At 43.0% G+C, this 144,179-nt stretch overlaps 4 protein-coding genes and 1 long non-coding RNA gene across 11 annotated transcripts; 1 reads left to right on the top strand and 4 right to left on the bottom strand.

Moving 5' to 3' along the window:
- Positions 1–60,642: 60,642 nt before the first annotated feature.
- RRAGC (Ras related GTP binding C) lies at positions 60,643–75,649 on the bottom strand. Its single transcript, XM_074376785.1, has 7 exons — positions 75,306–75,649; positions 73,347–73,550; positions 72,177–72,376; positions 69,542–69,656; positions 68,171–68,313; positions 66,290–66,438; positions 60,643–62,175 (listed from the first exon to the last, which is right to left on the bottom strand). Exons 1-7 carry the CDS (start codon positions 75,540–75,542, stop codon positions 62,024–62,026), a joined length of 1,200 nt encoding a protein of 399 aa, XP_074232886.1. The 5' UTR covers positions 75,543–75,649; the 3' UTR covers positions 60,643–62,023.
- A 3,046-nt stretch (positions 75,650–78,695) lies between these two features.
- MYCBP (MYC binding protein) lies at positions 78,696–85,380 on the bottom strand. The gene is made up of 5 exons (XM_074376791.1): positions 85,238–85,380; positions 84,972–85,044; positions 81,478–81,526; positions 81,175–81,304; positions 78,696–79,963 (listed from the first exon to the last, which is right to left on the bottom strand). The coding sequence occupies exons 1-5, from the start codon at positions 85,250–85,252 to the stop codon at positions 79,919–79,921; spliced, it is 312 nt and encodes a 103-aa protein (XP_074232892.1). The 5' UTR covers positions 85,253–85,380; the 3' UTR covers positions 78,696–79,918.
- A 101-nt stretch (positions 85,381–85,481) lies between these two features.
- LOC141579608 (uncharacterized) lies at positions 85,482–131,889 on the top strand. 2 transcript variants are annotated; one of them, XR_012511337.1, is made up of 3 exons: positions 85,540–85,851; positions 122,037–131,338; positions 131,675–131,889. It is a non-coding gene; the product is annotated as an uncharacterized LOC141579608 (long non-coding RNA). The 2 variants fall into 2 exon arrangements; XR_012511336.1 differs by lacking the exon at positions 131,675–131,889 and having other exon boundaries at positions 85,482–85,851; positions 122,037–124,154.
- On the bottom strand, positions 86,071–92,711 carry GJA9 (gap junction protein alpha 9). Its single transcript, XM_010959851.3, has 2 exons — positions 90,323–92,711; positions 86,071–88,204 (listed from the first exon to the last, which is right to left on the bottom strand). The coding sequence occupies exon 2, from the start codon at positions 88,111–88,113 to the stop codon at positions 86,566–86,568; it is 1,548 nt and encodes a 515-aa protein (XP_010958153.1). The 5' UTR covers positions 88,114–88,204; positions 90,323–92,711; the 3' UTR covers positions 86,071–86,565.
- On the bottom strand, positions 92,865–134,875 carry RHBDL2 (rhomboid like 2). 6 transcript variants are annotated; one of them, XM_045520311.2, is made up of 9 exons: positions 134,603–134,875; positions 122,532–122,606; positions 119,047–119,316; positions 116,147–116,295; positions 112,815–112,927; positions 101,316–101,416; positions 99,344–99,404; positions 94,617–94,678; positions 92,865–93,431 (listed from the first exon to the last, which is right to left on the bottom strand). In XM_045520311.2, exons 3-9 carry the CDS (start codon positions 119,293–119,295, stop codon positions 93,252–93,254), a joined length of 915 nt encoding a protein of 304 aa, XP_045376267.1. In that variant the 5' UTR covers positions 119,296–119,316; positions 122,532–122,606; positions 134,603–134,875; the 3' UTR covers positions 92,865–93,251. The 6 variants fall into 6 exon arrangements, with proteins under 6 accessions (XP_045376267.1, XP_010958155.1, XP_074232889.1 ...); XM_010959853.3 differs by lacking the exon at positions 122,532–122,606 and having other exon boundaries at positions 134,603–134,732; XM_074376788.1 differs by lacking the exon at positions 122,532–122,606 and having other exon boundaries at positions 119,047–119,312; positions 134,603–134,731.
- Positions 134,876–144,179: the final 9,304 nt, after the last annotated feature.

Genomic DNA, 144,179 nt, shown 5'->3' with positions numbered 1-144,179 from the left:
CACCATGCAGAGTTCTCTCTCTGGGGAGACGCCGGGGTGGGAGGATGGTACATAACCCAGATCACCTGGAAAACTTAGGGTGTCACTTCTCGGCTTCCCCCACCCACCCACACTTCCCCTCCTTGAATCTGGCACCTGAGAGATCTCACAAGCCAGCCTCCTTAGAGCCTCACTTTCTTCTCCATCCTTCCATCCCAAAACCTGCTCCTCTTCCTGGGGTCACCACTTGGTGAATAATGCCACCATCCACCCTCCCGTAGATCACAAACCTCAATCTTCCCAAAACATCCCCTTTCTAATCCTGCCCCTTCCTCCATTTCCTGAGAGATAAGCCCAGTCAGTCCTTCCTCGGAATAACTCTCTAAGTGCCCCTTGCCTTCCACCCCAGTACCCCAGCCTGGAACAGCCTTATCTTTCCACTCTGAACTCCCGGCAAAGTATTTCACAGGCCCCGCCTTTTTCAGCCTCTTCCAAACTCAGTTCATTCCCCCAGAGTCAACTGTCTAATACACACTCATTCCTTTGTGCAAAAGCATCTTTCGTGCCCTATGGTGTACTTAGTTTGATGCTAAGAATATAAATGTAAATAACACCCAGAGCTGATCATATGATCCTCCTGTTCAGAACCCCTTGCTGGCTCTCCACTGCCCACGCAAGAGAGTCCGTTCTCCTCAGCACACCAGACAGCACCTTTCACGATAAATTAACCTGTTCAAATCAACTGCTTTGGCCACAGCGCCACCCGAACACCCAAAGGTTCAAAGGGCGCAAGACAGCTCACCATCTGACACCAAGCACTCTCCCGCCTCCACCCATGCCTTTCTTTCTCCCATTCCTTTCTTTCTTTTCCCCTTATCAAATCCTCCTCATTCTTCAGTGAGAAATGGCCCAAACGACATTTCTTCAGTGGAGTTGCCATAATCCTCCAGGTTGGAATTAATCACCCCATTCACTTTGCCTCCAAAGCATAGCTCTCATACCAGCATTCTAACATTTATTTCTTCTAGGTTCGTGGTTTAGGTAATGAGGTGGGGAAATTATTATCTAACTGCTGACACCAGAATTTCTCTTAGGAAGGAAAATGTTGTCCTTTGGGAAAATTCCTTGAACCCAAGCCCCCAAGTCCCTCCCTTGGGGTCACAGATTCTGGAGAGAGAGGAGGAGGGGTCTCATCTGTGTTCCTGAGCAGGCAGGTGGGGGAGGCAGGGTCTCCCTTTGTTCTGCCTCCCCCAGGGTCCTCTCTGGGGAGATGGCCCAGAGTAGGGACATGAATGGAATGAGGGGCTTTGGGGGGAAAGGCGTCCCAGGCTGATGGACCACAGGAGGGAGGGTAAGCTGCTAGTGCAGCAGGATGAGCAGGGGGAGCCAGAAATGTCACTACGTGCAGCCTTCTTAGGGACATAGGAGCTGCTTCAGGCACCTGTGGATCGTGTCTCCAGGAACACACACAAGCACAGGTGTGCATGACAAGTTTTGACCTGAATTTCAGCAGTTCACAGACTTTCTGAAGCCTAGCCACAAAGATCTAGTGGGAAGGAAATAAACCAGTACACAGACCCCAGAACGGCCGCACTGAAGCCCGGAGAGGGACCCAGGAGGAGGCAGGAGGTGAAGCTGGAGTCTTAGGCAGGAGACTGGTCATACGGATGGACCTGACTATCACGTCGTGGGGCTTGGCCTTAGTTCTAAGTATGATGGGCTGCCGTCAGTACATGTCATAAAAGGTCATTAGAGGACACAGCGAGATTTAGGAAGAGATGCAGATAAGAGGGTAGCAAAGATGGGGAGGAGAGAGGACAAACTGGAAAAACATCTTTTTAAAAAGTGGGGTTTGTATTAGTTTACTATGGCTGCTATAACAAATTACCACGAATTTTTCTGGCTTAAAACAGCACAGATTTGTTCCCTCGGGGTTCTGGAGACCAGAGGTCTGAAGTCAGTCTCACTGGGCTCAAGGCAAGGTGTTACAGGGCCAGTTCCTTGTGGAAGCTCTAGCGGAGAATCCATTTCCTTGCCTTTTCAGCACCTGGAGACTGATGCTGTCCCTGGCTGGTGACCCCTTCCTCAAATCACGCCAACCTCTTGTTTTGATCGTCCCATCTCCTTCCTCTTCTGTAATCAAATCTCCCTCTGCCTCCTTTTGTAAGGATGCTCGTGATTACATGAAGGGCCTGCTGGAATAATCTGGGATAATCTCCCCGTCTCAAGATTCTCAAGTCAATCACATCTGCAAAATTTCTTCTTGCCATACAAGGTAATATTCACAGTTTCCATGGATTAGGGCGCATATAGTGTTGAGGGCCATCATGCAGCCCACCACTGGGCTACACTGACAGAACTTGGCAATTTATGGGATTGTGTGAGTTGACGGGTAGGGAAGCATCCAGGAGGACTCCAAGGTTTCTGGCTTGGGCCACCACCTAATGCTGCCTCCGTGAACCAACGTTGAGGGCAGAGAGGAGGGGTCTAATTTTGGATGGGTCCTGCCAGCCACCCAACGTGGGTATTCAAGTCTAGAGCCCGGGGGTGCCTCCAGGAATGGCCCCAGAGATTGGAGAACATCACATAGAAATGGTGGTTAAAAATGTGGGCTGGAAGAGTGAGCTGTGGAGTGAGAAGAACAGTGGGGGAAGGAAAGAGCCTGGAGACAGAGGGGAGGTGAGGATCCCCTGAAGGTAAACCTGCAGCAGCCACCAGAGAGGCTGGAAGAAAATACAATGACTGTGGGACCACAGACACCACTGAGACTTTCAAGATGAGAAGAGTCGTTCTGGGCAGCCGAGGCGGCAGAGGTGAGAAGTAAGGATGAAAACAGAAGAGGTGCTGTTGGATTTGGCCATGAGCAGGTCAGAGGTGTCCCCAGGGGAAAATGGTTTTAGGGCAATGAAGGAGCCAAAAGCCAGGCTGCAAAGGATCATGAAGGGGTGGGCTGGGGAGCAAGACAGGGGTAGGCGATTCAGAAGTACAAGTTACTATGTGTAAAATAAATAAGCTAAAACATTATGCTGTACACCAGAAATTGACACAACATTGTAAACTGACTGTACTTCAATAAAAAAGAATACAATTAATAAATAAACAAATACGCAGTAAGGATACATTGCACAGCACAGGGAATACAGCCAATATTTTATAGTAACTATAAATGGAGTATAACCTTTAAAAATTGTGAATCAACTATATCTCAACAAAAATGTTTTTAAAAGGCTCATGAAGGAAATGCAAACCATGAAATTGGTTGAAAAAGAGACAATGACCTAACATTAAATAAATAACATTAAATACTAGCTAACATGCATTGAGTCACCTATCTGCATGCCTCACACGCAATATTTTAATTCTTCATCTGCACGATCACGTGATGGGAAGTTACTATGGTTTTTTCGTCATCTCTGTTTCACAGATAAGGACACCAGGGCTCAGCAGATGGAGGAGCTCCCCGCTGCATGATCCTTACCCCGGTCCACGGCAGCACCGGGCTCAGTCCCAGCCTGTCCTGCTGCAGGGCTCTTATACCGAGCCACCGGGTACTTCCACATACTCTGCGCTGGTCCCACCAGCTGGGTCACCCCAGGCTCAGACACCAGACTTTGAGCAGCCCCTGGGTCTGACTCACTCCTCTGCTTTCCCCTAGGGACCTGGAAGGTCACTTAGTCTTTGTAGAGGTGAATCTAGCTTATTTGTACAAACTTTTCCATGTAAAAACTCCTTCCTGCCCTGGACTGCCTGTAGAAGCCTCAGGGGGCTGGGTCAGAGCCTACAGCTTTTGTCCCAGCTTCTGCTGAGCTGAGGTCAAGAAGCCTTCCCTGGTCTCCCCGGAGACCCCCTCGGGAGCCTCACCAGGCAGACTCACTCGCGCCCTGGGACTGCCGAGCTCAGAGCATGGGCGGAACACAACAAGGACCGCTCAGCATCTCAGCACCTGGGACCAGGCCTCCTGCCACTGAGGTCACACAGAGTTTCTGCAAAACAGCTGCCTAACCTGGCTGGTCCCCCTACACTCCAGTCACACAGATGAGGCCCCTCCCACTGTGGGCAGCCAGCAGTGATTGGTCCTTCCACCACAAACCAGGTCCACTCTGACCCCAGCCTCCAGTCTTAGCCCCAGCCCCATCTCTGCCAGGCTGAGGTGGCAGATGGCTGTCCTGCCTGGTGAGGCTCCCACCAGAAGTCTAAGACAGGGAGTGCGAGAAGGAAGGAGGAAAAGGAGACAATCTTCTCAGTCGTTTGGAAGTTAGACCTTTGCCATAAATCTGTATAAATGTTAAGAGCTAGCACAGTGGTTTGAGATTTGCAAATGTTAACCACTATATATAAAAATAGATTTAAAAAAACAAATTTCTCCTGTATAGCACAAGGAACTATATTTAATATCTTGAAATAACCTTTAATGAAAAAGAACATGAAAACAAATATATGTATATATATGCATGACTGGGACATTATGCTGTACACCAGAAACTGACACATTGCAACTGACTATACTTCAATAAAATATAAGTTAAAAAAAGAGCTGGCATAGTGATTAAGAGCACAGGTGCTGAAGTAAAACACCTGGGTTCCTCTACTTACAAACCGGGCGCCTCTGGGTGAATTATTTTACTTCTCTATAGCTCAGTTTCCTCACCTGTAAAAAGAGGGTAATGCTAATAAAAGTATACCAACTGCTTCACACAGTGCCTAAATATTACACCAATGAAATAGTTCAAAGACACAATAAATCCGGTTTTGAATCCCAGCTCTATTACCTATTAGCTGTGCAGCCTTGGGCAAGTTGCTTAACTTCTCTGTGCTTCAATTTCCCCCACTATCAGTGGGGCTGATGACCAGAATTGCATCTACCTCATGGAGTTACTACAAGGATTAAATGAGTTAATGTACCTCAGTCACTTAGAAGAGTGCCTGGTACAGAAGGAGCACTATGTAAATGTCAGCTATTATCATCACTGAATAAATAAATATCAGCTATTATTAGAAATATCCATTGTGTGGTGATTTTTACATGCATAAGATACGCTGCAACTTCTGGTTTTTACTTACTGCCTCTTGCATTTCTGGGAGGTATTTGCACATCGGTATTTAAAGATGTGTCTTGCTCTTTCTGAACCACTGCACCGCCAGCTCACTGCTCTGAACCAGAAGAACGGAAGTACCCAGCTTGCTGAACTAGTCCCCTGTTGGTGAGCACTTAGGTTGTGCCTTGTTTTTTTTTTTTTTTTTTTTGCTTTTATAAACCATGTTGCAATGATCATTCTTGCTCTCTGATTACCTCTGTGAGGATTTCTCTGGGAGAGATAAACTACAGGTGGCGTGGGGTGGGGATGAGGGTTGTGGGGTCTGTGCGTTTTGATTTTTGAAGGATGCTGCTGACTGGTTGTCCAAAGGAGCTCAACCAACACACAGCACACGCTACCACCCACAGTGCCTGAGAACACTCACTTCCTCCCTCCTTCCCAACACTAGCTGGTTTACTCATTTTTATACATTTGTATCAGTCTCAAGGGGGTACAAGAAAGCTCATTATTCTGAGCTCCTTCTAGTGAGGTTGTGCACCTTCTCATACGTTTATAGCCATTTGTATCTCTCTTCTGTGATCTGCTTGTTTACAGCCGTGGGTCTGATTTTCTGTTGGGTTGTTTGTCTTTTTTTGTATTGATTTTTAGGGCTCGGTGATTGATTGGATGTGGGGCATGTGGAAGTGGGGAGAGTTAAAAGTCACACCAGGTCTTTGGACTTGGGCAACAGTGAAGACCATGGGGCCATTCACTGGCATGGGAGCACCGAGGGGGCGGTGCCCAGAGCGGGCTGCTGAGCACACAGTTGGATAGAGGCTGGGGCTCCAGCCTCCCAGCCACTGCCATATGCCCCTCACGTACATGGGGGCCTGGCCCTAAGTGGGACCCTGGACTTGGAGGGCCCCAGACCAGTAGCATCCATGAGCATCATTCACAAACAGCCACTAGCCATTGGGTGCCACCATATGCCAGACATTGTCCTCGGCAGTGGGAACACAGCAGTGAACAGACACACAAGAACCCTGTTCTTGGTGAGTTTCTATTTTCATAAGAAGGGGCAGACAATCAAGGTGAACCATAAATGAACAAGACAAATTCAGATAATAAGTGCTGTGAAGATATTAAATCAGTAACATGACAGAGAGTACCGATGGGGAGAGCCTTGGGTTGGGTGGCCAGGGGAAGACTTGCAGAGAAGGTAACATTTGGTTCCGGATCCGTGCAGTGAAAAGGAGCCCTGCCAAGATCTGGGGGAAGGGCATTCCTACAGAGACAAAGCGGGAGTCAAGGTCAGAGCCAGGCAGAGGCCGGATATTACAGGAATGGAAAGAAGACCAGCACGGAGGAAGGGCCACAAATATGGGGGACGCAAGGTGGTATGAGAGGAAGTTGGAGAACTGGAAAGGAGCCAGATCAGGCAGAGGCCCTTGAAGCCATAGCAAAGAGTTTGGAAATGGGAAACTCTTAGATGCCTCTAAGGTTCTAATTAGGGACAGTCAAGCGAAGGTTCACACTTTAGAAGGCCACCGTGGAGAGAACGGACTCTAGGGAAGCAAGCGACGAGGCAAGAAGACCAGTTCAAGGGCCACTGAGGTTGTCCAGTGAGAGATGCTGTGGTTTGGATGCAGATATTAACAATGGAGATGACAAAAAGTGGAAAATACAGAGCTGTATTTTGGGTGGAGCCCAAAGAACCTGCCAGTGGACGGATGTAGGAAGCAAGGGAAGGAAAGGAGTTGACATCTCGTTTTCTGGTCTGAGAAACTGACTGAAGGGTGGCTCTATTTACTTAAATGTGGAAGGTGGGAGGGTGGGTACCACTGATTTTAGCAAGAGCAGGAAGAAAATCAAGTGTTTTATTTTGGGTACGTTAAGTTCAAGGTGCTTATGAGACATCCCAATGGCACTGTCAAGGAGGCAACTGGACAAGACTGGAGGACTCAGAGTTAAAAGTATAAATCTGGAGTCTTCTGCAAACAAATGGTGTAGCGCATATTTACTGTTTTGTGGTTTGAAATCCAACCATCCCCCTTCTTCCTAAAGAGCACCCAGATCTCCCTTTTGATAGAACTCTCCTGTGGCATCGGCAGGAGGCTAATTCCCCATCCACTGCCGCTCTGCCCAGAACAGCCGAGCTAGGGGAGGGGTGGGGGTCACTGAAGGCTTCTGCATCTTCTCCACCCACTTCCCGAGGCAGGCATGTGATTCACGCTGGGCCTATCAGCCCCTCATTCCTGATGCTTTGAAGCTCCAGTCGGGGCCTCAAAAGTGCAGGTTATGTTCAAAGGTCAGAGTCACGGAGGTGGCCAGGTGCGTGAGGATGAGACCCTCCCTGAGGCCTGACCTTCTCGGCGGTTCCTGTTGCTAGGTCCCCACCTCTTTTCCAGGCCTGGTCTCCTAGCCACCAAAGAGTCTGGGCGCCCCTCAGTAGCCCTTCAGTAGACTTATGTTTTGCTTACCGCAGCCAGAGTTCCTTTCTGTTGCTCACAATCAGGAACGCTGACTAATATATATAATATTTAAGGTCATGTGGCCAGATGAGACCATTCAGGGTAACAGTAGAGAAACAGGATGGAGGGGAGGGTGAGTTCTCTTACAGATGAGCTCCATCTGGAACACAGCCTTGGAGACTGCTGCGGACTGAATTGTGTCCCCACGGGATTCATATTGACACCCTACTCCCCAGTGTGATGGCAGGTGAAGATGGGGCCTTTGGGAGGTAATTCGGCTTAGATGAGGTCCTGAGGGTGGAGCCCTCGCGATGAGATTCGTGCCCTTATAAGAAGAGACAGCAGAGAGGTTGCTTCCTCTCCTTTTCTCCACGTGCAGGCACTGAGGGGAAGCCACACGGAGACACAGCCCACGGTGGCCGTCTACAGCCCAAAGAGAGAGTTAAGGACCTTGGACCTTCCAAACCCCAGAACTGTGAGAAATAACTTCCTGCTGTTTAAGCCACCCGGTCTACGGTGTTTTGTTGTGAAAGCCTGAGCTGCCTCAGTCAGAGGCCAAAACCTGCAGGGCAGCAATGGCTCCCAGCCGGGAAGCCCTCACTAATCTCTTCAAAAACTAGTCCAGCCCACAGCATCTCCTCCCAAGAGCTAGGACAGTCCTCCAGGACAAGGAGCAAGAGAGGGCCTCCAAGTGGGGTCCTGGTGTGGCAGGAGGGGGGATGCTTTCTTTAAGAGCAGAATTGGGGTTGGGGGAGGAGAAGGTGGTAAGGATTGGTTACCACCAGTATCACCACCAATAACCAGCACCGGGAGGTGACCCATCACAGCATGGAGGACAAAGGCAATGTTCCAGAGATGGAGAGGTTTAAAAAAAAAGTGGGGGAGATGAGCACAGCCTTAAGAAAGGAGGAGCCCCTGGGACCCCAAACAGAGCAAATTTCCCAATGGCCAGCCTACATCCTATGAGTCATGTGGAAGTCAGATACTCATAAAGCGGGACCACACATAGCACCATGGGGCTGGACCAGCAGCAGTGGCACTGCTCCCTGAGAATGCTCACCACCACCTCCATCACCCAAGCCCTCAATGCAGCACCTGGGCCCCACTCCTCACCGCCCCGGCAGCAAGAACAGCAGCCACAGCAGCAAGAACAGCGGCCACAGCAGGGGGGTGAGAGCAGGAAAAGGAACTGAAGATCCAGGTGGTGCGGCCAGAGTCCGGGCGAATCCTGGGGAGGGTGGGGGCACCCTGGGGTTGGGGACTGGGCAGGGATGAGCAGCACTGAGGGGAGACAGATAAGGAGGAGGGTTCCCACCTAGAGGGTGTCTATAAGTTGGATGTGGAAAATCTGAAGGTTCCCAGGCCTGTTGTTTTCAAACTGGGCATCAGTGTCACCCAAGAAGCAGATTTCCTGGCATCTGTATTTTTCATATGCCCCCTTTCCCTCCCCCTTCCAGGTGATTGAGAAATTCCAGCCTTTGCCAAAACTGTCTACAGGGGTCTGCTTATCACATATCCCACCTTCACAGGATTTGCCAAGTTGGAAAGCATCATTTTAAATTGGCCCCTCTGTTAAAAAAGAGAGAGAGAATGAAAGAGAGGGAAAGAAGAGAAAAAGAATGAAAAGAAAAAACTTCAAAAAATATTTCAAGTCAAACTGCAGCTCCAGTGACTATAACCTCTAACCCTCAAAAAGCCCCATTGTAGCTTTCAAGTGTCAATCCAAGCGCTGAGCCTGAATTAGCTAACCTTCAGCTTTAAAGAGCCCCAGCCAAAAGGTCAGAAGGAAAACTACAGTGTGTTGCAGGAAGTCTCTCTGCTTCGGATACTTGAAAGGTCGGAGACTTTCAGAGAGGGACACGTCCAAGAGAAGTCGCCCACTTAAAACGAAAGAGCCTCCGCTGAGTGAGACAATCCTTCCCAACAGCGTGCTTGTGACTTAACGTGATCCCTCATTGTTTAAATAATTAGAAGGAATCTCTGGAAAGGGCAGAACTGATCCCTCAGTCCTGTGCTTCAAACCTTTTGACAGTTCCCCCAGGTCTAGAAGTGTCTCCCCTCTAAGTACGATCTGTAGGAACAGACGTTAGGTGAATAAAGGGCTTCTTGTGGTGAGTAAGTTTGTAAAATGCTGGGTTTAAACAAGTTAAACAGGTTTTGCTCCTGCAGGACTTGTCAGAGCCTTTATGATGCTCATGTGCATTGGTCGTTTCCAGGACTGCTGTGGGCACAGCATTTTCCATGCCTGATTTAACCACCACAGAATTCCAGTTTCAAGTAGGATCCCTCAGGACTGTGGTTCCACAGAACACCTTCGAGACTTACAACAAACCCCTCAGTCTGGGTTCCATACCTGACCCCAACCCATATTTCCAGCCTCACCAACTTCCTTCCAGACACATGCACCCACATCTGACGTTCTGACCACACCAACCACTTGACATTCACGTAGCACTTGAAGCACCTTCGTGCCTTGCTCAGGCTGTGCTCACTGCCAGGAAAGCTTTCCCTCCTCCTCCTCATCCCTCCACTGCCACTCATGCTTTTAGTCGTTGCTCAAACACGGCCTCTGTGGACCTCACCTGCTCCCCCTGCAAAAGTCAACTGCTTCCCGCTCTGGGCTCTATCACAGCGTGGATCGACCTGCACTGTGATTAGCCTGAGTCTCTCAGTTATTAATTGAAAGCTTGGGAAAGGCTGGGGGTGTAAGCCAACTATGGAAATATGTGTTGGCAATTTTAATAGCTTCCATCTGTGGGCACTTCCTAAAGCCAGGTATCACTGTATGCACATGACATGCAGTAAACATGGAATCTTCACAACCTCACTCGCTGAGGAAGTACAATTATTATCAACTCTTATTGTCCCTATCTTAGAGATGAGGAAGCCAAGACTCAGAAAAGTTACCTTGTCCAAAGTCACATGACCAGTGAGAGGCGGAGCCAGGATTCAACCCTATGCTCTCAAATGCTATATTATTTAAGAGCAGCAGGGGCAAACTGGATGCCATGACTGGCTGACTCAGAAGCTACATGACGTCACCAAGGATGCAGATCTCTCCACTCAGTGAATCAGTGCTGCCTTTGGACTGGCTACCCTCATGGTGCTGAAATGGCAGCAATGATTCCAGGCATCGCATCCAGACCCAACAATGTCCAGAGGAAGAAAGGGAACAGGGAGTGGACGCTGAGAACATTGACTCTGGAGTCAAAGAGCTTTACTTCCTAGGTGTTCTGACCATAGGCCAGTTAGGAGTATGCAGAGATACAGCCAGATACAGTCAAGATGGTCTTGAAAGGACCTCCCCACCTTCTCTCTTTCATCTCGGGTCTTTGCCTGGGTCCTTCCACCTCTTCTTTGTCTAACACACCCCAATTCTTTCTTGAGGAATGAGCTTCAACCTCAGCTCCTCCAGGAAGCCTTCCCTGATGGCACCACCCAGGCTGGGTTCGATGGCCCTGCTGGGGGCCTTCGAGTACTCTGTACTTGCCCCATTGTTGTACCTCAACCCACGACATGGTAATTATTTGTCTCATTGTCTCCCACACCAGACTCAGCCGAGGGAAGGCAGGAGGTGTCACTGTCCCCAGTAACTGCACCAGTACCTGACATATACAAGGGGCTTAAAAAACAGTTACTTAACTGAGGCGTTGGAGCAAAGGCTTGGCAGCCCAGTTAGATCATCTTCAGGCCTTGAGGTGGACAATTCTCGGGCTCACCAGCTTGTCCTTGTTCAGGAGGATGGGGGAGCCTTGGGTCCAGGCCCAAAGAGCAAGGTGAGCCACATGCAAGAAAAATGTCACCTTAAGTTTTCTGCCATGAGCTGGGATGAGCTTCCCTGAAATGTAGTCAAGAGTTGTGGGGCCACGCACAGAATCTTGGGTCACACACACTCTAGAGGCTCAAGTCCGGCCTCCACCACTTCCTGGCCATGTGCTTGGGCAGGTCTCATCACCTCTCTGGGCCTGATTTTCTCCATCTGTAAAATGGGGTTAAAATCATACCTCCTCCAAAGCACAGTTGTAAAGATGAAACAAGACAAGTTCTATAGACAGTGGGGCACATGGTAAATCCCCGTCAACACTGGCTCCTCTCAGCAGTGTGGCCATTCACAGCGACAAAGCCATGCAAAACTGGTGGCCGATTTTATAACCACATCTCTAGGCTTAGTCTCTGGAGCCCCAAAGAGACTTGCTGTTGGGACAGGATGATGGGCTGAGGGTGGAAGGTTCGCGGACCGAGCTCGCTACTGTCCCTCAACAAAGATGAACTCACGCATCTGGGGATGAGGTCATTGACAGCAGCTGAAAATTGCTGGCAGGTGGGCAGGCTGAAGCCAAGCTCTGTGAGTAATAATGGCTAATTGCATCTTGAGTTGGGGAAGTGTTTCAGGAAGAGAATGCTCATCCATTTTTCCTCCGGGACAGTTTTAGGAATCCCTGCAGAATAAGTTGCTCAAAAGCTCACCAGGACGTTGAAAGGGAGCTAGTGGAGGAGTAAGGACGCTTCTGTTCTGGTCCGCGTTCTGCCAGCAGCTTGCTCCTGGACCTCGAGGGGGCCCCTGCCTTCCTCTGGCCTCAGGTAACCTCAGCAACCTCGAAAGTGCCTCTTGAGTCCTGGGGCAGGTCTTACAGTGCGGTGGCTATGACAGCAGTCTTCACTGGGTTCAAATTCCAGCTCCACTGCTTAGAAACGGTGACCCTCCTCCAGATACCCGGCCCCTCGAAGCAAGTCTCCAACTCATTCCGTGTGAATCAGGGATTAAAACTGTACCGACTTCACAGGACCTCCCACCTCCATCTCCTCCCAGCTCTTCAGAGGACTAAAGGAGGCAATTACATAAAGCTCTCAGCCAGTCCCGCACAGGAGCACTCGGTACATTGTATCTGCTACAATTATTTCAAGGCAGTAATTCCCTTGGCATTTTTGATGACAGTGAAACCTGGGAAAACTTCTCACAGACCAGGCATCTGACAGAGATGCATAAATCCCCCCCCCGAAGAGGGACGCCACAGCCCAGAGGACAGTGAGAGCCTCTGTCCCAGGGCTTGGTAGCTTTCTGCTTCATTCAGCCTCAAAGTCCCTTTGGACCAGTCAAGCCCCTTCTCAAGGTCTTTGGCTCAGAGCCTCCATCAAGTTTAGCAGCAGGTGCATTTTGCTGCTTAACTGATGACTTCTATTTCCAGCAGGGACTGACTCCACCACAAAAAGGGGGAAGAAAACTGCTTGTAGGGTTTAGGAAAGTGACAAGCTGTCTATTGTATCCATTACTCATGTTTAGTGTTCTTTTCTGAAACAGAAAAAGAAAAATTTTTGCTCTGCCAGTGGTTAAAAGTTCTCTGGGCTAGAGAATTGGATTTAAATCCGGGCTCTCTACCACTCCCGATCCATGACCAAAGGCAAGTTATTGCGTCCTTCTTAGGCTCGTCTGTCTCACTGGTAAAAGGGGAGGAGAATAGCATCTATCTCTTGGGGTTGCCGGTGGGATTTAAACGTGGTGATGCAGGTAAAGCTCTCAGTACACCACCTCGAATGCAGTAAGTACTTAAAAGGAGTGCAATATGATTATTATCACCAAGAAAAACTAGTGCAGAGTTAAACCAGCAAATGATGAGGTTGTGAAGAGGCTGTGAGTATTCATCAGATAACCCACCAGTGGTCGGTAGACACTAGCCAAGGATCGACAACCAAGTGGCTACTGAATGGCCCAGACACCCTCCAGGCCTTATACTGTTCCAGGTTAACAGAGTTCTTGCCTCCCTCCCAGCCCACCCTTTCTCTACTTGCTGGGTGACCAGAGGGAGAACTGAGGGAGGGTCTTTCAATGTCTCAATCCCTCTGATTTCAGGGTTGGACTGAATTCCTAAGCAATTGTTTGCTTATTCATCTGGATGCATCATCAGGTCCCTAATGAAGTCTTTCATAGTTATTAAAGTCATCACCTTTAAGCCTTAGAGCAGATCTGGGGAGACACGATGTCTTTACATTTATTTATACTCGGCCTTGGGACCCGGCTTTAGAGTCAGAGGGACTGGGCCCAGCTCCCAGGTCCACCACTTTCGAAGGGTGGGGCCCTAGGAAGATCACTCGCCTCTGCTGGCCTGCCTTTCTTAGCTGGGAAATGAGGATGGGAACAATGTCTGAATGGACCTTGTAAAGATGGCAGTCGGAGAGGGATGGCTTGGAGGACAGAGGAGCCAAGCTAATCTGTGCCAAGCGTCTCTCGGGCTTTGGCCAGCAACGTGGGAGAAGACAGCCCCTCTCTTTGGCTGGATTTGCACCCGGGAGTTTGTGGCACCATCTCTGACCACCCATGGCGGGAAGTGGGGGTGGAGAAGGGGAATCCTTCTAACAATGGAGTCAGCACAGAGGAAGCAGAGGAAGGAAGCAGAGCTGAGGACGATGCAGAGCCTCAGTGCCCATCCACCATGTCTCATTTCACGTGATGCATTAAGCAAGATTTTCTTTTTCTCCAAAACAATTATCATCCTCTACTCTATCATGTCCTGTATCCACCGATTATGCTGATTGGTTACCGTCTGTCTCTCCTCACTAGAATAAGCTCCCCAAAGTAGGGGTTTCATCTCTTTTGTTTACGGACCCCTCCCGAGCCCCCAGCACAGTGCCTGGCACACAGTAGGTTCTCAATAAATAGCTGGTGAATGAATGAATGAACAGGCTTTGAAATCTGGACAATGTTGCCATGCCTACAATCATAACTAATCGTAGATTTTGTTTTTCATTTGCTGACTGGATTTGCCATTCAGCTGATAACCTAAGACAGAGCCAGACCCTCCTCAGACCTAAGACAACGGCTAACCTTCAGTGCCTCATCTCAGGGGCAAAACATGGAGACAAGCAACAGGGTCTTTGTATTTAAAGTTCTTCCCCCTGAGAGCCTGTCCGTAAATGCTGGGTGTCTCAGGTCCTCCCAGGGGTTTAAATACCTCTCTCTATGCTGAAGCATCCCTGACCAATTCTCCAGCCCTAACTTCCAGAGCTAAATAGCAAGCTGCTGATCTGACTTCTCCACTTGGATGAACTGTCCACAGGACCTGCGCCAAATGAAAATAGGGGGCCCCTCATGGAACCTTTATTCTGACTTTCAAGACAGTGACAGCAGGGCATTAAACTAAGCGAGGAAGCCTTCTGAGCACCGGGCAACCGCCCAGGGGATACACACCCACAAAGCCAGCTTCAACTGCAGGCGTTTCTTTTTCTTTTTCTTTTTCTTTTTTTTAATTTCTTTATTTAAAGTTTTATTGTAAATCTTATGTAGAACAGTTATTTTAAAAATACAAAGATATTTTCTAACTCAACATGCCCAAGATTTAACCCATCAACTTTCTCCCACCCCAATAGGTTCCTCCTCCAAAGTCCCTCAAAGCAAAGACCAGCCCCTCCGCCCACCCAGTCACTCAAGGTAGAGTGGGGCACTTCACCCCATCCCATCACCCGAGCCTGCTGAGCCTACTTCCCAGAGGCCTCTGCTGTCTGCCTCTCCTTTCTCTCTGTAGCTCCCCTCACCGGGGCCAAGGTCACCCCTACAACAGCCTCCTAACCACAACCTGCCTCCCGTCTCTCCCTTCTCCAAGCCATTCTGCAGAATCTCCAAGATCACTGCAGAGGGATCTTCTTAAAGTGCAAAACCTTAACATCAAGTCCAGATGCTTCAAAAGGAAGATAGAGCCCGAGCGACGTGACTGTGGCTTCCTTCTCCGGTTTAGACCACAACCCTCCCCGTGCACCATTCTTGTTGCTTGAAACCCCCTTGCTCTTACCCACCGGCCTCTCCCCTTCATTAGGGTTCTTCCAGGAATGCTTCCTTGACCACTGGAGACCAGGGGCCCCTCTCCTCCAGGCTCCCTCAGCCTTGCCCTTCACCATCACAGCATTATTCGTGAAGGGTACAATTCCTGTTTGCTGGTCCAGTCCCCCAGTAGATGGTAAGCTACCGAGGGTGTCTCTCTGCTCCTCACAGCATTCCTGGGACTGGCAGAGTGCGTGGCTCTTTAAGGCCGTTGTCGCTCTAACTGGAGCAGGTTCTAAGGAGGAGAATGGAGGGCTATGACCTTCCAAGTGATGGACCCAAAATAAACAGATAAACGAGCTCCATCAGTGCGCTGGCTTCAACGTCTCTTTAGAAGAGACACAAGAGACACCAATCGCACAAACTGATCTATTGCAGGACACACAGGTACACATTTAACTCGGGGTCGGGGAGGCAGGGGTGGGAAGGACAATCATGCTGACATATTTCCTCCCCAGTTTCCAGCCCCACCCATCCTACTCCCACTCTGAGCCTTTGGGGCAGGACAATGGGGCCCCTCTGGGGCGACACTCATTTGCCCTAGGGGTAGGCTAAGATGCTGCGACCATGATGTGTCCTGGTAAATTTCCTTCTTGTAGAAACAGGAAGGAAAACACATCCCTGGATGAGAGGCAAACATTTGTACTCCCTATGACTTCATTTTCTGGGATCCTGATCATTTAAAAACTTGAAAAAGGAACAGGATGTCTTTTCTTTACCCGCATACCTAATTATCAAGAATACTGAAACTGTTTATATCATTTTAGGGGAATAAGATAAGAAAACATCTTAAGAGGAAACATGACCCATCCTTTAAAAGATGGACATCATATGCGGGAAAACATTCTGAATGAGATCAATATAAACAGGGTTCATTGTATTTTAAATAGCAGGATTTAAGTAGGCTTTTATTCATAATGGGATGGACAGTCCTTTAAATTATGCGGAAGCATCAGGGGTAAAAAAAGGAGAGAGAACAGTAAGTGGTGGCCTGGAAAGCCCATCTGTGGGATCCTAAATGAAGCAAAATTAAAATGCATTTTTCCAGAAAGCCAAACAAATTATAAGTAGGAACAATTAGGTGATGACAATTCCTCGAGTAAAAAGTATATATATATATTTCTGTTTTCCTATTTATAATAGAGCTAGAAATTGTCAGAGTCCTCTAGTTATATGTGGGCTGGTTTGAAGTCGAGCTTTAATTCAGGATAAAAATACTCAGAGAAGAAATGGGGAAAGGGACTTTGGTCTAGATGGAACTGTAAAGCGCACTGAAGCTTACCCAGCTAGCTAGTTCCAGATCTTGACCATGAAACCACAGGGGAATAAACAGTTCATCCTGAGAGCTGGGGTTCTGAATCGTCAAGGAATTCTTCTCATCTCTAAAAATGCAAGTATCATTTAAGGAGCAATTGTTACAAGTTATGCATCTAAAGGCACGCTCAGAGACATGTTTATTTCTTGGGGGTGGGGGGGGTAAAAAACAAACCTGTGAGTTCTCCTGCTTTAGTTTGGACTCTGGAGCCCAGGTTTACCAAGTAATGCTCAGCATCATGTTACAGGGCTTCCAGCTAAAGATGCCATTGTGATTTTAATAGGAAGATCAGTTACATCTACAACCCAGGCAAGCTCCTACCTCCTCTCCCCCCGTCTATCCAGAGAACAAACCGGAGGAAGACCAGCATCCCGGGAAGTAGTCAACAGCGGGGATGTTTCTAATTTACCGATAGAAACTCTCCAGTTAAAAAACAGGCTAGCCAGTAATCTATTTAAAACCGCGGCTGACACGATAAATGAAACAGAATAAATGTATACAGCAAGTGAGCCTCCTCTGGAACACGAGGGGACCGGGGTGCTTCTGCTGACAGCGACTTTCCCGTCAGTGGCCTGTCTCTCTTGGAGGCAGCTGTCAATCACGGGCCAGCCCGCGCTCCCAGGGGAGTTCATTGTGCCCGCAGACAGTTGTGGAATAACTGCTCCTAGGCGTCAGAGCAGCAGATGGAGTGTATCTGTCAATCATTGTCACTAATTATTAACTTCTGTCACTCAGAGCAAGGCAACATCTCGGCGCCTGATCCGCTGTGATTTGATCTGCCACGCCACCTCGGAGACAGACAGAGCAACCCTTCATTCCAGTCACACTCCCAGCACTTTGCTGGGTCAGCCGTGGTGACTCAGTGTTCGTGCCCCTAGACCGGCTGGTGCACGTGGGTGTGTGCACACGCGAGCTGGGCACAGCCAGGGAGAGGGGCCTTCTCCGGGGGCCCAGAGCACTCCTGCTCATTAATTATTGAGGCAGGACGGTTTTATGTCGGCCGCTGGCAGAACCAGGGCCAAAGTGTACAGAAAGACCAATTTGGAGGGTTTTCTTCTCTGCACACCACCCTGGGACCAGCGATTATCAGCTGAGTTCACATTGATTATATTCCTATGATCTTTTCTCAACCCTCTGATTTTGGAGCTGGAGATGTCAGCCTGAATAATTAATTAAGGCATCTGTAGCAGGCTTTGCGAACAGGAGCTGCAACCTAAGGGAAGATTTGCTACCTTGGGTTCAGGGAGCATCTTCGTGACAAGACTGGGAAGGAGGCTTTGAGGTCTTCAAAGCCAGCCTTCCCCAAAGTGGGACGTGACTTGCCCAAGGTCACACTGTCCACCACACTGGCACCCCCAGGAGACCTGTCACCTGGGCACATACATGGATTACAGGTGTTCCTGGCCACTGTACCAGCTGCTCTCCATCAGAAGGTTTGGGAAGACAGACAAGGATTCCTTGGAGAGGCTGAATCAGCGTGATGGTCACTCACTCATGCTCCAGAGTCAGACTGCTGGGCCACCTTGGATCAGTCACTTTACCTCTCTGAGCCATGTTTTCCTTATCTGCAAAACAAGGATAATTCTAGAACCTTCCTCAAAGGTGAGCTACAAGAGTTAAATGAGAATATTCCAGGTTAAAGTACCCAGCACAGTGCCTGCCTAGCATATTTCAAGCTCTCAATAAATAGCAGTGACGATGGTGTACACCAGACCAGGGCAAGGGCTGGTCTAGTCTCAAAAAGTAAAAATTAGATTTTAAGAACCGCTGGGAAATGCTCATCAATTATTTTTTTTTAAGTGCAAGTGACTCGACTGACATTAGCCAGGCTCTCAGTCTAACAAGCCTAGTCCTAGTTCCCACAGCTGGGTCCTCAGGGGCCCTCTTTGGTGGCGTGACAAGGGCTTGTGGTAGGCATATCAATCGTTTATGTGTAAATAGTGCACACACTTGGCTCATTCTCTTCAGAATCAGCTGTCCTCTTAGGTAACGAAAGCACGCCCCCTCACTCGGCTGCCACTCTTACGTACTTCTGCAAACCCTTTCTCAAAGGAAGCTGCTCTGGGGAGTTCCAGCCCAACCCTGATTAGAAACCAAACCAAATTCCAACTTCTCAAATCACAAGGTCTGACTGGCATTTGCAAAAGCACCCTACTGCTTCCAGCACCTGCCAAGGATGCTCTAGGCCACCCAAGAGGAACAGCGGGTACTTCTCCCAATCTCCACAGATCCTACCAGACCCACTGTTGCAGTTACATAACAAATTATCCCAAAACAAAGTGGCACAAAACATTCCTTTACTACACTTGTGGGTCCTGCGGTCAGGAACTCGGACAGGGCATGGTAGGGACGGCTCGTCTCTGCTCCATGACCGCTGGGGCCCCACTAGATGCTACCAGTTAGGGCTCCTCAAGCATCTTTCTTTTTCTCCATGTAGCCTCTTCACATGATCTCTCCAGTACATCAGCTTCAAGGTAGTCAGACGGCTTACCTGGCAGCCCAGGGCTCCCAAGTGGCATGGAGGGCACAGGGAGGGGAGGAGGGGGGAAGGGAGGATAGAGTTGGGGAGCAGGAAGAGAGGCCATCTGTCACTTTCCATGACCTAACCTCCAAAATCATGCAGCCTCACTTCCGCTACGCTCCCTTGGTCAAGGCAGTTACAAAGGTCCACCTGGGAAGAGGGTATAGCTCAGTGGTAGAGCACATGTTTAGCATGCATGAGGTCCTGGGTTCAATCCCCAGTACCCCCATTAAAAATAAATAAATAAGTAAACCTAATTACTTCCTCCCACCCCCAAGAAAAGAGTAAAAAAAAAAATTTTAAGATAAAGATAATACAGAAAAAATAAAAATAAAATTAGTTCAAAAAAATTTTTTAAAGTTTCAAAAGCTCCACCTGGGTTCAAGGAGAGAGCAATCTCACATTATAAGAAGAGTGCAGGTGGGATGTATTTTAGTGGGGCCATCTTTGGAAATGCCAGTCCACCATACTCTCTGTGAGCACCCTCTGGAGGCTGGAAGCCAGACTGACATCACCTTCAGGAAAGGCTCATGGCTCCAGCCCTGGGAGAGGGCGTGAAACTTGGGGCCTCCAGTGAAAGTCACCCAGAGACCCTCTGAAACCCTGAGTGGGAAGAGGTCTTGAGGACGCTACCCTGACATCAAGCTCAGTCTCTGCACACAGTAGGTTCAATCACAGCCAATGCCTTGGCCTGGCATTTATGCTGCCAATTCCTTAGAATGAGTGATGCCTCCCTTGCCTGGAATGTGCCCTTCTCTTCCTCCTCGGGGCCTTGACCTGTTCCATTTCCTCTGCTGAGTATCCTCAGGTCAGCTGGCAGCGTCACGTGGCGGGACCCCACTTCACCCTAGCCTGCGGTTGCCTACAGCCTCGCTCAAAAAGAGCCCAAGTTCATTTGTCCTTTCTCCTTTAGTCTCTGTATGGGCTCCTTCCTGCTCTCTGCCAATAAACAGTAAGCCTTCTGTGTACGCGTGGTGACGGGCGTTAACTAGACTTCTATGGCGATTATTCACAACATATACAAATACCAGATCATTATGTTGTACCTCTGAAACTACAATGTTTTATGTCAATTATACCTCATTGAAAGTTCTTTAAAAAAAAAAAAACAGTAACACTTGCTGTCTAAACAGCATTAAATACTATGGGCTTTCCAGTTTTTTGCCTCGAGTATAATCAAGCCCTCCAGCCTGGGCCCCCAGACTCAGGCCTCAATGCGGACGCTGTCCAACAGAACTTTCTGTGATGATGTAAATAGTCTGCTCTACCCAGTTCAGTAGCCATTAGCTACCCATGGCTACTGAACACTTAAAATGTGGCTAGTGCAACTGAGGGACCAAATCTTAATTTTCATCTTGTTTAATTAACTTGAACTTTAATTTAACTTAAATTTAAATAGCCACGTGTGGCTAGTTGCTAACATATTGGACAGTGCAGATTCCATTCCCAGGCCTCAGGGCAGGTCTAAACTTTAAGAGAGAGAAGAGAGTCAAGGCTCAAGGACAACCCTACGGAAGACAGGCTCACACCTGTGCCTCCACACCCCATGGGTCCTGACCAGTTTGGAGCATCATTTAAAGAAGAGAAAAGAAGAAATTACAAAAGGTGAGTTCAGAACCCTTCTCTACTGATTGCTCCATTCAATCCAGTCTTTTCTGAAAATTATATTCAGACTGCTTCTCTCGCTAAATATTAGGAGGCCGAGGAGCTGGAATCCAGCATCAGAAAACCCACAGGCTTCTGCCTTGAGCATCCCCTCCATCATCCCTGCACCTGCCCAGAAAGCAGAAAACACCTCAGGCCGATTTTCTTTTTCCTTTAAATTCTGAAAGACCAGAATGCCAAGCCACCCGGCAGGTGGTGAGAGGATATGCAGAGTGTGTTACCGAAGGAATCTGCAAACACCAGGACCGGCCATCAGCTTAATCTGGGGCTGACAGGGGCTTCACGCAGAACTAATGGCTCAGTTATAGACCTCATTAGCGGGTGGGATTGTAGCCTTTTCCTCACTGTGATTGCGGTTTTTTTTCCCCGTCTGCTATTGAGCGGAAGGAATTTTGTAACAATGTTAAATTATTTGCCATTTCTGGGGGGGGGGGGGTGGAATCAATTAAAAAAGAGTCAGGGAGAGAGTAAAATAGAATTTCTTCATCACTGAAGATCACTGAAGATAAGATTTTTCCCTGCGGGGATACTGCAAAGAATAACAGTCTAGGGCTTTTGATAAAGCAAAAGTTCTCTCTCGGTGGTGATTAACATTGTCATCTCCCACCTCTTTCCTGCAAAAGGGGCTTGGAATTCTTCAGTTCAATCTCCAGCTTGGTGTAGCCTCCTCGACACCCCAGTTTGGGGCTCTGGGTGAAGGAAGGCTCCGTGAAATGCTCACCGTGGACAAATGCATCCCCTGACACAGTACAAATGCACTTTGTCCACCCCCCTGCAGAACTTTCTGGGGAAAAACCTGGCTGCCCTTCCTTCCGATGAGTCTCTTTCTAGAAAATGGGGAAATGAACTGCCCAACACCGAGCTTCCTTGTCCGCCCCGCTCCACCCCAGTACTTAGCCAGAAGCTTCTAGCACGGCAAGTAATGTGCTCTCATAACCTCTGACAACTCGAATTGCTAACGCTATTTCCGTTTGGAGAAACTTTTATAAAATATTACAATCAATTCAATTGCATTAACACACTGGAACCTCTAAGTTCACCACAGTGGAAAACACAATACTTCTCTATTACATCAAGTGTCTGGTCAGATATAGATCACGGAAACTGAAACCAGAGGCACTGGGGGGCCCTGTTTATCCCAACTTAGCAAAGAGAATTATCTGACAGTTGGAAATGAAAAACTACTAATAAACATTATGGTTTATTGAAAAGTTTAAACAATAAGATTAAGGAAACTTCTGCAATATTAAGAAATGTATATTATCCTACTCTACCTTGCTTGGAGAATTCCTCAAGGATTTATTATTCTGTTACACCACCAAAAAGCCTGTGTTATGTTAAGGGATTCTGCCTTCCTGCCTACATTCCGCATGAATCTAAAATTAAGAGGCAATCTTTCTTCTGCACATTGTACTTCCCTAAATTAGGTTTGGTTTCCAGTACAGAATTTGGAAGTCGGTGTTTTTTTTTTTCCCCTCCAGGTACCACTGGCCGCTAATAATAAATGCTCCAGAGAAGAGTCCCCTTTTCTCTAGGGCTTGTGTTGTTCACGCTGAAATGTATGCATGGCAGACTGGTGAGGATGCTGGGGTGGGAACCTGACCTCCCGGGGCCCAGGGCTCAGGGGACAGAGCGATGGAGAGAAGCCAGGGGCAGCTATAGGAAGTGGTCTGGGGAACAAAGAAGTCCTTGGGTGTTTCAGGCTTCCAGAAAGCAGCTTCCAAAATCCTCAGAGATCATAGGCTGAGTGATCTGGCCCATAGCAAGGTCCCTCTTCCCGGACTACCTTGCCCCATGCTTTCACAGCTCATCTCTCAATGTTTCTCCACCTGGTCCCCAGCAGCAGACCAATTCTCTCTCCAGGCATGGGAGATTTCAGGAGACTCAGGCTACAGGGATGCTGTCAGGATCTAAAGCTCCCGATGGAAAAAGAACCGAGCCCTCAACCAGCCATCTGATAACCTCTCAAGGTTCAGATTCCTCCACGATAAACAGGGGGTATTGATAAGGTCAGCCAGCCTGGGGGACCTCCACAAGGGCTTTTCAAACCCTCCCAGGGTGTGGGTTGTGTCCCCAGACTCACACCTGTGGTCTAGATTCTGCTCCCCGTGATGTCTGTTCTGCTCCACATCACCCCGGGTGCAAAGCTCAGCCCCTTGACCAGTGTCCACTGGAAATTCATTCACTCTTGAGCATTCAGTGAGTTCCTATAGACTCTATGAAGATTTGGGAGTGGCATGGGGAGTAGGGAGAGGGGAGAGAGGAGTGGCCTCAGGCAGTACAAAGCATGCCACCACCGCATCCCTCAGTGCCAGTTCACTGATAATCCCAGTTTAGAAGTAGCAGTGAGCATCCCACCACCCAGTATACTTCCTTCAGCAGGTGCCTATGTTTTTGAACTGTTTCTGCATCCCTAAGTCTTCCACAATCTCAGCATCCTGGGAGGACCAACTGCAGAGATTGGGGCAGATGATACAGCCAGATCGCCCGCACATGCAGCTCATGGGATACAGCCTTTGTCTAGGATGTGAAAGTTTCTCTCTTCTGCATGGCTAATTATCACCTGCAGAAGCTGAATCTGTAATCCTGGTGGGGTTCATTCCAGCCCAGCCTAAACAACAGGATATTTAGATCCAGATGGAGAGGATCCAGGTGGAAGTCTGGGATAAGGAAACGTTCATTACTGTCTCAAGTATGCTTCACTCCTTGGGTTGCCTCTAGAAATCTGTGTGCTTCTGAGCCTTGGTTTACCACAACCACAGAATGGGCATGATTCTGAGTCCATGCTGGTACTGGATGGATCTTTTCCAGTGCTGGCATCTTTTATAATCTGAAACTCCAAATTAAAACTACTTTCCTGTTCCAGAATCACTTTATCTCACCAAGCTGCTGCTGCAGCTGTTTAGTTCTTAGCCCTCCCCTTACAATCTAATTACTTAAAGACCTTTTGGTCTCCGGAATGTCCCCTCCCGTTCGAGGTGTGAGGGCGGAGCTTGGCTCCCACAGGTTAGCTCATTTAGGACTTGCTTTTATCCACTATGTTCATGTATGTTGGAAATGTCCCCAAATGCATTTTAATCTCCATCTGCCATTATAGGGAAATTTTCCCAAAATTTTTTTTATTATTACATCTTGTAGTTCTAGAACGTAATGTTTAACCATCAAATCTCAAGACAGGCTTGTACTTCAAAACTTCAAATCTTTCCTCTCTTGGAAATTTCTGCACCATGGATTGTTAGCTGAATATCCCAAAAGGTAATGGTTTGCACTAGTATTCAACCGTATTTTTTTTCAGCACAGTGGAATTAACAGTCAAATCTGACTTTCCTTGGGACCACAGGAGGTCATCAGGCAGCTACATTTCTTGTCCAAAGAGGGTCATTTTGTCAAACTGGACATCCCAATGATGCCCCCATATATATTTCACAAAATTTGGGAAAAGTAGCCAATGAGGACAAATATAACAGAAAGCACCCACAACAGCACCCACTCATAGAGACGTTTGGGCCTAGTCTAGACACAGCCTCCACATAATCTAAACCCTCTCATGTGGAAACCTCTAAACCCAAGCACAGCCTGTGCTGTGGAAAAGACGGTGGTGAGCTGCAAAGACAGGCAGACACTAAAAATAACAACGTTCATCTTCCTGAACATTAGGGAGAAGTCTCCCTGCTTCACAGAATCTCTCAGTGAAAAGAAACAGCATTTTTCTCCCCATTATCCCATTTGCTCCTTGCAACCTCCTGTGAGGGAGGTATCGTTGTGCCCACTTCATAGATGGGAAAACTGAGGCTCTGAAAAGTCCTTACTTGCCAGAAATCACACTATTAGCGAGTTGCAGAGGTGTGGACTTGTACTCAGGTGTGTCCAGCTTTAAAGCTCTTCTCAGCGGTTGTTTGTAGTCCAATCCACCCCACTCCCCATACCCACCCCTATCATCCAATGCCTGAATCCTTACTGTAGCACCCGGCCTCTGCTGGAACCCCTGCAGTGATAGAAGGCTCACTCCCTTCTGAAGAAGCCTCTGTCCCCTACCAGCACCCCTACTCTTTCCTGCCTCTCCACTGAGGAGAGCCAGGAAGACTTTCACTCTCACTAAGGTAGAATGACAAGAGGGAAGCCTTAGAGCTAGCTTCTAAACAATTTACATTAACAATCATCTAAAACAAAGAAAAACAGAAAATACAGCAACAGCCAGGAACCCAGCCTGCTCCAAAGTACTTGTCGATTTCCCTTCTTGAGGAACACAGGAACAAGTGAAGGAAGTGAGTGATGGAGAAGACATCCCTCCTGGTACCCAGTCTTCATGGGTCTGAGTGAGTCCAACTGGACCCATCTGGGAGGTGGCTCCTATCATCAACCCCGCTGAACGTCCAGGGGAATTTGGATTGACTATTCTTACATTCTTACAACTGTGTCTAGGGAAAAAAGAAAACAAAACACTGCCACAAATTTTGTGGATCAGCAGAGAAATGCAAGTTTGACTGATTCAATTCAACTAAGGGGTTGGAACCAGCTTTGCCGTAATGTCTCCTACATGCTTATGGTGTACCAGGATCTCTGCTAGCATCTTTACCTGTCACAGCATCTCCTAACTACCTTGGGAGGTAGACACTATTATTGTCCTTGTTTTATAAATAAGGATTTGAAAGCTTTATTTCTATGCTCTGACCCAGTCCTTTGCAACTGAGCCTCAGTTGCCCCATGCCACTAGCAAGTGGCAGAGCTGGAATTTGACTTCACTGGGTTTCAGAGCCTATGCTCTTAGTCACTTGCCACACTGCTTCAGTACATTGTGGCTATAGGCATAGTGCTTACATGACAGGTGGCAAGGGTCTGCCAGTAACTTTTACGAGGCCAAAATCAACCAATCAACTAGCTGAAAAAATCATACAGAAGCCACAAGTCCAAAATCACTGGTTGAGAACAGAAGATGCTAAAAAGCTTCTGAATCTGTTTTCATGGCCAATATGACATCAAAACCAAAACCTCACCAAGAAAGAACCCAAAATGAAAATGTCTTATCTTATTTATGAATAGTGAATAAAGATCTGAATAGATCATTAGCAACTAGAATCCTACCACGTATTGGAAGACTAATATACCATGACTAAACTGAGCTCATCCCAGGGATGCAAGGCTGGTTCAATTTTAGAAAATCTATTACTATAATTCACTATAACAACAAATCAAAGAATAAGGCCCATATGATCACTTTACAGGTGCTGGAAAAGATTTTATAAATTTCAACATTCACTCCAGATTTTAAAAACAGAAAAGTTCAACAAAAATTAAATAGGAATAGGTGGAAACTTTGTTTACAAGATTTATACATCTTAAGCATCAAAACAAAATTTAGGCAATGCTGAGTATTGGCAAGAATACAGAATAACCAGAACTCTCATATATTGTTGGTGGACAAGCAAAACTCTTTCAGAAAGGTCTGGTACTTTCTTATAAAATTAAATATATCTACCCTGCAACCCAGCAATTCTCCTAAGTATTTTCCCTAGAGTAATGAAAGCAAATGTCCCCAAAAAGACTTTTACATAAATGTTCATAACACTTTTATTCATATTAGCCTAAAACTGGAAAGGATCTGGGTATTCATCAATGGGAAAATTGTTATGCAAACTGTAGCATATTTGTATAAAAAAAGTCTTAGTCTGCTCGGGCTGCTATAACCAAATACCATCGACTGGATGGCTTAAACAACCAAAATCTATTTTCTCATAGTTCTGGAGGCTGGAAAGTCCAAGATGAAGGTACCATCACCATGAAGGTGCTCTCATTGGGTTCCAGGCGGCACTGAGTCTGCACACAGAGGAGAGAGAGAGCTCTCCAGTGTCTCTTTTTATAAGGGCACTAATCCCACCAGGAGGGCTCCACTCTGACGGCCTCATCTAAACCTAATTGCCTCCCAAAGGCCCCATGTCCAAATACCATCACACTGGGGGTTCAGGCTTCAACATGGAATTTTGGGAGGACATAAAATTCAGTTCATGTCAATGAAACAAGACTCAGCAATGAAAAGGAACGGCTGATACCAGTAAGCAGTATGGATGAATCTCAAAAACATGCTTTGTGAAAGAAGACCTATATTAAGAGTATGATTCCTTTTATATGAAATCGTAGACTAGGTTAAATAAACCTATGGTAGGAAAAAAGTCATGAATGTGGTTGCCTGAGGTGGAAGGATAGGGACTGAACTATGAATGAGCACAATGAACTTTCTGGAATTATAGTAATATCCTGTATCTTGATAGGATTTAAGGTTATGCAAATGTATGAATTGTCTAAACTCATAGAATAGTGTAATTAGGATCTGTGCATTGACTTATACGTAAATTTTACCCCCACCAAAAGGGACCACAAGTTCAAATATTGAACTCTGGTTAATGCCATGCATGCTGGAAATTTTTAAAGTGCATCGATGTCTTCAACTCACTTGGAAATGCATCCCAAAAAATCAGATAGCTTGATGGATAGATGAAGGGAAAGGAAGATAAACAGATATTTAATAAAAACAAGTATAATAAAATGTTAATTGTAGCAACTCGGTGCTGGATATTTGACTGTTTGCTCTATATAATTCTTTCCGCTTTTCTGTATGTTTGAAACTTTTCATAATAAAATGTTAGAGGAAAAAGCCAGCTTCATTCGTAATAGTAAAACATTAGAAGCATCTCCATTAAAGTCAGAGATAAGTCAAGGATACCCACTCTCACAATATTAACTTAATTTCTTTCTGAAAGTGCCAGCAAAGTTGCAAACTCAAATGCCTTCAGGGGCATGCAGGTAATGTGAAAAAGTAAAGAGAATTAGGTTTAAAAAAAATAGGGACTGGTTAAACTCTGGAGTCAGGACCCATTTTAAGACAGCAGCTCATGTCGTTTCAGCGCATTTTCTTCTGCAGGAATACCAGCCCATTGTGGTCTGATCACCTAAAATTTCACATGAAACTAGAATTCCAGTTTTGGTATATGTGCAAAAACTCCATTTTTTAAAAGATGGTTTAATTGTTTTGCAAATATAGAAGATACACTTGGCTCTAGAGCACTTAGTTAGCAACCTCCAGACTGGCAAATAAGAAAAAGGTAAAAAGGAAAGGTCACTTATACGTGGGACAATACAGACGAATGTACATGCAGATTCACAGATATAGAAAACAAACTAGTGGTTACCAAAAGGGAGAGAGAAGAGGGGAGGGGCAAAATAGGGGTATGGGATTCAGAGATACAAACTTCTGTGTATAAAATAGATAAGTAATAAGGCTATAATGCATAGCACAAGGAATTATAGCCATTATCCAGTAATAACTTTTAATGGAATATAATCTGTAAAAATACTGAATCACTATGCTGTACACCTGAAACTAGCATAACATTATATATCAACTATACTTCAATTAAAAAATTAAAAATTGAAAATTAATTTTTAAAGGAAAGGTAAACCCAAGATAATAGACTGAAAATCTATTAGGAAATTTAAGAGTTTCAGTAAGATGATTGACTACAGATTTAATATATAAACATTGATAGCTTTCCCATATATAAATCAGAAACCATTAGAAAATATATAGGAAGGGAAAAAATCCCATTTATAATAGCAACAAAAAAGAAACAGACCTAACAAGAAATATGCAGGATCTATGACAGTAAAACTTTAATTAAAACTCCACTGAAAGTGCATCAGGCAGTATGCGCTTAATGATGCTGCAGAAACAACCAGAACCAAAATCTCAGTAACTTAATGCAATACAAACCTATGTTTCTCACCTGAAGTCAGTCATGTGTCCAGGGAAGTGTTCAAAGCAGCTGCCCTCCTGTGTGGATCAGCAACAGTCTCACTTTGATCCTGCAATACTTCATTGCCTCCATGATCACCTAAGCCAGGGAAGAAAACATAGAGAATCACACAGCCCCTTGTCTCAGCCCCAAAGTGTCACATGTCACCTTTACTCATATTTCACTGGCCAGAACAAGTTATTTAGCCCTGCCATCTTGGAGAAGCTGCAAAACGTAGAGGAACAAATTAAATACCTGTTGAGTATTTACTGTTTCTGCCCCAGAGTAAATGAAAGTCATATTGTGATCCTGATATAAAAGACAATAAAGATATCAATTCTCCCTAAATGATGCCATAAATGTAATATAGTCTCAATTAAAGTACCGAGGGAACATATCTTGGAACAAGACAAGTAAATTTTTTTTAATATTTTTTTTAAATTTTATTTTAATGGAGGTAGTGGGATTGAACCTGGGATCTCATGCATGCTGACCACGTGCTCCACCACTGAGCTATACCCTCTGCACAGGCAAGGAAATCTTAAGTTTACATGTAAAAATAAACATAAAGTATAGCCCGAAAAATTGGGGGGGGGGGAGAGTAATGGCCTGGGGACTGGCCCTACTATACATTAAAACATATGACAAAGCATCAGTAATTAAAATAATTTGGTACTGAAATATGAATAGACCAACCAATGAATGGAACAAATAGAGGGTCTAGAAATAGACACAAATATACATCAGGATTTGTTATGTAATAAAGATGGCATTTCAAAACAATCAGGAAAATTTTGATTATTTAATAAATAGTGTTGGAATAGCTGGCTAGCCATTTTGGGGAGAAAAGCTAAATCCATACTTCACTTCTTATACTAAAATATATTCTCAGTAGATGAAAGATTTAAACACTAAAAAAAATTATAAAAATACAAAAGAAAACATGAAAAAATTTTTGAAAATTTGAAAACTATTTTTAAGATCTTTCTGAGGAAGATACATACCCCATGAATTATTTTAAAATTAACAAATTTAACAATAGAAAAATGTGGAAAATTTCTGCCAGACAAAACAAAAACCAAATCAAAAGACAATGGCAAACTGGAAAAAAGCTAATTTCCATGAGATTATGTAAGAACTTTCACAAACCAAAATGAAAAAGTCCAACAACTCAATAGAAAAATGGTGACAGACCAAAAAAAGAACACAAATGACTTTTAAACATTTGCAAAGATGTTCCATCTCAGTCATTAAAACAATGAATTATTTTTTTATCTAGCAGATTGGTAAAGATTTTTTTAACGTAATAATACCTAGTGTAGGCGAAGATCTGGAGAGACCAGCATGCTCATGTACTGTCAACGGAGTATACATCGGTACAACGTCTTTGAAGGAGAAACTAGCAGTTAAGTTTCAAATTTTCATCCTCCATGTTCTCTGAGCCGGCAATTTTACGTCTAAGAATTTTTCTTCCAGATAAACACACACACAAAGAGTATGTTTGCTGCAGCTCTTTTTTGTGATCATCAAAAAAAAAAAAAAAAAAAAAAAAAAAAACCTTAACATTCATCAATAGGATAGTTAAACACATAAGTATAGTGAATATTGTATAAAAAGGCCTTGAAAAAGATACTCTAATAAAAGCAGATGCCCAAGGTGGGAGAGGAATACCCACAGGGGAGACAGGGATAGGAGATAGGTTTCTCACTGTGTTCCTGTTTCTACTATACTGATTTTTGAATCTTTTGAATGTATTACCTATTCCAAAAACAAAATTGAGTTGAAAAAAACAAGAAAAAGAATGAGATCGATCTGTATATGCCAATACAAAATGATCTCCAAATACAATGCTAATGGGAAAAAATACAAGATTCAGAAGCCTGTCAAGTAGACTACCACTTATGCGGGAAGGTATATGCATTGAAACTGTTTAGAAAGATACATAAGAAACTGCTAGCAGGGATTTCTTCTGACAAGGAAACTAGAAATCTGGAGTGGAAAAATTACTTTTCATTTCATAACCACTAAGACTTGTTTCTTAACAAGTAAGTACAGTACAGTTGCAATTATTTAATCCCCAGATCAAAATCATTGCGCTAGAATCACCACCGTGAAAATCAACAGAATCCCACAGAAACAGATGTAGAGACTGTCTGTGGGATAAGGAACCAGCAGAGTAGAGAAAGAGCTTCCCTGCCAATATTCAGTGACCTGAATGATACATCTGGCTGGGCACTGAGTTTGGGAGAAGAGCAAGACTTCAGAGTCAAGTCCTCCTGCACCTGCTGTGTGATCTCAGGCAAGTTCCTTCACCTCTCTGTGCCTGTTTCTTCATTCATCAAAAGGAGAATTATTACACTTGCCTTCTGTTATGATTAAATGACAAGATACAGGTAAGGTGCTTAAAGTCCTGGCATGAAGCAAGCATTTAATTAGTAGTAGCAGGAGGAAGGTTAAATTAATTATTGTACCCTGCTACTCTGGAATGTTACTGTATGGCTTTTGAAAAGAATTACATAGGACTACGCCTGATAACATGCAAAGATCTCCAGGCACATTCTTACACGAAAAAAAACAAGTGAGAGACCAGAATGTATAACAGGACTGCAGCTAGGGATGGAGAAAAAAAGAGAAAAGGGGCGGGGGGGGGGCTATATTATGTTTCGATTTTGAATTTTTTAAAAATCATATTGCTGTGAGTATTAAAACGTCTGGAAGTCTACACATCAATCTGTAAACGGTGATTCTCTCTGGAGAGATTTGGGGAAAGAAGGGTTGGAGGGACTTTCGCTTTTTACTTTATGCATCGCCGTATTGTTTGAGCGTTTCGCGACTAGCATTGATCACTTTTTTTATTTGAAAAGTAGTAAAGACTTTTTCATTAGAAAAGTAACGGGAATTAGGAGTCAGGGACAAACCGCCGCCGCGGCCAGGCTGGGGAGAGGCGGAGCAAGGCGCCACTCCCAGATCTCCGCACCGACGCCGCCCCCGGAACCCCGGCCAGCCCGCTCCGGCCGCGGGGCGCGCAGGGGTCGCGGGTCCCCGGAGCGTGCAGCCCGGGCAGGCCGGGCGCCCGCTGAGCCCGCCGGCCCCGCCGCCGCGCCATCAGCGCCGCCATCAGCCGCGCTGCGTGCGGCCCCGTGTCCCCCGCTGCTCGCGGCCGCGGGCCCCCGGCGGCAATAATGAGGCAGAGCGCCGTGACCACGGCCCCGGGCTGCGCCGCCGCCAGCCGCGCGGGCGCCGTATTAGCATTTTAGAGGCCTTCCTGTTTGTTCTTTTGTGCTCATTTTCCAGCCCGAAGGCTCAGCACATCCCGGGCCGCGTCCTTAGCAGCGGGGCCACCGAGGCAGAACGCGGCTGCTCGGATTTGCCTCCCGCTCTGCCCGGCCAGACCCCCTGGGGGACGGCCTGCCAGGGAAGGAGGGAAGGGGTCTGGGAAGGAGGGAAGGGGTCTGGGCAGGGGCAGACTTCGCCCCCAGAATTTGCCCTGAGCCTGGTCTTCTCCCAGGAAAGCTCCCTGCCATGGTCCCTGCAACTCTGGCCGGGGCGCAGAGCCTCTGGAGCCAGACTGGCGTGGGCTGGAGTCCTGGCTTTGCCACCGAGCGGTATATGAGTCCTGGTCTACAACCTCTTCCATGTGTGCCTCAATCTCCCCGCCTATATAAGTGAAGCTGCGTACGGATATCATAGGAGTCAACCCTTGTAAAGCACTTACCTTGTTCCTTGACACGTTATCTAATTTATTCTTCAACAATCTTGAGAGGTGGGTATTAATACTGTCAAAGTAAATGGGGCTCTGAAGTGGCAGAGGTCTTGACAGCTAGAAGTCCCTGCACTGCTGGAAGAAGCGGCCAAGAGCATTAATATTTGTCTCTAAGGTAGACTGAGGTGCACACTTCGTATGCAGCTAAAGTTTTCTGGCCCAGGAAGGAGCTCAGGAACAAATGAATTCAAACGAGGAGGCAGAAGAAGGCTATGATTGGGGTGGCACGTTTAAAGAAGGCGCAAAGAAGCCCTGCTGGTTCAGGTACGTGGGCACAGGCACTTGCTCCCCTCATCAATCAGGGAGTGGGGCCTCTTCCCACCATTCATGCACCGAGTATATGCTAAGCACCTGCAATTGCCTGGGGAAAGGAAAGGAGGGGGCAGGGGGCGTAAAACCTACCACAAATCAAGTAATCAAGGCAGCGTGGCACTGGCATCAGCATAGACATAGAGATCAAGGGAATAGAATGAGAATCTAGAAAGAAACCTTTACATTTATGGTCAACTGGTTTTTGACAAAGGCGTCAAGATAATTCAATGGGGAAAGACTAGTCCTTTCAACAAATGGTGCTGGTACAACTGGATAGCCACATCATCAGACACAAAAATTAACTGAAAATAGATCATAAGCCTAAATGTAAGAGCTAAAAGTGTAGAATTCTTAGAAGAAAACATAGGAATAAATCTTTGTAGCCTTGGGTTAGGCAATAGTTTAGATATGACACCAAAAGTGTGCGCATGCGCTCACACACAGACCAAAAAAAAAAAAAGGAAAATTGAACTACATCAAAATTTAAACCATTTGAGCTAAAAAAAAATTAAAAAGTGAAAAACAATCCCCAAAATAGGAGAAAATATTTGCAAATCATGTATCTAGTAAAGGACTTGTATCTAGAATATATAAAGAACTCTTACAACTCAATAATGAATAGATAAATACTTGATTTTTTTTCAATGGGGAAAGAATTTGAATAGACATTTCATTTCTCCAGAAAAGATATACAAATGGCCAGTAAGCACATGAAAAGATGCTCAACATCATTTGTTATTAGGGAAATGCAAATCAAAAACACAATGGACTACCACCTCACATCCACAAGGAAGGCTCTAGCCAAACTGACAGACAGGATGTGGAGAAATTGGAGCCCTCAGACACTGCTGGTGGGAATGCAAAATGGTGCAGCCACTAGAAGACAGTTAAACACAGAATCACCATATGACTCAGCAATTCTACTCCTAGGTATATACCCAAAAGAATTGAAAAAGTATGTCCACACAAAAACTTGTGACTGTTCGTAGCAGCATTACCCATAATAGCTAAAATGTAGAAAAATTCAAATGTCCATCAACTGATGAATGCAAAACTAAAATATGGGATATCAGTGCAATGAAATATTCAGCCAGCCCTGTCTCCAGGTACGGGAAGTGCTCTGTCTCACTACTGAACAAGTGACCAATGGAAGGTCAAAGAGTGACTTCAGCTGAAAGCTGTCCATCCACATTCTCCTGGGTCCCCAGGAAAACATCTCCAGGCACAAAGCCCGACACTGAAGCAGCATAGTTAAGGCAGAGGGAACCGTGGTTCCCCGACTCCTGGCTGCGCAGCTGGCTCTGCTCTTTTGGAGCATGCCCACTCACCTGTCACGTGGTCGGCGGTGCCTGCCCACCTCCCTCCCAGGGCTGTGTGACTCCAGTGGAGCGTGGCAGGTGTTAAGTGCAATTTTCAGACTCAAGCAGTCAGGGAATATTCTTATTTTCTTTAAATAAGTTTAAGTCCAGCTCCGGAGACTTAGCCCTCTAAACCATGGGAAATGTAATCAGGCATTACTGGCACTCTTCCTTGCCCCAGGGTTGCTCCAGGATCCTGGGGTCTGGGGCAGCATCAGAGAGGCCCTCTGGTCACCATCTGACCTATTTGTTCCAAAGGACAAGTCCTGGAAGCCTTGTCTCACAGCCCCTTTGGCCAGACGGGTCTACTACTCCAGGCCACACAGCTGGCCTTCTGAGGTCAGGTTCTCTCTCCTAGAAACGGGTCCCTGGGATCCACTTAGAGGAACCCACTGCCCTCTCCCATTCCAGGTTCGCAAAGGCTCTGTCTTCTCTCTCTCTCTCTCTCCCTTTCTATCTTTCTCTCCCTCTCTCTCTTTCTCTCCCTACTCTCTAAGATACCCAGCACCATTTATTCAAGGAGCTTTGGCTTTTACAGAATAAGAGCCCTCTCTTCAATCAACTCCTGTTTTGCCCCGTGCAAGAATCCCTGAGGCAGAGGAATTCGAAGAGTCAGGACTATGGCTTGAAACGCAGGGATTGGGGAATAAGAAAAAAAAAAATACAGAAAAGAAAGTAAAATGCCTTCATATGTCAAAAATAGATCCTGCCACAAGCATGCACCCAAAAGCTCTAGCAGCTTGTGAAGGGCCGCGCCTAGAGTCGGAGTCACAGGGCCTGAGCAGTGCCTTGGTTACCTCCATAGGGGGACAGCATTTGGGAAATGCCTGCCACAGGAGGCCATTAACAAATAATAATTTGTGGACAGATGAAAGAACAGAAAAGGCTGACTCCTTCAGTCCCAAGCAGTAAGCTTTTCAGACTTAAGCCAGGCCATGAAAATCCAAAAGTCAGACGCTTGACACCTGACATGGGCCTTTGGGCCCTTGGTTTCTCTGTCGTTCTGGATGCAGGGAAGGAGCTGCAGCCCGAGTGCCAGTGCTGACTGCCCCAGCTGGGCTGCAACTCAGGGGGAAACGTCTTGCTGAGTCATCTTGGGAATACCCACAGGAGTGCTTCCGAGAGCCCGGCACTGTTCTTTCTTCGATACAGTATTTCATTTAATCTGCGGGAGAGTCCCACCGCGTTTTTTTTACACTGAGAAAACTAGAGCGCAAAGAGGAGGGTTCAGCCTGCACCTGTCTGACTCCAGAGGCTGTGTTCCTAACCAGCTTGCATATACTGCCTTCTGTTGTTTTTTTCTTAAAAAAAAAAAAAAAAAAAAAAAAGGTCTGGAAATTTACCCATGATGGGAGTCACAAACTCAGTAGCTTTACAGGGAGACAGTTACTGGCTTCTAGCAGGTGTTTGGAGAGAGGGGCTGCCCTCTACCCTGTCCACTCTGCCAGAGCCAGTAGGGCACTGAATCACAGGTCAGACCCCCAGCTAGTCCGAATCACATCTGCTCAAACACCTTCAAGGCTTTCCCATCACCTCCACAACCAGACCACAAGGCCTTTTCCAGTCTGCTGTGGAGCAAGCACTAGTCTGGACTCTGGAGACCTGAGTTCTGTTTTCCTCCTGGGACCTGGGCTTTCTCCTCAGTGAAATGAGCATCCGCATCTCTCAGCCCTTCTAGCTCAAATGGCTTGACTCTGAGTATCTCTGCAGCCTCATCCCCCAGGAAGTCCTTCATTCTCCACCCAAGGTACTTGCCTTGCCCTGGAATCTTCATGCCTTCTCTCCCCTGGGTCTTTGATCATGATGCCCCTTCCTGTAAAATCTTCTTCCCTCCCATCCCTGCCCCCTCAAATCTTCCTTGGACTCCCAGCTCCAGCCCAAACATGACTTTGTAAATGAGAAATATTGCCAGCAATATCAGTAAACAAAGGATGCTGTGGCCATCAAGTCATCAGCCACTATCACTGCCCCTGACAGTGAGCGGAGGGAACTCAGGATGGAGACAAATAGGCAGCCCAGCCACTGCGGCCGCCCCCAGTGGAGCACCTTGAGGGAACTCGATGTGGAAGAACAGGATACTGGCCCTAGATAGGTAGGTGCGCATCAAAGGAATGATTTCAATGAGCCCAGACCTTTGGACCTTTCCATACATAGCAAAGCACTAAATTCCTTAACTTGGGATATCTGGCTTTCTTTAATTGACAGTGATCTTTTGATGTTCCAATTACCTGGTCTTTGCTGCAAAAACTCCTATATATATCCTAGCCCCTCACTTGTCTCTTCAAAGCAATCTCTCAGAGCAATCTGAGACACCGCCTCCTTGGCTTGAGTCTTTAGAAAGTTCGCCTAATAAAACATAACTCTCAGCTTTTAGGTTGTGCATATTTTTTCAGCCAACTTCCTCCAAGAATCCCACTTTCATCCCAAGGGGAAGCCATCTCATCCCCTCTGAACTCTCCTAGCACAATGTCTGTGGCTCTCCCTTCTTTTTATGGGATTTTATGCCATTGCAAGAGGCACAGTATTGTTTGGGTTAAGGGCACAAACAGACCTAGGTTCGAATCCCAGTTCCCTGGACTGTGATGATCTTGGGCAAGTGACTTAACAGTCCTGAGTTTCACCTTCCTCGTGTGTAAAATAGGAATAATATAACATCTCTCTTAGAGGGCGAGAGTGAAGATTAAATAAAACGATGCATGTAAGAACTCAATTAATAGTTGGTATTACTGTTGTCTTTCTTTTCACATAAGCTCCTTGTAGGCAGGCATAGTATCTTTCTCATCTCCTTACAGTTCAGCACAGGGTCCTTCCTGAACATAGGTAATCATTTTTAGAATAAATGAAATAACCAAAAGTAGTTTCAGGCTATACACCTATGTTCATAGCAGCATTATTCACAACAGCCAAAAGGTGGAAGCAATCTGTGTCCATCAACAGAGAAATGGGTAAATAAAATGTGGTATTTACATAAAATAGAATATTATTCAGCCTTAAAAAGGTAAGAAATTCTGACGTATGGATGGATGAACCCTGAGGCCATTATGCTAAGTGAAATAAGCAGGTCCTCAAAAAAACAACTCTGTGATATTGTTTGAGCAGGCAGATAGCTGGATATGAACACAGAAAGAGGGTCACAGGCCAAATAGCAGGAATTGAACAAAAAGGAGGGGCACAGGCCAAAAGCAGGAAACCCTACATCACATAAACAACAGGGGTCCCTGGGCAGAGAAAGAAAAGCAGGAACCTCTGGGCTGATAACACATTTGATTCACATTTTGGGGTGACAAGCGGCCTGGAGGCCAACAAAGAAAGATGAGAAAAGGCAGGAATCTCCAGCGTCCGAATGTAACATTTTGCTCATTATGCCCTCATTTCAATAAAGTTAGCCTTGCAGATCAGAAGTACCCATCATACACCAGCACCATGACACTTCAGATCCAGACTAAATAAGGACGAAAATCCCTCCTCCCCTCGGGAAGGTGCAGCTGGGATGAAAATCTGGGAATACAACCCCAAACTCTTCCCTCCTCAATGAATATTCCACCCGTTCATTTTTACACTCTGTAACCACCTTACCAAAGAAACTCAGGGCAGCTGCTCACTTGAGCCTGCCCGCTCTCCCCTGGAGAGTGTACTATCTATCCCTTAATAAACCCTCACTTAACTTTCTTAACCCCCGCATCTTGTCCCTGAAGTCTTCCTGCTATGGGAAAAGAACTTAGTTACCACCGGCAACAATAGGAGGCACACAGAGTAGTCAAATTACAGAAGAGGTTGGAATGGTGGTATCTAGGGGCAGCGGAGGGAGGAGTGGGGAGTTGTCGCTGAATGGACACAGAACTTCTATTTTGGAAGATTGAAAGCACCCCAGAAATTAGTGGCACAACATTGAGAATGTACGAATGTACGTAACACTACTGAACTGTACACTTCAAAATGGTCAAGATGGTACATTTTATGTTGTGTATAAATAAATAAATAAATAAATAAATAAATAAATAAATAAATAAATAAATAAATAAATAAATAAATAAAATAACTTGTTCAGACCCTTAAACAATAGCAGATTTAGGCTGAATCCCTCAAAGATCTCAGCAGGAACAAAGCAGCAGGAAGGGCACTTAAAGTTTAAAATGTTTGGGTAAACAGATTTTTTTAATGTCTGTGAGCCATCCATATATCCATATATGCTTATGCTCCAAACGAGCTCATTTTTCTTCTCCTTTCTGCTCTGAAGGGTGACATAGAGATCATCAGCCCAGGAAGGATCTGAACGACCTGCTGATTACAGGGTAATATTCATACAATGAGGTTAAAAGCACTGGCTGAAAAGTTCTTTCATAAAACCTGCTACATGAGAAGAGAAAATAATTTATGAGAACATGAACAATTAGCGCTTTGTAAAAAAGAAATAATGCACTTAACTTGATCCCTATATTTAACATCAATTAAAGATTATCCTCATGAATGAAACTCGACCTGGAAATTAACAAGGGATTGAAATTGCATTATGCAAGTGAAACACAGAAGCCGAGAAGCCAGTGCACCGGCTCGGAGATTCCAGTATTCGGCCAGGATGGCATCTGTAACAATGAAGCCTGACCATTTCTTCACATTTCTCTGAGCTGCAAGATATTGCTGCAACATATAGGAAGGAGCATTGGTTTCAGCCCCAAAATTCCCGTGATAAAAATCCCTAGGTAGCTGCAAGCACAAGGTTGGCACCCTTCATTTTTAAAAATAATTTAGGGTCATATTTTTTACCAATAAAACTCACCAAGAGATTCCCTTAAAAAGGATGTCTGCGCTACTTCTAGATTTGACTCTGGAGCATTTATTTCCATCGAACTATTCAAAGGAATCTAGATGGCAAAGCTAGATTAGAAATTAGATCCTGGGTCACTGGGTCCCTTCCAAAGTACAGAACATTTCATTCTCTAAAATGAGCAGTTCAAAGAGTGTGAAATGTGTCTTAGAAAACAAATGTGGACTATAGCTATTTATATCCGTGTTTTTTTAAATAGTTACCATGTATTGAGCCATATTCTCTGCTAAGCAACCTACAACCCACCAGGCCAGTGTTATTATTCCCATTTTACAAATGAGAAGACTGAGGCTCAGGGTTCACTTATTCAGGTTCACACAGACAGATCTGGGATTGGGACCCAGGTTCCTCTGTTTCCAGAGTTCACTGATTATCACGACCCTTTACCATGGAGGGCAGAGACAACAGCAGAAGCACAGAAATCCTCAAAGAAGAAAAGCACAAGACCCCCCCCAAATGTTCCAGCGCCCATATCTAGAACCAGAGACTGAGCTCTCTCAGCTTATCTCCTGATACAAAGCATCCTGCCGCTTCCCAGGGGACATGTCAGGACCATGGCTCTGATGCTGATTGCTAAGAATTGCCCCACTGGGAGGAAGCAGAGAGCTTCTTGCCATTGTTCAGACCCCCTGGAAGAAAGGGTCGTGTTCACAGCCCCATGAGAGATTTGGCTTTGTTGGGGTTTTTTTTAATCACTGTCACTCTTGCTACATCCAACTTTTCTGGTTATTGTTCTAGTGCCAGATCTGGGGACAATTTACCTCTTTGCTGCAAAAAAGAGAGAAAAACTCGGCTCTCACAATCCTGGCTTGGTGTGTGCGCGTGCAGAGCTTCCCCATCGTTATCTTGGGAAAAGAGAAAGCAGATGTTAACCGTTGCCCCTTGAGAATTCACCTTGCTGTGCTGGAAAAGTCTGCATTATTAACATTCCAAAATCCTTCCACTCTTGTACGCATCGTAGATGGGAGTGAATTTTTGAGAATTCAAAAATGTGGAGAGGATGGAGGTGGCAGAAGTTTATTAAATTGGCCCAGGGCAGTTTTGAAATTTGAAAGTTTCTGACTCTCCGTGGCTCTGGGCCAACTCACAGCCAACTTGGTTGAACAGCTTATGCAGATGTTTCTCTTTGGGTCACTCTCTGCATCCCCACAAAGGGTGAAGGACAAGTACAGGGGGTATCACGGGAGGACAGATTCGTTCAGCTCCGGCTGGGCAGGCTGGGAAGAGGGCACAGTGGCAAAAGAAAGACATCCCATATGACTTTACAGTGAGTGCATTAAATATTAGTTAAATTAATGGATCATTTAAGGACAGATAATTCTAAGGCAACTTCTCTTTTATATAAGCCAGCAATGAAACTCAGCAATTTCTTCCTCTGATCCAGCTGACCCATTGGAAAGTGAGGCTGGGGGTGGGGGGGTTGTTTTTGTTTTTCATTCTATTTTGAAAAAAAGAGAGAGAGAGAAACAACAAAACCAAACAGCCACTCATTGCAAAACTGTAAAATAATGTTAAAGGGTATTTCCCAACATACAAATGTGCTTTGCAGCAAAATAACTGCAAGTTTCTGTAACAATAAAGCAGAGCGATTAAGTCCAGGGCTTTGCAATCAGGAGGACTAAGGCTGAGTTCTGCCTCTGTTCCTTTCCAGCTGTGTCACCATAAGAAAGTTAATTAACCTCTCTGAGCCTCATTTTCTTCCCCTGCCAATGGGGATGGTAGCACCTACTTTATAGGTCTGCTCTGAAGATTAAATAAGATGATGGAGATAGAGTGCACAGTACCTGGCACGTACTAGGTGCCCGAGAAATGTTCTCTGCCTCATATTATTATTTTCATCATTATTGTTGATGAGGTTGTTTTTGAAGTACCTTGGCCCCAGATACAGTAGCATCCACACATGCTGCCCTGAAACCAACACCTGGGACTTGATTTTGCATCATGAACTAGACCCAAGGATCCCCTAATATGAGACAAACTGCAAAATAAAACTCTTCCTTCTAATAGGAGGAGTTTCTCCTCCCCAACCTTCACCCCCACTCCCACCTCCAGGTTTTGATCTCAGAATTTCCAGCTACCCAAGATTTACTAAGGACATTTGGGGATAGGAAGAAAAGAAAGACAATATCGAATCTAATTCCTGACATTAATTAACTAGAGCTTTCAATTACTGGAATCTTTTAGAGAAGAGAGGAACGGATACCCACCCTCTCTGATCTGTCCTTCCAGAGTTAAAAGTTGTTCCCTAACCGAAGCGCAAAGTGCTAACCCCCAAGGAAACTCAAGTGAGTCCTGGCACCTCCTGAGCCTCGGGCATCGGAGGAAGGAAGACCCACGTGGGTTTGTTGTAGGAGGTTGGGTTAGTGGAGCCCAGAGGAGGAGATGGACGTTTGTGCAAGATTGCCGTAGATCGGGATAAAACCGAAAAGGATGGTCTCATCAAGGCAAAATAACCGGCCAGGTTATTAACTGACCCAGAGTCCATATTCTCTGAGCGTTTGGGGAAATGGAGTTTTGGGGAAAGGGAGCCGCAGCGCCTGGTGTGGGAGGCTGAGCGCCGCCCCCTGCAGAGGGAGCTGTGCAGGCGCTCCCCCGCCTGAGTAGACAGCCATCCATCACTCCAGGAGATGCAGCAGTGGGGACGTGAACTCGGTCACCTCCTCCCCCTCGCCCCTCCCCAGCAGGCTCCGAGGAGCCGAGGCGGTGGCGGCAGCGCGAGGAACAGAACGCGCTGCAAACTGCTTGGCTACCCCTTTGCAAGACTGACGCCGCCGACACAAGTTTTTCCATTTCCCCAAACAGCCTCTCCTGCTGCCAATAAAGACGGCGGCTCTAGGCCCATGCGCGCGGTCAAAGGGGACCTTAACCAGCGGGTTCAGAGAGGCGCTCTCTGCCCAGAGCGCGCGCTGAGGCCTCCGTGGACACTCGCCTTCCCCCTCCGTCTGATGGCGGCTCGCCCGTGACCCGGCCGATTGCTTGGCTGTGCGGAATAATGACCGAGTAATTTGACCGCGGGCCTTATAGGTGCCAGATTCAAGTTCCCTTCAAAAGCAAATTCCGCTGCCTTCTGTGTCCTCCGTGGGCAAGTCACGGTTAACGCCTGGGATCCCACATTCTCAGGGCTCTGGGGCGGGTGTGCTCTGAGCCATTGCAGCCTAAGCCAAGTTGACAGGCTCCATTAGAGAGGGGCTCTGTCATGGAAATTGTGATCTTAACAAAGGGGTATGTGGTGGATACCAATTACTCGCACCAACCTACACTGCCTGGCAGGCCCCTTTCCCTGCGTGACTGATAGGATCAGGGGATGTTCGCACCACCATTCCCTAACTCCACAGGCCTGTCCTCATCCAACCTGACCTGCAGGGCCCAGACTGGGAAAGGCATGGCCTGCAGACACCGGGCCAGGGGAAACACCTGGGAAAAACCGCCCCTTCAATGCCTGACCCAATGCCTAGGGCATAATGGATCATGCACTCTAGGAGGAAACCTCGGATGCTTCTCAAAATCAGTGCAAACTGCAGAATTTTGCACGGATTCTCCGATCTAACGTGGAAGAGTCTTGTGAGCAGGACTTGCAGCAGCTAGAGTCCTGCAGTGGGACACCTGGATGCCTGGGAGTGACCTTAACAAAGGCTTTTCCCCCTGGGAGTCTCAGTGTCCCCACCACCAAGCATCGTGACAAGGCCCAATTTCTCAGACCTGAAGCAGATCAGAACAGTCCCTGACCCATCCTGATAAAGATGGCCACTAGGCCAAGAAGAATTCAGGTAGGGGTTCTCTCCTTCTCAAAAGCAGAGAAGGCACCTGGAGAGAAGGAACTTGACTGTAGACCTCACCTGCCCAGGAGGCAGCTCCCAGCAGAGTAAAGCAAGATCCTTGAAGGCAGAGACCCGAAGACTTGGAGCCCAAAAGAAAGCAGCCCTTAAAACAAATCCACGAGTTCCCATTATCCACTCCAGAGACAACAGGACTGACCCCAGTCCCCTGGGTTCCCCCTTCTCCTCTACTCTGGGAAGGACAGTGCTTGCGCCACCACCAGTACCATGGCCACCTTCTCTCCACAAACAAACCTCTCTCCAGGGGCTGGGCCCAGATCCCCAGGTGTGCCAGCCTCGGAGATGCCATCGCTTCTTCCCCAAGGTGAGGCGGTGGGGAGGGGCAGGGGTGACTTGGCCCGCCTTTGTGGGTCTTGGGTTGATGGGCGCCACCGTGTCTAACAGGCCCTCAGTGACTGACCCAGGGTCGCCATGCCCCTAGTGCGAGGCTCAGAACGCCCAAGTCTGGGGCAGAGAGAAGGGAGAAGGCTTAACTGTGGTCCACGTCTAAAGGGACCCGATCAAGATAGGCCAGGTGGCCTCCCGCTGCGGATTTCACCCCGCGCCGCCCCTCTCGGCCCTGCGCGCGCGTCCCAAGTTGCCCAGGGCTGAAAGCGCCCGCCACCCCACGGAGGTCCCGGAGCCCAGCGGCCGCGCCCTCGGACCCCGCAACAAGCCCCGCTCATTCCAGGCAGGAGAGCATGGACTGCTTCCAGCAACCCTCTTCTTTGGCTCACTTGGACCCTTTCACCCCGGGCTTGGGGGCCTGCGGCAGCGCCTCCCACCCGGCAGCCCGCCGGGCCTCCGGCCGGACCCTCTGGAGCGTGGCGGAGGCGCCCGCTGAGCCCCCGCCGGCCGCGCGGCCCGGCGGAGACCAAGGCTGCCATCTAGCGGGCTCGGCGGGCGGGCGCGGGGGGGACCGGAACCCCGCCAGGGAGCAGACGGCTCCCGGGGTCTGCAGCACCCGGCCGGGTTTGGAGGCCAAGGACTCGGTGCCGACTTCAACCCGAGCTGTGTGACCTTGGACAAGTCCCCGCCCTCTTTGAATCAAACCTGTTTTCCCGGTGAAACGGAGAGAGTACGACTTCTTCGCTCAGGGTCGTCGGGAAATTCGAGACCGGAGGCGAGGCGCACACCCCTTCCTCCAGGCCGGCCCCTCCACGCGGCCGCTTCACACCCCACTCTTGCCCAAATGAGTCTTGAGCAAACCCCGTCTCCAAAAGACGCGAGAAGGCGGTGCTGCGGAAAGCCGGCAAAGCAAGAATCCGCGCTGAACAGCAGGATTCTTTTCTAGGAATTGTAAACCCAGAATTGTAAATAAAATGCTAATGATTTATTCGTGCTCAAACTCCGGGGGCAGCGTCGCAGCTTTTGAAGACAATTCCAAGCGAAGCTTTCCAGGAAGGCGGGCCTGCCTGAGGCGCCTTCCAGGGCTCTCCGGGGGCTCACAGGCGGTGGTTCTTGGGCGGAGAGCTCTGAACTGGCCTTGACCGAGATCTGAATGGGGTTAGAGGAGGACTGGTCTTTTTCCTTCCGTCCACAACTGAGTCGGACCCCTCAGCTTTCACCCATCATTCATTCAACAAATATGTACCAGTCACCATGTATGTACCAAGCCTTTAGCTGAAAACTGGTGATCAAAACAGATGTGGGATTCACAGCTGGTTAGGGAAGGTTGACTTGATGAACAATCCTAGAAATAAATCCATGCACATTACAGTGAGTGCCTCAAAAAAAGAAATACATAAAAGAAAGAAGAGAGAAAAGAAAAGAAAAGAAAAGAAAAGAAAAGAAAAGAAAAGAAAAGAAAAGAAAAGAAAAGAATTTTAACTTCCAGGTGGATAAATCACATAAAAGTTCCGGAAGCTTCCAGGGGCTTTTGCAGGTGGGGCTGGGATTTGATCCTATAATAAGCCTTGAGTGTCCTAAATATTTCTTCAATGGATGAGGGTTTTTTAAGCTTAAAAATAATGCAAGCAAAATGTATGTGCATCTGGTGTTGCCATGGTAGCCATCCTGATGCCTGACCTGGCTGGGTAAGGTGAGGGTCATCACATATCCGCAGGTGGAGGAAGAGAACGCGGACAGCCCATCAGACCGCTGTCCCGCCAGCCCCACCCACCAAAAGCAGGGATGGTCTCACTTTCAGCCGCTTCTCCCGACTAAGCAGGAGGCTCAGAGCCAGCTAGAGTAGCTTCAGTGGCCACAAACCCTACACCTCAGAGCAGGAGGCCCGGAGCAGCCCTACCCAGCTCTCCAGAGCTCCCTGCAAAAGCCCATCACAGGCTGTGTTTGTTTTTAATAAGACTTCTCTTCCCCACACTCCCTTTTATGTAATTTCTTGAGAAATGGTGAGTCTCTGGTTAACACTGACCTTTCTAAGGGCTTTTTGAATCTAAGACACAGATGTACTAAGGATGATCCCGACTCCTGCTTCCAACACTAAGCTGGTTTTTTGCATTTGGAGGGGGGCCTCCATCAGCCCACCAAGGAAATAGTTCCTCCGGCACTGGTCCCTGAAGACCCTATTGTTGAGAAAATTCGTTAGTCCTGCAGAGGGGCCGTTCTGAATGACCTTTACTCTTTCCTTCAGTGGACAAATGTTATTGATCTCCTGCTGTGGACTGACTTCTGGGTGGTGGGGATGTAAGACAGATAAAACAGCTCCTGCCCCCAGGGGGCTCACAGTCTAGGTCAGGCTCCTCATTTGCTAAGCAAGGAGTTCTGAGACTCCCTCCCCTGGCCTGGTTGTGCAGCGACCTAAACTCCAGCACAGCCCTGTGTCCCTTAAATTAGTGTATGAGGGAATTCATAAAACCATCAGGCCCCAATGCTCTAAAAGCAGGACAGCGTTGGTCAGGATGGCCAGAACTGAAGTCCAAAATATAACCTCTCTGGGGCACCTTCGTTGTAACAGGGACCCTCGAGGCTGAACTCTGTCAGGGATTGCACTTTATTTCACAGGGCAGGGTTCTAATAGGTTTCTTTAAGATAATTTTCATGTAAAAAAATATATATATACCAGCAATGAAAATGAATGACATTCAGCCTGGGAACAATGTGGCTGAATCTCACCATGCTGGTTCAAAGAAACAAGACACAAAAGAACACATACATACAAGGGGATTCCATTTATACAAAATTCAAAAGCAGACAACAGTAAGCTATTTGGGTGGGGAAATTATGAAGGCAGGGAAATGATCAGGTTGGGGTGGCTTTTCAGAGAGGGGAGTTGAGATAAGCCGGGGCATACAGTGGGCTTTGGGGGAGCTGGTAATACTCTGTTTCTTAATCTGGGTAGTGGATGCCAGGTGTTTGCTTTATAAACTGTTTGTTAAATTGTGTCTGTGTTTTGTGTACTTTTCTGTATATGTGTCATAGCTCACAAGAAACAACAGGTTCAGGAAAAAGGAAGAAAAGGAATATCCAGCCTATTTTTGAAACGTACTATAATTTTTTCAAACTGAATTCTTCAGTTTGAGTGTCTACACCCTGCCTGAATTCTCTGTAACTCCTGTATCAACCCTTTGTTTAATTCTCTCACGTGACTGCAACAGGTTCTAACCCTGACTCAGCCTTATAGATACAAGGATGGGGAAGAGCTTGACCCAGAGGACTTGAATTCTCACACTGCAGCATTACTCATTCACTGTGTGACCTTGGGCAAGTCCCTGCCCTCTCTGGGCCTGTTTCCTCTAGTGCACAGTGAGGGGGTGAGGGGAGGTGATTCCCCAGGCCTGTAGTTATGTGAGAGGCATCGTGTGTGTTGGGTGAGGTTTTCTCTGTTCTAGAAACCCCCTTCCATCTCCCGCAGGACCCATGCCCCTGGAGCACAGCAAATCCTGCAGTGGTGTCTCCCTGCGGAGGAAGTGAGACCACACCCCAAAAGCAAAGCCATCAAACACCCAAAGTAGCTGTCTTGAAACTGCCACAAATGCTGTCCTTTGGAGGGCAGGCATCCTGGTCTCTCACCACCTCCCAGAATCCACACCCAGTGAATCTCAGCACCATCAGTTCTCAGATGCCTCCCCTTGGCAGAGCCAAGAGCTGTCTTTGGGCCTGATGTCCCCTGGGGACGTGAATGCCACTAAAATCCCATTGATTAATCGGGTCCCACCCTTGGATCAATGGCTGGCATTAGGCGAGCTTAGCACAGTTTTATTAGTCTGGCTGCCCTCTTGCAGATGTTATAGATGAAGAAATAAAACGAGGAGGAGAGGGAAAAAGGACAAAATCATTAGTCTGAAAGGAGCAAAAGAGCATCTTCTCTATTTTGTATTCAGATTTAGAGCTGCACTGGGAGCACACACAACAATCCATTTTTATGCTGTTTCCAGAAGTTCAGTTCAGCCTCCTGATTTCCCATTTTGCCTGATAGCTAAGCTCCCAGGAGCATCTGGTTCGCAGCGATGGTTAGCCTGGCCTCTGAAGCTATTTCCCAGGACCCCCCAAAACACATAAATTCTCATTCATTCATTCATTTCTCACAAGGGCAGAAGCCTTTTGCCTGATATAGGGAAACAGGTTAACTCCATCTTGAAAGGGTCATATTTGTTCTGAAGGTACTGGTCCTTCCATGGGACTTGCAGAGAAGCCGGCTACACACAGTCTGCACTTCGCCACAGCTTTGGTTCCAACAGAGGAAACCCCCTCGGCCTCTGCTCACTGACGCTCTCCAGAGAGACGCTTTGAATTAAGACCAGAAATGCTTTTAAAAGACTTCGGTCCCTGGCCTTCTAATGATGACCTCTTCCTTAATTTTGTGATGGCTTCATCTGCCTCCTTCCATCATCTAGGTAGCTATAAAAAGCTAAACACCTCCTACTAACCCCATTAGGATGAAAGCGGAGGATTTTATTATTCATTTTTAATAGGAAGAGGCGCAAACTCCCCCAGGAAGTGTAAAAGGTAGAGTTTTGATGTATCTGATATGGAGAGGTTGCAACAAAGCAGGACCCCCGGGAATGGGAGAGCCTTGTCAGAGAACGAATGAGAAAGACTGGGGGTGACCGGCTTCTGCATGATCTCAGGCAGCCCCGACTGACTCTTCCAAGGTTCTGAGCTCCACAGCGCAGACTGCTCTCAGAACCTGCCTGGGAATCCAAGAATAACCCGAATCCCCCAGAACATCTTCCCCTGATAATTGTCTGTTAAACATTTGCAACTCACACACAAAGGTAACTAATCCGAATGGTTCCCTCCAGGACCACGCCGTTCATAACAGTAATAAAGCCCCTGCCACAGACAGCGTCATTATCCAAACGCCATTAACGTCAATATTCGTATCAAATGCCATCTGGCAAAGGAGCCTGCAAACCTAAACCCCTCCCATTCTGGGACTTCGCAGCCTGGTGGGGAGAGGACGGTCCACAGCCCACAGCCTGATGCTCAGGACAGACCTGTCTGGGACTCCAGGGACCCCAGGGACCAGCCAGCAGGCTGATCCCAGGAGGGGACTTAGCATACAAGGAAGAGCAGGACCGGGAGGGGGGAAATATTGAAGTCTAATTTTTTCTCTGCCATTAACTCTTCTTCAAGTCTTAATTATGAAGATGCAACCAACTGCTCCTTCACATTGTCATAATAGGAAACTGATTGAGTATTTATATAAACCTCCAAGGAATCATTGTTTTGAAGAGAAACAGAACTTAGCCGCCCGCCAGTCCTCAGGGTTGCTTTGCCGACAGCGTCACATCCAGAACCCTATACTTAAGTTGAAAGAGCTTTCTGCTGAGAGTAATTTGGTGACCTCAAGAACACAAATTCTTCCTGGAGAGAGAGGCGGGGTCCTCTGGGCTGGATCCTGTCTCCCCAGCCACTGCATCAGTGTCACTGGGTGGCCTCCTGAGAACCAGGGGTCACGCAGCCATGAGACCATCATCCTTGAGCAGGAGCTGCTGAAAGAAAGGAAGAAGGCAGCAGCCTTGGAGCTGTGGGCTTGTCAAAGCGGTGCTGAGCACAGGCAGAAAGAAAGATCCTAACAAGGAGATCCTAACAAACCACGCCGAGCCTCACCTTCCCCTCTGTCAGCTGTAGCTGTTATGATCGGAAATGTCTATAAATGAATCAATGAATACCTGCTGCTCGGGGTTATGGTGAGATTTCGAGTAAGCAGTGACGGTGGTGATGATGATGATGGCTACCATGTATTGAGGTTAATATGTGCCAGGTCCAAGGCGGAGTGCTTCACATTTGATCTCATTTAATCCTCACCACAACCATGGGAGGTTAAGAGGTATTGAGCTCCATTTTATACAAGATGAAACAGAGGTTCAGAGAAGTTACAAAGCTACGCAAGCTTACCCAAGCCAAGTAAACTAGAAATTGGGAGAGCTGGAGTTTGAGACCAAATCGACCCAACCCTCATGACCAAGCGTTTGACCGCTCACTAGTCTGCCCCACTCCCAAAAGCATTTGGTAAGCATTGAGATACTGAACACAGGACCTTGAGTTAGAAGGCAAGAGTTCCAGTCCTGGTTCCGCCGATCCCTAGCTGTGTGACCTTGGGCAGGTCACTTTGCTCTCTGGGTCCCAGTTTATCTGCCCACCTCACTGAGTGGCGGTGATGATCTTAGGAGATGAGGGCTGAGACTAACTGCTCTTCCTGATGGGTAAAGCACTGCACAGAGGAAAAGAGCAGCCACAACAAGCCTCGCTCCCAGGGGCAGCGTTGACCAGCAGTAAACAGCTGGGAAGCAGTGGCAGCAGCTGCAAAGAGGAGTGGCTTTTGAGAAGCACCAGGGAAGGAGGCTCTGTTTGAGCTCAGAATTTGAGGCAGCCCAAAAGCAGAATGACTGTTTCCAGCCACCGTGGGCTCTCTAGGGAGCACCCCAGGGCCAGAGAGATTCAAACGGGGCTACAGGCTAAGGCTAGCCCCACACAAGCCTATCTGGGGACAACACACTCCCAGAACCAGGGACTGGACACTGGTAACGGGAACACAATTACATTAGCAGCAGCTGCAGCATCTTTCCTACTGAGAAGCGCCTGGCTGGTGGCAGCACTTAGAACTGCTCTGACTTGTACTGTCTCAGCGTGAAAAAGATGTTATAAGGCAGGAAGCTCTTCTCTGACCCCACTTTAAATCCCTTTAGGAGAGATGCAGGGCTTCATAAACTCAAAATACAAAACGAAAAGAAGTGAGCTTCCCGACACCAGAAGCGTACACACACAGCCCACGGGGTATGTCCCAGGGAGGAATTCCTTCACTGAGAGGGAGGTCTTCAGTCCTAGAACTTTAGTTCTATAACCAGCCTTTGTAATCACCCAGCACAAAGCCTTCATATGGGAGACAGGGACAGACTTGGAGATGGGACACAGCTATTTCCTGGAAGAATCGATGTATTTGACACCAATACAGTACTGTTCACACTCTCTGCAGCTCCTGTGATAAAGGCGAATGATCCCATATCCCCTATCGCTCCCTGCGTGCCTCTTGGGGATGGCGTGGTGGACACTTGCCAAGGGCTAGGATGGGTCAGCTTGGAGGCCAGGACAGAGTTGGGGTTCCCTGGGCAGGGTAAGCCGAAGACAGCCCTGCCAGAGGGGAGCAAAGTCAGAATGCAGCTCAGAGTCCAGAGCAAGGAGACAAGGTCCAGCGAGGCAGGTCAGGATCGAATGGGAAATCTGTGTAATTGCATCAAATACCAGCCAGCATTTAGAGCTCACTTCTACAGCCAATGAGGATGTGACTCATGGCTTGGTCAGCCTTGTTCCAAAAAGACCAGGGAGGATGGGTGCTTGGAGTAAAGAAGAACAACTCAAGCCACCAAGTACCCAGATGCCAGCACGCTGCCCTCAACCGCCCACGGGACCCTCTGAAAACCTCGGGCACTTCTTCCCTGATCCAACCTACTATCACAACCCTGGCAGAGGGAACTTCTTTCTTTTTCTACTTTCCCCTAATGCATTCAGGCAGAAGAGCCGTTAATAACTTCACAAGGAATGAAAAATCAAAGGAGGAAGACAATTTTTTACTGTATTTTTTAAACATTTGGGTAAGAAAAGTCAGATGTCAAAAAAAAAATCCCCATTTACATCTCTTAAAATACGAGCAATTAATAGAAGTTCATGCTCCCTCTCTTCATTCTGTTTGCAGGGTATTGTTAAGCGTGCTTTGTAATTTGTTGCATGTTTAAATATTCAGTCTGTATTTCATTTGGGCTCCACATTTAATTCAGCCAACATGTTCATTTTAAGATCAATACTGTCATAACTATGTTGAAAAATTAAATTATTGTAACTTTATTTACATTTCTTAAAAGTACTGTGAAAATTATTCTTAACCAGGACCTAATCAATGTTAGAGTCTAAAAATATGCCACTCTGCATGAAGCTATAAAAAGATTAATGTACATTTTTTTACAAGAAATTAGTAGCTTAATGAAGTGGATAAAAACGCTGTCACAATTTTTATTGGATCTAAATTGCATAGTAGTGGAGGTACAGTAAGTACCTTCTACATAATGACATAATGAGTCATGACTGGTGCTGGAAGGCTAATTTGCCCTTAACTGACACAAAACCAGGGAATTAACATCCCAGTTGCTCTACGCCAATAGCAGATGCATTATTTCATTGCACAGCAGGGTTTTTAACTAAACTCTTAACTGTAGAAATATTGATCTATTCTTCTGTGAAATGATGAAATTGGAATTTTTTAAAAGGACGTCTTGAATTATGGCTGCTGCAGTGACATTTGCTTTCACGGTATCACGTCAGCCAGCAGAGCAGATGCAACAAGAGAAGTTTGGGGAGGCTCCTATCCTTGTTTTAGAGGCTTTAGTCAGAGGTGAGAGGAAGGGGGAATTTTTGTCTGAGAGCAAATGCTGGCATTTGAGAAAGTGACAGGCCTTCTACAGGAGCCCCAGTTCTGGAGGGGATATTTTTCCCCATGTTTAGTGGAGGTACTGGGGACCGAACCCAGGACCTCTCCCGTGCTAAGTGTGTGCTCTACCACTGTGCTCTCCCCTCCACCAGGAGGGGATGTTCTTGGGCCTTGTCCTAGCTCGTGAACTGGTTTACTCTGAAGAGTATTTAGTGCTTGAATGTTGTCTGGGGTAAAGCACTGCCAACAATAATAAAACAATAATACTCAACTTAAATCTGAAATAATAGTTTAGCGGTAAAAGGCAGTCTGGGTAGTAGTTAAAAGAGTTATAGACCCTTATAAAAGACAAGTATAAAGGTTGAGACATTGTACTGCCCTGGTTTCAATTTTGTCATTCATTCGTTCACTCATTCATTCATCCTATATTTATTGGGCACCTACCAAGTACCAGAGATGGATAAATACAGTTACTCCCCTGTGGGGGCTAGCTTTCCTTCTGTCAAATAACACAACGCAACCTATTTCTTTGTTTAACCAAATGAATCAGAATTCATCTTGCTTTGAAATTTTTGCAATAAACCTTGTACTAACTGCGGGTTGTTTGAGCTATCACAACCCAGCAATTCAAAAGAACAGTGTACCAACTAACAGATACGTATCTGACATCTCTCATGTGTCTCTGTTGATACTTTGGGTTAGCATCAAAAAAAAAAAAAAAAAAAAAGGAGGGACAAAATCAGGATCCTTTGTGCCTGAGGAACTGGGAGTCCAAATCTATTTAACTCAATTCAACAAGCTTCTATTATGTTCATGACCTAGGCCTGAGCACGCAAAGTAACAACCATGCAAAGTGGTTGGATCCAGTGGGTCTGAACAATACTAACAGAGAGTCACATGGGGCCAGCCTTATTTAATCAGTTTGGGAGGGACCTGGTATCACTATTTTAAAAAAGTCAGCCCCAAGCGATTCTAGGGTGCAGCTGGGGTTCAGAACTGCTGCTAAAGAGGGGTTCGACATTACAACAATAGAAACTACTCAGACCATGCTTGGAGAGTTGAGGACTTGACGATCAGGCTGTTACTAGGAGATGGAAGGAAGAGGGTCACGGACAGGCCAGGTGAGGATGCACAGAAGGGCAATGGGATGCACTGGCAACTGCGGCCAAGAAATGTGGTCCCCTACTCTGAGTCTAGGACCATGCTCTACTGCATGTGCAAAACCAATAAACTTCTCCTCCTCCTCTTCTCTTCATTTTTTATGGGATATTTTAAAATGCATATATGTAGAGTGTTAATTATAAAAAAGGATACATATTCATTGTAGAAAAATTGGAAAACTGTTAAAAAGGTAAAAAAAAAAAAAAAAAGAGGAAGAGACTCTTCAAATCTCTGTTATTTTAAGTACAAGAATCGATCCATTAATTTTAAAGCATCCTAAAATTGACTGCTTGAGCATGTCAGAAGATCCTGTTCTTGGACTCTCACCCACCAAATCTCCCTTGAAAAATGTCCATTTGATAAAGAGACAGGGAGCCAGCTGTCATTTGGATTTGCATGTCTTCTGTTACTTGGGAGGTTGTGTGGTCTGTCCTGTTTGGGGCCTCTTCTGCTTTGTGCACGCACATCACGGACTCACATTTTTTCCTCATTTTATTTCGGGATGTGTTTCTTACTGGTGTGTAAAATTGTGTTAAGAATATTAACTTTGTCTATTACACGCTAGCAAATATTTTTCCTGGTTTCTTCTGTTTTGTTCAGAGTTCATTTTGACATAAAGAAGCTTTCCATTCTTACGGGGCAAAAGCAAACAGTACACAGAACTCTTTGCTATCAGGGTGATGGTGGCTTCACAGAATTAGTTTGGGAGTACTCTCTCCTTTTCAATTTTTTGGAAGAGTCTGAGAAGGACCGGTATGAGATCTTCTTTCAGAACTCTTCATTAAATTGCCTCTATTATCTTTCAGATCTCTCCTCCCCACCCTCTTTGTGTGTTGACAAGCCCCTGGGAGTCAGAAGATGGACCCTCACTTATGAGTTGTGTAATTTAAGGCACCTTACTCCATTTCGCTGAGCCTCTGCTTTCTCTCATTGGCATCCTAACTTTTGTCAGGATGAAATTCAGTAACCACTATAATGGCAAGAACTTTGCTGCCTTTGTCACTAATACCTCCTCAGAACCTAGAACAGGGCTTTGTACCCAGTAGGCACTCAAGAAATATCTGTTGTAGAAATGGATTCATAGACATAGAATACAAACTTGTGGTTGCCAAGGGAGGGGTGGGAAGGAATAGACTGGGAGTTCAAAATTTGTAGATACTGACAGGCATATGTTGAATAGATAAACAAGATTATACTGTGTAGCACAGGGAAATATACACAAGATCTTGTGGTAGCTCACAGCGAAAAAAATGTGACAATGAATATATGTATGTTCATGTATAACTGAAAAATTTTGCTCTACACTGGAATTTGACACAACATTGTAAAATGACTATAACTCAATAAAAAATGTAAAAAAAATGAATATCTGTTATAAAGGAATGAACAAGCATCTGGCTGAGACCTCAGAACAAGCAATCAGTGAACACTGGGCACCCACAGCAAGCCCAGACATCACTGTCTTTAATGGGTCAGAATTTGTATCTCCTAGTCCCGCTGTTTACATTTTTCCCATTATTCCCCAGCTCAGTAAGTATGTAGTGAGTGTATAAAATGAGGCCCGGCCTGTTCTGAGCATCCCAGGATACTAAAGAGGAGTAACACACAGGCCCCGCCTTCAGCCTAGCGATGGCCCTGGCGAGACTTCGTTAGACACACAGAACAGTTAAATGATAAGATGGGCCAGAATGTGGGCCGGGGGTCTTACTAAGAAGTGAGATCAAGAAGGAAAAGCAGGACCAGGGAAGGCCTGTTAAAGGAGGTCCCTGCCAAGGGATTTAAAGGATGAAGACGCTTCCGACACACAGGAGGAGGCTGTAGGCCAGATGGTAAACCAGGATTGAGACTTGCTTTTATTCCCGAGGCGACTGGCCTAATGTGCTACTTGACCACAAGACAATTACATTTTATATTCATGATTTCTTTCATCCAGACTATTTTACTTGCTCATTGACACTCGTACCATATGTTAATGGACTGGTTTCAAGAAAAGCTCTCCTTTTATAGTTTTTGCATACACAAACAAGAGGGAGAATTGGAAAAAAAAATGTGAAATCCAGAACATTCAGCCAAGTCAGATTTTTCGTTTCTGTTCTAAATAAGCCCCCTAAGTGATTTGTGTTCAGATTCACAACTAGTTCTTCACCTTTTGGGGTGCAGAATGCAGAGGAAGGTCAGGTTCCCTCTGTCCAGTTGGTGTATGTAATTTTGCACACAAATACATGTAATTTGTAGTCCATGCAATGACTCCTAGGGTCTCAGAGAAAATTCCTCGCATCAGAAGTTTGCCCTGAAGAGTATCCAGCAAACTCCAGACTTCAAATTCTGTAACCGTTATAATTTCCTTGGCCTGAAAACATTATTTTTGGCATTTTGCCACTGGTCACCAAATCTGGATCTTTCTGGTTCACTTCATTCCAGAGATAATTTCCATCCTCACTCACTACCTGCCTGAGCTCCTAGCTAAGAATCATGACCCCCCTAGTGTGTAGGTGTGTAAGTTAGGATAATACCAGCTGCTAGAACAAATCAAGTCCATAATCTCAAAGGCTTCACATCAAAGGCATTTATTCACAGCTTATGTCACATTCCAATGCAACTGTTTCTGATCAGCCAATGAGCCTTCCACCATTTGTCAGAGAACCCAGGTTCCTTCCACATCAACGTTCTGCATTTTCAGCAGTGCTGCTGTGCTCATTGGCGGCCATCGGGTGGAAGGAAAGAAGCGTGCATGGAGGGTGGTGCACGGGAGGATTCTATGGGCTAGTCCTGGAGCACTGTACACCGCTCCCATTCACATTCTCGTGGCAGTGGTCAGAATTCAATCATATAACCATCCCTAACTCCAAGGGAGGCTAGAAATGTTATCCCTGTACTGGAGAAGAGAAAGCTCACTTGATGAACAGGTATCCTGCCTCTGCCACAGTGGATGTCTACGGCTACTGTCAAATAGCTCTCAGGCAAGGTGTCCAGAGTCCCCATTAGCCATTTTCCTTCCTCCTTTTGTAGACTCAGCCCTCTACGGAGCTCTACTGCTACCAAGAAGGCAGGCCTTTGCTCTAGCATCAGACAGATGGGACTTCAAGTCCAAGCTCTGCAAATACCTGGCAATATGTTCTTAGAAGTTTCCCTCTGTGCCTCAGTTTTCTCATCTGTAAAATGGACAATAGTTCCAACCTCACAACACTGGCAGATTATACGAGAAGGTGCGAGTAAAGCTTTTAGCACAATGGCAGGCGAGTTGTAAGCACTCAAATACTCTAATACCAATGCTAGTGCTAATAATAATTATGACAAAAATAGTCCTGCTATTATTATAGGCTAGTCCAGATTTTGAAAATGAAGAAAAGAAGCTAAGACACAAGCCAAGGTTATAAAATGTGACAAGGATCTGGCTTAGGATAAAATAAAAAGAACACCAGTGTCAAACAAGCACTATTAACCATTCTCTTGAATCTGAAAGCAATCAGGAACACATAAATTCAAGATTTAATAATACCCTGGGAGAGGAAAGTGAAGGACCCATAGAAGTGGGAGATGGCCCAGCTCTCCAGGTCAGCGGTCCCCCACACACCGAGGCAAAATTAAGGTCTATTTGTTCTCATCTTTCAGGTTTCTTGCTGCATTTCACACTTCATAACCTTCCTGGTTTTCTTCTCACCGCAAAGATCGTTCTGACTTCTTCCCCAGCGAGCCTCCTTCCACCGATTGACCATGGTCCATCCCTCGGTCCTGCCCCCACCACCTCATGGTGGCCACTCAACTTTAACTCAGCCTCTTTCCATCCTCATCACTTGAGTTGTCCAGAGAACTCCACTAAGATCCTGTGACCCCGACACCTCAATGAGTTCCTTTTTGCCAAATAGCCTGCCTTTCTCAATTATCCCATTTCCATCAATACACTGCCACAGGGTCATGTAGCGAGGAAACAGAGCCCAAAGAACCTTCCATCTTAGATGTCTAACCAGGAAGAGCTACAGTGTAGCAAAAAAAAAGCATCCTCCATGCATGGAAATGGCTAACAGCTCCAACTTCCAAAGACAGACCTTAGGGAAATGATGAGTAGGGCTCTAAGCGTACTCCTTAGTTCTTGCAAAACTGTAAAAAGCCAGTGCCTTTTCTAGGACAGAGTCCCAGTACAGAGAGTTTTGGCATTGCTTTTCGGAATAAGATAGGCTCAAAGAAATTAACATTCCCTTCTCAGCTGACTCATTAACTGGAACACGAAGTTTGCATGCCTGTTTGAGAAGAGACAGGAGACAGGACATGAAAAGGAAGGAATATTTACAATTTACCAAAATGAGGGTACCAGCATCTCTCTTTACAAAAACAAAAACAAAAAACAGCAATAAGAAGATTGTATATTAATATTCCACTTTTTTACAGCCCAAGCTTCTGTCTGTTCTGCAGGCTTTATTGTGTTAAACCAAATTAATTGTCTGCCATGTGCCTTCTGATATGTTATCACTTTAGCTCAAAAGAGGCTTTCGAAAGTGTAAGGCTGTTAAAGTGGAAGTTGCATGCAGCACTTTTTGGGCAACACATTGGTGGTAATGGGCACTTGGGGGTCGGGGGATAACTAGTTTCCTTCCACTCAGTTCCTCATTATAACTGTCCTTTTGCAATTTTCTCAATTATATTTTAAACCATTCTGAAAGTGCATTGATGTATCTAGTTCTCCTTACATTACAATTTGTCTTTGGAGAACAAAGTCCCAGCTGGGGATTGTAGAGAGACGATATGCCCAGGGAAGGATAATGTGCTGTGGCCTTTTCTTTTGTGGTGTCTTAGCTCTCAAGTGTGACATAATTACAACAAACCTCATCTGAAGCAAAAGAAAGTGATGAAAGCAGATATTATCATTCAAATATGCGGCATTTCCTTCCACGGGAGTCTTTAAGAGCACACCCGTCTACAGCAGATGGCTTAGGGAGCAAGCAATTCTGCCTGCTGGAGGCATGAGGTTAGCGTGGTCTTTTTTAGGTGTCTTTGTAACCCATAATCCATGAAGGATGTTGTGACCTTCATCCTATCCAAGCCCTGGTTTAAAAGCTGGTAATGGACAGAAAAAGTGAAAATCACAAAGTGCTTCACTTCCAATACAATGTCTCAAATCAGCACTGAATATGATTTCAGGAGAAATAACTTCAGGAATCCTTTGGATCTCTAGATTGGGTGTACACTCTGGTGATATAGGCAATTTAAACTTTCAGAACAGAGCCAACGGGGAACCTGAAAGCTTGAGTTTAAATAATACAACACTGCCACCTAGAGGTCAAGCACAAAGGTTTTGGACACTGCCGCCGAACAGGGTGAAAAGCTAGACCAAGCTACTGCCCAGACCAGAAAGGCACCCTTGCCTTCACATCAAAGCCGCAATAAGAGGTGATTTAAATGAGCATGGGTTTTCCTCAACATACAGGATATTGGGGAAATGTTACAGAGTAGCAAAATGTGCTTCCCCCATCACTGCTTACAAGGACAGGTACTGAGCAAGTCACCAAGAAAGGGGGCAGAGAACAGACCCACCCTTGTCAAGGCGCTGGGGAGGGGGGATGGTTAGAGGGCTTTTGGAGAGGAGGTGGCATTTAAGCTGAACTTAGTAGGATAACTAGAATTTCCACGGGCCAAGAGAAGCCGATTCCAGGCCAAAAGAACAGCATGAGCTACTAATCTCAATTGTGAAAATGTACAAGCTTTTACCCTCATTTTACCACCAGTTCACCAAAGGTTATATTAAAACACTTGGAAAACAGAATAAAAATCATACTTCCAATCCCACTGAAAACTTTTCAGTAAAGCATCCGTCAGCCTGTTTATGGTATACATGCAGCTGGAATAGGCATTTCTTAGAAGAGTCAAATAAACTTAGGAACATGGGATATAAACCAAGGGAAACAGCCTTCTCTATGGCAGGTCTCAAAGAATTTAAGATTTGACCGTACGTAGTAAATCTCCAAGAAGAGACCACAGAATGCCGTTTCCAAAATTAGACTATACAATTCATTTTCTGCAAACCCTCCACTCCCTAATAGGGAAGCAAGGCCAAGCAGTGGATTAAGGATGCAGGTTCTAGACTCAAACTGCACAGATTCCAATTCTAACTCCATCACTCACAGCTGCGTCTCTCCAAGCCTTTTTCCCCATCTGCAAATATACCTACCTTACCGGGTATTGTGAAGATTACATTGGGTAACACATATAGAAACCACCGGAAATAATCGGTGGTAGTTTCTGTCCCTTTGTGTCCCTCCTGCATGCTTTTTATTTCCACAATCCCCCCACTCTGTAGGAGCAGGTCAAGGAAGAGGCTATTAACAGAAATACACTCCAGCTATGCCCAACTGCCGCCTACGTTCCCTTGGAAGGCTCTGTTCCTTCAGGTTCTCTGGGGAAGGGAAGGGGAGTGTTTAAAGTCACTTTGCTAGCTTAGATGAAAAACAATAACGATATTCACTAACAATCTCCTTTGGATATAACTGGAAGAGCTTCCAGCATCTGCAAAACAGGATAAACAGACAACCTTAACAAAGCCCCCGAATCACACACATTACGCTTGTGACAATCAAAATTTTATCTTTAAAATACCTTATTTCTCTTTGTACGCACAGAACCCTAAATGCAGAAGGTAAATTAATACAACTCACAAATCCCTTGAGCATTCTGTATTGGGACGTCATTCCATATGTGTGTCTGTGTGCATACATACACGTGCGTATTTATGAATGTGTGTATGTTTGCATGTGTGTGCACAGGAGAGGTAGTGGTATATGAAACAGCTCCAACAGCTTGCTGGGAAAGATTTAAAGGTATCACGTCACCATCTCTCTCTCCCAGCTCTCTGAGGTAGCCTAGTACAGATAAACATCCATCAAGACACAAAACATTTCAGGCAAACACTTCTTAATCATCTTCTGATTTTTCCATGTCCTTTTCCCTGAGTTGTCCCCTTTCCTCATTCACTTTGTTTCACCATTTTCCACCTGTTCTCCTTCATCAGTCCCCGAATTTACAACTTTCCATAGTAATAGGAAAAAAGTCTTTCTTGGGCTCTTGTGTACCATGGTGCACTCATCCTGAGGCACTGTCTCTGTTGATCCAAGGGGAGCCTGAGGCTGGGGATGAAGCAGGCAGCGCTGGGCTGCCAGGTGTGGAGCACAGTCCCCCGCTAACTCGATGTGTTACTGGGCTGGCCACCCGGTTTACCCAGGATGGTGCAGAACACACCTGTTTCTCTGGCATAATCATCAATGGCATCCCTTCCACACTCAACAGTGTCCTCATTTGGAGTTTAAGTTAAACAGTCATCCCATATATAACCCCAGACAAGGCTCTTTACTCCTCTGGACTTCAGTTCCCATAATTTGAAAAATGATACAGGGTTAGACAGTATTTTTTAAAATACCCTCCCCCTTAGATAGTATCTTTTTTATTTCTGTGATTTCCATTTCAGTTTTAAAACTGAACTTCTAAAGTAGTCCAATCATGAAATGAAAGCTCTTTCAACCTCTGTCACCTGCCTCCTTTCTATAGAATAATGCACACTTCACTCCCATCATTTTAGACCCAACCTAACTATATTAAGCAGAACCAACATTTAAGAGTCAGTAACGAGTGTCTCAGAAACTAGAAGAAATGAAAAACAAGCTGGAATTGGTACAAATTCTGTACACTCTGTACTACTTAACTCACCCCCTTACCCACTACCTGGCTTGGATATATGACGTCAGCGATGCCAGGCCACAGACACTCTCACCAGGAGATCTGCTAGTCTAAAACACCACAACCAGAGAACCCATTTTTACCCGGGCTGAAACCTCTCACCCTAACCAGAAAGACAGGAGACAGGCACAAGGCACGAAATTCTCACCACTGGACAGAACCTGAACTCCTGAAACATATGGCACTCTAACCATACGAGGCATCAAAAGAAAAGGAAATGGATAATGAAATGGCAGAGTGGGACATTCCAATGCCCCATCAGCCCAAACTTCTGTATCAGACAAATAAAAAACTGATTCTGGAGTAAATACATTTATTGATACCCATCTTATATAGTTCAATGAAATAATCTATAAATATAAAAGCATTTTTCTTTTGGATATCACCATGGTCCATGTAAATACTCAACAGTCAGAATCTTCTGCGGGAAGCACGCCAAGTCACGCGGTTAGGTTTACAGACCTGAATATACATATTTCATTTAACAGTGGCACTTATGTACTCAAGTGGTCCAGGGGCTTTGGAATATATGACTACTGAGTATATGGAGTAAAAATAATGTTAACTTTCAATCAATGGAAAGAGTTATCAACCTTCAACAAAAAGAAACAATTATGAATTAATATCCTAGGTGAAGAAAGTACCGCAGGTGACAACCGGTGTCAGCTCTCGGAGAGGAAGGATGTTTACCGACATGCGTCGTGGCGCCAACATGCTCTCTTCAACACCCAGGGGACAGGCCATCGGTGCCTCAGGGTCATTCATGGTCAACAAAACAGCCATTCGTAAAGAATCTCGATAGCTCAGAATAAAAGGTATGTGGGGGCTGGTATCAAGTTTAAAGAAAAGTGAGCTAATTATTTCAGTGACATAATGAGTTTCTCTCCTAGAAGACTGTGGGAAAAACTTTTTAAAATTTCCTTTGTTACAGTGATCAGAATCATTTATCTAATGTAGGAGAAAGAACTCAGATATCTGGTACCCAAAATACAGGTGCAAAATTTTTCTTCTGTTTTGAAGTTTGTTCCTCAACACTTCCAAGGAACTAATGCAGCCACTGTGGAGCCTTGCTCTTGACTTGATGCAGCATAAAATGTTCTCATTTCTTCAGAAACAAATAGAGGAATGTCCTCTGCTGCAGTCAAGCCACGTGTCTTCTGAGTTAGCAAGCAGATGCATTTAGAAGGTCTTAGGTGTACAAGGTCCAAAACTGAAATCTGAGAGGCAGTGTTAGAACTTAAGCAAGGCAGGATTTTTAGAGACTACTCAAATGAAAATCTAAGCAAAGCATATAAAAATTCAGTCCTTTCTATTATTTTCAACTGGTAGTCGATGGCAACATTCCCTGGAAAGGATGAGTAAGTGGTATTATCTCCAGATCCAAAACAGCCCAACCACTTAAAGTAGGACCCCAAAGAGGAGAAAGACACACTTGAGTTCTGTGGTCTCTATAATTTTTTGCAATCTTTTTTTTTTTTTTTTTAGAAAAGAAATAGTAGCTTCAGTTGCACACCATGGCTGAAGGGGTTTTCATCCAAACAGGAAACTCCACCCCTTGTCACTAGTGGGACAGGAACCAGGTTCCCACAAGCACAACTCCCACGTCCTGTAGCACGTGGCACCTGACCCTGGAGTGAAGGCTAAGCTGGCGCAGAGCCCCGGCCACTGGAATGCAGGCTAGATGGCGTTTCGCGGCGTGCCGTTGTGTGTCAACGCTTTCAGGCTGGGGGCACTGGTCTGGTGACCACAGCCCCTGTGAGAAGTCACCCCCACCTCAAAAACCTCATGAATAGCTTTTCGGAAACAGTGGAAGTTGTAGTCTATTAAACCTGCAAGAGAGGAAAAGAAGATCAGGCCTTCTGAAGGTCAACTGTGAAACTACCTACGAGGAAACATTTGGTGACAGAGAAAACTGACATGTTAAAAAACACATCCAACGGAGGGATTCCCGCTGCTGGCAACATGATAAAGCACATGCCCAGACTGTTCACACTGGTTACCTCTGGGGCCTGGCAGTGAACAGGGTAAATAAAAAGGCAATCAGGAAGACAGATCTGCTAATAAAATTTACAATGAAACCTAAAGTGAAAGTAAAATACTTTTTGATTTATCAAGCTTTTCCTTTTACAAGTCTCTGGGGCAGCCAATGAAATGCTGAAGGAAACAGCTAGAACAGTAATTTGGCAAACTGCTCAGCAGAGCCCTGGGGTTGGGAGGTGTCAGAGAGGCCCATCAGGCAGAGATGGGCCTCAGGAGGCCTGATCCCCCTCAGGCAGGGTAGCCCCTTCCTCATCTGCTTCATGAACCAGCTTCCAAATAAGATTTGGGTCAAAGGGTTCCTTGCAGGTACATGTGGACACCTGACCAATTCTGGCCACCGAGATAAGTGCAAGCGTGTGGGACTCCTGTGACGTCTTCTTAAAAGGAAGGGGATGTATTCTTTCCTCCATCCCGATTCCTCCTTAATATCCAGAACATGGATAAGATGACTGGAGCTCCAGGAGCCATTCCAGACTCCGAGGTGAACTTGAGAATAGAAGCCAGTGCTGAGACTGGCAGAGCAGAAAGAGAAGCATCCACATCCTCGAGGATATTGGCTCATAAAGACAACACACAAGAAACAAATTACAAGCTGCTGTTCAACTGATTACAGTCGTGGAAGTATTCCAAAGGAGGGAGAGCCAAGTGCAGGGCAAAAAGTAGCAATGAAAGCTTCAGGGATGAGGCCAAACTTTGAGGATACAGGTGAGATTTAATTAAGCAGGAAAGAGGAGCAAAATCATAAGAAAACAGCAGGGAGCTGGCAATGGGAACACAGCTCATAGGTGGAAGACAGGAAAGAAACTGGCCTGACTGGAGATCGGAGCAGACAATTCTAGAGAGAAGGACTGAGAATCTGAGTCTGAGTAAGTAAGACGTCTGAGTAAGCAGGTTGGAGCCAAGTAAGACAGTCCTTCAGATTCAGGAAAAAATTAAGTTTCAATAAGCTCAACTAAATTAAAATTGATTTCTATGCAAATGGTAAAATAAAAACTCACAACCTGGGAAATGTGAACACTGGCTGGATATTTTATGATATGAAATCACTGTTAACTTTCTCATGTTCATTAATAGTAATTCTGTTATGCTTTTAAAAGAGTACTACTTTTTAGATACCTGCTGAAATCTGTACAGACATAATGATCTGATGTCAGAGATTCGCTTCAAAATAATCCAGTAGGGAAAGTATAGAGATAAAGTTAGAATGGCTATGATTTTGATAGTTGTTGAATCTGGGTGATAGATAAAAAGGGGTTCTTTATATTATGTTCTCTACTTTTCCACAACAAAAGAGTAAAAGATAGTAATTTAGTTATGGGGAGGATATACAGGAAACAAGCCTGACCATGTTAATGACTGTGGAAGCAGGGACATGGTCTATTTTTGTGTTTATTTAAAGTTTTCCATAACCAAAAGTTTTTAAAAAATTTTAAGATCAGAAGGGAGAAAAATAAAGACCAGCTAAGAAGTATGAAAAAGATGCAGTATAGAAAAGATAAAAGGATATGAATAGGTAAATTACCAGAGGAGACATCTGAACAGGCATAAAAAGGTACTTGTAATGAAAAAGACACTTGCTCTAATCAGTAATTAAAGAAGGAAAAATCAGAACCGGGTGAGGTAACATTTCACACCTACCAGACTGACTAAACAGTCTAACAAGATCAGACGTTATCAAGGACAGGAAGTGACAAGAACTCCCACACAGCGTTGCCAGGGGTGAAAATGATAAAGCCACTTTGGGAAGCAATTCAATAATGCCTAATAAAGTTGAAGATGGATGTCCTCTGCAAATTCTACTCCTAAATACTCACTCTAGAGAAATTCTCCACATGTGCAAAGCCAAACTTGTTCATGAGTATTTCTTGCAAAACTATTCATAATTTTAAAAATCATCTACATGTCCAGCAAGAAGATAAATTGTGGTACATGCAATCCACAGACTACTGTGTGTCAGTGAATATGAATAAAGCATGAATACAATCTCTCGATACAAATAAATCTTAAAAACAATCTCAAATGAAGAGGACCAAGCAAGCTGCAGAAGACGACTTACATTTTGACATCAATTCCACCAAGACACACAGTACCCTATATCATTTAAGGATAGATATAAAGTAAAACAATAAATCACACATGGGAAAAATAAAACACTACATTCAACAGAGTGCAAGAGGAGGTTTCAACTGAGAAATACACAGACGACAAATATGTTATTTGTCATGTTTCAGTTCTTAAGCTCAAAGGTGAATAGACACATTTTTGTTTTAGCCAAAAAATTTTGTATATCTGAAATATTTCATTAATATCAATATTAGTGAAATAATATTAACTCATTCAATGTTAATCATTAGAAACTTAGGCAGAAGAGCAGGGACTTGTTGCAGTGAATAACAGAGAGCTACTGCACATCTCTGAGTAGTTAAATAACAGGATGGAAGTAATTTTCTGGTGGGGTAAGTATAGCTCAGTGGTAGAGCGTGTGCTTAGCATGCACGAGGTCCTGGGTTCAATCAATCCCCAGTACCTCCATTAAAATAAACAAATAAGCCTAATTACCACTCCCTCCCCCATTTTTTTTTTTTAATTTTTAAAGTAATTTTCTGAAAACTAGTCTGCCTTCAGAATAAAAGAGAACACATACCAAGCCCTCAATAAATATGCTGAATGAATGCAGCACCAGAGGCCTGGAGGGATGAGAGCCTGGACTAGAGTCACTGACAGTGCAAATGAAAAGAAAAGCCGACAAACAGTTCCAAGAAACAAATGGTAAGAGTGGGTGAAAATCCCATGTAAACACAGGGAAAGAATGGGAAGAGGAGAACACAGAACGGCCTGTGCAAAATGACCTGCAAGGACCTCCTGAGCAATTACAGCACATGGTCACCTGTGATCACCAGGTGAGCACGCATCTAAGCTCAAGACACCAGAGAACTGGCGTGACTAGTAACAGAAATGGGGTCACCAGGAGAGTCGTGAAACAAAGGGGGAAATACTCATCGCTTCCTGACACCATAGACAAGATAACAATCAAATATTTAAGTGAAGAAGTCTTGCTAACAGCTCCAAACGCAGGACGGGAACACAGGCCCAAGTTGGAGCTGGAGATGTGATTTTTTTTTTAATGTATTTTTATTATAGTACAGTCAGCTTACAATGTTGTGTCAGTTTCTGGTGTACAGCACAATACTTCAGTCATATAAGAACATACATATATTCGTTTTCATATTCTTTTTCACCATAAGTTATTACAAAATATTGAATGTAGTTCCCTGCGCTATACAGTATAAACTTGTTGTTTTGGAGATGTGAATTTTTGAATCGACTACATAGAGAAGATTAACTGAAGTCATGGATGTGATTAGCTGACCAGGAGACTACGCAAAGAAGTAAGCGAGCAGAAGACCTCCGAAAAACACTCAGAACAGAGAAAAAGAAAAACTGTCAGAAGAAACAGGACAGGTGGTCAGAGAAATGAATACCTAAAAGAACCTGGTGAGTTCCACTGCAGGGAAGCAAAGAAAGAAAAAAGCTTCAGGAAGGAGGTACACACAGGGTCACATGCTTCAGAAGGCTGAAAAGGCTACAGGATGAGAAAAGGCCACCAAATGCAGCAAGAAGGTGACCCAGTAACCTCTCAAAGAATAGCCTCAGCAGAATAGTTCAAGCGCAATCCAATCGCAGGCAGTCAGACAGGTAATGGGAGGCTGGAATAAAAAACTCGGCTTAAAACAAAAGACCAAAAGAAGGAAGGAGAAAGTCTGGACCGTATGTGGATGGGAAGGTACAAAAGTAGTTGGAGCTGATAAATCATCCAACACTGCAGTATTTTCTCTTGTTTTCAAGAACCTAAGAAATTATGACAGTGAACTTAATATAAATACAGCTTTTTAAAACTATTACCTTTTCGTTCAAAACTTTCTTCCCTAAGAATGCAGACCAGTGCCAAAAACTTAGTCACCTCCTTTAAATAGAGGACAGTTGTGTTATTCAGCTTGATGATGGCCATGGATTCTTTGTCATAAGCACTTCCACTTCCATCTTCCTTTAACCTGTTTTAAAACAAAATACTGTTCATTACTGGTTTCTCAACTAGGCATTTTGTCATATTTGCACAACGACAAGTCTTTCCACCCAGTTTCCTGAAAGTCTTTTGAGAAAGAAGAATGCTGGCCCCACCACACTGGAACAGAAGCTGTGTTTAGGCACAGGTGCCCAGACTCTGCTGAGGCACCCCATGCGCTCACACCATGTTGTTCACCTAGGACACGCGGAACACAGCAGGCGTCCGATCTTCCCTCCCACTAACCTGTGCTGACACCGTCTACACATAAAGAGGGACCTAAATGTGAAAACTGCCATTAGTGAAAAAGGAAAACTAAAATAAATACGGTCTCTCAGAGATACTGTAGGATCCTGATGCTGGCCAAGTGAGCCTTATGGGGTCTGAAAGCTATTTCATTTATTAAACTAAAATTATCAGAATTACAATTAGCCATTAGCCCCCTTCAAAAAATGTAAATCAAGAGTCAAGTAATAAACAAACAATAAAGCACACTGAACTGCAGAAACAGATTGTGTTAAGAATAATGAAATACTGGGTATTTTTCTTCCTTTTTATAATGTACTTTATAATGTATAATGTAGTTAACAATGTACTTTATACTGAAAATAAACTTTACAACTAAATTTTGATTTTTTATTATAAAAAATTGGTTTATGAAATTTTGATTTGTTTCAAAAAAAGAACAAATGTCCTATTCATCCATTTTTAAAATTAGGAATGTGAACATGAAACTTTATTGTATAACCTATTGTATAACATCATCTCATTTTCACTATGGAAAGAATTAAAACAAAGAAGAGCATATTATCACAAAAATGGAAAACAGACAGCAATGAAAGAGAGGAGGAGACAGGTAAAGAACAGGTAAGACAAATGCTTTCTCCTACTCAAGGGCAGCAGGAGAAAGACACTGACAAATTAGGCAGAGAGACCAAGGTGAAGGGCAGGGACACAGCGATGAAAGAGGAATTTAGACGAAGGGGAGCAGAGAGGAACACAGCTATCAGAAAGCAAAGGTAGTGTCAGAGCATCAAGAAGAGCCCTGGGAGTGCTGACGTTAATACACAAGATGAATCAGGGCTATTAGAGGCTGCTTTTGAAATACCAGGAAATTCTCCAAAATTTTCACTTGTCCTCTGGATTATTCTACAAAAACACTTCTTTGCTGGCTTTTACACATTTCAGTTTCGAGCTTGATGAACTTGCACAAAAGAAGAGTTTACATTTTAGAGACTTATTTTGGAAACTTAGATGCATAGGTCAAATTTTTGTAAGTTTTTCTGACATCCACAATTCTGATTTCCTTGTTTCTTTGCTCTCTGAAAGATTAAGAATCCCTCAGTTCCACAAAGCCTGAGGTTAAATGAGGAACCAGTACACACTTTGTTATTCAGAATGTCTTAAATAAATTAATCTGTGACCTAGCTAGGTCACAGTAGAGAGAAGACACAATGCAAGCCCCCAAATAATAGTGAGTGAAACTTCCAGTGATAAGTCTGTCACTAGTCACACTTGTTCAATGGCTCTTATCCATCCTCTCCAAAGGAGTAAGACCCAGCAGCCCACCTACAGAGATACCAAGCTCCAAGTTGAAGCACTATGGTTGGAACAGTTCTACTTCATACAGTACTTGTTAGAGGCTTCAGAAATTAACCCCCTGACAAATCAAACTGGTAGTTTTCCACCTGAGATCTTGCAGAAATATACACACAACTTACCCATATATACAAGAGACATCGATCACAACATCAATCATGTCACAGCAAAGTTCATACGATTGCATGTCCACAGGAGAACTGTCTGTTGCAATGTAGATTTTGCTGACAACATCAAAGAGAAAAGCTTTTTCAATACCTGAATTCTTGGAAAAACAAAATTGAGGAAGTGTTCAGTTTGTTTTTTTTAAGAATCAGAATTTACAAACTTATCAAAGATCTTCAATCACTGATGGACATCCAAGGGCATTTTTAATTATACAACACAATACCGAAAGAGCGGTAGTGCTTGGTTTGGAGGCACTTCTTCTATGCAAAGAATAAAAGTGGAATTACTTCTCTGCTCTGATTTTCCAACATAATTGTACTAGTCAAATTTGCTTTCGCTTCCTCCTCTTTACTCAAATGAATTATTTTCTAAGACACCACCACAAAAAACAAACAAAAAAATCCTCCAAAAACCAAGCCATGCTACATTTTCAATAGTCCTTTTTTGTGACAATAATCAATCTGATTCAAATGACCTTGCTACTAGAAAGGCTTTATGTGGCAATGAGCAAACCATAAACGAATGTCTGACATCCACATCTAAGATAACACAAAACCCAAAGAACTGGGGATCACGACACATTAAGTCTTTCAAAGCAATGTCTGGGAAATGTAGTGGCTGAGTGCTAAATTTATTGGAGGAATATCTTTTTATTAACTGAATCCTCAAAATAAAAAATGTGAAATATGACACTGAGATTACATTTAGCAAGGAAAAAATCAATTTTTCAATGTGACCTCCAATAAGAGAGAGATTAAACTGAGTCAAATTCCCAAAACCCAGTCTATTCCAGGTTCTACTCTTCCTTCAGGAAACAAGATATCATGAAGGTATTCTTACTTAATTAAGCATGAGAAAATGTTGCATCAGGTCATTTTAAGACAAACAGGGTAAGTACTAAGGAAAAAATTCAGAAAATAAGTCAATTTTAAAATGTTATTATTTATTTTACACTTAAGTGCATAATTAGTCTTTAAGCTTGAGACTAATTCAAGACACTTTTAGGGGGGTGGGAAGGGACAGACTGGGATTTCAAAATGTAGAATAGATAAACAAGATTATACTGTATAGCACAGGGAAACATATACAAGATCTTGTGGTAGCTCACAGCAAAAAAAAAAAAATGTGACAATGAATAAGTATTTTCAGGTATAACTGAAAAAATTGTGCTCTACACTGGAATTTGACACAACATTGTAAAATGACTATAACTCAATAAAAAATGTTAAAAAAAAATTCAAGACACTTTTGGGAGAATCTGATAACACAAACATATTCAACTAAAATGGAATCAGAAACTATAGTGAATTAAACATCTAACTTACTGATATAAAGATATTTAATAGGTTTTCCAAGGTCGGCAGCTGTGGAATAAGTTTCTGCACCACCTTACTAAAGGCTTCAAATATTGAATGGTCATAAATACTAGTCAAATAAAAGCTGCAAAGCAAAACACAATTTGATTAATTCGAAAAATATCTTAAGTTCAGTAACAATTAATACATAAAACTTTACACTTCAGAACATTTGATTTCAGTAAGTTCAAATAAAGCCTCTTTATCTTGTGCACCATCCCCATCATTCAGGATGACAAATTCAGTTTCCCCACCTGACTTGTAGCTCTCCATCCCAGTACTGCATTTACACAGAGGGCAACTGTGGTAGTATCCAGGAAAGCATTTTCAGATGCAGAAACTTGAATATTCATCTAAGTCTTTGCTATCTGATCCAAAAAGCTTGGTTTCTTAAACCCATAAATGTCAAAAAACCAAGATAAAAACCAAGAGAAAGCTCAGAGAAAATAGGTGACATTTATTAAACCAGAATATAAATCAGGTCTCTACTAAAATGTTACCTCCTCAAAAAGTTCTTTCCTGACCCCGCTACCTAAAATAGTACCCCTGGCCCCATTGCTTTCAACTCCTTTCCTCTAACTTGTTTTTCCTCACGGCACTGGTAAGTACATACAATTACACTATACATTCGTTTAGAAGTGCTTGTGAGCTGTCTGATTCATCAGAATGTAAGCTCCATGAGGACAAGACTTTGTCAGCCTTGCTCGCAGCTGCAGGCCCACCGCCCTGAACAGTGCTCATAAACGTTTGTTGAATAAACAAATGAGTAAAATTAGTGCTTAGAATTTATGTTAAGTAACACATTAAGGAGGATGGGATCTGGGGCCCTATGGAGAATGGAAAAGCTGGCTGAAGGCCTAAAAGGATGTACAGTAAAGTAAAATGGGCAGATTTAATGAAACACATATTTGAAAGGGAAGGCCTTTAACAATTTAAACAGTGTGGTCAATGATGCCTGCTTTTTACTGAGAGGAAACTATTCCTTACATAGTTGTGTCCGTGATATATTTCTAAGTACATATTACAAAGTTGGAGACACAGAGCTGTTTATATCACACTTCGTAGGTAACTGAAACATACTTTCCAAGAGCTCATCTAAAAACCTAACCCTATGCAAGATGGGGCTCTAATCTAGATGTAAGAGCAGGGGGACAGGTGAGACCAAGATGATCCCTCCATAGGCACTAGGGACAAAAGAATATTCTAGGTTAGCAATGTGAGGTCCTGTTGGAACTATGAGTCTTGGAGGTGGAGGGGGACAGGAAAGACCCTCCAAGGCACAGGCATTTTTAGTAAGCTGAGTTTCCGGAAACTGGAAATCAAATAGAGCTTCATCCATAGGCCTGCTAGTAATTAATATAAGCTTGAAACAAAATTAACAAGGTCTAAGCCCCCACAGAGAACTGGGAAAAAGGATAGTGTGTACTACTGAGGTAGGATGCCCTGGAAAGGGACACAGACATGGTGCAAAGAGGATCAGAAGGATTCCCACAGGCACTGGGGAACACAGGACAATCATGGCTTAAAATCCATTTTTCATGGTGGAAAAATAAGATTGAACAATTTTATGGGAAGATACTTTTACTTTCTCTTACAAATACTGTTGAATTTTTTTTAAAGCATGAATTACTTGTACATATTTTAATCCAGGCAAACTAGAGGTCAATGAGACTTTTCTCTCCTACTTTTGTAGGAGAAAAACAGAAAGATTTTGGAGCTGGAAGCCCTAGCGAATATTAGGGGTAGGGCTGGGGGCTGGCTCAAGCCTATAGGGAAGTCATTGTAACAGACCAGGGATAAGGAAATAGCTATGCTTTGTCTCTCCCGCTTCCCCTTTAAGCTGTTTGTATCATCAAAAGAACATTTTCTTCGGTAATTTTTATTACTCATTTCTACCTACACCACACACAAATATATATATATATATAAGATGTAGGAAATATTCCTCACACTTAGAACACAAGTACACAAATCATCCATCCTATCTAGTGCATGTTCTTTCATAGTAATGATGCTTAATTATGAATCAGCAGTTCTTGAAACTTAAACAGTAGCCCCAAGCAGATTACAGACCACACTGACCTAACCCAATTTTTTGAGATTCATAAAAGCATAGAGTTTTAAAAACAGACCAGATACATTAGAGTCCAGACTTGAAAGTGTACCCTCTTTAAAAGGTTCTTCCTACTGAGAGAGACACTGGGAAGACTCACGCTACAGAGCTCTACAACAAAAGTGACAGAGATTCCCTGAACTGGGGCAAGGAGGGAGAAAAAAAAGAAAACGAATGATGAAACTAAGAGAGGGGAGATTTACACCATGAGGAAACAGCCTGACTCCAGTCTCGTGAGATGAATTTGTAAACGCACCAACAGAAACACTTTACATGACTTCAACCTCTGGGAGAATGCAAAAAAGGAGGAAAGTAACTTCTCAGTCACATCAGGCTCCCAAAACTGCTTAAATTCAACAAAGAAGAGATCAGAGACATTACAGATTTGGGAAGGGCGTACCAGTAACAGAGAGCTACGTGTCGGTAATGACAGAGATGGGAATACATTTACACACTGTTCAGGGCTCTCATATCAAACACACAGGTTGTTACCTAAGGTGGAGTTTTTCTAGCCCAGCATCTGCAAGGTCATCATTGGCCCTTTGATGAATGTCCCTCTGTGTTTCTATTTTGTGATCATCAGACAGACCATCAACTTTGTGAATAAAAACCTCAAAATTCATGTCTGGGTTAACTTTGTAGGCTTTAGAAACAGTAATGTGAAGTCTTGTTAAAGCCTCCATGTAGTCATCCTGTAAGTCAGAACAAAATATTTTTTAAAAAGAAATCTTACATTAAGAAAGCCTCAAACCACCACTTTCCCCAACCATAGAAAATATATTATCCTAATTATTCATAAATATTCAAACATCCAAATGCATTAACTTATACTACTAAATAGATCTTCAGTCTCTCAAAATAAAAAATGCAACTACCAAGTAAATGCTGGTTATTTATAGTACTAATAATATAAAAAAATGGGAAATGGACACTTCTTCCCAACAAAATTTTTAAAGTAATCCCAGCTCTGCCATTTATTAGATGTGTGACTTTAAGCAGGTTGCTGAAAGTCTGTGATCTCAGTTTACTCATCTGTGAAGGTGGAATTACAGTACCTACCTCACAGTATCATGAAGAAGAAATTAAACTAGATCACATAGGTGAAAGTACCCATCACAGAGCCTGTCACTCAGAACGCATTCCTAACTAATGCTGAAGCCTAGAAAAAGTAAGATTCTTGAGAATAGAGACATGTCCCATTGGTGTGAGTGCCTGCCACATGACAGGCCCTCGGTAAGTGCTCGTTGGGCTAAACTCAATTTGGACAACTAAAGAAACTACTTACTTTATTATTCACTAATGCAGTTCTCACAGTCTTCCTTATACTATGGACCCCGACGAGAACTTTTCAGTGAGTAACACCACGATTCTAATAGTTAACACAGTGCAGCAATACCTACTATCAACAAAAGTGGACTGCTGCTCATTAACTAGAATTCAGGGGTATAAACCATATCTCCTGAGCATCTGATACTCTGTCCTTATACAATGGCATGCCTGCTCCCAATGCATCTGTGCAGGTCCATCGCTCACACTGCTACAGAATCCACTGGCAAAGAAAAAAGCTGCAAGAAGCATATGGCAAAGAACATAAACAACTTTCCTTTGTTCCTACATCTTCTGCCACCAAGAAGAAAAGTAAACATCATAATTTCTAACTACCTGTGCATCAATGACATATATCAATGCTCCAGTTCCCCTGAAGATCATCTCGTAGTCAAAAGTTGGGTCAAAAAAGTCCATTTGTCCAGGAAAGTCCCATATTTGAAAATTCACAAAGGAGCTATTGGAAATGTCATCTTTATAAATCTTGTTGGTACTTTCCAAAAAGAGGGTCTCGTTGGGTGACATTTTATGAAACACTACCTGTTAAAAAAAAGAAGACAATTTAATGACTATTCAACCTTGTATTTAAAGTTCAAAATTCCACCCTGAATTAACATAATTAAAGAACTTGATCCTAGAGCAAAAATTTTTAGAGATAAAAAGTGAATGGTGCACCCACTAGTACTCATCATCCTTTAACTTCTAACAGAAGACACCAAATTACTGAAACCAAATCACCAGAAAAGCTGAAACTTTTCTGCTATTTCCTCTGCCCGTACGCAGTGTTAGCAGTAGCAATGTCTTTCATCTCAATACAACTTTTCTGTTCAGTTGTATTCATTCTGCCAAAATCTGCTTTAAGATTATGAAAGTTTATAGCTAAAGTTTAAGTTTTGTTCATCGAAAACATCGGAATGCCACATTCTGAGGAATCAGAAATGAAACTGACTGGATCCTGCCCTCAATGGGTTTGCAGTCTTGTGGAAGAAATAAAGACAAATTAGAAAGTGATGACTAGTAGTGACAAGTGACAAGTAGTGATAAGTGACCAAGCAGAAAGTGACATATTGGTGAGGGAGGAGGGATATACGTGGGGAGGGGAAGGATGGGAGTTGACAAGGAAAAGATGGCTCCCATGAGAAAAGAAATGGTGAAGGCAATTATTAAGAGTCACAATAATCACCATCCATACAAATCTAACATAAAACTAATTTGCCTCTCACTGTCACTTTCTAGAAGAGAAAAATGGATCATTACTTCCAGGTTTAGATGGTGAGTAACAAACGAAAAGAATTAAAATTAGTTTGCTAAAACCCGTCCATAAACATACTCAAGTTTTGCTGTGAGGGGGAAACTAAGATAAATAAAACACCAGTAAATCGTAAGAAGGCTACTCTTTAAAATCATCATGTCTACAGAATATCACGCAGAGATTTATTTTGGAGAGACCTTTGCAACAGAGTGGAAAGGGCAAAAGGCCAAGTATCTGGCATTTTATCACGAGCTCACTTTGTGTGTAACAGGGATGGCTAATGGAGGAGGTCAACCCTGCCTCTACTGACCCCTTACTAAAAAGTGTGCAGCCCTCCACCCGTTCCTGACAGGCCCAAGTGGAAAGCTCAGGCACCAATACAGGTCTGTAAATATTCTCCAGGTCTCAGATTTTTGTAGCCACACACATCCAGGTGGAATATCACGAGTAATGATACCCACTGGGCCTCAAGTACTAAAACAGATGGAAGAACAGCCCCCAATCCTCACTAATGTCACACTAAAGTCTCTTCCGTACTAGCAACAAAAGCAAGCATTAGAAACGCCAGGGAGTTAGTCACAACTCTTTCTGATGCCACTCCCTGGGTCTCACCTAGGACGCCCTGCAAACTCAGGTAACCTGAAGTGAGAGGCGCACACACAACCGGGGCCGGGGAAGGAGTCCGGGAAGTTCTCCAAGTTAGAGCTGGGGAGCACGTCTCAGTTTCGTGAATGGCACTGAGGCTGGGTCCCAGAAGGCGAGGTCCCGGGCGGTGCCACTGGCACCTGCCTCGCTCCGGCCACTCGGGGAGCGCGGGGACTCATTCGGCCTCAGCTGACCCGGGCGTGGACTCCGAGATCGGGGTCCCGGCGCGGGCTGCGACCGGGCTCTGCTCCCCGGAGGAGAAGAGAAAGCGCGCTGGGACAGCCCAGCCGACCAGCCCCGGCCGCCGCCCTCCTCAGGGCCTCCCCGCCCGGCGGCCACCCGCGCCCCCGGGGAGGGTGAAGGGGGAGGGGCGGAGGGGCCGGCGCGGCCCCACTCACCTTCTGGATGGAGGACTTGCCGCTGCGCCGGAGCCCCATGAGCAGAATCCTCGGCTTGGAGCTGTCAGCGCCCCCCGGGCCGCAGCCTCCGCCGGCCCCCGCCCCAACCCCGCCGCCCGCGGCTGCCGCCTCCTCTTCCTCCTCCTCCACGCCGTAGCCGAAGTCCTTCGGGAACGAGTCCGCCGCGCCATAACTGCCGGCGAGGGGCGTCTCCTCCGCCCCGTACTGCAGGGACATGGTGCTGGAGCCGCGGCCGCCCGCGCCCTGACAGGCCAGGCCAGGCCGAGCCAGGCCGCCGCCTCCCCAGTCCGCCGCCACCGCCGCCGCCGCCCCCGGCAGCCGCCACCGCCGTGCGGCCCGCCCCCCGAAGCCGGGCTCTCATAGGCTCCGCGCCTGGACCCGGCCTCCCATTGGCCGCCCAAGCTGCCACTCGGGAGCAGCAGGGTAGGTGGTGCCCGTCACGTGCCCGGAATCACCTGACTCGGAGCCGTGGAGGGGGGAGGAGGAGTCACGAGGAGGGTGGCCCGGTCGGGCCGAGCCCTCTGCCCTCCGCCCCAGCCCGCACCTCGGTCCTGCCCAGCCACGCGCCTTGCTCCTCACCGCTCCCCTACCTTCTTCGGGGCTCCGGAGGCCATCGCAATGGGAGGTGCTCTCTGGGCATTTGGGAGAACTGATTGTCCTACCACTGTTGTGCTCACCCAACCACTATTTATTGATGCCCGCGAAGACCTGGGGCACGAGGGGCACAAAACTGGAACCGACTCGGACCCTGCCTGCCCTCAAGGTGCTCCAAGATTAATAAAGACCGGGCGTCTGCGTAAGTAGCTTCGGTACGAGATATGAAGTAGGAAGGTCAAAGGTGCAGATAAAAATGCTCGGGAGTTAGGTAGGTGAAAGTGTCTCTAAGGAGCTGGCGTCTGAACAGAACTAGAAGGATGGCTATGGTTGAGATATGCACAGGTATCGAGGAGGAGCCAGCCAGAGTGAGGACAAAGCCTCAACCAAGGCAGGGTATGGGTGAGACTGTTCTTTCTAGCAGGTAGCTGGATCCTGACGGGAAACCAAACGTAACCAAGCTAAAATGTCATCCTCTTTCTTGAGCAAATCACTTGACAGTGAATACTGCTGCCATTTCAGACTCATCAGGACCTAATTCCCCCTCCTTCCCACCTAGTAAAAGTCTACTTCTTCAGTAATTCCATCCCCCATAGAACATTCATCTAATATGACCAGATCAGAGACCAGAGGAATGAGTAACGAAAGCAAACCAAAGCAAATGCTTGTCACCAAATCTGTTTGGAAAGCTAGAGGAATTTTCACTCTTCACAGTCGGGCTTTAAAACTGGAAATTTGACAAAAGAGGATCTTCCTCTTAAAGGGGGCATGGGTGGTGGTACTGGTCTTATAAGGAAATTAACTTATTGATTATGAAAGGAAAGCATGTATGCAGAGCTGGTTGTGTGTGAATCTAGAAGTTAAAGGTAGCACACATCCTTTGAGGTCATCTAGTCCAACCTCTCACCTAAAAAGAATCCACTCTACAGAGTCTGAGTGATAGACATGAAGCATATGCTCCAGTAGTTCCAAGGGGAGAGCTCCTTATCTCAAGACAGCAATTCCCCTGTGGCAAAACTGTTTAAAAGTCTCTTATTGATGCCAAAAACCACACTCCCTGGAGCTTATACACCAGAATGTATAAGCAGTGGTCTTCCTCTTTTTCATGACAGCCCCCCAAATAGTAGATTATAGTCTTCATTACCCACTAAATCTTCTCTTTTCCACATTAAACGTACTCATTTCCTTCAGCCATAATGTCCAATAGCACTTTCTGTGGTGATAGAAATGTTCTCTCTCCATCTACACTGTTCAATACAGTAGCCAATGTGGATTGAGCACTTGAGATGTTGCTAGTGTGACTGAGGCTCTGAATTTTGTATTTGGTTTTAATTGCCAGTTGTGGCTAGCAGCTACCATATTGAACAGCACAACCTTGTATTTTCAAATGCACTGTCCTTTATGTGCAATTCAACTTGTCAACATCCATCAAATGTCTGACACATACAATGCAGTACTGACCAATACAGCCTTTAGAGTGAGTGTTTAGCACCTGGACAATATTTCTATTAATGCTTTCCAGATGGAATTTTTTTTTTCAAATATCCAGAGTGTAAGTGGTTCACACTGATAATCACTGTAGCTAGTACTGTGTTAGCAATCCTAGTGCCTGAACTGGTATAGCTGCATTTTTTTAACATAAATCTAAGACTTGATATTTCAACTTTTTTGTTTAGACCGTGAAATTTAGGTACTCCAATTTGTTAATCATTTTCAAGCTCATTTCAATATAATCTACCAACCAGCCCTTCCAACTTTGTGGCACTTACAGAATTGGCATTACTACCATCTGACCCATATATAGTTCTTTACAATTTACAAGGTACTTTTTCATCCATTATATTTAATTTGATCCTTACAACACCTTGTGAGGTAGGCAAGATGTGACATCTACATTTTATAGGTAAGGCAGCTGACACAGCAGGAACTGAATGGATCAGATCCTTTTTTACTCCACTGAGCATCTTCTTGGATACTGTCTTCATCCAGATTCTTGATAGAAATGAAGAGGACCTCCAGAGGCCAAGCTGACCCTGAATTCTTACATAGCACTGACTGGTATAGCAGTTTAAGCAGGTCAGTTCCTGCCCCAAGTCTGATTACCAACCCACAGGTTGCCATTCTATTCAAAATGATGGTATAGTCACCTGACTTACATAATTTTAATATCAGTCCCATTGGAAAAAAGGCAGATGAGGGTTGGTTACCAGAAAAAATTTCTACTTGCCTGTATCCACCAAGAGATAGTCATACCAACTGCTTAAAGAAGCCAAGTCTCCCTCTCTTCCAAAACCCCTATGGGGCCATGTTTTATTATCATTTATGGTTCTTAGCACATCCTATCCCACATTGTAATTGGTTGTATACATGTCTTACAACTAACTTCAAGTCATTCATCTTTATAACACTTAGCACTCAGCCCACTGCTGTCCGTGTAGGAGGCACTCATGTTGGTAAAAGATAAACCAATTCAAGTGAACATTCTTCCAACAGTATCTGGATCTCCTCCAAAAACAAACTTGTGACTAGAAGAGGCACAGACCATTGCTACATTCCTGCTAACATGACTGATTAAAATGCCCTTATAATTGGCTTGGTCACAGTTTCCAGCAGGTGCTGAGGCTTTTGCTTGTTAAACCAGCTTTCCTTGGATTGTTTTGTTTTCTTGTGTGTTTTGACCAAAAAATAAGAGTTCTCTAACAATAGGGACAGAATACATGAAATAGGACTACTTCTTAATATGTCAGTCAACCAATAAGGAAAATAAGTGATCAGTAACACAAAACATCTGTCAGTCTTCCAAGAAAGGAAAAAGGACTAACAAACAAGAATATAGTGCTTTACCATTTACAGATCTTTCACATACATTCCATTTGACCCTCACAACAACCCTGTGAGGTAGGCAGCACAGAGAGTCCCATTGAACAGATGAGGAAAGTGAATCTCAGAGCAATTAACTGATGTGCCCAATACAAAAAAATTTGTATTCATATCAGTCTTTGGCCTAAAAATTCAGCACCCAACCTCCCGTCATACTTGCCTACCTACTTCACAGGGATAATGAAGATAAAATGAATTCAAGGCTAGAAAAATACTTTGAGGGAAAAAAAAAGCACTATGTAATTATACCCGCAAACTATAATTTTCCACGATATATGGCTCATTCCCCTTCTCATCCCAGCTTGTGCATGAATCCAGAATTTTATATTGCCTCTGTTCTGTGTTCAACTAAGCAACTGAGTAAGGCAGGGGAACAGTGTGATCCTCTTTAGTCATATAAATTACAATCAGGGTAACTGCTATTATAGCAAATTGAAAAACAACACAGAAAGGCCAATTTGCAACTGGGACCCACTGCAGCACACAGCAAAGCAAGGCAACATTATCAGATAGGGCAGGATTGCATAGAAGGAAACGTGGTGTCAGAGTTCACACTGGCACACACACACAGTTATCTAAGGCAAAGTGGTGGCAAAGAAGAGTCATTTGTTCCACATTATATAAACAAGAGCAAAAGATTCATGAGAACCCATGCAAAAGCATCTTAAGTCACACACATCTCTCCAGCTACCTACAGAGAATATAAACAACAGTGTCATCTTCATTTTAAAGAATGACTGTACCTGTGCTCTTATCCTGAGCTAAACCAAGGAAGAGCTCCACGCTAAACCTCCTTGGCTAAAATACAACCAGTACCATCATTCCTAGTCAGACTAATAAACAGAATGTCTTTTAAGGTAATGAATTAGATGGCTGTGTTTAGATTTTTTTTTTTCAGGATTCACTTTTGATTCTCCTGCTTTTAAGACCCAAAGAAAGTTATACTGAGTTTTTATTGGTGATTCTAAGTATATGTGTTTATAACAGTTAAAGTGTGATAGGTGAATTTAACATATTAAAAGAGTGCTATAGCATCTGTTTGGAAAAGATCATATACTACACAAACTATTCAAGTCATACAAAACCATTTTTCAGTGTCTTTTCAACTGAGAAGAATCCTATTCAGCACGCTTCTCCTCCTGAGGTGGTTCATACTGAGCAAGCTATGGGGCAAAGACAGAGGAGTTTAGGTGAATTTTATTCTAAATTGGGTAACAAACTTAATAGTAACAAAACGAGTTAACTATAGTATTCAATTTAATTACTGAATCAGTAAGTTTATATTAAAATCCTGTCCTTTTTAAACCACTCAGTGATATTTAGTATTTAATAAAATCAAACCTAATGAAAGCTCTTTTTATATAAACCTTTACAATTATTCCCATTCATGACTGCACTGCACAAATACTTGATATGCAATAATCTAGATCTTCCCAAAGATTTTGTGGCTTATAGTAAGGTACTTTCTTCCTCTCCACCATAAGTTTACTGAGCTTTCTCCTAAAAAATAGGAAAAAAAAGAACTATGTGACATACATTAATCTAGCCACTCAATAGAGAGCAGCTAACATCTTTGACTTAAAAGGTGCCAAAAAGTTATCTGGCATTTACACGTTGTGGAATCTTGGATAATTTAACATACTGCATTTTCTTTTGTGCTGAGTTGTGGTTCCCTGCAACAACACTAAACTAAGATTTGAGTTGTTCCAATTAGCTGTTGGATTTGAGAAGATAACTCACTGTGCTTTAGTTTCCTCACCTATAAAATGGTCTGTGTACCTGTGTTCACTTATCTCACAAGCTGTTGAGAAGATAAAACACGAGAGGTGCCTAGAGTCATATGAAGTGCATTATGTGATTGAGAATGCAGTAAAAAGACTTAAGAAGTTCATGAAAATTCTCACAGGAGTTTAAACAAATAAAAACCTTCAGCACTAGACAAAACTAAGTGCAAACAAATTTACAGAGGTGCTTGAACACATTATAGGGCCGCCATATATGACTATGCAGATTGAGCACTGCACAATCTAAGAGGTGCCATTCACAAAGCAGTGGCCCTATACTGACCTACTTACTTAAATCAACTGCCTAAGACTCTCAAAAATCTCCATTAGCTTATAAATCAATATTCATTAACCAATATTCTCATCTTTTTGTTACCAAAGTTTCCCAAGAACCTCTTCTTGACCACACTTTGCTCATCCTATTTACAGTTTGCCATGGTTTTCTAGACAGGGCATCAGCTTGGCTTTGCAGTTAACCAAGATTGATATTCACCCTCCTCCCTCCCCTACTGTCCATTTTAGTGAGGTTTTGATCATACAGTCATTACAGGTGAAATTATTTTTAACATGAATTCTTTCAAAAATTTTACCTTTGTTTTTAGTTTTTTATTTTCTTCTACAATAGCTTCATATTTCTCTTTCATTTCTGCCAATTCTAGGCGAAGCAGCTCTATTTCTGGATTTTCTGGGGTAGCAGCTCCTAAGTGATGCTTTAAAAAACTAATATCAAAGTTAAGAATTTACTTGAGCAGAGATCAAAATCCAAATACTCAAAGAAAGTAACATTTTCAGTAATCAAAAGTATTTTAAAGGTTATTATCTATGTGAAAAAATAAGAGTTCAAAAAAAAAAAAATAAACACCTTTTTCTGATTTGAAAAATGAAAAGGATACTCCAAAGCACTATTAGGTTTCTCTGGTTCTTCATATAAGGCTACCAATACTGCAAATCAAAAAGCAGAAAAAAACAACAGTTAAAGTCTTAAATTTGAGCGGCTGAAATTATATTCCATATAAATACTAAGTGCCTGTTATACACCACACACATTGCTAGGACTGCCTGTACCATGGTGATCAAGACAGACAAGATCCTGCTATCAATAAATTTACAGATAAGCAAGAAACTAGATCAAAAAAAAAAAAAAAAAAAGAGCAAGCAGTGATACGGATAACAGGTTATGGGAGCATGCTGGAAGAACACCTAATTCAGCCTAGGGCACCGGGGAAATCTTCCCCAAGGAAGGGAAATAAGACCTGAGACCTAGGCAGTGAAGGTTTCAGATAAAAAGGGAAGGCCGAGGACAAAAGAACAGCAGATTCAGGAACTGAAAATTCAAGTATGGCTAGATAGAGTTGTGGACAGTGGGGCAGGAAAGTAAGCTGGGACCGGTGGTCGGGGGAGACTGGAGGATCCTGCAAGTTCAGTCAGACCTTGACCCTAAGAACAATATAGCATATAATTAAGCAGTTTTAAGCAGGGGAGTGACAGGATCACTCTTGACTCGTGTGGAAGACTGACGAATGGGATGAGGATTTAAAGGTAGGAAGACCAATTAAGACGCTGGTAAATCCAGCTTAAAAAAATAGTAACCTGCACTAGAGTGACAGAGGGATGAAAACAAGGCAGATAAATCTGAGAAAAATTATGGAGAAAATCAACAGGGCTATGGGTAATTACTGGAAGGAAGATACTTTGAATTCAAAATGTTACAGCTTTGAATTCAACATGTTCAAGAATGAAGTTTCATACACCACATGCTAAATAACCACCAGACAAAAACTTTACCAGTAGTCAGCCTGTGCAATCAATATTTAGATATATACTTTGTGGTTTCATATCCAATAGTTTGTGTCAGCACTACCTGTGTCATTTTATACGGAACAGATTCCTCCCAGGATGTACCACTCAGATAAAAATCTCTCTAAACCATTGGTTAATATTTCTGTTGCATGGAGCTCTTTGAAAAATCTCATAAAAAACAAAAACTGTGACGACACACAGAAAGTGTGCTATCTAGACCCCAGGTTAAGAACTATTGTAAACCAACTTAGATGCTTTCCTTTTATTTTTTATTGTTTTTAATAATTCATAAATATAGGCAGTAGAAAAAAATTAAATAGGCAACTACTTCTAACAATTTATGTTCTGATAATTACTCTTCTAAATGTATTCACAGCACTATTTTTTGAGAAATTCGTGTATTTACATCACCACTACCCTCTCTTCTTTCGATGTTACAGTACACACTTTAATTCCTCTACTTATTACTTTTGTCTTTAAACTATAGGCTCAAACCTGTTCCTCCTTCCATTGATTTCCACTGATCTCTACCAAATCCTAATTTTATAAGACATGAAAACTCTTACCCTTTCTTCCTCCTCTTCCCTCACCCTTTCTTTTAGCTTCTAAATTTGTCAGTGGTACTTACAAGGTTGATAATTACAGAACATAAGGTAAATGTCAAGTTCCCTGTGCTTCTCTATAGATGAAATATACTTCGTTTTAATCAGACAAGAACTCTATACCCAGTGTTTTCCTTTTTGCCTTAGCAGCCAGGATTTTTAGAGGTTGATATAGTGCTCAAAATAACTAAAATGCTTCTTTTTCCAAACGACTTATCTTTATCTTTAGCCATCCTTACAATGTTTTAATGTTAGAAGCAGTTTCAAATCCTCTTGGAAATAAGCTGGATACAAATTATAAGTTAAGTCTGTGTAAAGTACACAAGATCAAATCTTAAATAGATCACATCGGTAGGTACTCTGTTGTCTGATGTTACTTAGGAGACTGGAAATCTAGGGAGGCTGAGTGGAAATACCAGTAGATGTCAGCAAGGGAAAAGAAACCTCCAGTGGTGTCCAGTCTCTCATGAAGGAAAATCCATGTATGAGCACAAATGTATATCTTCATTTACCTCCCACAATGGTCACATCTCTGCCCTTTCCAGTCTTTCATTCACTCCATCCAGCCATTCTGGCCTCCTTACTCTTCTGAAACTCTTGACATCATATTTCGTTCAGGTCTCTGCTCAAATGTTATTTCTTAAGAAAAGCCTTTCCCCACCACCGTATATAAAATGGCACACCCATCACTCTTTATTCCCTTTGCTATGTTTTTATTCACATAACAGTTACCATTGGCTGACACTATGTGTTTATCTGTCTCCCCCAACTAGGGTATAAGCTCATTTAGAGCAGGGACTTTTTTTTTCCACACTCTGTTGTATCCCCAGTGCCTAGAACAGAGACCTGAATTAAATGGATAAATAAATGAAAGAAATGAGCTTGTGGAGTTTTGTTTTGTTGGGGGTAGGGGGGAGATTGATGAAATTACAACTCTGTGATCCTTCCGGAGAGTCAGCACAGTGTTTTCATAGAGGCTCTTAATGTTCACTGAAACTTATTAGCAAAGAGATGGGAAACTAGTACCTAAGGTAGGTAGCAGTTCAAAATTACCAGCCCATGCTTGGAAATTAAAAGCTCTGCTTTCTGCTAAGATCCAGAGTTGTTATTCTCCCAGAATTTTCTCCTAACTTTTGCTTCTGGCCAAAAAGTAGTTACCAAATTATTACCACTTACTATTCTCATATGGACCCAGATCATCATTCCTGCCAGCTCTTCTGTTCTACGTCCTTGAGAGTCCCAGCCAGTAAGTGAGTAGGACATAATGAGCATTCACATTACTGCTTATTAGCAGTACCCACACTATCTCTTGGAACCCTCCAGTTTCAAGCACCTTATTCCTCTTAGATCTTGAACCCCAGAGTAAGAGATGCAGTGTAACAGCTTCCATTTTAAAAAATGAAAATATAACCATTTTGATGTGCCCTCAAGCTCTTTAAACTGTAATTCCTCTTAATTATTAAATCTGTACAAAGTGCGAATTGATACAGAATACAAAACGGGGTTCATTTGAAAAGCCATAGCCAAACCGCTACTTTGGGAATTAGGTTCATTTAGCTACTTTATAGCCTGCTTTCAAATCTGGTCATTTTTCCACTTGACCTCTGTTCGAGGGAAAATATTTCTGTACAGTATTTTGAGGACTCCGCAAAAACTGTCAGGAGAGAGGACTTGGGCTCTCAAGGTCTTTAGCAAGCATGCTCACTGCGGCTGCTCGAGGCAAAGCAATGGAAGTTGGAGGGACTTTGCAACAGCTGCAGGAGTTTCACTCCCCGCGGGGAGAGCGGTAGCCTGAGCGAGGCTACCCTACCCGGGCCGCGTCCGGCAGCCAGGCGTGCGCCGGTCTCCGCTGAACCCCGAGGCCCCCCTCGCTGGACCCCAGACGGGTCCCACCTGTTCTCCTTCCCCACGCCACGGCCCGTCAGGGGCGCAGCGCCGAGGATCACGACGAGGGCACGAGGAACCCTCTCCTGGCCCATGCTCACCCTTGGTCAGCGTGTCCAGCACCCCCGACTTCTCCAAGTACCTCCGGAACTGCTCGCGCTTCGAGTCGGCGGCCTGAGGAGACACGGCGGGTCAGCGGCCGAAGCCCGGGGGCCGGAGCAGGAAGAAGGCGCTGGGGGTCCGGCAACCCCGACTCCGCCTCGCTACCTCAAGCCCCCAAAACCTGCGCGCGCCCCAACTCCCACCCGAGCCGACCAGCGGCTGGCTACCGCCCGCACTCCCCCCAGCCACGCCGCGCCCCCCTCACTTTGTAATAGGCCATAGTGACAGCGGCAGCGGCGTAGCTGGCGCCCGAAACCGTGGCTGGCGGGCTCGGAACAGCACTGCTCGTGCGCAGAAGGGCTCCCGCGCCTGCGCACTTGCGAACCACGGCCTGGGACCGCCGGGGTGTGGCCTGTTTTCATGGCGACCAGGACGCTCTGAACGCCCCATAGCGGGCTGAGCGGAAGGAGGCTGCGTATGCCCGCCCCTCTGGCTAGCGAAGCAGCACCTCTCTTTCCTTTTCCGGTCCTCGCCGCAATTCGGTTGCTTAGCGGGAGGCTAGGTTTTGGTAACTCGGGACTAGGGTCCAGGTGGGGCCAAAGGTGGACGTGGCGCCAGGGAGTGGGGCCTGCGGAGCCTTGGGGCTCTTGGACTGAACCCACAGAGGAGGGTCTCCCGACACCGAGAGTGGGCGGACCTGTCTCAGCTGGAACCTCAGGAGCTGTGGCGACCTGTCTGAGCTGGCTTCTCTCTCAGCCGACGAGAGCAACCTTGGATTTGCAGTGGCTTGAGGACTGCTTAGAATCGTATGTTTCGACTCCCATCTTTTACGTTTGGAGTCTCCTTGTTTTGTGGCCGGCTCAATGTGGGCTCCGGAGGGTAAGCAGTAACGTGCGAATAATAGCACTTTTGAGCGCTTTTGTGTGCCTGGCAGTGAATTAAACACATATGTTTCTTATTTTAATCTTGACACCATCCCTGTAAGGTGGATACTGTGAGTAAACTAGCGAGGTCAGATGACCAGTGAGTAGCAGAGCTCAATCTTCCAATCCTGGCACTGAATCACGATGCTATAAACTGGTGAAAGAAAGAGACCGATCTTTTTAAGATTTTATTTACTAGATAGCAGTTATAGTCAAGACCCATCAGGTTCCAGTCTATAAGGAAACTAAGTTAAGTCGCAGGGGCAAACAAAATTTAACCAGTGTCCAAAAATAAAAGATTAATAACTAAAAGAAGGAATTACATAGACCAAGAACAATCTCCGAAGCCTGTACTCCCTTCAAGGAAAAACCTGGTTCCATTTAACTTCAGTTCTGAACATAAGATTTTCCCCAAATCAGTTTTCACATACTTTGAAGGGAGTCCCGTGAAAAAGTAATCCTGATTTGGTAACTCTATGTCTTTGAATTTGAAACCACTCCTTCCCAATTCAGAATTAGAGCCATTGTCCCTTTTTAAAATGGGTTTGCTGTTGTCTGTCTAAACACCTGGTCTTTAGAACAGCCCTTATCTGTATCATCTGTGTTCCACCATCACTAGGCTACTTCTATGATAATATAATATGTAGAATGTGTAAAAGCCAACAGCTGTTCAGATTTGAAGATCTGTGGGAGCCCGCCTACCAATGAGGTTGTTTGTCAGTGACACTAAAGGATTTGGAGAACAAGCAGCATGGTTATTGCAGGTTCTGACCAACTCGGATTCAAAAGACAACCCTCCCAAAGAATCAGGAGTGTCTGGAGTGTCAAGTGGTTGGAAGCCTCCCTGTGAAGGAGCAAGGGTTCTGATAGTGCTCTCTCTCAGCTGGCCCTTGAGGTTACCTTTAGGAGGTAATGCCTGGTTTTCATTTTCTGCAGAGGGACCGTATGTAGCACGAAGCCACTTCGGTCTCCAAGTGCAGTTAGCTGGCAGAGAGAAAACTGTTTGGGGTGACTGCCCTGTGCGGTTGTTCAGATCTATAGCATCACCTGGAATAGAACAGTGACCTCTAGAGTAGTGGTCCCTTTTCCTGTCTTTGCTGTCAGTTTCTCTTTTTTCTCTCAACTGGTCACCATGAACTTCTTTTCCAGATATTTTATGAGTGTCTTCTTTATTACTTGAGCTGATGTTTTGAAGATGACTACACGTAGTCCTAGGTGTGCACATCTCATTAGAAAGTACAGTTTCCTCTTCATCCAAAATGCCTTTCTCATCATTTCTACTGTGATTATCAGGGTCTGTCTGAAATGCAGATGAATTTAAACTAGGGTACACTGCTGTGTGTGTTTGCTTGTCCACTAACAGGCTGTAATCAGGTGCGGAAGAGAGTCGTTTCAGTGAATTTGCAGATGTGTTTTGATATTTGGCAAGGTTTTGTTTTGATTTGTTTGTACAGAATTCATTATGTTCATCCTTCAATTTATATTGTCCCCAAAGCCCCCTTTTAATCTTTTTAAAACCTAGGTGGAAAATTTCTAGAACATTTAGGAAAAGTGAAACAGTAGCTATGGATTGCATAAATAATAGGAATATCGTCTTTTCTGTGGGTCTTGAGACAAAACAGTCAATTATATTTGGACATGGGTGGCCATGGCATTTAAATAGAGGCTCTAAGTGAAATCCATATAAAAGATACTGTCCAATCATGAACCCAACTTCAACCACAGAGCGAGTGAAAATGTGTATCACGTAAGTGCAAAGCAAGGTTCCTCTGAGTGGAGCTTTATTTAGTTTCCTTTGCTCCAGCTGACAAAGTTCTTGCTCCAGTCTCCTCCGGTCTCCAGGCAGTTCAAGCTCTACCCACTCCAGTTCTCCTCTCAGTTGAGCTTTCTTCATCTGCCTCTCCTTCTCCAGAACTCTCAATCGGTACAAAGCATGGCCCATGTAGACCAGGGAAGGTGAAGACACAAATATCACCTGCAAAACCCAGTATCTAATGAGGGAGATAGGAAAGGCCTGATCATAGCATACATTTCTGCAGCCGGGCTGTTCTGTATTGCAGATGAAGCCAGACTGCTCATCATTCCAGACATCTTCAGCTGCTACACCCAGAACAAGCATCCGAAATATGAACAGGATAGTGAGCCAGATCTTTCCAATCATGGTAGAGTGCATGTGAACTTCCTCCAGGATGCCTCCAAGGAAATTCCAATCCCCCATGCTTATTTAGTCAGCCATCTTAGCTCTGAACCCCATCAAATAGGCAGATAAAATCTTCCATTCTGAAGGGCGTGCTGTTTCTTAGGCAAACCTACAGCCAAAATATGAACAAAGTATCACTCAGCATGCCTGTTGCTCTACTTTTTCCCTAGAAAGTTGTAATCAGTTACAAGAATGTGTTTAAGATGACAGGAATTTAAAATCATTTATGTTTAGACCTTACAATGCAATGAAAAAAAAAAGATACCTGGAGGTGAGGTATATATATTCTCTATGAGGAATAAAATTGTAGGAGTCCCTGTAAGGAATCATGTGGCTGAAGTTTGTTGTTGTTTTACTTTTTTAAACTGAGAACTTTTGGAGAGGTTCCTAAAATGACTGAATTGATCTTACAAACCTATTTATTAAGATTATTGTATATAAAAGCTATAACCAAAGTCAATGATTTTAAAATTTCATTTATGCACAAAGGAAAATACATGTACGTGTTTCATTTCATAATCCAGTAAGGCACAGCATTTAATGCAACCAAAGGAAGTGGATCTGGCTCTTGCTATAAGAATTTAGATTTGTTTTTTTAATCCACACTTAAATGTCTAAATTCTGGTTTCTTTTTGCCAGTTTTGAGCATTTTCAGAAATCATTTCAGTAATATGTTTATGGATTTTTATAAAATTATTACTATACTTTTTATAAAATTATTACTATACTTGGCTGTGAAAAATTTTGTAAGTATTTATCATCTTAGAATGAACTCCAAAAGTTCTCAGCTATTTTGTACTACCAGGATATTATTAGATATTATTTGAAATAAATGGATCATTCTTATGGTGGTCATATTAGAGAAATTTTCATTTTAACAGTATTTGACCTTTTTAAGACATGTGGCTTGCTTTGTGGAGGGAGCAGTGGGGTGAGTTATAATTTAGATGCTTGGATTATCAGCCAGTAGGCTCCATATAAGTTGATACCCTAGGATATCTAAGAGGAAACACATCCCAAAAGAAAGAAAAAAAGTGAAGGGTTTTCATTCACTTTCATTTAAAATATAAATGTATGTCCTACATCCCTTATAGAAAGGGAAGTGCTACATAATCAAACAACATACTGAGATATTACAGTTACAAGATATGTTCATCACAAAAATCCTATGAGGTAGGTATGTTGTTTCACCATTTTGCAGATGAGGCACACCTTAACTTACCCAAGGTCACACAGCTAGAATTGGCATTCAGACCCAATCATTGTGGCTCTAAAGTCAGCTCTTAACTGTTTAACTAAACTGTTATTTTTCCCTCTTTAAGCACATTTGAAATTTTCATGAAAGAGACGTTAAAAAAATCAGCTGTTTTCTGTTTAAAGTTTATTTAAATTAGGTATGTCAAATATTGATAGTTTTGACTTTTTAAATAATGTGTTCTAGAGCCTTTAGTTCCTTTTTTAAAGCTTTATGTAGTGAAAAAGATTTGCAAAAGCATCAGCCTTCTAAAATTCAGTTGTATTCCTGAGATAGGGAAAATTTCTTTGAATTTATTATGTTAATAATAGCATACTCTTTGACCCAACAATCCAAAGCACTTTAAAGTGTGAGAAAAGATATTATTTTTGTTGTTTGTTTATAATAATCACAACTTGAAAACATCCAAAATAATTATCAATACAAGAAAGACTGTATTTTACATATAAATAATAATACATCCACAGTGTGGTACTATGCAGCCAGTAGAAATAATAAATATATAAACAAAAGCAAAACAAAACTTTGTTATATTGTTTCAGTAACATTCAGGTTATAAAATAGAATAGTGTGGCCCCATTATTGTAAATTTATTTGTATGTAGAGATGTATACAATAAAGCCTGGAAGGGTATTCATCAAAATATTAATTACGATTATCTCTGGGCAGCGTGATTACAATTGACTTAATTTTTTTATAATTATATATATTTAAACTTTTTTTTTACCATGAGCACTTTACTTTTATAATCACAAAAAGAAAGAAAAAATTTTTTTCCATAAAGGACAAAAGTATGGTATTTGCTGGAAGAAGTAGTAGTATTTAGCTACAAATCTTAGGTTCTCAAGCTTTCATAGCAAATGACATGAACACTCGTATACATCGATACAGTACTATAAAATTCAAAAGAAAAAGAAAAAAAAACATTTCAAATGACTCTTAGATATCTAAAACAGAGAGATTAACACAAACCTTTCTGGATTGAAGCAGATCATGCTTAAAAGTTATACCACAGCCATCTTCAAATTATTGTCTGAAAGCTTGTTCCTTCACAGGTGTAGAGCAGATTCAGTTTGGTTCAATGTGGTGAATGAGTCAGCCATCAGCTAAAATCCATTTCCTTCTCATCACTCTTCTAAAGCAGTGCTATCCAGTAGACCTTTTTGCAGCAACATTGAAGTAGACTCTATCTGCGCTGTCCAATAAGGTGCCCACTAGCAACGCACAGCTACTGAATACTTGCAATGTGGCTGGTGTAACAGAGGAACTGAGTTTTTAATTTTATTTAATTTTAATTAAACTTAAAGAACTACCTGTACCTAGTGGCTACATTATTGGACAGCACAGATGAAGAATAGTTCCCATATTTCTAATAAGACAGCACAGTTTAGAAGACTAAAATGATGAGCCCCAAATTAAGCTGAATAAATGGTTCCTCTTTAATTCAGAGATGTCAAATTTAAAACACCAGATGTTTGTGTGTGTATTTTTAATGGTAATTTTGTCCCCTGGGGAACCCAGTAAGATATCACTTTTTGATAATGTGAACGGTGTTTCTAGTACCAAAAAAATCTAACTAGATGATAACTTCTTAGTCATCAGTCTTAATAATCAATGGGTCATGTCCGATTTCATAGTTAGATGAATCCTGTTTCTCTGTCTAGTTTTCTATTATTAACAATTATGTTGCACTTTAGGTCATTAAAGATCTCTCTTCAGAGCTAGTGACCTGGTGGGCTGGTGATGGCAGATGAATATTTCTTCCCTGGGCTTCTTTGCCAACCAATAGCTACTTTTCAGATTAAATGCAACTCTTTCATCAGGGAAAAAAGTTTATATATTTTTTTCATATTTGTACATTATGTCATATAAATTACTAATAAACTTAAAAAACACTATGCCTCATTAGTAGTCAGAGAAATACAAATTAAAATAACGTATTATTTTTTAACTATCAAAATGCAAATTTTCCCAAGATTTATAATACCTGCCTTTGCCAAAAGTATGAGGAAACCGTTAATTCATATGCTATCTGTAAGAATATAAGTGGTACAGTTACTTAAAAGGCAGTCTAAATCGGTCAAAATTAACGTTTCTGCTTCTGGATGCTTGAACTATTCATTCATTCACTCTCAAAGACACACTGCACATACTAGGATAGTACATGGTAATAGTACAAAGTCAGCAACAACTTCAGTGTTCAACAGAGGAATGGTTAAATAAACTATAATATATCTTTATCATTCAGCAATTCAGAGAATAAAGATCTCTATGAACTAACAGAAAGATCCCTAAGTTATTATAAAACAAGTTACAGAACAATCTATATAATGTGAGCTCATTGTCTTATTAAAAACCCATATTTCATATATTTAAATAGCAAAAACAGCAAGATTAACCCAAACCTCTCTTAGCTTAGGTGAATCTGAGGAGCTGGAAGTTATACCATAGTCGTCTTCGACTTGTTCTGTGAATTTCTCTCCTTGGGGGTGCAGAGCAGATTCAGTGCCCTTCAGTGCCATGAGTGAGTCAGCCATCAACTGAAATCCATTTCCCTTTCTGCTCATCTAGGGTAGAAAAAGGTCGGGGAGAATACACACCCGACTGGTGACAGTGGTCATCACAAGGGAAAAAAGCAGGTTTGGGGTGGAAAGGTAAAAGGGATTCTTATTATTGAAGTTCTTATAAAAATCTTTGTTTCACCAAGAACATACTTATATTCTCATACTCAAATTTAAAAAAAATTTTTTAACAAATCCCAGATCAGCTTTTCTCAAAATGCTCAAATACTACTTTTCTCACTATATCTAATTAAGCAGGTATCCGCCTTTCACAATCCAGCAACATGTTTAGATGGGTGTTTATAAACAAAACACGTTGATGATTAAAGAAGGAAAAATTGTATTTTCTGTGTTCAGATGACCTAAAACTACTATTTTGGAGAAAGAATGGCCAGCAATCTGGATTCTATACAGGAAAAGCACACAAGCATCTCAGCTTTCAGATATAACGTTTTGCCTTTTGTAAATAAATCGTACACACTCTGAGCACATGAAAGATGAGATCTTATCATGGATCTCCAAAGGAGTCCAGGAACATGATTTGCACCAGAAAGACAATTCCATTTCCTTGGGATGCTATACACCCTATTAGAATCTTAAACTAGCAGTCCAGAGAACTCACTCTTCTTCTATAAGGTATTTCCACCATTTCCGTGTACCCACAGAAATGTTTCTTCCCCTACTCCCGTGATACTGTATTTGGGGAACACAGCGCTGATAGACTGGGAGGGCAGGAGAGTATGGGCTTCCAAGTCATTACCAACCTTTAAATCCTGCCCTCTCTTAGACAACTTATTTGATTTTTTAAAAAGTTTCCATGTCCTCATCTCTAAGATACAGAGAAATAGCTACCTTTCTGAGCTGTTAAAAAAAGATTAGCAATAATGCATGTGAAACACATCAAATAGTGACCTGTTGACTTGAACAGTGATCGAAAGTGATAATCAATAGTCTGACAGAAATGAAAAGTTTTTATTATCAGCATAGTACGTTATTTGTGAATTCTACCAAGCAGTCTCTACACTATATCCTCCCAGGAGAGCAAGTCTCTTTTAAAGGATAAGTACCAGCACAACTCATGCCTGGGAAAGAGCCAGTCTCTGGTCTCACTTCCCTTCCCTTTTCTCTCTTCCTCTTCCCCCCACCCCATGCACTCAGAAGAGCCCCTTCCTTGAACCCTAATTCCTTTTGTAAGCAGTCTTCGAAACTGACAACTTCAGGGGTGTTTTGTCCTCTTTATAAAATTACTAGCATTTGCTGGGACTTCTCTGTTTTCACAGAGTTCTTCAGTTTTTCTCCCAGATGGCTCTTTTTATTCATTGGTTTGTGTTAGGGGCGAGTCAGTTCGCTGGGGATAGGAAAATGTTGAAAAATACAGCAAATAAGACGCAAGCTAAATAAGCTGCAATGGCTATCCAGAACCTTGGGTCTTTCAGCAGTGCCTTATCAAAGCAGCTGAACACAGTGTAGCCTATGGACATTCCAGCAAATCCACCTGCGATGTGAGCTGCAAAAGACACCTTGGGAGAAAAGGGAGGGAAAATGGAAGTAAGCGAAGAAAATGCTAATTGCATATTTCAATTGCATCTCTCTTATTAAAGAACAAATACCATCCCAGCCAAACAACAGTTAAAAGTCTCAGGGAAGGACCAATATTATATGATATCACTTTTATGTGGAATCTAAGAAAATAATACAAGTGAATCTATTTACAAAACAGAAACAGACTCAGATATAGAAAACAAACTTACAGTTACCAAAGAGTAAGGGCAGGGGGCATTAATTAAGAGTATGAGATTAACAGATACACACTACTATGTATAAAATACATAAGCAACAAGGATTTACTATATAACATAGGAAACAACATTCAATATCTTTTAATAACCTATAATGGAAAATAATCTGAAAAGTGTATATATAAAACTGAATCACTTTGCTATACACCTGAAACTAACACAATATCGTAAATCAACTATACTTCAGTTAAAAAAAAAAAAAATCTTAGAAGTGTGACAAGCAAGGACGTGAGGCAAAAAGAGATCCAAAACTCCACGTGCACAGAGAGAAGGAGATATTCTAAAACATGCAAAGCTGAAAAAAAAAATGTCCTTTCACTGCTGCGCTGAGTACACAAGACAGCTGTCATTTCTCATTCTTTTCAGCTGTCTCTGCATTTAGGATGGTTCTACATAATGCCAACCAAGAGAGGAGGAATTGAGGCACTGTGAGGGGTCTCTATAGGAGCATGATCTGATCCCATATAAACAGAATGTCTAAATTAAGACACAGGTAGTACACACAGAAATACTCAACTAGAAACTACCGAATTCAAAGACTAATTCCAGTAAAACTGGACATCTTTGTCAGTTTTCTTTAGATTGTTAATTCACCTGGACCCCAATTATTGCTGCTCTCTAATCTGCGTTTTATTCCCTGTGGACCATGAAGTCCCTTCTCTCCTGTTTTGAAAGAGCCACCAGCGTGGCAGTTACAAAGAAGCAAAGCCAGAGAGGACAGAGAAGTCAAGGCTATGACAGTGAGAAGCCAAAAGAACAAACCAAACATCTGATTACCTCAAGAATTTTCTTAACTTCCCAATGGAAACGTGACTGCCCTAAACCAGTTATTGCCCCCATTTTTAAGTTCTTGATATGATAAGTTAAACACATTTTCACTTAAAAAAATAAATAAATTGAACTCACCGGGGACCCGTTTGCAGGGACAAAGAACCTTCTGTAGAGTGCAAATCCCATATCCGACAAGACTAAAAAGGAAAAGAGCCAGATGAAGCCCCAGGGTCTCCACAGCAGGGCACCGGTTGTTTTCGGTTCCCCTCTAATGACAGTGGCAGCTAACATTTATTGAGGCTTACTCTGTGCCAGGTATTGTTCTAAGAGCTTTATGTGGACTAACCTTGTATCATTAATCCTCACGAAATAGGTACTATCTTTATCCCATTTTATAGACTTATGTATACAATAAGTATTATCTCCTATGTGCCAGGCTCTGTTCTAGGTGGTGGAGATACTGCAGTGAACCGATCGCACTGCCTCATGGAGCTGACGGTCTAGTTGGGGAAGGCAGACAAACAAGTGAAACATATACTATGTCACACAGTGCTTAGTGCTATAGAGAACAGGCAGAAAGAACGAGAATTGGGAATGCTTGGGAGTAGGATGTGGTTTTTTTAACAGGAGAGTTGGGGAGTAGCTCAATGAGAATATGGCATCTGATGGATGAAGAACCTTTGAAGTCAGGGTCTTCCATGCAGAGGAAAGCACCAAGTCCCTAAGGCAGGGCTGTGCCTGGTGTGTTTGAGCAGTTGATCGCACTGCATAGGTGGATTTCAAAGTATGGTTCTCTTCCCCCCACTGGGGATCCCAGCATCACCTGGGAACTTTAATTAGAGATGAAGTCTCAGGCCCACCCCAGACTTGTTGAACCAGAAACTCTAAAGGTAGGGTTCAGCAGTCTGTGTTTGAACAAGACCTCCCAGTGATTCTGGACTAAAGTTAGGGATCAAGTAGTAGGTGATGCAATCAAACAGGTAGCAGGGGACAGATCATGTAGGGGCCTTAGGGACCACTGTAAGGACTTTGACCTTTACCCTTCAAAAGCTTTTGAACACAGGAGTGACATGATCCGACTTATGATTTTAAAAGATGATTCTGGCTGCCTTATAGAAAATAGACTATAAGGGAGCAATTATAGGAGCAGGCATACCAGCTAATTACTACTATTGCAGCAATCCGAGTGAGGTATGATGGGCATTTCATACATAAAGAAACCAAGACACAAAGGTCAGGTATTTGCCCAAGGCCACAAAGCTCAGAGCCGGTGGTGGGATCTGAACCTTAAGCACTGGGGGTTTCCATTCTCACCCACCACACTAATCACCTCTAATCGCCATCAGGAGTACAGAAGATAGGCCAGGAAAGGAAATGAGTCCATATTCTCTTAGAGCAGTGAGAGCCAGAACTTGGACATTCCTCTGATCAGTCAGATCTGTGATGCTAAAGGAGCTTCCGGGTTTCTTGGCCTAGAAGAACTCTGCCCTACATGTGATCTTGGAAACATCTCCTGCAGCTGTCACATTCCACACCCATCCCCCAATCCCCTGTGCTCTACTTAGTGAGTGTCCCCAGAGATGGAAAGACCTAGTCCTTGCCTTTGGGAAAATAGCATCGGGACCATGTGTTCTGGCTAGTTTCCCTTTCAATACGATATTGACATTGACGTCACTGGATAGAAATTGAGGTCGAGGAAGTACTCAATATTAATTTAACTGTAAATGACTGTCACACAAAATGCTAGATATATGTGATCGTATTGTATTTTCGATCATCATTTGCATTTTCTGATCCAGTGGAAAAAACAGAAATAGGCCTTGGAAAGTATGAGTAAACCACTGCTGGAGAAAAGGGCTGATTTCCTGCAGTAACTTTGGTCTAGTCTTCCATGAGTAGGAGGCCTCCTTTCAAAACCTCTTTGTAACCCTCAGCATGTCTGTTTCTCCATTCCACTTCTCTCTGGGTTTGGCCCCTTCCAGCTTATCTCTGCCTGGCCCTTTCTGTTTTCCAAGGGGAGTTTACTTCTAAGTTGCTGCAGTCTCTAAACTGAGACTTATCTTCCCACCTGAAAAGAAGCCCTCATTCCAATAAACCAAATCATTGTCCTCAATAAAATTGGACACTCATTTTAAGGGAGTTGCCTTTATATGGATTTTTTTGGAAGGATGAAAATGTGAGATTTCCTAAACTTTTTCCAGGAAAGCTCAGTTGCTTTGTTGGAAAATACATCCAACAAACAATGCTTAATGAAGGAAGGTCCTTAAGGCCAACTGTCCTTTACAATTAAGAATAATATTTACCATTAAAAAAAAAACTATACACTTTCCCAAGGAAGTGTGTTTAAAATTAAAATGTACATGCATTTGATTAATCTGGAGTTTGCTGTAACTTCTCTCATTTTCAGTAGTGGGTAAACCAGGCCAAAGAACTTTTAGAAATGTTGTCTGGGGAGTGTTGATGTTAGTGTGTCCTACCTATGTTTATAGGATCTAATAAAAGCACCTCATTCAGTGACTTCATGACTTACTTCAAGAGTGACATAAAGTTACATAAACTACATTGGGAGCTAGCCCTGTGCAAGAGTATTAAGAACATTAAAACCATTTCCCCATTGAGGGTTTGAGGCTTATTTTACAAAAGTCATTCATAATTACCTGAAGGAAGCAGACTGGCTGAAGACCCAGGTGACTTATGTAATAATAGTTTTCTATCTTATCCCTTGGCTCTGGTTATTGTGTGCACAGCGGGGCAGACGGTTGGTGAGCCAGTGACACGTGGGTTGGTAAAAGAATTTACCGGAGGTTAAGTATACAAATAGAAAGGAGCTTATTAGGGTACACTGCCATAGGCAACAGCGGGCCACACAGGCGAGGGGTGCCTGCATGAGCCCCGAGGGCAGGTTATTGGGGTGTTTTATAAGGTCGGGTCACAAGGTGCCTGACTGGCTTGTATGCAAATCTCTGATTGGCTGTAGGTGAGGTAAAAGGTTTAGGGTCCATGAAGGGCGGTGGGGTTTGATAAAGTAAGCATTACTTGGGGCTGTTTGTTAGGCGAAACACGCCCAGTAAAGAATGTACTTTATCTGAGAGCCCAGAAATGGGGATCGTTGGATTTTGAAGGACGTCAGTTGGCCCGATGGCTATGACTCTTAACAACTCAGGTAGCTCTGTCCAGCCAGCCACTCTGCTAACTCCCAGACACTTGCTCTCCTTTCTGTGCTGACCACTTTCCCTCACTTTTTGGATTTCTTACGGGGAAAGAAAGAAACCAGAAACAAGTCACTTCTTTTCTCTGAGGATGAAATATAATTTTTACAGTTAAACTGCTCATAAGCTAAGTTTAGTCTCCTTGCTTGAAGGTAGTCGCCCCTATTCCCACAAGGCGGTAACTGAACTCTTGATACCAAGTAGCAGAATCATTTTTTCTTACCGGGTGGACAGCCAGAATCTCAGCCTGTGTCAAGTGTCACCTCCGTCTTGCCCTTCAAGACTGACCCCACAGCGTGACCCCAGCACCTGCCTTCTCCCCACATCCTCCGTGCAGATTCATCTTCAGCAGGAGCAGGTCCAGAAATCAAATTATCAGCCCTGCCTTTGCTCTTGTTTTTTCCTACTGTGGATGACTTGCCACCAGCCAAAATCCTGACTCTCAGACGCAGCTAAAATTCCACCTCCTCTCCAGCTTGAACGTACTTCCTAAGCTCCTCTAGCAGGTATTTCTCCACTATAATCCTTGGGGATGTCAAAAGCCACACTGTGAGAAGACAGGTTTGGGGGTCCCCAGAGAAAGAGAACCAGGCATGGCTGTCTTGACATAAGAGAACCCATTCTGGCCTAAGCCATTTTGTGATCTAAGCCTGGCTACAGTGCTTGCCCTTGAACGGGTCTCGGTAATTGATGATCTTAAGGGAACCAAGGAAGACAGAGAAAAGGAGTCAAACAATAGTGCGGAGATAAATCAGAGGCCTAGGTCCTCCTCCAGGGATGTACATGATAATATATCATTGAGTTCTGCTGGAACCAAGGCCCCACCCAGGCAGAGGATGGAATGATGGTGTAGACCTTCCTGACTTCAATTAGGACTTGGACTCTTGTTGACCTTTGCCCCAATTCTATGCTGAATTCTCTGCTCAAGCCCCTTCATGAATATGCATGTGTCCTTAGCTTAAAAATTCCCCAATTTTCCTTTTCAGGGAGACACTGCTTTAGGAAATATCCCTGGTGTCCTTGCTGCAAGTAATAAATCCTTCCTCCTCCCACTTTCTGGCATGGTTATGTCTATTGGCTCAACACCCAGCAAGAGGCAAACCCAGTTTTCAGGTATCATCATTCATCCTTCTGGCTCCCTGACCCTTTCAGTTCCTTCACCTCTGCTCTCATCTTCAGTCCTCAGCCACCACTCCCTGGTTAGAGCCTAGATCGGTTTGTTGGTAGTTTTTTGTTTTGTTTTGTTTTGTTTTCTAATCTGAAACTTAAGAAATTGAGGAAGAAAATAGATTATATCAATGATTTTCAAACTTTCGCTTTTCAGACAAAATCATATACAGAATCCAATGTATGAATAAGAAAATTCCACTATATAAAACATAAATGAAGGTATTGTGATTGAAGTAGACAGAATGCCTAGGGTGCTACTCTCTTGACTCCCCCACACCAGAAAGAAAAGGCCCCTCTAAGAGCCACTCACCAGGGGCTGTGAAAATTCCATTCACAATTTCTGCTCAGGGCTCTGGAGCTGACAGTTCTTTCTGACTGTAAGCTAGCGTTGTACTGCATGTTAGTATCAAGGAAGATGAGAAGGCCTTCTGAAGTCTGAACCGATAAAACTGAAGGTGTGAAGGGTATACAAAACACACTTACTTATAAGGATGATGATCAGTAGTCTGACAATTCCAAAGGCAGGAATCATTTCTCGAAAATTCTTGCAAAGAGATAGATAAATAATAATAATAGTAATATAAACCGTCAGTTAGCAAATGAAGCGTCACCTGTACTCCCCCTTCATCTACTTTTTCCTTTAAAATAAAATGTAAGAGTCAGATATTTGCAAAACAAAGTATCAGTGTTACAGCCTAGTTTTCAAATGTCTTTGGGAAATACAATGCTGGTGTACTTTGGAGAACAAAGTGAAACCTGAGATTTAACTTCTTAATATAAACTACACACTATTTTATTAGGAAGAAATAATCTAAATATAAGTAATATAAAGTTAACACTTAACATGTTATAGATAGATAGATAGATAGGTAGGTAGATAGATAGATAGATGCTGTCAAACTAAATCTGATGAAATATTTCCAAGTTTCTTGGTTAATATTCACTTGATATACCTTAATCCTCTTTCTCAGTAGGAGTTAGCAAAGACTTAACTAAAATTTGAGTATTACTTTAATTTTTTTACATAATTTCAAAAAAAATTTAAGTATTGGTGCAAAAATCCTAGTTTGCTTTTAGCTTTGAAAAATCTCAGACCAGCTTGCAGTACCCTCATGTGTTACTAGAGGACTGATCAGACTCAGAAAGACACTTCCACTTCAGCCTGAGTTACCTCTCTCTGCCCTTTCAAGTTATTAACTCTCTTCCCAAGAGTAGAGATGCTGAAATAGCTGTGTTTCTTCTAAATCAATTATTTTCAATCTGTCATGACCATGACCTACAGTAAGAAATAACTTACGTAACAATCCAGTATACACACACACTAAATCGTATTTACCTTTATTTCACGTAATGCAAACTGAAATTTTTGTTAAATTTTTGGTCACAATCCCTTGAACTGAGTTCACAACCACTAATGGGTTGCAATCCAAAGTTTGAAAAACATTTTTCTAAATGACTTCTATTTTTGGAACAGTTTTGTAATTGCTTTATTTTTCTCCCTAGAGTATTTTTAAAGCATACCTACATGGTTAAAGGGTTAATAACTAGTTAGGATTTTAGCCTGTTTTTAAAAGTGGTTGGCATCTCACATACTATATCATGAGCCTGTAAAATGGTATGCACAAACTTGGAGGCATTCATTATGAAAAGGTAAAGCCTTCATCCAGTAAATCCACTTCTAGGAATTTACCTACAAAAAGAATCACACAGACGCAAAAAGGCTAAATGTGAAAGCACATTCCTTACAGCATTATTTGTAGATGTGAAAAGCACCCCAGATTTTTTTTCAGTGAAGGATTAGATAAGTCAGGATACAGCTATATAAAGGGTGCTAAGGAGCACTTGAAAAGATTAATTTGGATTTCTGTGTGCTGACATGAGTAGATGGTGAGGACACTTTATGTTAAGATGCACAACAAGGGGGAGGTATAGCTCAGTGGTAGAGTGCTTGCCTAGCATGCACGAGGTCCTAGATTCAATCCCCAGTATCTCCATTAAAAATAAACACATAAAAACCTAATTACCTCCTCCCCACCAAAAAAGAAAGAAAGTCTTTTTTTAAAAAAAGATGCAGAACAATATAATGGTGGTTCCACTTTTGTGGTATTACTATTGGTAGAATTTTGAATATGTATAGAAAATGTTTGAAAGCATGTATATCAAACTGTTAACATAATAAATTGGGGATTTTGACTTTCTATTTTTCAATTTAAAATTTTATTTAGTATTGATTACTTTTGAGATCAGAGGAGAAAATAAAGCTAAAATATGAAAGGAAAACTCTTATGGCCAGAAGTAAGATGAGTGCTTAGGAAATATTGATAAATGAAGATTCCCTGAACCAAATACCAGTAACTGTTAAAAAGAATTTTTCAGACACAACATTGTAAACTGACTATAACTCAATTAAAAAAAAATTTTAACGGTCCATAGATTCCATTCCCAAAGTTCTTACCACTAGGACGTTCATAAAGTAGCCCCCCATCAGAGCATAGACTCCTCCTGAAGCACCCACAAGAGATTTGAGTGGGTCAAAGATGGAGCTGGCAAGGGATCCTAAAGAAATAAAACACAAAGAATCTGGTAAGAATCATGAAGGATAAATCCTTCTAATCTAAGGTAAAAGTTGGGGACTCTTGGACCATTATATTAACAAGCAACAAATTTACTTTGTCCCTTCCGTATTAGAAAAGTAAAGCTATGTGTGCTAACTACCTCAGTTTTTATGAAATATTAAATGTTCGAGACATGAGGACAGTATAACAGTGACAAAAACATAGACTCTAAAGCCAGAATTACCAACTGTGTGGCTTGAGCAAGTTTCTTAGCCTCTCTGTGCCTTAGTTTCCCTATCTACAAAATGAGGGTATTGATAGAACTTACCTCAATGTGTTGTCAGGGGAAACAAGTGAGTTTACATGTGCATAAATGTTTAGAGCACTGCCTGACATGTATTATATACTTGTTAACTATTGTTTCAAAATATCCTACGTGTTTAGCCAAAACTATCAAAATACCTGAGACACTCCAACATTTCATTTCTAATGGCTAGCTTTCTCACGGAGTCAAGGTGTGGTCTCAGAATCCTTCATGACATACCATTCAATCAAATTCACGAAGCAAGGTGAAACCAATTTGCTAACCCAATCTTAGAGTGCCTGAACCAAAGCAAGGCTTTAAAACCACCTTATGCGAACTCTGAGATGTTCTCTGTACTGCTTAGTTCTGTTACTTATTCTGTTGCCTTCAAGGCCCTCCTTCATTCCTTAGGCTACAATACAATACAATACCTACTTTGTGCAAAAATGACAGTGTCTGACCTTAGGAATCTTACAAATGGATGAGCAGTTATCATAAAATGCAAAATATAACATTTTTAAAGTGTAATAAATTTTCTATGGAAACATTTAGGGAAGAATGACTTTCTCAGCAGACCGGTGGAGGCCCTGCTTCTCTGAGAGTGGGAAGATAGCATTTTGATTAAACTCTGAAGACTCTTTAAGATTTGGACAGGGAAAACAAAGGGATGGAAGATCAGGATCTTAGGGATCTGGAAAAGCAGACATAGAAACAACAGCATATGGATAACTGAATCAGTGGGAAGTAGTCCAATAGGGTTTCAGCGATGGTTCTCAAATGTTAACTTACAGACTAGGGCTGGGGTGCTTGCGTCTTAATCATGAGAAATTTATTTTTAAAATATAGATACAAATGTCCTCTTCTGGACAAGATGGGGTAACAAGGATAAGATTTTTCCTCCTGCTTGAAACAGCTAAAAGCAGTGAACAAAATATATGAAACAATGGTCTTCAAGATACTGGACATCAGATAACAAAGGACAGTGAACCCTGAGAAACAAGAAATAAATGAGTTGTCTAGATGACCAACAAGCACCTGAAAAGATGCTCAACATCTCTAACTGTTAGAGAAATGGGAATCACAACTACAATAAGCTATCACCTCACACCAGTCAGAATGCCATTATTAAAAAGTCTACAAATGATAAATGCTGGAGAGGGTGTGGAGAAAAAGGAACCCTCCTACACTGTTGATGGGAATGTAAATTGGTACAGCCACTATGGAGGACAGTATGGAGGTTCCTTAAAAAATTAAAAATAGACTTATGATACAATCTAGCAATCCCATTCCTGGGCGTATATCTGGAGAAAAATATAATTGAAAAAGACACATGCACCCCAGTGGTCATAGCAGCACTATTTACAATAGCCAAGACATGGAAACAACCCAAATGTCCATCAATAGATGACTGGATAAAGAAGATATGGTGTGTATGTGTGTGTGTGTGTGTGTATACATATACACACACACATACATACATACATACACATACACAATGGAATACTACTCGGTGATAAAAAAGAATAAAATAATGCCATTTGCAGCAATGTGGATGGAGATCATTATTCTAAATGAAGTAAGCCAGAAAGAGAAAGAAAAGTGCCATTTGATATCGCTTATATGTGGAGTCTTAAAAAAAAGAACACAAATGAACTTATTTACAAAACAGAAACAGACTCACAGACATAGAGAACAAACTTATGGCTACCAGGGGTAAAGGAGGTGGGAAGGGATAAATTGGGAATTAGAAAATTACACTTCTTGGGGAGTGATGAATATGTTAGCTATCTTGATTGTGGTGGTGGTTTCATCGGTGTATACATCTATCAAAATTCATCAAGTTATACATCTGAAATACATATAGTTTACAGGAACCATACCACAATAAAGGTGTTTAAAAAAAAAACAAAGATGAGTTGTCTAATTGCCCAGTTTACTGCCTTAGGAGAGATTTTAGGCTGCAGTACATGAAGTGGGGGAAGCTAGGCAGATCACAGTAAACTTTAAGTTGATGAGATAGAGTTTAGCATCTAGGTGCATATAGATCTAGGCAGCTTGAGTTCAGACTGTTTCCAAGTAACTTAACTGAGTTACAGAACAAATCTAAGGAATATTTATAGGCATACAATTATATCCATCATCCAAAGATAAAATGTCTAGCATCCAAACAAAAATTGTCAAACATGCAAAGGAGCAGGAAAATATGACCCATAATGAAGAGAAATAAATCAATTAAAACCTACCAAAACTGACACAGGTGTTAGATTTTGCAAATAAGGGCAATAAATAATTGTTACAACTATATTCTATATGTTCAATAGTTAAATAGTGACACATAAGATATGAAACAGACTCAAACTTCTGTAAGATGAAAACTACAATGTTTAAGGTGAAAAAATAAACTTGTTGAGTCAGTTGGTAGATTAGACATTGCAGAAGGAAAGATTACTGAACATGAAGACATGGCAATGAAACTATCCAAATAAAACACACAGAAGAATATTTTTAAACTTATACACAGTATCAATGAGCTGTGGATCAATTTCAAGCAGCCTAATATACATAATTGGAGTCCCCAAAAGAGAGGAAAGAAGGCAGATACAGAAAAAATATTTGAAGAAATCATGGCCAAAGTTTTTCCAAAGTTTTATGAAAATTATAAACCCACAGATCCAAGAGCCTCAACTAACCCCAAACACAAGAAACATGAAGAAAACAACACCAAGGCACAACAAAATCACATTCTTAAAACAGTGACAATCTTAAAAGCATCCAGAGTGAAAAGACATGCTTCATACTGAGAAACAAACAAACAAAAGGATGACAACAGATTTCTCATTGGAAACAATGCAAATGAGAAAACAGTAGAGCAACATTTTAAAATACCGAAAGAAAAATAATCAAGCTGGAATTCTAAACCTAATAAAGTATATTACAGAAATGAAGGCAAAATAAAGAATTTTTTCAGACATACAGAGGCTGAAAGATTTGATGACTAGCAGACCCACACTACAAGAAGTGTTAAAAGAAATCCTCAGGAAGAAGGAAAAAGATAATCAGATGGAAATATGGAACTACACAAAGAAATGAACACTGGAAATGGTTAAGAACATGGGCAAACATACAAAGTTTTGTTCTTATTATCTAAATCTCTTTAGAAGTTCATTGTTTAACAGTTAAATGATTAGACTGACTTCTAGAAGTAATAAGTGAATTTATCAAGATTGGAGGATACAAGATCAATATACAAAAAATCAACTGTATTTCTGTGTAATAGCAATGAAAAGTCAGAAATACAAATTTTAAAAATAGTGCCATTGACAGTATATAAAAAATATGAAATATAGAAATAAGTCTGACCCCAAAATAGTGCAAGACCTTAACACTGAAAACTGAAAAAGATGCTGAAAGGAATTTTGAAAGACCTAAATAAATGGAAGTATGTACCTTATTCATGGGTTGGAAGACTCCAATATTGTTAAAATGTCTTAAGCTAAAGATTCAGTACAATCCAAATCAAACTCCCAGTAGACTTTTTTGTAGAAATTGACAAGGTGATTCTACAGTTCACATGAAAATGCAAAGGACCTAGAATAACCAAAACAACTTTGAAAAAGAGCAAAGTTGGAGCACTAGCATGTCCTGATTTCAAGATTTAATAGAAAACTACAGTAATCAAGATTGTCGATTGGTTTTTGGTGTTGGTGTAAAGATATATAAATACATGAGTGGAACACAGCAGAAAGTCCAGTTTGTTTCTATATATAAACAAACATATATACGGACAACTGATTTGGACAAGATGCAAACCAGTTCAGTAAAAAAGGATTGTCTTCTCAACCAATGATGCTGGTACAATTTGACAGCCACATGCAAAAAAGTGGCACTTCAAACTCTGCACCATGTATAAAAATGGATCATATATTTATATGCAAAGTCTAAAATTATAAAACTTTTAGGACAAAACATAGAGAAAATCTTTGTGACCTTGGGCTAGGCAAAATTTCTTAAATATGATGCTAATCCTAAAATTTGAAAACTGAAAATTATATTTAAATAAATTTAATCAAAATTGAAGATTTCTACTCTTCAGAAGATACTATTAAGAGAATGAGGTGGGAGAGTATAGCTCAAGTGGTAGAGCACATGCTTAGCATGCACAAGGTCCTGGGTTCAATCCCCAGCACCTTCTCCAAATATAAACAAACAAACAAACAAACCCAATTACCTCCCCCTCATCAAAAAAAAAAAAAAAAAAAGAATGAAAAGACAAGCAACAGAGCAAGAGGCAATATCTGTAAGTCATTATATCTGATAAATAACTTGTAATGGGAATATGGAATAAGAAATGTAATTCCATTTAAAAATTTAAACAGATGCTTCACGAAAGAAGATAAAGGGATAGCAACTGAGCACATTAAAAGATGTTCATTATCATTAGGAAATGTAAATTTAAACCCAATGAGATACCTTTATACTCCACCAATTTTGCCAACAGATTGCCTAAAATTAAAAGTCTGATCATACCAAGTGTTGGTGAGAATATGGTGGAACTGGAACTTGTGGTGGGGATGTAAAATTACCACTTTGTTACCATATGCCCTAACAGTTCCACTCACAAGTATGTACACAAGAGATCCACTCAAAAACTTCTACATAAATGTTCATTCACAGCAGTATTATTCATAATGGCCAAAAGATGAAAACACCCCAAATGTGCATCAAATGATGAATAGATAAAGAAAATGTGGAATATCCATATAATGGAATCCAGAAATCAAAAGGAATGAAGTATGGATGCATGCTACAGCATGGATGAATGATGAAAACATTATGCTAAATGAAAAGAACAGCCAAAAAAAGACCACATATTTTATGATTCCATTTATATGAAATGTCCTGAATGGGTAAACCTAAAAAGACAAAGTAGATTAGTGGTTGCTTAAGGCTGGGGAAGGACTCTGGGGTAAGGAGTGGGAAGTGACTGCTAATGGGTATGGGGTTTATTTGAAGCACACAAATGTTCTAAAATTAGATTGCAACAATGGGCGCATTACCCTGTGAATTAACTGAAAAAAACATTATTTAAATGGGTGAATTGTATGGTATATGAGTTATATCTCAGTAAAGCTATTTTAAAAGCTTGGTAGTTTCTTAAAAGTTAAATATAACCCATGTGATAGGATCCAGCCAATCTATTCCTAAGTATTTACCCAATAAAACTGAAAACATTTGTCCACACAAAGACTTGTATACCAATGTTCATAGTAGCTTCTTCTGTAATAGACCCAAACTGGAAACAACCCAAATGTCCATCATCTCCTGTCCATCAGGAGAGTGAATAAACAAATTGTGGTATATCCCCACAATGAAATACTACTCAGCAATAAAAATGAATTGACTGTTTGTACACACAACATGGATAAACCTCAAAGTAACTATGCTACATAACAGAAGTGACCGAAAAAGAAGAGTACATATTCCATGATTCCATCTATATAAAATTCTAGAAAATACAAATTAATCAATCAGTGGTTGAGAGAGGAAGGTGGGGGAAGGACAGAGACAGGAAGGTGGGATTCCAACAGGTTACAGCAAATTAGCGGAGGAGTAATGTTTATTACCTTGATTGTCATGATTATATACACATATCAAAACATCAGCCATTATTAAATAGCAATTATACCTCACCAAGCGGAAAAACACAGACCCCAGGACCATGTTCTCTGAGATTCTGAATCAGCAGATCTGAGTGGGATCTGAGTAACTGTAGTTGTAACAAACTCTCCAGGTGATTCTGATGGCCAGTCACATTGGGAACATGGGGCTGGACTGCAGGCCAGCATATTTCAATCTTTATGAATCACATGTGGATTTGTTCAAATGCAGATTATGATTAGTAGGTCTCGTGTGGGGCCCAAAATTCTGCATTTTTAACAAGCCCAAGGCCAGTGATTCATGACCACACTTTGCCAGGAGCAAGGGTAGGGAAACTGGAATTATGTTTCATGTGTTCACATATGTTACAAAGCAATGGGAGAATGGGTGAAGGGGGTCAAGAGGTAAAAATAAAGTATTACTGCTTCCCTCATTTGAAAAAAAGAAAAGCAAAGGAAGAAAGACACTGAGCAGGAGGAAACTTTTGGAGGTGATGGATATGTTTCCGGCATAGATTGTGGTGCTGGTTTCATGGCTGTATACTTCTCTCCAAACTCATCAAGTTGTATACATTAAAAGTGTACACATTTTTGTATGTCAATCATACCTCAAAAGTGATTTTTTTAAAAATGTTTTGCATCGTCTCCATCTAACCTCTTCATATATAATTGCTTTTTTTTAAAACATAGTAAAGATGTTTATTCTTCCATTAAAAAAAGAAGAAGAAGAAGAAGAAAAGAAAGAAAGGCAATGGGGCCAGACAGTGGAGGGGAATGAAGAGCGATCTTGGACGTTTCAGCTTTCTTGTGGCCACCGTAGATGTTTTAGGAAGGATGTAATATGATGTAATCTGTGTTTAAGGACCTTAACCCAGCAGCAGCGTGAAGGAGAGACTGGAATGGCAAAGAGATACCTGCCGAAAGCCATTGCAAAAATAGGCAGAGGCTGTGAACAGGTTATTCACGTTCTCCCCTCTCTCCTCTGAAACTGGGGCAGAGCTGATTCCACAGGTTGACATCAAGCTGTGGGAGAAACGGGTACGGACACTGGCGCCAGGAAGAACAGGTGTGTGGGAACAGAAGGAGAAGGTGGAAGAACAGGATCCATGAAAGTAGGAGGGAGCCAGGATGCTGAGCTACGTCACTCAGCCTATCTCTTGAACACGCCTCCCGCCTGCGTCCTGCTCTCTATCTCTGCTGCTCCAGGAGGCGGGCAAAGGTGTGACTGGGAAATTTCTGAGCACCGTCATAGGTCAGCTTGTGTCCCCCAGAAAGATGTGTTGAAGTCCTAACCCCCAGCACCTCCTAACGTGACCTTATTTGGAAATAGGATTGTTGCATATGTGATTAGTTAGATGAGGTCATATTGAAGAAGTGTGGATCCAGAAACCAACATGACTGTGTCCTTACAGAGGAGGAGAGGGGACACTTGACAGGAGAACACCATGTGACAATGGAGGCAGAGGTCTCAGTGCTGCAGCTGCAAGGCAAGGATTGATGGCCACCACCAGAAGCCAGGGAGAGGCAAGCAAGGATTCTCCCCTGCAGGTTTCAGAGGGAGTCTGGCCCAAATGCTGCTGTGTTGTCTTAAGCCAGCCAGTTCATGGCAGCCTAGGAAACTGAAACAACCACCCACTGCAATATAGGGATGTTCACTTATAAATTACATGTATATATGTACCACTCCCCTAGTGGCTTTTAAAAACACAGAAATAGAATTTTAAAGGATGGGACATATTGGTTACACAATATTTTTTCATTGTTTTTACTTCATTAATGATATTTAAAAATTCTTATCAAGCAATAAAAAGACATGGAGGAAACTTAAATGCATATTACTAACTGAAAAAGCCAGTCCGAAAAGACTATAACTACATGACGTTCTGGGAAAAGCAAAACTGTACAGACAGTAAAAAGTTAAGAGATTGCCAGGGGTTGGAGGGTGGGGAGGGATGCATAAGTGGATCACAGAGGATTTTTAGGGCAGTGAAGACTCCTTGTAGGATGCTGTAATGGTGGATACATGTCAGTATACATTTGTCCAAAACCATAGGATGTACAACACCAAGAGTGAACCCTAGTTTTCATGGACTTTGAGTGATCATGATACATCCATACAGGTTCATCAGTTGTAACAAATGTACCATTCTGTTAATAATGGAGAAAGTTATCCACGTGTGGGGGCAGGGGATGAATGGGAAATCTCAGCACAGTACCATCCTCTCAAGTACGCTGTGAACCCAAAACTACTTTTAAAAATTAAAATCTTTTAAAGAATCTTTCAATGAGTAGTGTTATTAAATAAGCTTCATAATTTTTTTAAATCCCAGTTTAATATCATGACACAGAAATGCAAAGATATACTCCTAAGTTCAATTTTTTTCCATAGAAATTTCCTTTTGATCACTGTCACAGCCAAAATGTAAAATTAAAAAGAATTGTGCAGTTTCAAATGGAAGAATTACATCATCGCCCCTGCTTATTCCAATTATGCAAAACTCTTGTTATAATTTAGCTATTAATTCCCACCTTCCCTAATGTCAGTCATTTGTTCTTGCAAACTAGTCAGGAAGTGTTACAATCAGTAAGTTTAAAATCCACTAAAACTCTTCATTGAGAAATTTTCAATCAGATGAGAAAATTGTTTGCCGGCTTTTTAAGGGTGAACTTTTAAGAGCTGTTGTATCGATCACCTTCAGCAGCAAAATCACAGTATGATGGAATGATTTCCAATGACAAGTTTTCAAAATGCCCTTTTTGTAGCATGAGTAGTTTTGGAAAAACAGTTATATTCTCACTCCTGAAGAGAAAAATACTGTCATATCTTAGCGACATATCTTGTGGGGTTTTTTTTTTCCAACTTCTGTTAAGTAGCTTACTACTGAAAGCCTTTTTGTTATCACAGAAAAAAAGTCAAAAATTAGACATCCATCTTTTTGTAAAGGAAGAAAATGCATAAACTAGTCTTTAAAATGAGTTAAATAAAAGTGAGAGGAATCTCTCTGAGCTCAAGACTTGTTATTCAGCTACAGCGGCACTGACTGTGTGGAACTGGTGGCGGGGCAGACATACCAATCAATGGGATGAAAAGACGAACCCAGAAATAGCTCCACGCAACTACAGCCAAATGATTTTTAAGAGTTTTGTTTTTTTTTTTTAATGGGGCACTGGGGATCGAACCCAGGACCTTGTGAGTACTACAGCCAACTGATTTTTGACAAAGGTATAAAAGCAACTCAAAGGAAGAATAGTCTTTTTGACAGATTATTCCAGAATACTTAGATATCCATAGGCAAATAAGCAAAAAGAAACTCAGTCAAAACCTTACACTTCATACAAAAATGAGCCAATTCAAATGGATCACATTTCAAGTGTAAAACATAACTTTAGAAGATAACATAGGAGAAAGTATTCAAGACCTCGCGCTCCGTGAAGAGTTCTTAGATGTGACACCAAAAGCACGATTCATAAAAGGAAAAACTGATAAATTGGACTTCATCAAAATTTAAAATATTTGTTCTGTGAAAGACTCTGTTAAGACAATAAAAACACAAGCTACAGACTAAGAGAAAATATCTGTATACATATTCTGTAAAGGATCTGGAATATATAAAGAACTCTCAAAATTCAACAGTTAAAAAAATCTAATTAGATAATGGGCAAAAGACATGAACAGACATTTCACTGAAGAGGATACAAAGATGGCAGATAAGCCCATGAAGAGATGTTCAGCATCATTAACCATTAGGGAAATGCAAATTAAGGCCATGATGAGATCACATACATGTGAGCACAGCTAAAATTAAAAATAGTGACAACACCAAATGCTGGTGAGGATGTGGAAAACTGAATCACTTACACAATGCTGGGAGGAAAGTAAAATGGAACAGCATTCTGGAAAACATTTTGGCTGGTTCTTATAAAACTAAATACACAACTACCATACAACCCAGCTAACTTGCTCTTGGGCATTTATCCTAGAGAAAGGAAAACTATGTTCCCAGAACTGTACTTAATGTTTGTAAAAACCTGTACACAAATGTTTATAGCAGCTTTATTTTTTTGGCTTGTTTTGTTGCTTTTGTTTGTTTGTTTGTTTTTGCAGGGGGAGGTAATTAGTTGTATTTATTTAGTTAGTTTTTTGATGGAAGTACTGGGGATTGATCCCAGGACCTCATGCATGCTAAGCATGCACTCTACCACTTGAGCTGTACCCTCCCCCTTATAGCAGCTTTATTTGTAATAGCCCCAAAATGGAAACAACACAGATATCCTCCAATGAGTGGATTAAACCAGTGTAGTGTTCCATCCATACTATGGAATACCACTCAGCAATAAAAATGAATAAACTACGGATGCATTCAACAACCTGTACAAATCTCCAGAGCCTTATGCTGAGTGAAGAAAGCTAATCCTAAATGACTGTGTACTGTATTATTCCATTTATATAACATTCTTGAGAAAATTTAGAAACAGAACAGATCAGTGGTTGCCCAAGGTAAAGGAGGGTGTGAGGAGAGGGAGAGAGGGGGGAGGGTGTAGCTCAAGTGGTAGAGCACATGCTTAGCATGCACAAGGTCCTGGGTTCAATCCCCAGTGCCTCCTGTAAAAATTAATAAATAAATAAATAGACACAATCACTTTCCCCTCACCAAAAAAAACCCAAAATAAAAAAAAAAAAAAAAAAGGAGTGGGACAGAGGTGAGTATGGCTATGAAGATGCAACTGTGAGGAATCTTCGCTGTGCTGGAAATGCTCTGCATCTTGACGCTGTCAGTGTGGATATCCTGACTGTGATTCTGTACTATAGTTTTCCAAGCTGTGATCATTGGGGGTAACCGGTTAAAGGGTACATGGGACTTGTAGATATTTATTTCTTACAGTGTAAATCTATAATTATCTCAAAATTAAAGTTTAATTTTTTAAAAGTTTCTAATAAATAAATAGATAGCTAGGCATTTTAATATTTTCTACCCACACCATAATCTTTGGCAAACCCAGTTTTAGAGATCATTGGCATACGCTGCTAGTCCCAGGATGCTCGACCCTACCCAGTCTTTGGATCCCTTTAACTATGCTCAACATTCTCTCAAAGGTATCATTCTTAAATGCAAATTTGATCTTGTTATTTCCCAAATCATTAGTTTTGACACTGAAGGTCCTTCTGGCTTAGTCCTTTATCTAATATGTACACCTGGACACCAAACAATCACAGTTTCCAATTGTGCAAAACCCTGTCTGTGAGATACCTGAGGACGGACACAATGGCTTCTCTCTGGTATGCTCACCTTATCTCTGCTTAACGTACCTCGAAAACTTATCAGGTGCCCTAGCACATACTAGGAATCAGTAAATCTTGATTTAAATGTTTACTACCTTTGCTTTGTTTATTACCTCCTAAGTCCAGAGGTGTTCTGTGTTACAGTCCCCACACTAACCTGCAATCACTCCGGCCAGGTACACCAGCCCCACTCTGAGGCCTTTGTGGACCATTTCCAAGGGAATACCCAAAATCAGCTGCATAACAAGATTCCCCAGGATGTGCTGAACTCTGCAGAGAAAACAGAATTATCAAATATTATGACTAACCCAAGCAGTTATTTCCTGGGGAGAATAGTTTAGAACTTGTTAAACTTGAATTCCATTTTCTAATTTTTAAGGTGACTTTTTTTTAATAAAATCTTATATGGAGCTTCAATATGTAAAGCAGATAAAAGGACATTTTAGAAGTATACATTTAGGGGGAGGGTGTAGCTCAGTGGTAGAGTGTGTGCTTAGTATGCACAAGGTCCTGGGTTTGGTCCCCAGTAGCTCCATTTAAAAAAAAAATTAAATAAAATAAAACTTGATTACCTCCTCCCTCCCCCAGAAAGTATACATTTATAAGTTCTGTTTTGCTGCAATCGCTGATAATGTCAAAAGAGAGCAATGAAGCTGGTTTAAGAAACAATAAGCTTGCATTTGCAGGGTTTAGATGACAGTTACCATCCTATGTCAGCCTCAGCATCTCATTTTGTTTGGGTTGCACAGTAGTGTTAGAAAATACTAATTCACTCATACTGAGTTTAAATTTCAATAAGTTTTTAAACAACAAATATCTCAGGATATTCTTTAATAAAACAGAGATGGCAGGGGAAACCTCATTCCCCATTCTACATTTTTTTAAAAATTTTTTAAGTTTACCAGAATGAAAAAAAATTTGACCTGGTAACACTAGCTAAAGCTGACATTCCCCCATGTACTATAATTTGGCCTCTAACATTTTTGAGGGCAGGTGTTTCTTATTACTGTTTTTAAATAGATAAAAATATTTTAAAGTGAAATTAATATTACTTTACTTATCAAACCCCACAAGCATCTCTGGAGAGTCTCTGAATGTAATTTGGCAAATTTCCATATTACAGTAATTCTTAATTTAGTTGCTATATAGAACAATGCTTTTTTTTTTTTTTAAAGAGATTTCAGGTTAAACCAAAAAGTTAAAAAATAACATAGATGTTAAATCTTCCACAAAGTGCAGCAGCTTTCATGTTAGTTTTAGGGATTGTGTTTTTGCATTATAGTTTACTTAACAAATATCCAACAGATCATTGAAGAGGTTTTCTGGGCATTCCCTACAGAGCAGATTACTTACCTTTATGGCCACGTGTGCACCCAGTCACATATATCACTGTCCAAGCCATCTTCATGGCATATAAGAGGTGATATAATTAAGCACAGAGTAGTCTAGCAAGGACAGTTGTACCAGTCTTATGGAGACTTTGGACATAAAGGGGTTTTTGAAATATGTGCACCTTGTGAATTTGAACAAGAAGGTCAAAGAAAGCTATCCCATCCTGTCCTCTGGGAACAGTGTGAGGACAAAGTGACTAATAGCACAAAACTCCCAAAGATTCACCCCAAGCACTCTTTCTGCTGTGCAATAGCCAGAGGAGACATGGCATAAAGGTCAGATCCTATCATAGACCCAAAAGAGAAAGATTAACTTTTTTCATCCAAGTTTTATCCACCCTTCAGGGTCCATCTTGAATCCAAGCCATCTGTGAAGCCATCCCCATTCTGATCTTTCCCTCTTCCTGTTTATATTACTGTACCTAATCCAAAATCCATCTTGTCTACCTCCTCTAGTGGGGCTGGAAGAGCTAATGTTGATTTCCCAAGCTCTCTTAGATAAGAGGCAGGCACGCCCCCACAGTCCTGGCCAGTGAGCTGCAATGTCTTGACAAAAGGGATGAATGTCACCAGTACCTGGTACTGCCTCTTCCCCCTTCCTGCTTTGAATGCAGGGCTACAGCACCAAATTGCAACTGGCCAAGGGAAAAGCAGAGATGTCGGTACAGGACCAAGAGTCCTGGCTTCATGAAACTGATGAACCAACCAGCTACCTCTGGGCTTCTTACATGGGAAAACAAAATAACCTCCATTTTTTTAAGCTCCTGTTACATTTGCTTGTAACTTGCATCTAAAAGCAACCCTAATTTATACAACCCCATATGTGACATGTCCTACATAATCTTGAGCATTTTCTTTGAGTGCCTCACTATATGTGTTAGGCACTGTAAAAATTGTTACAACCATTGTCTCATTTAATCACAGCAATCTTACGAGGTAGGTACTATTACCCCATTTTACAGATGTGGAAACTGAGGCACAAAGCCATTAAATAACTACTGTAAAGTATAATTCTACACAGTCTTGCATTACTATTTAACTGACTGTTCCCCCTTATAATTTTAAAGCCCTTGAGTGCAGGAGCCACATTTGCTTAGACCCTTGTTAAAGGGAAACTAAAGTGTGGAAGTAGAAACTGGACAATTGGTCATTTTGTCCCTAACTTGTACAGCCTCAGAGCCCTGTGTCCTGCCATGGATCCCTATTTAGCTACTGGCCAGAATCATCTTTCAAGGTCCAGGGCTGGGTAGGTTGCATAGATGAAGCTGGCCTCATCTGAACTCCCAGGAGTCCACCAGAGAGAAAGGGCCAGGCACCAAGCTGCTCACTGTCTGCGGTGGGCATGGTAAATCATGAATCCTGAATGAGGTCACAAAAGGCTATTAGCGTTTGAGAAACTATAAGCCAAACTACTAGGCACTACATCACCTATTGCTTGTGTTATTCTAGATGACCAACAATATCATACACTCATCAAAATGCTCATGAGTTAATTTTTTAAGTGTTTGGCAGAAGTGACTTGATTTATGTTTTAAAGGGAACATTTAACAACATCACACAACTCGGGGAACACACTTTTGATTTGGTAATGAATTGGTTTCTTCTCCATAATATTCCTACCTAAATACATTCCTACGTAATTTAGGCAGTTACAAAATACACTGGACTTAAGGGAACACTAATGGGTTGAGATCCCAGCTCTACAACTTAGCTGTGTGACATGGAGCAAGGACATCCCCTAAGCCTCAGACGTAAAATAGCAGGAGTAATACCTGCCTCCTGGGGTTGCCGGGAGGATCAAACAAGATTACAGGTGTGAAAGTGTCTTAATAATAAAGCACCAGGAGGAGGGTATAGCTTAGTGGTAGAGTGCATGCCTAGCATGCACAAAGTCCTCGGTTCAATCCCCAGTATCTCCATTAAAATGAATAAAAGCCTAATTACTTCCCCCCCAAACAAGAATTAAAAATTTTAAGTGTGAAATTGTAAAGAAAAAAAAAACGCTCAGAATTTAAAAAATAATAAGCACCAAACAAATGTTCGGGGCTACAATTACATATAGTCACCTCTGACATCAGTGACTGCTGTCGTTCCTTACCCAGCATGGACCAGCATGTATGAGACAAACCTCCAGGCTTCCTCCCTCTTCTCAGGACTGTAGATAAAGGGGCTGTCCAAGATGCCCGTGTCCAAGGTGATCCACTGTTTCTGAGGCTTCCACACAGCATAGTAAATGAACACTGCCAGCTGACGGGGAGGGGACATGAATGTTAACCACACCTTCCGCAGAGAGTGGCCCCATTAAAGTCCACAGGCACTTAACCCTGTTTCAGACGATTAGCTCTCAAGTGGGCCACTCCCTAGCATGTGCTTGGAAGACGACAAGAATGAAATTCCCTGCGTATATTGGACCACAGAACTGTGGGCGTATGCTACTTCCTCCAGCGATGAGGAGCAGCCCTGGACCAAGGTGTAAACTTTCTGAACCCCCACCCTTTTTCCCTCTTAAATACCCACTGCTCTCATCCTCCCATCCTCACCATTTGGTCATTCATTTACAACCTGATATGAAATTAAGTCACTGCTGGCTTCTGAAGAATAGAGTAGGGAAAGGGGAAAATCGTACCTTTACAGTGAGGAACCTGGCAAACATGACCTTCACCAAGTAATGAAGGCTAACGGCACCGGGGATGTCATGTGGATGTCCCCTACTCTCTGATGTGATGTGATACTTCACCTCTGGGGTCTTCCTCCCCAAAACCTGTAACTCCAGTCTACTCGTGAGAAAAACATCAGGCAAACCCAGATTGGGGTCATTCTACAGGATCCCTGGCCAGTACTCCTTAAGACTCTCAAAGCCATGAAAAACAAAGACCGAGAAACTGTTACAGATCAGAGGAGACTGGGGAGATGTGATAGCTTCACACACTCTGATACCCTGGGTTTGAGGCTATAGGAGGAACAGAAAGAGGACATGAATGGAAAAACTGGTAACATCCAAATTAAGCCGGGAGTTTAGTTAATAGTAACACACCAATATGAGTTTCTTAGTTTTGACAAATGTACTATAGAAATCTAAGATATTAGCAATGGGAGAAATAGGGTGAGGGGTATATAGGAACTCTCTATACTACCTCTGCTACTGCTCTATAAAGCTAAAATTATTCCAAAATAAAAAATTTATTTAAAAAATATTTAATTAAAACTCTGATCCTACTGTGAGACACAGGTATCTCAGCACCTGCTTGTATGTAAAACTACGCTCTCCATGCACTGACTGTGGCAGCCATGTTTTGTACCATGTGACCTTCACCCACTCTTCTCCTCCAGCACACGCACAGCTGATCAGACCATGGGCAGGCCAGCCAATCCACAGGCTGGAAGGGTAACGTGAGGTAGAAGCAGAAAGAACTCGGATGGCTTCCTAGATGCAACTAAATTGCAACTAAGTTAGAATCTCATTGTCTCACAATAAAACCCCTTGAGAAAATTTAGAACCATGTCCACCCCCAAATCGAAACAGCTTTGATTCAAGCTCTCAGGAATGTTTACACATTAGCCTCATCTTTCTCTGAGCCATAAGAGCCTAGGTCCCTATGATAGCTCATTTTATATGTTAACCTGGCACAGTACCCAGATATTTGGTCAAACATCATTCTGGATGTTTCTGAGACTTTGAATAAAGCAGACTACCCTCCATAATGTGAGTGCGCCTTATCCGATCAGTTGAAGGTTTACTCCCAACAAAAACAGACCTCCCCTGAGCAAGAAGGGATTTTGCCAGCAAATGGTCTTCGGACTTCAGCTGTAAGTCTCACCCCCTAGGTCTCCATTCTGCTGGCCTACCCTATAGATTTTGTTTGTTTTTGTTTTTGTTTGGGGTTTTTTTTAATTTTTTTTTTTTTTTTTGCTTTTGTTTTGTTTTGTGCGGAGGTAATTAGGTTTATTTAATTACTTATTTTAATGGAGATACTGGGGATTGAACCCAGGACCTTGTGCACCCAGGACTTCCTGCATGCTAAGCACACACTCTACCACTGAACTGTACCCACTCCCACAACCACCCCCTATAGATTTTGGACTTGTCAAGCCTCCACAGTTACATGAGCAAATTCCTTAAAATAAATCAATCTCTCTAAATACACATGTGTGTGTAAATAGTAGATAAATGTGTATGTGTGTGTGTGTATGTGATATGTATCCTATTGGTTCTGCTTCTTTAAAGAACCCTGACTGATACAGTCCCTGATAAGAAAGTTCAAGCATCAGTGGGAATGAAGAAGATGACATTAGGGGCTTCCTAATGCCCCTGCAGTCACACCCCACAGGGAGCCAAGCTCTGCCAATTCCTTTATGAGACGTCATGCTGTAGGAGAAAAAGCTAGGTGCGATGAGGCTCAGGAGAAGCCCAATCTTGGCCAAATCACTAAGTATGTGACCTTAAGCAAGTCACTCCACCTCTCCAGGCCTTGTACTCTTTTCTGGAAAACAAAAGGGCTGACTAGACCAGAATCTGGAACCCATTACATGTTGCCCATTGTAGACATCATTAGAGGATCCCATTTTTTCCCTACTGAAATTTGGAGGCAACCAATAACTCTTCTAAACATATGGCTCCTGATAGACCGTACACAGTCAATCAAAGGTAGTTTATGAGATCAAACCAATTTGCAACCCCAAGATTATTTGATTTCAAAAACCCCCACCAACTAGAATGAAATGAAGCCACTGGAACTGTTGTGACTGCCAGGCAGGGGAGTTGTTGGAAAAATAAAACTCAACCTTTGGCTGAAAGTGACTGGGGCCATGAGAAGAGCCTGGGAAGCGAGCCCGGGAGTGGGTGAGGTGGAGTTCTGCGAGTGCTGTACCTGCCACCACCAAGCTCTCTTCTTACATGTTTTCCAGTCCCTCATCTAGATCTGATCTAAAGCCCCAGGGTCTCTGCAACCCCCCCGGAGTCTTTGCTCCTGTGCCCACCACCCCACCCCGCAAGCTTACCTCAGCAAGGCTGATGGAGATAATGAACACAGGGGGCGGGAGGCAGTTAGCTCTTTCCAGGTATGTTCTTCGCACCGGTTCAGGAAGCATCCATTTTGAGACAATCCTGTGGACCTTTTTATTCTTGAACGGTTCTTTACCTGCCTGGGCCTCTGTCACTTTCTCCTTTTCCTCCAGCTCTTCTTTCATCTCTCTGTCCATATTCAGATTCACTTCCTCCTCCATCACCAAATCATGAGCAGCAGCCATTGTCCTGGGTCCTCCCTCTACCTGACAGGGACACGGATGTCAGAGAGAAACGGACGACCCTATTGTCTTAGGGCCGTGGCTCTTTCCCAGGCGCTCTGGCACAGCTGTTGGTTTCCAGTGCCTTTCCTGTGAGTTAACAGATGGCAGCTGAAGATCTGGTGCCCAAAGACATGTAATATCCATACCTTCATCACCAGTGTGTAATTGTGAAAAGGTGCTAGGGTCTCCCCTGAATGAGGGAGAGGGCTCTCCAGGAGTCATTGCCAGATTTATCTCCTGTCACCACCTAAGGGATGGACTGGAGCTTTGGAATGGCAGCTCTAGCTGGCACGCCCCTTCCTTTCTGACATGCACTTGCAAGTCAACCATTAGTGTAAGAGATAGTTTTGCCATGAAGTGATGCATTTCAGAGCCCAAGCCATGCGCACTGCATTACTGAACTCAGTTTTGTCTAACATTAACAGTCTCCTTTCCCTTCTTAGTTTCATCTTGCTTTTACTCCCAGGCCAAACACACATCTCTGGCTTCTGATTCAGAATCAAAAATTATTTACTGGGAATCTACTGTGTATCAGGTACTATGCTAGGAGCCCCATTAAAAAATTCACTTCCCATCTGAAAAATATATATGAATGTATATAACTGAATCACTTTGCTGTACACCTGAAACTAACACAACATTTTAAATTAACTATACTGTATTTTTTTTTAATGGTTAAAAAAAGAAAAAATGTACTTCCCATTCCCCCCTGCAAAAAAAATTTAAATCCACATCTTTACTTCCTAAATTATCAGTGTTCTATTTAAAATGCCACAACTACTCATTCTGTAGCACATTTGAGTTAAGAAGGCCATTCCCCAACCTTAATGTCCATCAACAGATGACTGGATAAAGAAGTTGTGGTATATTTATACAATGGAATACTATTCAGCCATAAAAAAGAATAAAATAATGCCATTTGCAGCAACATGGATGGAGCTGGAGATTGTCATTCTAAGTGAAGTAAGCCAGAAAGAGAAAGAAAAATACCATATGATATCACTTATATGTGGAATCAAAAAAAAAAAAGACACAAATGAACTTATTTACAAAACAGAAACAGACTCACAGACATAGAAAACAAACTCATAGTTCCAGGGGGGAAGGAGGTGGGAAGAGATAAAATGCGAGTTCAAGATTTGCAGATACTAACTACTATATATAAAAGATAAACAAGTTTCTTCCATATAGCACAAGGAACTATATTCAATATGTTGTGGTAACCTATAATGAAAAAGAATATGAAAAGGAATATATATGTATATGTATGACTGAAACATTATGCTGTACACCAGAAATTGACACAACACTGTAACCTGACTATACTTCAATTGAAAAAAAAAAAAAAAAGCCATTCCTACTGGTTCTCCAGGTACAACATCAGCACCCTTGCTGAAACACGTCTTCCCAACAACTCCCTGACATCTGGAACTCTTGCCTGAGTTCCTACTAACTTCCAGATCCTGTATTCCCTTGAACTCAATCCTCAACATCCAATCATTCAAGCATTTATGCAACAAATATCTGTTGAACACCTACTATAAATGGAATCATAAAATTTGTAACCTTTTGGGTCTGGCTTCTTTCACTTAGCAAACGTCTTCAAAGTTCATCCGTGTTGTAGCAGGTGTGAGTATATCATCCCTTTTAATGGCTGAATAATATTGCATTGTATAGATAGGTATATAAACAAAACCACATTATTTATTCATCTGTAGAAGGACACCTTTTGGTTACTGTGAATAAAGCTGCTATAAACATCCCCATACAACTTTTTATTTGAATACCTGTTTTCAGTGCTTTTGGGTATATACTTAAGAGTGGAATTGCTGGTTCACATGGTAATTCTATGTTTAACTTATTGGGAAACCTTCAGATTCCATTTTAAAATCTGGATTTTTTTTTTAAGGCATTAGTTTACTTAAGGTTACTTTACAGGTGATGTGTTGTAGAGCTGTGTTTAAACCCAGGCATCTGGGTCTATGGGGATAATGAGAGCACTGACCTCATAGCACTGGTGGGAAGATTATTTGCAATAATGGATGTAAAGCATTTAGAACAGTATCTGACACATAGTAAACACTCCACAACTATTAGGTATTATTGGCTATGGATGGATGAGTTGGTGTGAGGATGGATGGATAGATAGAAGGGATGGGGCTGAGTCTGGGGTCTATTTTCACACTGCAAGTTACTAGGAATCATGTCAAATTCAATTTATTTTCAAATGTATTTCATTAGGCAAGGTTCCACATTACAATAGGTCTTATTCAATAAATTTAGGGAAGAAGAGAATTCTCCTTTTATTGTTTTCCCCAGTAACTTTTCTGAAAATAAAGCCTTCTTCCCCTAAATCTTCCACCTCCCAGAGTCAGACATTAAGTCTTTAGACATAACCATTTTATTAATCTTCCTTGAAAATTGATGACTATTTCTAGTTTTTGTCATGTCTCATGAATGGCAAAACAGAGTGTGGATTTAAGATCAGCAGCTCTTAAACACAAATATTAAATTATTTTAAAAATATGTTCAATTAGGAGTGATTAACATTGTGTTAATAAGCCCTATTGTAAATTTAAATATCACACATGGTCATTTTATGAGGAAACGAAATTCTGCATTGTTAATAATACAACTTTCTATCCATAAAAGGAGCTAGAAAAACAAAGATTACACTTCTCCCCAATTTTTCTTTTTTCCAGATTTCAAAACTTCAAGAAATTTTCCAGCTTCAAGTCCATCATTTTTGATACTTTGGTGAAATATATTTCCTGTGCTGCAGATATCTGACCCATTCACTTTAGCCAAGACTCACTTTGTCTGTGTGCTTCCTCAGCACGTACAGTAAAGGAATGTGACATGTAGTTCTACCTACTGTAGATTCTAGAAACTAATGACCATGTCGGTAGTGAGTGCACAGTTTTGTTTTTTACCTCTCTTCTCAGTCACTCTCAACACTCTGACGTCCGGACCTGTCTGTGTGCCCTGGTCCTTGAGGACAGAGGCCTCTCTGATTCATCTCATCTTCAACACCTAGTGCTTGATGCTCACAGGTGCTGCTTCCACACTGACGTTCCCCATTCCTCCCACTCCTGTTTATCCTCTGCTCCCACACCTGGATGTCTGAGCACAATGCGCCACCTTGAAAACACTACTGACCAGACTGGCAACAATGAAAAAGACTGTTCTATACTTACGAGTCTGTGTGGAAATGCGTGCAGCTTACAAGGTGTAAATTGATGCAGCCTTTTTGGAAGGCATTTGGGCAGTATCTATAAAACATGAAACACGTATGTCTTTCAACAGAACCATCCGACTTCTAGAAATCTATCCTACATACGTATTTGAGCAAGCACACAAGGCTATATTTCAAAGACGTTCTGTGCAGAACTACTTACAGTAGTGAAAAATTACAAAGAAACTGAGAGTATTTGAATCAGGTTGTTGGATTTTCTGAATAGTTCTGCCTCCCGGGTAGTTCTTCCTTCCACAGTACTCAGATCTGCTCACCAGCACTTCTGCTCCTGGGTTCAAGGTGTCCCTCCCTAGGGCCTCGCAAGACAAGTCTAACCTAAGGTCATTCACTAATTGTGTGGGTGTGGCCTGTACACTCCCTGGGCTCTAAAGGTCAAAACTGGGACAGAGTATCCGAAAGCACACTTTAGATGACCAGAATTTTGGGAAGCCCAGCTGAATAGAGCAAGAGTCTCAAAACTAATCAGCAATGATTCTAACACATTACAGTCACGCAGAGACATGAAAGCATCCAGTTATCAAATGATTTACTGGGTCAACTCGCATCCCAGTGTTACTCACTGAGTGCATTGTTTACCACACTGACTATGCTTTCTTACTCACTAAGCAAAGATCATGCAGGTTTCTTGAGATTTCCTTAATGTTGTCTTGATGCTATGCCTCACCTCCTACCTCTTATCTGCAGCAAGTGACTGCCAACTCTGTGTTGAAATCACACACACATACACACACTCAGATCAAAACTGGGTGGCACTGCTGTGACGTGTTCCCATCCTACCCTCAGGGAACAAGTCGGGGAGATTGTTAAAAAGAATGGAAGAATGGAAAGACTCTCGTGGAGATGTTCCGACTGCATACCAAGAATCAAAGACCTTCCCTCCACAGTGAACAATTATTCTTAAGAAGAGGAAACATGGAAAGAACTTTCCTATTTCCTGACCTGACCTGGTATAAGCATTGCTTATGTTATGAATCATGGAGCCAGTATGCTGGCCAAGGATTGGAAAGGGCAGGGCTGTGCTCATTTACCCAGAGCAGTCATCTGTCTTTTAAAAAGAAATCTGTAGAAAGATTTCCATAAGGAGATTTACACAGGAGACCTTTGGCACTGGCAAGGGATTTTTTCCCGAAGATCTCCTTCACTGTATATCACAAAGTGTCTCCCCAAATTATGTTATAAATTATAGCCAGAAAATTTTAAGTGATTCCATCTCAGACCCTAAAGGATTCTATAAATGCAGCAGTAAAGTTCTTTATAAAGTTTGTTGTCTGAGGAGTATTAACTACGCTTAACACTTTGCACCCGAGGTCCCAAAGAAGAGAAGAATAAGAAAATTTGGTTAGTTAGCTGGGCCTCTTTTCATCTTTCAGTAAAGTTTCATGTCTCTCGAAGAGCAATGTCTGAACTGGCTAAAGAACACATTAAAACCACTTGCCAAAGCACTTTTCCTTTGGAAGATCTCTTGAGATCACAGAGCCTAAACACCACTGAACTTGACATTCTATGACAGTTTATCAAAAACTTCTATTTGTGGCAACCAAAAAAAATAAATAAATAAAAGTCACTTTCGCAGGCCTCTTCACTTTCTTTTCATTTCCAACACTGGCGCTATCAAGTGATTTTTTTTTAATGAGTTTTCTACTCCTCCAACAAGAAACAAGGATTTCAGTCACTGCATGCACGTTACACAAAGGCAATAACTAGTGAGAATAGTGAAGTCACATGAGATGCCAAGGTGGAAGGGAGGCCTGCTCACTCACAAGTAAATGACAGGTAAGCAAGGCCAGTCATTCGATTTACATTCATTTCCAGCAGGCCTTTGAGGGTAGCTAATGCTACACAAAACTGTAAGTGTTGAATCTGCAAATGTCAAGGACTTCCAGAGTATTATTTTGATAATACTTATGTAATGGTCGTCTGTCCATTTCTCAGCAAGTCCCCGATCTCATGAATGAGTGGGGAGCAGGGACCACTTCCCAGTATAAAAGCTAAAAATGCCCAATGCGCACCTTTCCAGGTCTCTAGGCAGCTAGGGCTCACGTACCCAGGCTTGAACAGTCAGCTGCATTTGCTTACAGTTTTTGAGACTAGAGCTAGGGGTGGGGAAGATTCTTTAAGGTGGTGCACCTTAAAGTGGTAGCAGCAGTATCCGGTGTCCAGCCTTGCCCCTGGAGTCAGAGTGGCCCCCAGCCTCCAGTGCCAGCTGTGTCTCTGATGCAAGTTGTAGCAATGAGCATACAGCAGTGCAATGGGTCTGTGGTCACCACCTGGCTCTGTGATGTGATTTTGGTATGGTTCTAGATGCCTGGTCTCCCTTTGTTTCTGCTTATTTCCCAACTTTGTTTCTGCAGCCTTCCAGTGATTGTGTAATCTACCATGATCTAGCGATATACTAGGAAATATGTATTTGGTCTTCCTACCCAGTTCCTGGCACAGAGCTCCTAAACCCTTGGAATTTCCTGAGTGATAGGAGTGAGCTGAGTATCTTTTGTTATTCATAATAAGCCTCTTTCAACCACACCTGAGTTTATGCTAATGAAATGACTCTTGGAGGATAGAGAGGGATTGCCAGAGAAAAAACCATAGAACTTTCGGCCCCCACCTCTAAGAAGAGGAGAAGAGCTAGAGGTTGACCAGAGGTCAATAATTTAATCAATCATGCCTATGTAATGGAACTTCCATAAAAACCCTAAATAAATGACTTTGGAGAGTTTCCAGGTTGGTGAACAGATCAAGGAGCTGGGAGGGTCATGCACCCAGCTGGCCCCATGCATCTCCTCCATGTGGCAGTTCCCGAGTTATAACCTTTATAATAAACTGGTAATAGTAGGTAAAGCCCTCCCCTGAGTTCTGCTACCTGTTCTGGCAAATTATGGAACCCGAGGAAGGGGGTGGGTCATAGAAACCTCCAAATTATAGCCCATCGGTCAGAAGCACTGGAAGCCCAGGCCTGTAATTGGCATCCGAAGTAGGGAGCAGTCTTGTGGGACTGAGCCCACTTAAGTTGTAGGGTAGCTAATGTCAGAATTGCTTGGTGTGGAAAACCCACAATTTGGTGTCAGAAGCGTGAGTAGGATTAGAGAAATGCTTGTTTGTTTTTTTTAATCTTATGACTCAATGCACTTTCAATAACATCAATTTACTGGTGTAATCAGCCAGAATCCATTTCTATCCTTTGCAACCAAGAACCTAACTAATACACCTGAATAACCAGAAATTCTTCTTAACTCTATCTGGGTTCTTCCTATGGCAAGTTAAACTCATTTCTTGTTCTGTGTTTGGGAGACCTAGTGTAAGGAGAGCATAGAGCTAGGAGATCCTTTTTTGGTCTTGACTCTGCCACTTCCTGGCTGTGTGAGCTGGAGTGAGTCCCCTCCCAGTTCTGAGCCACAGTTCTCTCATCTGCACAGTGGACACTCTGCCTTAGACCAGTGGTTCCCCAAACTGGTTAAGCCTTAGAATTCCCTCAGACATTTGTTTTTCAACATTTGTTTCAAACAGATTCCTGGGCCCTACTCTTAAAGAAACGAATTTAATAGACTTAGTACATTTCTGCCAGTTGTACCAGTGAAGTGGAGGCAGCAGCACCTTTGAGAACCATAAACTAAGGCTCTCCAATGTCCCCTTCAGTCTCTGTGATCTTCCATTGGAAGGCAGAGCCTGTTTCATTGCTGTATTCCAAGTGCCCAGAAAGTTCCTGGTGTTCAGAAAATACTTGTATCTGAGTAAAAGGTAAACGAACTCTCTGCCACTCTTCTGTAAATCTAAAATTATTCCAAAATAAGAAATTTATTTAAAAGAATACTGGAAGGAAGGGAGGAAGGAGAAAGGGATTCCAGGTACATCATATTAACTAAGAGTTTAATATCACTTTATGTTGAAAAGCACCTCCCACCCTTTTCCTCTGCACACTCACCCCCTCCACTGTCATTGTGCCATCACTGAGCTGTCAGAGAAGACCTGTGGAGCCGTCATGCCACAATGCTTACAAAAGGGCCTGTCACCTTCTTTGAGGAGCAGTGTTCCTCGTGCTTGGCCATGTGAAGACCCAAGTTCTACCCACCCAATTCTATCTTACAGAATTACTGTACCAATCAAATGAAAGTAAGACTTGCCATAAGAGAGAGCAGTTACCGTGTGCCAGGTTCTATGCTAAACACTTTATGAGCATTCTCTTCATTATTTCTTATAACCGTGTAAGGTGGGATAATAACATTCCCATTTTATGGATATGGAAACTCAGACTTCCAGAGTAACTTGCTCAAGGTCATACAGCTGGTGAGGGGAGGGCTGGGACAGGAGCCTTGGGAGACATCTGACTCCAAAGACCCCGTGTGTACTTCTGCCCTGTGATTTCTACAAACCAAGTGTTGAAGAAGTGGATGTATTTATTTTGATTATTTTCATCCCGTCCTTCCCTATACCCTAACCTCCTCTTCTTCCTGCAGCTCCCCAAACATACCCAGACTAGACCCTGGGAGTTCCCAGGTGGGGGCTGTTGAAGAATCAGCAGGTCACCAGCCCTGAGGATGGGGCTGGGAATCCCCACCAGTCCTGTTACTGCCACAGGGACTCAAGATGGAAACAGACATTCAGGAAAGGAAAAGAATTTGCTTCTCTGAGAACCCGAGGACGAAGTCAGGCTCACCTTCCCTTCGTCACCTCACCCAGGAGAGCACTGCCAAGGCCACCAATGTTAGGGCAACTCCTCTTTGGCAGAAGAGGCTTTGGATCATTAGCTTGTGCTGCTTTTCTAGCTGCATGCAAACAAGTAGGCTTCAAATATCTGAATTGTTTTTTTTAAACAGCTGACCCCACCCATTCATTGGTACCAGGCGGGCCCTTGCAGAGGCCGAGTCCAGCCTTGATGTGGCCGGGGTGCCCAGCAGCCTGGGCGGGAGGCTGTGTGGGGTGTACCCTACTGCAACCCAGCTGGGCCTGGTGGGGCGGCTTTTGGTGGTGTTGCTAGGCAACCTGGGTAATTGGAGAGGCCGTGGATTGGGCTTCTGGGCCACAGAGACTAATAGCCTCCTTCATCACACTGCAAACCATCATTATGCCCCATTCCAGAGGTTTGCAGCAATCTCTCTGTGGTTTTAGCCTGAAAGCATGCTTTTTTAGCTACAGAAATTAAGAACCAACTTTTCAATATTACGGGCTTGTGGCTGGGGTTGTTTTCGTTTTGCTTCATCTCTGGGGATACACTTGAAATCAACAAGCAAAAGATTTTAAAACAAAAAAACAAAAAAAAATTCCTTCACAAACCCCCTTTTCCAAAAGTTTTCCTTTCTCCTGAAGCAAAGCAATTACTCAATTATGAGGGCAGCTAAGGTAGGGACACTGCTTCCTGAGGCCTCTGTATGCCCATTGCATGTTAAAAGCTTCTTCCTTGGACTCCAGCTCTGGCTGTGGTGCAGGGCAGGGGGACCAGGGCCTTGGCCACGTAAAAGTCCTCTCAGCAGAATAATTTCTTTGTGTCTTTCCTATTTGAAGACAAACAGGATCGCCCCCTTCCCCATCTACAGAATCATTTTCACTTGTATGATTTGGATGAGTCCTCCCCAGTTGCCCTAGGAAGAAGATCCCATTTTTAGTCCCATTTTACAGATGAACAACTAAGGCAAAAAGAGGCATTCGTGACTGCACACCTAGTACAATCCCGTTCTTCTGTGGCTAGATCCTGGGTCACTCTACTATACTGTACTGCCTCCCCACAGAGCTATTTAAGATATTACGTATATTTTTGTACCCTATTATAATATGAATAATAGAAGTAATAATACACACTGGTGGAGAGACACAAAAACTTCATCGTGTATCTCCTCCTATCCTCACCACATCATCCTTGATGATTGTGCCTCATGTACACTAAGGAATACAGTCTGGGAGAATTCCCAAAGACCGTCACACTATTTAACTAGGTTAACAGACCTAGCACACCAGAACACAGGGCTGAAGGAAAACTCTGGCCCTCCTTAATTCAAGGGGTTGGCTCAGTGTGATAACATTATGATACTATTTCAGTTCCTTCAGGAAGGAGGCAGAATCTTTGCTTTCATTAGATATTTGTAGGTATTTTTCAAAAAGGCTTTCACTGCCTCATCTATGATGTTTCTTAAACAATGATGCATTGTCAATGACCAACTGTGTTGACTGGTATGGGACTAGGATTTCTTGGGATATGGGAGTTAGGGTGCTAAAATCAGGGCCGTGCTGAGCAAACTGAGGAGAGTTGGTCACCCTATCATAGACCACCTGCGTCAGAATCATCCAGGGTGTGCTGGGGGTGGTACAGTTCCGTGGTAGAGTGCATGCTTAGCATACACGAGATCCTGGGTTCAGTCCCCAGCACCTCCATTTAAAATTAATTAATTAATTAATTAGCTTAGGGAAAAACCTATTTTAAAAAAAAATCATCTGGAGAAGTCAAGTGAAGATGGCTGGTTCTAATCCTAAAACAGTGGCTCTTAACCCTGGCTACACATCAGGATTGTCTGAGATTATAAAGCAGCGTTGTTGTTTGAGCTCACGCCATCAATGGAGCTAGAGCCTCTGGAGCTAGGGCCTGGGCACTGGTATTTTTTAATGTGCAGCCAAAACTAAAACCTCTTGCCCTAGAGATTTGGATTTTGGGCTGGGGTCTTGCCCAAGAATCTGCATGTCTCTTTGAGAGCTCCCCAGGGGATTCTTATGTACACTGTAGTCTGATAACTAATGAATTCTTATGTGATGTGTGAATTCATTGGACAAGCATTCCCTGAATGCCTTGTATATGTTAGGCTGTGGAAACATGAAGGACAAAACAAAAACAAAACCACTTCCTGTTCCCCAGGCCCTTCCTATTCAGGGGGAATAAAGATCTATAAATTGTTCCAACACAGTAAACAGTAATCCCCCCTTATCCACAGGGGATCTGGTCCAAGACCCCCAGAGGACACTGAAACTGTGGATAGTACCAAATCCTGTATATACTATGTTTTTCGTATACATACATACTTGTGATAAAGTTTAGTTTATAAATTAGGCACACAATAAGACATTAACAACAATAACTAATAATAATAAAATAGAACAATTTTAAAACAGAACAAATTTAGAACAATAGAATAAGACAGAACAATTATAACAATACTGTAAAAAAAAAAAAGTTATGTGAATGTGGTCTCTCTCTCTCTCTCCAAATATCTTATTGTACAAACTTAATACCTTTTCCATCTTAACTAAGCACGTATCACACACTGTGGCTATAACTTTTGCAACTTGAGGTGTGACAGAAAAACTAGCACAAATTTCTTTTTCCTCCTTCACAATTTCAGAAAAGATTTGTTTTTTACTGCAGATCTTAGCAACTTCAGCATTTGATTTTTTTTTCTTTCCTTATTAAGTCAAGATTTTCACCTTTTCACATAAAGGAAGCACTTAGGGCTTTCCTTTGGCATATCCGAAAGGCCAGCATCACTCCTCTTGTGCTCTGGGATCATTATTAAGTAAAATAAGGGTGACTTGAACACAAGTGCTGTGATACCACGACTGATAGCCGGACTGCTAGGTGACTAAGGGGGCAAGACACACTGGACAAAGGGATGAGTCACATCTCAGAAGGGACAGAGCAGGACAGCTCAAGATTTTATCACGCTACTTAGAACGGCAGACAAGTTAAAACTTGTGAGTTGTTCATTTCTGGAATTTCCCATTTAATATTTTTCAGGCCAAGGTTGACCTCAGGTAACTGAAACTGGGGAAAACAAAGCCACAGATAAGGAAGGGGGACTACATTACTGTGGTTTAGACTTTAAAGTGGGTCAGCATCATCAGGGAAGTTACAGTTATTCACTTCCCAGAAGCCTGGTGCAGTAGATTAAAGACTGAGTTTATTATTTGCCATTCTTTCCGCTAAAAGGTGGGTTTTTTTCCCCTCTCCTTGAATCTGGGCCAGCCCTGTGACTGCTTTTGACTGATAATACACAGTAGAATTAGTGCAGGAAACCTCCCAAGCCAGGCATGCAGGGAGCTGCAGCCCCACGTTGTTTCCTCTTGGAATGCTCCCTCTTTGAAGCCTGACACCATACAAGAAGGTGGACCTACCCCGAGGCCACCATGATATGAGGAAGCCCAAGCTACTCACATGGAGAGAGGCCACGTGGAGGAGGGCCCAGGTGGCAGACCTATGAGTGATGCCTTCTTGGACCTTCCAGCCCAGCTCATCCACCAACTGAATACAGCCAAGTGAATGATCCCAGCTGACACTACATCACTACACGCAGTTGCTCCACTGAATTCTGCCCAAGTTCCAGGCCCAGAGAATCATGACAAGTGAATACAGCAGTGGTTGTACATATAACGTTTTATGGTGACTTGTTATACAGCAATAGTTACCAACACATCAGAACTAGAAGGCAACATGACATCCCAGACCCTTCGGCCTTCCTAGTAACATGGTTCACCTTCGTGTCCCTCAGCAGAGTCGACTGCAGATGTTTCACCTGAAACAGCCTCCCAGTTAGTCTCCATCTCTGTTGGCGCTCCTGCCTGCTCTCCAAAGCCAGACAAAACACAGCCATAAATCAGAGTACATCGACTCTCTGCTTAAGATCCTTCAGTGGCTTCCCATTGCTTTCGAGATCAACTCAGGACCCTTGCCGCGGCTAAGAAGTCTTGTGTGACCTAGCTCCTGCCTTCTTTGTAGAATTCTACCACTCTCTCCCGACATCTCTGTGCTGCAACCACGGGGCCTTCTTTCCGTCACAGGTACACACTAAGCACTCTCCGGCCTTGGGGTCTTTGCACCTGCTGCTCCCTCTACCTAACGCTTTCTCCTCTGCCCCGCCCCCCAAGCCCCAACACGTGCACTCAAGGCTAGCTCCCTCATAACAGTTCCTCCCTAGGAAGCCTTTCGTGGCCTCCCTGAAGCTTTCAGCCCGCCCTCTGCCTGCCCCACACACACCATCACGCCCCCTGCTTATGCACTTTCAGCACTTACCGCTGTGTAAGAATGTCTGGCTTGTTTACTTGTTGTCTATCTCTTTCAACTACCATATGAGCTCCAGGAAAGTAGGAGAGGTTTCTTTTCTACTCCATCGATAGGTGCTTACTAAGTGTTTGCCGAATAAACCATCGAGTAGAAGAAGGAAGGAAGGAGGAAGTTTGGAGTCATAGAAAGAGCAATGAAATGACCACACTCAGAAGACCCTGGTTCTTACTCCAACTCTGCCCCTGCTTACCTGCGGGCAAGCCACTTGACCTGACCTGGTCAGGATGCTCGTCCCCACGATGCTGCATGTGGCCACTGATGCTACGTACGCCATACACCTGTAGTCTGCATCTCTATTGCTCATGGATCCCCGTAAGAATTTTGGAAAAGCTACGTCTCTCTCACTTTTAAGTTAATACCTGAAATTATGTTTCACAAGTGAAAATCGATTCCAAGACAGAATTTCCTGGCATAGTTTTCATTAGCAACATGCTTTAGATATATTTTCATCCAAACCTTGGAGCTACAGATTTAGCTTGTTTAGTTTATGGAACACGTCTACCATATAATCCAATTGTCAAAACTAGTCCTCACTGTCAAACCAATCAACCAAACCAGAATAATTTCCTGTCCAGAAGAAAGTCCACCTTCATTTTTTACCCCTTGTTGCCTTTAATTAAGTAATTAATTTTTATTACAGTATAGTTGATTTATAATATTATATTAGTTTCAGGTGTACAACACAGTGGTTCAAGATTTTTGTAGATCATACTCCATGTATAGTTATTATAAAATATTGGCTATATTCTCTGTGCTTTACAATCTATCCTTGTGGCTTATTTATTTCATACAGAGTACTTTGTACCCCTTAATCTCCGGCCCCTATCTTGTCCCCCTCCCTTTCGCTTTCCCCCCGATAACCACTAGTTTCAGCCCCTAAGCAGTTCCAACCCCTGCCCTCCACTAGGCTTTTCACAAGCATCTCCCTCTGCCAGAGTATCTTCCCTCCCCAGGTGGTTCTCCTGGAGAAGTCCTAACACCCCCTTCAAGATTCTGTCCTAACACCTCCTCTGCAAAGCCTTTTTGAGCATCTGCAGTGTGCCTGTCATTGTGCTAGGCACGGGGTACAGTGGTGAACAAAGCAGACATGGTAGAATTAAATGCCCTTTTTAGTTCCCTCAGCAACCTCGGCTCCTGCCTAGGGTACCACTGTTTTCTTTATATCATCACCGTCTCCTCCACAAGGCAGTGAAAACCCTGAAGCTAGAACTTCTGCTTTATTCATCTTTGAATCCCTATTATGGAACCCATAGAATGCATCAGTTAATGTTTATTGGATCATTTACTCACAAAGGATTTATCAAACAGTCTCAGGGACATATACAGAGCACTGGTTGTAAACAGTGAACCACAGACATGGCCCCTGCCCTCTGGGGACCAACAGAGCCCTTGACTGAATGCATGAAGTATGAATGAGTGAATTAGTGAATCAGGGAAGGAGTGTGAGCTTTCCCACTTGGCTGAAGCAGCCCAGAGCAGGAGATCCACAGGAAGTGGGAAGCCAGCATCCAGGAGGTTGGGGGAGTGATGCTGTCCTTTTGTGCTTTCTGCTACATAGAAACTTAAGGACAGCAAGGAGTTGAACAAAGGGCAGGGAGTCTAGAGTCTGACCTCGATTTGAATTCTAGATTCATTACTTATTAGCCATGTGACCTTAGGCAAATCCCTTCCACTGTTTGTATCTTCATTTCCTTCATCTGTAAAATAGGGCTAATAATACTGTAAAAGGGTTATGATTAAATGAGATAATGCTTTTAAAAGCCTATAGTCTGAGGTCAGGCAGAGTTGGTTTTAGGAATTGGTAGTTCCCATCCCAGGGCCGGTGGGAATATGCAAATTCAGAAACACAGCAAGACAGCCTCCATCTCCCTCCAACTAGAGGTCCCAGGCCGGGTCTGCGTTCTTACCTTCAGCCTGCAGGAGGCGCTTTCCCTAGTCAGCCCCACCCCCACCCCTCCCTTCACCACCTCCCCCTTCCCTCCCAGTTCGGTGTTTACAGACCTGCTAAGTGCCTTCAAGGCCAGTGTTGTCCGACTTATCTTTACTAGCCACGGGAAGGTGGCAGTTAGGGAGGGGCATGGCAGAAAGGGGGCCAAGAAGAAGGGAAGAGCACAGATGTTTGCTGAGGCCCCACTGTGTGCCTGGCACCTGGCTTGGCACTTGACATGTGTTGTCTCATGTCATCTTCATAACCATACCATTTTACAGATGAGCAAACCGAGACTCAGGAAGAGGTGGGACCTGAATCCAGTGTCTCTATGACCCTAAAATGAGTTTCCACTTTGCTATGCTATCCACCAGCTTATAAATGATCATTACACACTTGTGAAACAAATTTCCGTCTTCCTTATTCCCAGCGGAAATTGTGTGTCCCGTGCCTGATCCCCCACAGAGAATCCAGGCACAGGCTCAAACAATGATGCGTAAACAAATGAATAACAAATGAAGAAATGAACAGAATCCCTCAGACAGCAGTACCAGGAAGAAGGAAACAAATAACCCTGGAAACTCGCCTTGCAGGAACAAACCAGAGACTGTGTCCCCTGGCTGTGGTCTCCAGGGGCAGCACAGGAGGGCTAGGATCCGGTTCCTTGGAGGGAGATTAAAAAATTGCGGGGCGGGAGTAGGGGCAGGTTACTGGGGAGAATGTGATGAAGGGAGAGAAAGACGGCCAGTGATTGACCAGCGCTGGGAAGGGCAATGGCATTCATTACCTGATCCTCCCATCACGTCGCTGGCGCGGGAAGCCTGAGAAAGCCCCCTAACTCCTGGTCCAACATGCTGCCAACTTTTAAAATGAAAGTAGCAGGATCCCAAGCAGCCACTCCTGAAGGCTACACCGGAAGAAGGTTGCCAAGGGAGCACCCCACGGTTGGCCCTGGGCCCCTGGCTCCCCCACCCCGCGCCCTGCGCTTTCGGCCTCCGCCCCCTGCTCCCCACGGAGGGACGTGGGCCACCGGCTCCCGGCCCCCGCAGCTTACCTCGGGGGGGCGGAGGGGCGTCCCAGGCAGGAGAGGCTGCTCCCTGGCTTCCAGGCGCCCTGGGCCAACGGGCTGCCTCAGCTGCCCTGAAGTTGCCGCCCTGCCAGGCACTCCTTGGTCCCTCCCCAAATTAAAATCCTCCAGAGGTTCCTGCTCGCCCAGCCCTGGGGGAGGGAGTCTGAAGAAATCCCCTCCCAGCCCCCAGACGGGCCTGGGCCGGGCCAGCCAGCTCGGCAGTCTCGGCCCCCGGCTGGCCCTGGATGAATGAGTCCACCCGATCCGCCTGCCTGGGTCTGAGCCAGGGAGCCTTTGACTGCCTCTTCACTCTTTCTCCTTGGCAGTGGCCCTGAACTTCAATCCTCCCGCAAGTCCCCTGCCCTCTGTTCTCGGGTCTCTGGGGAAAGACCTCAGTAGGAGGACTCCTTTCTTTCCCACCTTCCTAGTTTCCGATTCCTCTCACTGGCTGGACTCAACAAGAAGTCCGAGGGCAAGAGAGCTCATTGATGCAGTCACAGAGGTCAGTGCCCCAAGACCCAAAGCAAGGCAGAGAAGGGAAGAGAATGGATGGCAGGAGGGAGTATAGGGAAAAAAAAAACAAAAAAACATAAAACCCCTCAGTCTTCCTTCCTGTGTTTCTCCTTTAGTCAAATACTACTACCACACAACACTTCTGATACGAGATGTGGGGAAAACCCCCACACCAAGCCAATTCTGCAACAGCCGGTGGGTGTCCTACAATTTAACTCATTTCTGACACAATCTATCTGAAGAGAGTGTCAGATCCCACAGGTAAAGGGTTCAGTCTCACAAGATTGTCCCCCATCTCAGAAGCCAATTGCAAAAAGTAGGTTCTCAGGTTACCCACAACCTCTGTCCATCTTAGTTACAAGTCGTTAAGTTCCCACGTTCCCTTTCTCAAGTTTAATTTGCTGGAGTGGCTCATGGAACTCAGGGGCACACGTGCTTACATTTACCAGTTTATTAAGAAATATGGTGAAGGATACGGATAAGCAGGCAGATCAAGATACATATACGGTGAGGTCCGGGAGGGTCCCTAGCACAGGAGTTTCTTGTCCCTGTGGAGCTGGGATGCACAGCCCTTCCTCTAGGTGGATGTGTTTACCCACCTAGTAGGTCCCCGAAGGCTATATTATTGGGGTGTTACGGAGGCTTCCTCAAGTAGGCAATGATCAGTGATTAACTCCGTTTCCAGCCCCTCTATCCTTTCTAGAGGAGTGGAGGGAGCGGGGCTGAAAATTCCAAGCTTCTAATCTTGGTCTTCTAAGCTGGTCTTGCTAGCAACCAGCTCCCATTCAGGAGCCTCCCCAGAGTGGCCTCATTAGATCATAAGATGCTCCTTTGAGCTCTTTTCACTTAGGAATTTACAATGGTTTTAAGAGCCCCGTGCCAGAGACAAAGTCAAAGACCAAATATGAGAACAAAAAGATGCTCCTTGTGCTCTTATCACTTAGGAAATTACAAGAGTTTTTTGAGCTGTGAGTCAGGAGAACAATGTATATATTTTCTGTTATCTCACAGAGGGAAGCAAACAGCTGGGAAAAAAAGATAGTTAGGAGCTGCACAGAAATAGCAACTGAAACCTTGGGAGTGGATGAGGTCACTCAAGGGGAGAAACCAGAGAGAGGAGAAAAGGGAATCTGGGACAGGACTCCGGGAAATACGAACAAGGGACATGCGGAGCGTGGAGTGGGGGGAAGGAAGAGGAAAGGCCAGAAGTGAGGGAGATACAAATACCATAAGCTGGGTGGATGTTTGTTTTCTACAGCTCTGGATGCTGGGAAGTCCAAGACCGAGGGGCTGGCAGGTCTGTGTCTGGTGAGAGCCCTCGTCCTGGCCACCTTCTCCCTGTGTCCTCATGTGGTAGAGAGCAGGGAAGGAAGCAAGCTGTCTGGTATATCTTCTTAGAAGGGCTCTGCTTCCGTTGTGAGGGCTGCACCCTCGTGACCTAGTTACCCCCAGAGGCTCCATGTCCAGCACCATCACATGAGGGCTTAGGGCTTCACCGTGTGAACTGTAGGGAGAGGGAACACAATTCAGTCCATGGCACCAGGCATACTCCCCACTGTAGGTATGAAGCAGGAAGGCAAGACTCAGATGCCATCAACGGAGACGAGGACCGGAGGGGACAGAGCAAGTAGGCTGAAGGCAGGGAGGGGTGGCCCCAGGATGAAGCATTAGAAATGGGCAGCTGAGCCTTTTATCAGGAGCTTATGCCTACATAGAAGTGAGTTGCGCCCCACCCCAATTTTCTAACTAAAGTAAGTGGCAGGGTCACCTGTTAGGAGTTAGAGGGATAGAGGTTGGATGGACAATTGAAGGAAATTGTCAGATATTTGGAAAAACAGTCAGGAGGAGAGAAAAAAATGACCAAAGTAATGTAGAGGCTCAGAGATGGGTGCTGAGAACCCAATCAGAATGTCGCAGATTAACAAGGCGGCAAGAGTGAGCGGCCCTCAGGAAGTGAGAGACCAGGGAAAGCAGGTCCGGTCCTGAGCGAGAGGACAGTAAGATCTGTGTGACATGGATGAGACTCACGGGGAATGCCACCAACACCTTTCAGTTCCCAGGACTGGAGGCCTGAGCTTTCACATAAGATGACAAATGTCTACAGAAAGAAGGTCCTGTTCAAAAGGACGGTGGGCAGCCACAGAAGTGCAAAGAGCATATGGGGCCAACAGTGGCCATGGTGGGTCACAGAACTGCACAGGGAGAGTGGCTGCCCCAGGTCAACCCCCACCAAATAAAGTGGGACTCAGGCTGTCAGAGGTACCGCTAAGCCATCCTACCCTCCAACCAACCTCCCTGTTCCCACTTCACCCTCAACAAGCTGCTTCCTAATTGTGACTTGGCTTTCCAGGCTGCAGGATTTCAGAGGGTGAAAGTGTCTGCCCACACCCAACACATACGTATATTAGGGAGCTCTTCGAGCAAAGCCTGTATCTGATTTATCTCTGTCCCCAGCACACAGCACAGAGCATGAGTTGGGGTCCAAAGAGGTATTTGAAAAGCAGATCTGGAGAGGGCCAATATAGCCTTAAATAGACTTTGTAAATTAATAAATTCTTATGGAGGGTGTTGCTTATGAACCTCATTCATGTGAATCAGTACCTACAAATCACATCAGTTCTGAAATACTGGAAATACTGAATATTTCTTAGCTTGCAAATTCAGAGCCGGATCCTGGATGGTGGTGAATTCACCAAGGTCACATACCTTCCAGGCCAGCAAACTACCATCAGCACCATCTTTGCAAGGCCACCACCCCTAGCACCATCCCTCCTCACCCAATCACCATCGAGGCCTGGAGGATCTTTTCCCACTGAGAATTTCCATTTGAAATATCCGCATGAAATGTTTGTGTTTCCCCTCCCCACCCCACCCCCCACCCCCAACAATCGCCCCTACAGCTGTTAGCTGTTCTAGCAAAGAACAGAGAAGGAGTGTGGTAGGATTGATCCAGGTTTGGTGCTACAGAAAGGCAAGAGTCAAGTATCTTTCTGGCTTACCACATCCAGCCCCTCCCCAACCCATCCCTCAAGACTTTGCTGTCGTATATGTATTTTGGTCTCAGCGATTGGATCACAGAAGGAGGACATTTGACTCAGATTGAGCCAATTCGTTTCTCTTTCCTAAAAATTTGCAATTAGCGGAGGAAGACCCTTCTGTGTCTCTGCTTATGGCTGTAATTGAAAGAAATAAGTCTGGAGGTTACAGGGAGTTCCACTTGTGTGGAGATGCAGAGTGAACTAGTCTTTTCCATGGCATTCTGAGCTTGTTGCAGAAAAACGTGTTACAGCTTAGTGTTCACAGCTCAGTGTTACAGCTCAGTTGTGAAAGCAACCTAGATCCAGGCAAGAGACCAAGCAGCACTTGGAGAGTTGGAGAATTCAAGTTTATTACACCAGCAGGCCCAGAGGAGTTAACACTCCAAGCTCTAGACCCCGTCTGTAGGTTTACACAGGCTTTTATAGGCTGCCAGTTTACACTTTGTAACATCATATGTAAATAAGGTATAACAAAAGTTGACTAATTAGGAACAAGCTTTGTAGAAATGGTCCAATCAGGAGGGAGAGAAATAACCAATCAGGAGTGAGGGAAATGGACCAATCAGGAGTGAAAGAAATAACCAATCAGGAGTGAGCTCAAGGAACCAATAGAATTTTAGGGGTAAGTTCTACTTTCCTAAAAGTAAACCGTTTCAGGTGCAAAAAGTGAGATAGAGTCCCTGGGCCAGGGAACCAGCTGGTGCTGGGAGGAGAGTAGTGGCCCTGCCTGGGAGTCCTGCCAGTCTTTTTATGGGGCTTCCCACCTCAAGCTTACAACAGTGTATGGAGAAAAATCCAATCTTTCCCTCCAGCATGTCTCCTTTCCTACCCTCACAGAACATTTCTGATCACCAAATGTGTGACCACCAAGCAATCCTCTGTGACACCAGCTGGGTGTCCTGCGATTTAACTCAGTTCTGACATGATCTACCTGAAAAGAGTGTCAGATCCCACAGATAGAAGGATTCAGTCCCACCAGACTGTTCCCCATTTCAGATGCCAATCCCAAATAGTAGGTCCCCAGGTTACCCACAACTTCTAACCAACTTGGTTATAAATCGGAGTTTTCCACATTCCCTTACTCAGGTTTGATTAATTTGCTAGAATGGCTCACAAAACTCAGGGAAACACTTCCTTACATTTACCAGTTTATGATAAAGTTTACAGATGAAAAGGTAGGTGAAGATATATAGGGCAAGGTCTGGGAGGGTCCAACCTGAAAGCTCTAGAACCTCATGCTATTGGGATTTTATGAAGGTTTCCTTACGTAGGCACTGTCAATTATTAACTGCATTTCCAACCCTTCTACCTTTACTAGAGAAGGCGGGGAGGGGAGGCAGGGCTGAAAATTCCAAGCTTCCAATCATAGCTTGGCCTTTCTGGTGACCAGCCCCCATCCAGGAACCCACCCAGAGTAACCTCATCAGAATGAAAGTTGCTCTTATCACTTAGGAAATTACAAGGGTTTTAGACTCTCTGTGCCAAGAACTGGATAGAGACCAATATATACATCCTGTTATCTCACACAGGTCATAACATCTCCCACAATGTATTTAAAGTACCTGGGTGTGTATCTTTATCTTTCCCAGCTAAACGGGCATGCCCTAAGATTATGAGTTCTTCAAGAGCAGTAACCTTCACTGTTTCATCTTTGCATCCACGCAATTACACCCAAAATCTGACACAAAGTACGGAGCAATAAATGTTTGTCAAACTTTTCAACTGGGGAGCATAAAGGAGGTTCCCACTTTCTGCAGGTGGAGGCTCCCTCAGCCGCCAGCAGGTGTCAGGACCTGTCTCTCTGGCTTCTGGCCACCAAGCTTCTTGTCCGATCCCTAGTGGGTAGTAAAACTCCAGGTGAGTCACTGGAGGTGTGCAGAGTGGCCACCTGGACAGCTCTAAGGCCCCAGGGGGTCGGGTCACTAACAGGAAGCAGTAATATTGAGGCTGCATCCCGTTACTCACTGCATTCTTCCAGAGTCCCTGGAGTACGTCTCCCAAATGCTGAGTCCTTTCCTAAATGTGTCAGATGAACTGCAAACATAAGTATAAATCCACTTTCCTTATGGGTTTTAGCATTATATGTCTAAAGGAAATATAAATGTTTAAAAAGATACGCTGTTTATGAAGAAAGACATAGTAATCATTCACAGAAAACCCAACACAGCAGAACTTAAAAAAAAAATTGATAAAATGTAAAGAAAATCTTGTGAGGAATCCCTACGAGAAAATGGGAGTAAGCAATTGTGAGAGCATGTTTGCCCCGGGGGCATGTGCAGATGCCCGGTGACCGAACATCTTGGTTTTCGTGGGTCATGGAGGTGAGGTAGCCTGAGCCTAAGGAGAGCAGACAGTAAAATCAGAGGACAAGGCTGAGCCTCCCCAGTCCCCACATCACTAATATCCTCAGTGGGCAATGGGTAAGCAAAAACAAAAAAACGGGGGATAGTGGGGGTGCAAGCCCATCTTAACTTGAATCAAAGTAAAAAGCATACTTCCACTCATGTATTTACCTAGGGACAGTCTCATCTAATCTGTGTGACCCAAAACACTCCAAGAAGAAAATTTAAAGTGTTTCTGGATTGGTAAGACCTACAGGCATCTGGGAAGAGCAAACCTAAACTCGCTCTTGAAAAATATCATTCAACCCAGGCCTCAAACATTTCCCACAGAGTTTCAACATGACTCACAATTTTTTTAAAAAGTCTCTAACCACAGAAAGAAACAAACCCCTACAAGCAGAAGCAACCAACTACAGAATCATAAGGATCGGAGATACTGCTAATAACTATAAAATGTTATTTTATTATGTTTAATACATTGAAATAAATTACAGAGGGAATTAAAAGTACAACCAAGGGAAAAAAATCATCAGAACTAATCAAGCAGACTTGGAAAAGAATCCAGTAAAATGTACAGAAAGAAAAAATGTGAAAATTGATATTAGAAATCCATTGGATGGGTTAAATCACAGATTAAAAATGATAGAAAGATTTAGTGAATTAGAAGCTGTGTGTGAAGAAGTTACACAGAATACAACACAGAAACAAAGGGATGGAAAATATAAAACAGAGGTTTAAAGACCAAGAAGGGACAGTGAGCAGATCCAATGTACATCTAATCAGAGTTCCAGAAGGAGATAGCAGAGAGACTGGAGGAGAGACATTTCTCAAAAAGGTCATTGTATGAATATCCCAGAACTGATAAATAATATCAACTCATAATCAGGAATCCAAATGAATACAAGCAGAGTAAATAAATAGAAAGTCGTAAGAGTGAAACTTTAAAGCATCAAAAACAAAGAGAAGACTTAAAAAGCAATGAGAGTCCACTGAAGCGTACACTGAAAGATGGTTAAAGTGGTCAATTTTATGTTATGGATGTTTTATCACAAAATAAAGTTCTGAGAAACTTACAAAGGTTAGCAGTTCTAAATGAAAACCTTCAGCCATCTCTGTAACTGGTGGCAAGGTGAACTTCAAAACTGTACTCTCAGCCAGGCAGTGCACCCCAGATGCTAATCCCCCCATTTACCTTGCTGTAGGTTTTCTGGCAGTTCAGGGGTTCCTAAGTTTCTCTAGTGAAATTAAACACAAGAAAATATCCAGAATTTTTAGGATTTCTCCTTATTTGCCTAGACTTGCTGTCATTGCTAATTACTTTCCCCCTACTATTCACTTTAATAAATCAGATTGGCCACATTTTTTATTTGTCTGTAGAGACTATTCTCAGACCAGTGTTTGCAGCCATTTCTATGAGAAATGCTTAATTTATTTTTTTAAAGGCAAAGGAGGCTCGTCTTGTAACTTTTAGTGATAGAGCCTATTGCCATGGAGTCCTCAATTAGATTGGCTCACCCAGGGGTCAGTGAGCAGATGGAACATCATCCATTAACCATGCAGAATTAATTTAGTCAGGGATGTATGACATCAATAACTGTATAAAGAACTGAAAGATAAAATGTTTTATGAATGATGGAGGGAAAAACAAGAAACCAGAGAGAAAAGACAGAATATCTACAAAGATTGACAAGTAGAAAGACAGTTGACTTCTCAACAGCAACAAGAGAAGTCAGAAGTCAGTGCAATGACTTCTTAAAAGTGCAGAAAGAGAGGGGGAAGGTGTAGCTCAGGGGTAGAGGTCATGCTAGCATGTATAAGATCCTGGGTTCAATCCCCAGTACCTGTGTTTTAAAAAAAAATCTAATTATCTCCCCCAACAACAAGAAAAAAATTTTTTAATTTTAAAGTGCAGAAAGAAACTAGTTTTGAGTTTTATACTAAGAAATTCCCTTTAAAGAGGAAGTATTGGGGCTGGGTGGTATAGCTCAGTGGTAGAGCATGTGCTTGGCATGCACAAGGTCCTGGGTTCAATCCCCAGTGCCTAAACTAAAAATAAATAAATAAAGAGGAAGTGTGCAATAAAGACATTGCAGACAGAAACGTAGAGAATTTACTCTGAGTAGATCCTCACTAAAGGAACTTCTAAAGAATGTACTTCAGAATAAAGGAAATTAATTCAGAATGAACATCTGAAATTCAAGAAGGAATGATGAGCAAATAAAATGGTAAACATGGATAAATTAAATATTGTCAGGATAAAACAATAACATCAAGTCTGCAGCATTAAAAATCAAGATTAAAATGCTAGGTGAAAAATTACATAAAGGTGAGGGAAAAAAGACTGGTGTTTAAATATTTAAGGTTCTTTTGCTATTCTTGAGGATAGTAGAGATATTGGTTAAATTTAGTATTAGTTAAATATGCATGTTAAAATTGATAGGGTTACCATGAACTCATCAAAAACAGCATATTATTTCAAAAATAGTAGTGGGGAAACACTGAATGAGAGGGAAACAATTCTTATTTAATGCAAAAGAAGGCAAGAAAAGGAAAGGAAGAATGGAATAAAGAAACCTGGAAACAGTGAAACAAATAGAAAATATATAATGAGATGGTAGAAATGAACCCAAACATATCAATAATCATTGCAAAGAGAATAAACTTCCCTGGTTAAAAAAAAAGCTAAAGAAACAAATTAATTTTAAAAAGACACATCCCAAAGTTAAGAAGCTAGGAAAGGTTTTTTGTTTTTATTATTAAGATATAATTGATATATAACATTACATAAGTTTAAGGTATACAAAGTTTTTTTTTTATAAGCATGTAAAAAGTACTATCAGGCCTAACCAAAAACAGTTTGTATAGTTATAATAATATGACACAAAGTAGAATTTAAGTCAAAGCATCATTACCAGAGATAAAGAGGATTGCTGTAATTGAAAAGAACTTTGATTTCCCAAGAATTTATCACAATTCTAAATGTATGCTTAATAGAAAAATAGACACTTACATACATAGATACACATATATAAACCTTTTTCGTTAGGATCTTTTAAGCTTAGTGCTCTAATAATTTAAACTTGTTAGATTCTAATAAATTTAGTGTCCTAATAAGTGTAGGGATATAAGGAGAAATTGATAAATGTATATAATATGTTTAGCTTTAAGTTATTTTTATTTTTATTTATAAAATAACTATAAAGAAAAGTAGGAAAAGTGAAAAAATCAGGCCATTCTGTGGAAGAGGTAAGAGATGGGATGGGGGGACAAGGCACATGAGCAGCTACAAAGAGACTGTTGGTATTATCTCTTATGCTTGATGAATATTCATTTTACTTTTAGTATTTTATCATCATGAAAAATTTCACTGTAAATATCTTGTTATAAACTGAGTTGCATCCCCTGAAAAATGCATATGTTGAAGCTCTAACTCCAATGTGACTGTATTCGGAGATAGCATCTTTAAAGAGGTGATTCAGGTTAAGTGCGGTCATTGGGAGGGGACCCTAATCCAATAGGACTGGTGGCCTTATAAGGAGAGACAGCAGGAGTGCAGTGTGCAGGAAAAGGCCATGTGAGGACACAGCTAGAAGGTGGCTGACTGCAAGCCAAAGAAGAGAGGTCTCAGAAGAAACCAAACCTGCCAGCACCTTGATCTTGGACTTCCAG

The sequence above is a fragment of the Camelus bactrianus genome, chromosome 13 (assembly GCF_048773025.1).
Source record: "Camelus bactrianus isolate YW-2024 breed Bactrian camel chromosome 13, ASM4877302v1, whole genome shotgun sequence".
Classification (NCBI taxonomy): domain Eukaryota; kingdom Metazoa; phylum Chordata; class Mammalia; order Artiodactyla; family Camelidae; genus Camelus; species Camelus bactrianus.
Note: the sequence above shows the minus strand (reverse complement) of the source record. Positions and strands in the feature narration are given on the sequence as shown.

Excerpts from the sequence above, each read along its gene's own strand:
- RRAGC (XM_074376785.1), bottom strand. The coding sequence starts at position 75,542 with ATGTCCCTGCAGTACGGGGCGGAGGAGACGCCCCTCGCCGGCAGTTAT. Across the intron at positions 69,657-72,176 it reads CTAGAAAAACTCCACCTTAG|CTTTTATTTGACTAGTATTT; the intron begins GTAACAACCTGT and ends TTTGCTTTGCAG. Across the intron at positions 66,439-68,170 it reads GATGTCTCTTGTATATATGG|GTTAAAGGAAGATGGAAGTG; the intron begins GTAAGTTGTGTG and ends GTTTTAAAACAG.
- MYCBP (XM_074376791.1), bottom strand. Across the intron at positions 81,527-84,971 it reads GCTGGACACGCTGACCAAGG|TATTGGTAGCCTTATATGAA; the intron begins GTGAGCATGGGC and ends TTTGATTTGCAG. Across the intron at positions 79,964-81,174 it reads ATAAAAAACTAAAAACAAAG|CTTGCTCAGTATGAACCACC; the intron begins GTAAAATTTTTG and ends TTTGCCCCATAG.
- GJA9 (XM_010959851.3), bottom strand. The coding sequence starts at position 88,113 with ATGGGGGATTGGAATTTCCTTGGAGGCATCCTGGAGGAAGTTCACATG.
- RHBDL2 (XM_045520311.2), bottom strand. The coding sequence starts at position 119,295 with ATGGCTGCTGCTCATGATTTGGTGATGGAGGAGGAAGTGAATCTGAAT. Across the intron at positions 101,417-112,814 it reads CCTGGCCGGAGTGATTGCAG|GATCCCTTGCCAGCTCCATC; the intron begins GTTAGTGTGGGG and ends TTATTTCTTTAG. Across the intron at positions 99,405-101,315 it reads ACTTTATGAACGTCCTAGTG|AATTTTCGAGAAATGATTCC; the intron begins GTAAGAACTTTG and ends TCTCTTTGCAAG.